This window comes from Pinus tabuliformis, chromosome 1_1 (genome assembly GCF_031772625.1).
Source record: "Pinus tabuliformis cultivar Carrire ecotype Pingquan chromosome 1_1, CPIR1, whole genome shotgun sequence".
In the NCBI taxonomy this organism is placed as follows: Eukaryota; Viridiplantae; Streptophyta; class Pinopsida; order Pinales; family Pinaceae; genus Pinus; species Pinus tabuliformis.
This window is the reverse complement of record NC_142297.1, coordinates 710340595-710484773: the sequence shown is the minus strand read 5'-3', so window position 1 is coordinate 710484773 and position 144179 is coordinate 710340595. Positions and strand designations below refer to the sequence as shown.

At 37.5% G+C, this 144179-nt stretch overlaps 1 protein-coding gene across 1 annotated transcript; it reads right to left on the bottom strand.

Annotated features, from left to right (window-relative positions):
* Window positions 1-26683: 26683 nt before the first annotated feature.
* LOC149215501 (kinetochore protein NUF2 homolog) lies at window positions 26684-131258 on the bottom strand. Its single transcript, XM_089391096.1, has 11 exons — window positions 130963-131258; window positions 130656-130871; window positions 130478-130568; window positions 130187-130366; window positions 107772-107861; window positions 67898-68005; window positions 67421-67474; window positions 67212-67326; window positions 66928-67085; window positions 66734-66832; window positions 26684-27398 (listed from the first exon to the last, which is right to left on the bottom strand). Exons 1-11 carry the CDS (start codon window positions 131127-131129, stop codon window positions 27327-27329), a joined length of 1350 nt encoding a protein of 449 aa, XP_089247222.1. The 5' UTR covers window positions 131130-131258; the 3' UTR covers window positions 26684-27326.
* Window positions 131259-144179: the final 12921 nt, after the last annotated feature.

The window sequence follows — 144179 nt, the reverse complement described above, 5'->3', positions numbered from 1 at the left end:
AATCAATGAGTAAATTGCATGAGGACATGCAATAATTTTAGTTGGGGGGAAATAAAAGTATGTTGGACTTTTTGTGAATTTGTGGGCAAAAGTAGGATGCATATACTAACACGTGAAATGAGATTGGTGTTATGTGTAGGACAACGAGAAGCTTATGCAGAAAGCTCAACATTATGATGCAACACCTTTTTCATCCACAATTAGAGTTATTTCAGAAAATAATTAAAAAATGGACATTTTGTAAATTTTTGAAATGCGCTAATTTGTTTTTGAGTCACTTCATACAGGAATGATCGATGGAGATGGCACACGAAGATGACAATTTTTATGCAGGAATGGTGCTAAGTTTTTCAGAGTATGCAAAGTGATTTTTCGAAATCACAATAAAACATGCATCATTGGACGCTTGAAGGAACAAATTCTTCACTGCACATATCATGACATTTTCCACTACACACCTTTTGTGTCATGATTACTTCCCTTTTTCCTTCCACATACCTAGACCATCCTTGTGTTGCAGCCCATCTTCCATTTCCTTATCTTTCACGACTTCATGCACGCCTATTTTTCTGAATCGCATACATCCATTTATCCTTTTCAGTTTGCCTTTTGAATAAAACTCATTCCCTTTCCATGATCACATTACCTTGATTTCCTAGCCATGCTGATCCACACTGCTTGTCCGTGAGTTCTTTCTATTTATAGTCCTACCAAATCTTTTTGTACAAACTCGCGTTGACTGATGTGGGATTCCTTAAGGCCCACCTTTCAACAAGTCTTGCCCCATCGACACCAGCACCTTATCTGGGAAATAGACTAGAGTTCATTTTGAGTACCTAGAGGCTTGCATGCCTTAATGGCAAGTTCTCTCGCTGGCGATCATGGGAATACATCAATGTCCCTTGATCTTCAGATCTTGCAAGTGGCTCGACCTCGACACATCCATTCGCACTTTGCAAGATGTACTCCGGTACCTTGGCACTCATTGACATCAATGGTGAGTTGCCTCGCATTGGTTAACGGCATACATCAATGGCCGGTAATCCAATGATTTCTATTCATGCTCGACATCGACACATTTATTCGCATGTTTAGAATTGTACCATCGGGTTTGTAGCGGGTGAAGACTATACACTTTTTCATGACTCCCTCAGCAGTCACAGCAGCATGCATTCTGATCTATGAGAGTACCACAGTACCACTCTCAGCATTTATCTTTTCCATGATTCAGCATCAGCAGTTCAGATTCCTTCATTCTCCAGGATCCAGTTACATCAGTCACATTTTCCTGATCCAGCAGCAGCAGCAGCTACATTCCTATTGCATACTTCATCATTCTTGGGTAAGTAGAGGTATGTTGTTTTCTAATTTTTAATCATGCAATTCCTTATATGCTAACTTGAATATTTTGGAAAATTCCCTCACCATGCTACATTTCCTTTCACACGCCATGTGAAGTTGCATGCAGACATGCAACCAATTCAGTTGAGGGGAGGGAGAACTACATTCACTACATATTCACTTCCATGATTCCATTTCTTCACCACTATCACTCCATTTACCATTCACCAACATTTATTTTCCAATGATACTTTGTTGCACTTTGTTTCATACGCAATATTGGCATGCTTCATTAATATTACAAAAGGTCTTTCTTATGCACATTATGATTTCCAGTGAGTGTTTACATTATTGAAGAAAAGAGAACAGAAAATGAAATGAATGTTGTTAACACAAGAACCAACATTATTTGTATTCATGGTTGTCACACAAGAACCAACCATAAGAAAATGTAAATTGTTACTAAATGTCTCTCACATATCCTGGAAACATTTAAGACATCATCATGTAAAGCCAAAGTTCAATATGCCAAATGTTCTTAAAAGATACCCATGCATGGTTGCATGAGGACATGCAACAAGTTCAGCTGGGGAGGATGTTGGGACTTAGAAATGTCATATTTTCATCCACCTTTTTCCTTACATTTCATCATTCCATTAACCTGTTATCATATCACTTTCCTACATACACTTGGGTTTAACCTTCTTATTTTCCATTTTATTCATTTTTGTATTATAAATGAATTTATGATTAATTATTAGAAAATGTACATATTTTTATATATATCTCAAGAATATGTGAGTTTTGTGATGTAGGAAATATGTGAAGAATTAATATCTCCTCCACCATATCAAGGAGATAATTATGCAAGCCTTTTTCTACGGAGAAAATCATGGAGGCATATCGAGAAAATCATGGAGGCATATCTTATCCTAAGGAGAAGATCATGGAGGCATATCGAGAAAATCATGGAAGCATATCTTATCCTAAGGAGAAGATCATGGAGGCATATCGAGAAAATCATGGAAGCATATCTTATCCTAAGGAGAAAATCATGAAGACATATCTTATCCAAGATATGAGAGATTTGTGGGATCATGTTTGAGAGATTTGTGCGATGATATCTTGTAATAATGGGAAACTAGTTGAGAGTGCTTGAGAGAATATTTGAATGTAATTATGGAAAGGTTATCTTCCTCATGTATATAAGAGAGTGCTCTCTCTTCATTGTGATGATGAATAATGAATAATAGAGAATGGAGATTAACTTTGACTCTTTCTTGATTTGTAATTTAGTTATTGTAATATAGTTTGACATAGTTTTATTGTCATGAGCTCATATCTGTTGTTTGCCATTCACTTCTTCACATGTTGCATTTATTTTCCTTTATGCAATTTCATGCTTTCCTAGTTAGTGTTTCAATGCTTTAATTTGATTTCAGTAATTTAGATTAGATTAGATTAGATTAGTTCCACTTCAGTCCTGCATATATAGTGCATGTGTCTCGTAAGTCTACGGACCTCGGATTGATAAATTAAATAGTTGGGTAGTACTACAACGGAATTAAACGAACATAGTTTCACCCAACAGTGCATTTTGAGAGTTTCATATTGAATTCTGAGAGATTGAAATTTTGTATGTTTCACCTGATTGTCTCCTTCATAGCTTAGAACGATTTTGTCCAATATTTCTTTGGTGGTTTTGAGCTGCATAACTTTGACAAATTCTGATTGTGACAGACTCCCCAATAGTGTATTGACAGCCTTGGCATTGGTTTCATATTGCTTTTTACATGTCGTATCTGTAGGAATTGCTGATGGAAATGTATATCCTCCTTCCATGATTTCCCAGACATCTGTTCCAAGAGATTGAATATAGGTTGTAGTTCTTACCTTCTAATAAACGAAGTTTCTCCCATCAAAGATTGGTGGTCTAATGGATCTCTCTCTTTCGTAGTTACTCATGATGATAGATCTTACTTCAAGCAATCAAGCTTCTTCTGAAGGACCTGCTTTAAGACCAATTGTTGGAAATAATACTGAGAGGGGGGATGAATTAGTATTAGCAAGTCAATAATATTTCATTTCCATAATCATATTCATATACGCTACTTCAGTTAATGGAACTTGCATGTATACGCAACTGTATTTAAGGCAACTAGCGTATATCCTAAAAACTTATGATTCAGTTAATTTATCATATGTTGATCTTTAATCAGTGCATTAGAACCATATAAACAGTAACCAGGTGCAGTAAAACAGAACATACAATCACACACACATGAACACAAGATATAAGGTGGAAACCCAATGTGGGTGAAAACCACCTGTTGTAATCGTCTCTATCTTCTTTTTAATAAGAAACTTCTTTTTACAATTTTTGTACTGGTGCAGTCTTATACTAGTACGCAGGCTTCTACCTGCAGAAGGATACAACCTTCTCACATTCTCCAGCTTCTCCTGGAAAGGAGATACAACCCCCTAGCTCTGGTACTAGCTGATATGTTTATTAGTATGTAGGTGCCGACCTATAGAAGGCTACAACCTTCCTTTTTCTTCCAGGAACCATGTTTCATAAATTTTCAGACTGGATCCATCAATAACATCATTCAAACATCAAATACATCTTCATCAATCAATCTCCTTTGCACCAACCACAACTGAATCAATCAATCACTTTTAAGAATGTTGTAACCAGAACACAGTAACCAAAAAATAGTAACCAGAATCCAGAACACTATAACAACAACTAGAAGTAGCTAAAGCATATTTTATGAGGTATACGCTATTTCAATGTGTCAAACCTGCATGTATACGCACTTTTCTCAAGGCAAACCTGTGTATAGATCTGCAAATTAAATTTAAGATGTATACGTTGTTTTGATACGCAGAACCAACGTGTATACGCGCCTTTTCTAAGGTGAACCTGTGTATAGATCTATAAATGATTATTTAATCTTTACAACAATTCCAGACTTCAGTTATACCCAGATCATCATATTTATAGTCTACAACATGCGCTAGTTATTCAGATAAAAGATCAAGACACACAAAGATACTTCACTTCAAGCCTTAAGATCTTGACCCATTATTAGATCTTATCCTTCATCAAGCGCTAAGGTCCATCCTTGATTCAGATCCAGCTGTGCACCTGTATTCTAGTTCTTGCTCTTCATTAGATATTCAATTCATGAGTACCTTTACCTAATGATCTTCTCCTCCTTTTATAGTCTTAGGCCTTACTCAATACCATGGACCAAAACCACTTAGAACCAATACCTTGGACCAAATACCTGGGGTCAACACTTCGAACAAGATACCTTGGACCAATACCAAGGATCAAAATACCATGGACCAAAACTAAGTTTTCCAACATGTACGCGCCTTTCCTTTCGTGAAAGTGCGTGTGTACGCTATACGCTCCTTTTGGTCTGCGAACCCGCGTGTACACACGACTTGGTCAATAGGGAACCTGTGTATACCTCTCTTTATTCATTTTGTGAGTCTGAACTGTGGTCCATCGTCTGAGTGAGTTGCCATCAAGGACAACACCTATGTCATAGTGCCAAATCTATGTCATAATTCCAACATCGTCATTAATGTATCTAATAGTGTGTTCAGTTCCAAGTAAAGTATGGAATTATGTTTATGTAAAACTTAAGTCAATATTATGTACAAAGAAAGAGTCACAGTTGTCAGTATGGCCAAGGTCATCTTAAGAAGCTTTTTTCTCCAATCCCTAGGGGACAACATGTATATTCATATAAATGATTATAATGATTTTTTTTCTCTGGAAAAGAATACTTACCCAAAATTCTAGTCAATTAGATTTACTTTGAGTGGTTGGAACAAACCAATGTTATCCTTCCCACTTATGTTCAATTTCCACAAATGACATGTTAACAGTTATGGACATAAATAATAATACGTCAAAGTATCTAATGAAAATCCAAAGGGTATATGCCCATTCACCCATGACCAGTCAGTGATATAAGTAGATCGTCAAGAGGGTCATTGTAACTTCATAATTTTTATCAACTATTCCATCAATCAATGAATAATCTATAATTACATAATTTCAAGTATAAATAGGAATAATTTATGCCATTGTTATCACAACCACATGTAACCAACCTCACACCACTAATCCATGCTTTTGACCCTGATTCGCACAATGAGCCATCAATATATACATCCATTACAAACTATCATACTATCGTCATCACCATTCTAACACCAAAACTCGACGCATGCAACCACCATACATAACCACACAGCAATCATATAACTCAACTAGCAACAAACTGGATTAAATCATCATCCATGCCTTATTATTTGTACTCATTTACCGATTTGTACCATCTTCTACCACTTCAATTCATTATCCATCACTGTCAATTCACCATACCTATTAGCATCTATACTTTGTCTTTATTCCTATGTGATTTATATATACCTTTCTGCAAAGTTTGAATCCTTGAAAATCACAGCATTGTACTAGCCTACTTTTTAAACTCCAATCAAGGATGGAATTTGATGAGAAAATTTCCCATTATCGGGTGATTTTCTTATCAAATACAGCCAAAAAAATTCTCTACTCATCAACATTTTTTTAAAGTGATGAAACAAGAACTGAACTTGCAAAAATAGTCAAATTTGACGAGTGTTTCATATTTGAAATTCATACCCTGAGTCCATGCCTCATTTCCTATGAGAGATCTATACCATCTTTAATAAGTTATTTTATCTTTGTTTTTCAAGAGATATTTAAAATGTTAAACCTTTTCTTTACCTTTCCAAAAGAAATATATATATATATATATATATATATATATATATATATATATATATATACATACATATACATATACATATATATTCAATTATTTTATCTTTGTTTTTCAAGGGATATTTAAAAAGTTGAACCCCTTTTCTTTACCTTTCCAAAAGATACATATAATGATTCACAATTATTACTTCAAAGAAAAAGAAAAAAGCGGGTGAGTTTGGTTTTACCATTTTATATACATAATATAAAAGGGAATTTAAATATTACAAAGATGGATTCCACAAAGAAAAATGCCAAACCCAAGATGGTTAACAATGTTAAATTACATGTAGATGTACATTGATATAGATATGAAGTTAATGACCTAATTTATCGGATCAGCAACATAGAAAACTTAAGGAAAAAAGACATGAATGACAAAATTCATAGTTTATGGGTGTTGACACCTAATCCGAAACGGATGAGGTGAAGCTGGACAGTCATCTAGAAGATGAACTGATCCGTTGTGTATATGTATAAATAAATAATTGTCTAATGAATAAATCAGTCAGTTCTGTCTTGCGCTCATAAAATTGCTGGAGTTACCCTGGCCTGACATGGTATCAGAGCTCAGGTCCCAGTCCCTAAAATAGTAGTAACTCCTGTCCTGCTCTGGCGTGATTCCCTGGCTCTGCCTCTGCCTGAATTCGCTGCGCTCTCTGACTGCCAGAGACTGCGCCTCTGGAGACTGCGCCCTCTGACCATGAGTAACTGATGTGCGTTGATGCGTTTTGAGCGTTGATGCGTTTTTGAGCCTGATGCGTTCATGTATTCCCTGGAACGCTGCGTTGAAGCTCTGCTGTCGAACCATGACTGCGTTTTTTAATGGTAACTGCAATGGTGGCTGCGTTGAAAACTGAGGTATCGTTTTTTTTAATGGTGACTATGGTATGCTAAGAACTGTGGTTTATTACTGCGTATGGTAGAACAGTTGCTGCGTTGGGTTTATTACTCTACCCCCATCTCACCTGAAATATGATTGTGTATTGCTGCGTTTTTATTATTCGCTCAGTTTTATTGTAAGAATCTTGAATTAAAGGGCTTTCGGGAAGGGAATCGGGGTCTGATGGCGCCCACCGGTTCCTTACATGGTTTTTGAAGTTCACTGCGGTCGCCTGTCTAACTTGTTCATCCACCGAAGCCTCCGAAAGAAGCTGCAGAATGGTGATACCATAGCCGGGCCGATCAGACGCTTGCTTCAGAAGCTCTTCTACATGGCCGAGACTTGTTTTCTCTCGATGGGCAGGGGAGGGTAAAGCCTTATCGTCTCCGAAAGACACGCGTGCATATAATGCATTTGTTTCAGTTCCTAAACATAACTGCATGCTCTAACCGCTGTAAATAAAAAGTTTGTTTTATGTAGCAGCATATATATTCATTTAAGTACTGCTATCTCTCCCGAGAAGTTGGAACTAGCGGAGTTTTTTTTTGTTGTTGCCTTCTGGAGAAGTGAAGTACCAGGTTTATTCGCCCGAATCTCTGTCTAAGCTACTAGAGAAAGTGAATCTCGCTCAGCCTGCAGCAGAGGCTTCTTAATTTAATTTGGAAATGCATGTATAAGGTCTACGATGCCATGCTTGAGCGTATTGCTGTGAAGCACGATAGATGCTGGAATATGTGGATCTGCCAAAACTGCTGAAGCTATAATGTTAAACAAATACAAATGCCATCTAACATATATTATAATATACTTGGAGCAGAGTTTTATTACGCTGTCCTCTTGAACAGCTTTTGCATTAATATATATATTGAAATGATATATGAGATCCCTTGAGCGCCCTCCTTTTTTTCAAAACATAATATTGTGGCGGTGATATAAGAAATGATGTATGTTTGAAGAAAATAAGGCTATGGCATAAGGATTTTTTTTGGCAGAGATATATTTTTTTTACAGAATGCATAAGGCTATGACATAAGATTTTTTTTTCAGCAGAAGTGTTGCTGTGGCATAAGATTTTTTTTTTCAGCAGAAGTCTTGCTGTAGCATAAGTTTTTTTTCTCAGCAGAAGTATTGCTGTGGCATAAGAATTTTTTTTCTCCAGCAGAAGTCTTTTATCAACAGAAGTTTTTTTTAGCAGAGATATTTTTACAGAATGCATTCAATCATTTCAATGGTCGGAATAGTTCTCACTGGCAAGGAGAACTATTCTGAATGGTCTCGGATGGTAAAACACACTCTTATCTACAATGAGCTGTGGAAAGGAGTGTGTGTTGGAGAAGAAGATAAAGACCCTGTGCAGCCCACATCAGACAAAGAACTCGCCATTTGGGAAAACAAGAACAGCAAAGCCTTTGCATTGATCGCAGCATCTGTAAATGAGGAAGTAAGTCGTCATATTTCATCCTATTCCACTGCCTTTGAAGCTTTACAAAAGCTGAAAGAACTCTATGATACACATTCTGCACTTGAAGTTGTTCAGATCATGATTAAACTCTTCACTCTTGAACTGAAAAATAATGATCCTCTTACTCTTGCATCTGAAATAAAGTCTATAGTGCATGATATTAAATCCACTAAGGTTGAGCTGGATATCTCTCTTATTGCCTTTCTCAAAGCACTCTATCCTACCTACTCTAACTATCTTGAGTCTTTACAAGCAAATGGAAATCTTAAAGATATAACCTTTGACACTCTTGTGAAAAAGTTTGCTGAAAGAGAAAAAGCCTTTGGAAAGAAAACAGTCCCTAAATCTTCTGAAGAGACTATTTGCCTTGCTCACAAAGAAAAGCATCCTGCTCAAGATTCTACAAGAGGAAGAGGTGGATGAAGAGGAAGAGGAAGATACTTCAGAGGCAGGGGGGGCAGACATCCTCAAGCAGAAAAGGCAGATCTGCATTGCATTCGCTGCAAACGAAATGGATCACATGATGCTTCTACATGCAAGCTACCATGGGACAAAGTTGAGCAGAGAAGAAATCAGCAGAAAGGTAAAACTGATGACACAGACAAAGGTAAAGCACCTGAATCCGCTCACTATATTGAGGCACAATGTAACATTGGAGTAAATGAAGATTTGTTTAATGCTTCACTTGCTTCTTCGAAAAATGACTGGTTGCTTGATTCAAGAGCAACCTGTCATATGACTCATAGGAAAGATTTCTTTGAATATTTCACTGACAATGTTGATGGAGCAGTATACTTTGCAGATCAGTCAAAAATCAAGCCATTAGGGCTTGGCACAATCAGGCTTAAACTGCCTGGTCTTCCAGACTTTCTTCTGGATCATGTTCTATATCTCCCACAGCTGAAGAGAAACTTGCTATCCCTGGTCCACATCCGCCAGCAAGGTCACTCCATTCACATGTTTGATGGCAAGCTTGAGGTAAGAAAGGCATCTGACCACTCACTTGTCATGAGGGGTATAGAAGAAGAAAGACTCCTTAAACTGCAAGGAACCTCTGCTCATGCACAACATTTCTCATATATTTCTCATCATGAAGAAGGTGCACTTCCATTAAGTTTATTATGGCATGCTAGATTTGGACATTTAAACTATGATAGTCTTCGCTTGTTGAAGAAAAATGGTGTTGCTGGTTTGCCTACAATTCCTAGAAAACATAAACAATGTGATGCTTGCATTCTAGGAAAGCATAGCAAACAGCCTTTTCATGATTCACATTCAAGAGCACATAGGAAGCTTGAACTTATTCATTCAGATTTATGTGGTCCAATGCCTGTTCCTTCTGCAAATGGAAATAAATATATCATGACATTTATTGATGATTACACCAGAATGTGTTGGGTTTACTTATTGAAGAACAAATCTGATGCTTTTCAAACATTCAAGAATTTTCATAAGTGGATTGAAAATGATGCACAATCTCATATTGGGTGTATTCGCACTGATAATGGAAAAGAATATACATCAAATGAATTTGAACACTATCTTCGCCAACATGGGATTAAACATCAAACAACTGTGCCTTATAATCCTCAACAGAATGGTGTAGCTGAAAGAATGAACAGAACAATTTTGAATATGGTACGATCCATGCTTTTCTTCAAAAATGTAAAGACAATGTTTTGGGCTGATGTTGTTCTATGTGCTGCATATATAAAGAATAGATGTCCATCTAGTGCTATAAGAAACAAGACTCCTTATGAATTGTGGTATGGACATGTTCCTTCGGTAAAACATCTCAGGATATTTGGTTCCACCTATTATGCTTTAATACCAAAGGTACATAGAAACAAACTTGGTGCTAGAAGTCGTAAGTGTATCTTCCTGGGGTATTCAAACACATCTAAAGCATACCGCCTTTATGATGAAGTAAATAAAAAGTTTGTTTTATCTAGAGATGTCATTTTTCTTGAATCATCCAAATCTGACAGTGTTGTTGAGCGGCAACTTGATCGCTTGGATAGATTCACAAAACCGAAATCATTTCAAGAGTTTGATAATCAGATTCCACATCTTGAAGGGGGGATTCCTATACTAGATCAACATGTGGAATCTCCTTCTGAAGAACAATCTCCCCTGCATGACACTTCAACAACGGATGATGCTTCAAGTGATGTAATTGATAGAATTGGGAGACTTAATCTTGATTCAGTCCCAACTCAATCAACAGAACAGCCTGGACCATCTCAGAAAGGTCCCCCAAAGTGGCTGACAAAGACACTTGAAAGTGTTCATCCTGATGAAATTGGAAAAACAGGAACCATAAATACAAACAGACAAGATGGAGGTGATGTACATAACTCTAATTCACCTGTTGATATGGATGTTACTTATGATTGTGAATTGAACTTGTCTACAGATTTTGAACCAACTTCCTTCAAAGAAGCTGCTTCTCATGATGAATGGAAAGAAGCGATGCAGAAGGAGTATGATGCCCTCATAAATAATGGCACTTGGAAGCTGGTTGATCCTCCATTTGGAACCAAACCAATTGGCTGCAAGTGGGTCTACAAGAACAAGTACAAAGCTGATGGCTCACTTGACAAACACAAAGCTAGGCTTGTGGCAAAAGGTTTTGCACAGAAGGAAGGGGTCGATTATGAGGAAACTTTTGCTCCCACAGCAAAATGGGCCACCATCCGGACACTCTTTGCACTAGCTGCTCAGAACGGTTGGAAAGTCCATCAAATGGATGTAAAAACTGCATTCTTGAATGGAGATCTAAAAGAGAATGTTTTTATGTCCCAGCCTGAAGGATTTGTTGTGAAAGGACATGAAAATAAAGTATGCAAACTTGTGAAGTCCTTGTATGGCCTCAAACAAGCACCATGAGCCTGGTATGAAAAACTAACTGAGCATCTTCTGAAACTCAACTTCAAACATTTTGATCTTGATGATGCAACTTTATTTGTCAAGAAAGTTGGCAAAACAGTTGTATATCTTGTGGTATATGTAGATGATCTTTTAATGACAGGGAACAATGAAAGCTATATTGCATCCATAAAGAAAGAATTAGGAAAATTTTTTGAAATGACTGATTTGGGCTATGTTCATTACTATCTTGGCATTGAAGTAACCCAACATCCAAAGTCCATATTTCTTTCTCAAAAGAAATACATTGGAGATTTGTTAAACAGATTTGGCATGACAGAGTGCAATCCCCTTTCTACTCCAATGGAACAAAACTTGAAGCTCACATCTATTGAAGGAAAGGAATTTGAGGATGCAACAAAGTATAGACAGCTTGTAGGAAGTCTCATCTACCTCACTACTACCAGACCAGACATTTCATTTGCTGTTGGAATCCTCTCCAGGTTTATACAAAAGCCTTGTGAGGGACATTGGTCTGCTGCAAAAAGAATTCTAAGGTACTTGAAGGGAACTCAAGACCTTGGAATCAAGTATACACAGGTGGACGACTTCAACTTGATTGGATACTCTGATTCAGACTTCGATGGAGACAAAGAAACTGGGGTATCTACTTCAGGATATGCTATGAGTCTTGGATCAGGAGCTGTCTCCTGGAGATCACGCAAACAATCAGTACCAGCAGATTCCACAACAGAAGCAGAATATGTGGCAGCAGTTGAAGCAACGAAAGAAATTGTGTGGCTCAGGAAAATTCTTGAAGATTTGGTAAAACAAATACAATCAACTCCACTCATGATTGATAACACCTCTGCAATAAAATTGGCCAAGAACCCAAAGTTCCATGATCGTACTAAGCACATCAATACTAAATATCATCTGATCCGACATCATGTTGAGGCCAAAACAATCCATCTCCGTCATTGTTCCACAAACGAGCAAATTGCAGACATCTTCACCAAAGCGCTTGGAAGAGAAAAGCTTGAAATATTCAAAACGATGCTTGGACTCACCAACATCCCTTCAGATTAAGGGGGGAATGTTGACACCTAATCTGAAACGGATGAGGTGAAGCTGGACAGTGATCTAGAAGATGAACTGATCCATTGTGTATATGTATAAATAAATAATTGTCTAATGAATAAATCAGTCAGTTCTGTCTTGCGCTCATAAAATTACTGGAGTTACCCTGGCCTGACAATGGGGAAAAGAGAACAAAATCAGTAATTTAATAGAACAAGGGAAGAACATATTGTAACTTTTTGATAATTGATGGAAAAAAGAACAATGAATGAGGGGTGATGACAAAAATCAAAAAATGAAGAGACTTAATGATCATAGTGAAAGAATTGAGCAATTGACAGTAAAAGGAGATTCATTATTTGCATAATTCTTAGCCTATTATAGATGGATACAAAGTTTGAAATAAAAAAATCCAAGTTATCAGAGATGTAATTATGCCTTCCACTCCCTTAGATAAACCATGCTAAATGGAAGGTGTTACTTTTCCTTAACCCAACCTCCATGGTTTCATTATGGAAATGGAATTACAAAATTTCTCCTTTTCCAATATGAATGGAACTAACCTTGGAATACACCATTGTGTTTATCTCATCAAGATATTTTTGGGGATAGAAACCTTATTAAAATCTGACACCTGAATCAAAAGTTACAAACATTTAATGTTTGGTCATTAAACCCTCACCGCGTCAATAGGTACTACCATGTGAGACCCCGAACCAACGTATGTGGTGCTACTACATCACCCGTGGCCCCAACTATGGCTTCAGCCACATCATTGTGCTATCACACCTCACACATTCACATTCGTCCTTTAAGTCACCTTGTTAAAACTCTACGATGGTGATTTTCTATCAATTGACGGAGATTATTCTTGTTCACAACTCATGTCAAGTCCGCAACATCGTATTCTAAAACTCCTTATAGTTCGCAGTTTGAGATTATGTCATGTTGGCGTCATGTTGTCATCATGAAGACATCAGCATGTCACATGGCCATCTCGGAAGGTGTCACGTGTCATCAAAAATCATGCCACATGGCCTTCAAAAAATGTATATTTCCTCCTTCCATGTGTCGTGTTGATTTCATGCCATGTCAAAACCTCATACATGTCATCATGTCACATAGACCCCATCCTAGGTCCCACTAGTGTTTCAACTCCTCGTGCAAGTCAACCCTTTGCCATTATAACAAATTTTGGGTTCAATGCTACGGAGAGTCCACGTCATTGTGCCCTGTCCTCACAATAGGGTAAGGAGGTGACTACCATATCGAGGACATGACATAAGAAGGAATCGTCTTGTCTGGTGATGGAAATAACTTCCATCTTGCGATCTTTGTCATCGCACCACCTATAACATCTTGCCACACTAAAAATGTCCCACATCGCAACACAAATTTCATCTCTAACTTACGTATGGGAGGCTTGTCTCACAGTGTTCATTATGGGCCCAAATAATGGAAATACCTATTTCGCTAAGGGTGTAGTGCGATGGGAATTTAGGGTTTAGGAAATAGAAAAATTCCCATGAATTTCTCACTGAATCTTAGGCTTATTCATCTACCTCTATCTTTCTCTCCCTGAGATGTAGCAACATCAAATTTCGTTAGCTCTCACACATGGAATCTACGACTCCATGATCCTCCTACTCATAGGATTTACACCCTTTGTATCAATCCCAAGAGGACATTAATCAAATTCTCCATGGTGTTACTCGTAGGACATCACAAGCTCTTACACAGGGAATAGTCAAGCATTCCTAAAGTTTATTCATTAGAAATTGTTAATCATAAAGATTCTTTGTTAAGTCATAATGCTCATGCCATGGAATCCCATCAACCACAACAACATATCTACTCTTAGACACTAAATAAGTCATGGAATTACTAAGAGAATAATAGCCAAATATGGATCCTCAATCCTCCTTTTGTCATGAGATTAAACATGCATATATTTATTCAAAATACACAAGAACTTTTCATTCCTTACAAACAGTACATGTTATATATACTCATCAACATTAAATATTCACATTGTATTGGCATGCATAGTGACACAAGTAAGCAACTTATATCGTGAAGTAAATGACTGAAAACTGAGAGTGGGACTTTAACTCTGCACCAAATCGTAGGATAACTACATTGTAATCCGTTCTCGTAGTCAACCACCCCCAAGTTGGATTCATATTTTTAGGAGGTAATTGCACTGGAGTTCTCAACTAATTAGCAAATGACAAGAGGTAGATTCTAATTCTCAAGTGATTTCTCAACAAACCCTAGTTGTAACACCACAGTGACTCTCCACCAATCAACATAACAACCACAAGGGTTCAAGAAAGGCACTGAGAGTCTCAAATTTGTTCTGGAAAAAGGACTATATATGTGCATGGGAGGTTTATTAGCTCGATTGGCTACTACAAGAGTGAAGAGCACACTCATCTAGGTATATTGTCAGTGGGTACTAGCACCAGTGTTATCATCCCCAAGCTACACTTGGTGTTCATCAATCCCTACTAATACCTGAGTGACTCAACCCAACCAATGATTTCTCAATCCAACAACTTCCTAGTGATTTTTTGGTACCAAGGCAAGCCATTTCTCAAGTGTTTATCAACAACTAAGCCCCACAAGTGTATTGACTTAGCTAACATCAGAGTACCACCATTTTTTTGAACTCTCTGGCATACAACACATAGGCACACACATAGGCCTCTAGTAAAACTATGCACAAGAACATACACATACCTTAGTAAAACTATACACAGGCACAACTCAAGCCTCAATAAATAATGTGAAAACACAACTCAAGCCTCTATAGAAGCACAAGGAATTTAACCACGAGAGCAAAACACAAGTTCTCATGGAAGTCGGTCCTTTTTAGAAGTCGACCACCATTTCCAAACCACTCTATTTTCCTTTCCCCTTTCGCTCTGTATAGGGACATGCATCAAGATATTAAACTCCCTTCCAAGTCTCTTCCTCGGGAATTTGCTTCCCTAACGTACGCTTGCATGTTGACAATACAATCTACGAGGAAAATCATACAGGATCCATTAGGGGATTTTTGAGGTATAAAATGGGCCTCCTAAGGAAATAAAATAATAGTGGAAATAATGAAATAAGATTAGATTACATCATCAAATTTTAGAGGAAAAAAAAAACTATGTTTTCAGCTCGTATTTTCAACTTATCTCCCTATGGGTTTACTCAAATTTCGAGTGGAAACACCCATTGAATGCAAAATTTGATTCCTCATCCAAGAAGTACCCATGTTTCGTACTTTTGATGGATCCTACTACATGAAAAATGAGAAATATGTAAAAAACATGATTGCAATCATGTTTTTTCATGTATTTCTCATTGTTTGTGTAGCAGGGTCCATCAAACGTATGCAACATGGGTACTCTTTGGATGAGGAATTAAATTTTGCATCCACTGAGTACTCCCACTCAAAAATTGAGTAAGAATCTAGGGAAATAAGTTTAAAATACGAGTTGAAAAAGTAGTTTTATTATTTTATTATTTTTTAGTCTTTTTACTTTTTTACTGCAAAAATGGTGAATCATCCCCCATGGTTGACATGATCATCTTGAATCCTATTGGTTCTTGTAAAGTTTATTTTGGTTGTACATTTTTCATAGGAGGCCCATTTTAGACCTCAAAATTCCCCTAATGATTCGTTTCTCAAGAATCCATTTCCTCCATTAAATGCCTACACAATAGGGTTATCAACCAATAGGGTTTTCAGTGATAAAATAAACGCAAGGCTTGGGGTTTATAAGCAAGTCCCCATCATTCCTTTGACTCTGTATCCACCTCCTCATCCATTAAATGTGTTTAAATTTTCACATCATTTACATGAATTACAATTCATAATAATATTTACAATAAGGATTAGCTAAAGGGATTATCACATGAGACATCAAGAAGCATTAGAAATAGTTTTTTGAAGCAATATGCATAACTCAATATTTCAATATATATATTATCATAAATTTAAAAGCGATACCAAAATATAAAATTAAGGACAATGTTGTTGTCTAGCTCAAAAAAATAGAGAGTATCTTTGGATCAAATCCCTCGCTAGGTGAACAAGAAAAAATAATGATTGCATCCAACAACTAAGAAGGGAAAGCTTATGATTGACTTCTATGGTGTACCAAAAAATAAGAAACTTATTCATTTTATAAGCAAAGTTTCACAATTTCCTTATTAAAAATATTCCATGATGAAAAAGACAAATCCCTATGTAACAAATTTGTGCATGTTAAACAAAAAAGAAACATAATTGATTGCACACAAATGGGAAGTTCTAACAACAAGATAACGCAAATTCATGGATAAGTCATTACTAAAAATGCATATATGTGGGTTTATATCCATAACAAAATAAAACTACATAACCCTAAAAATATCGAGGATACTAGACATGCAACAAAACTAATTGAGCAAAAAAACAAATTCAATAGGCCATCATTAACCAAGGAATATGAAAATTAATACTATAATTGAAATAATAAATGGATAAGCAAATGTGGATATGGAGACAAACAATCACTAGGACACACATGCAACAATAAAAAAAAGTATATACTTGTAAAGCGGAGAAAGAATCAAACACTTTTTGCACTAAATCAATGAGGGAAATAAAGGAAAACAATTGTCATGTAGAAAAATTGAACATTGGAGGATAGATGTGAAGACATTTCACTACACTACTATAAAATAGTGTATGGGAATCAAGAAGTCCAAAAGTAAGATGATGAAATCACTATAGCATATAACACATAATCAAACCATGATGATAGCATATAACGCATAATCAAACCATGATGAAACATAGCAAAATGCATTACTAACTTCAGTCTCATGTGCCCAGCAAAACAAAAATGAAGAAATGAAGAAAACAAACTTCAATGAAAGATAAGTACTCTAAAGATCAAATACCACCATCACTTGAAAAATGCATTATATCACATTTCAGAAAAAAGAGGATACAATATCCAAGAAAAAAAAGAAATAAGCATACAATTACATTGATAACCATGTCAAGGAAACCACCATGTAAGACCTTGAAGCATAAAGGAGTAATAAAAGATAGAAATGTCACAATACTCATAAATTCTAACAACACACATAAGTTTGCAGCCATTGTTGTCACTAAATAATGTAACCTCTTTGTGTACCCCACCAAGGACCTCACAATTTGAATGACTAGTGAACAAAAGGCCAAAAAAAGTATGAAAATGTCACTATCTCAATTCAAATACAAGAACTATAACTACAAATAGGCCTTGTTCTATACTACTTGAGAAAATGGACATGGTACTAGGTGTGAAATGGTTTATGTAGTTGGGAAGATATATTACAATCCTTGAAGAACAATTCATGCAATTTAATTGGCAAGGTCAACACATTCCACCACAAAAACATCCTCAACTAGATATATTCTTATTTACTATGCTTTAAGGACAAATAATTGTCTTTAGTGAGACTTTTTGGAAGATTTTCCGGTCTAATTTCTCTAAAATCCAGCAGGAATTTATTGAAATCACAAGCTTGATGGGTAACCCCTGCACAATCGAAGTGCCCTAGGGGTTTTTCAGGGTGTTGAATTCATATATACAGTCAAAAAATCAATTTAAATAACACAATTCAAGATTTCACCTCAAATTTTTCCGTCGGATTCCAACACCAAAGAGTCCAAAAAGTCACACTAAAGACAACTCCTCATTCCTCCCATCTATCATTTAAATCTTTCAAGTTCAAATAAATAATTGAACATCTTCACAGTGAAGTGAGGCTTAACCTCCACATTCATCAACTAGAAAGTTGAAATGCCTTATTTTGATTTGCCCATTAAACCTGATGGGCTCGTGTCTCCACTACCTAGTATGTGGTAGAGTTTATTTGAAAGAAAATGATCGTATTGTTTTCCCTGCAATCATTTTCAAGGCACAACAAATTGGCTAATGCCCATCAAAATACCCTCATGAATTTTAATTCCCGACATTCTTGTCCTCATTTTTGCCAGTTATTATTGAAAGCTTTGGAGAGTAGGTGTTCAAAGAGAGAATTGGACATCATCACAATGAGGCGAAGCTTGACCTCCACACTCATCAACTAGCAATTTGAAATTCCTTGTTTTAATTTGTCCATTAAGCCTCATAAGATTTTGTCTTCACTACCTAAGATGTGGTAGAGTTTATTTGAAAGCAAACAATCATATTGTTCTACCTGCGATCATTTTCAACACATTGTCAAGCAATCTATATAAGCACTCACATTATGAATTAAGCCAAAGAAAAACATAGAATTTATCTACATTATTTCTTACGGCCTTTTATATCACAGTAAAATACAAACAAATTGTGACACACAATAGACAACAGGACAGATTTTATAACTTAAACAACTGTATTAATAGAGTTTATCATCATTATGTATCACATAACGATGGGAATGGTAATACAAAATAAGTGATAAAAAACAATCAGTTAACAAACAAAATAATCTTAAAGCGTTGTTAAGTACCAACATTTAAGAAAAAGGGCAAGAAGACATACATAAATATAAAGATAATACAGATGCCAAGTTAAAACATAAGTAACAGTAAAAGAATGTTAATCATAACATTTAACAAAGAAGCAATGCCCATAAAAGTTGTTTTAACTTGGCTTCACGCAAAACCAAAACCAGAGATAGCTAATTGAAGATGGAAACTAATCTCCTTACTTTTTCCATTTTGTGGAATACAAAAAGGATATTAAGATTTTAAATTAGTGTAAAACACACGAGATTGGAAACCAAATCAAATGTATATTAATTAATCTCAAAAAATGATGCACAATGTGTACATATTAATACATACAGGAAACAGTTGAATTAGTTCCCGGGAGTTCTTGGACTCCAATAACTACCCAAATTGACCTAAGGTTAATCCCGAGAATACCTATCTAATATTCCCCCCCATAATCCGAAGGGATATACCAAAGTCCAAGAACAAGAGTTCAAAATGAAAAAATGCATCTCCGCCAAGCGCTAAATATCTGTCAAGAAATGGTTTTTAAGGATAGCCACAAACCAAGATGGGAGGACTCAAAATATCAACCAACACCAACTCTGGAACCTTCATAGCGGTTCTTAGAACAACAAAAAATGTAGTTTTAAAGTGACCACAAACTCTGGAACTATCACAACAGTTCTTCGAACAATTCCAAACATGAATGTGCTCAATCAACTCAACTCTGACTCAGGGTCTCTTGACATCTCGAACTTGAACCCATAGCAGACCATCAACAATTCCCCCCTTGTCGGATACAAGGTGAGAAGTATTTTGCATCATTGCAAGACTGGTCATCACTCTCGAACATATTATTCAGTATGACCTGTAAATCTTCTTGGATGTTTTCATCCAATCCCAAGAAGCAATCCATCTAAAATTTACCTTCTCTCTTGCAGTAGTCTTCTTTTTGGAACATCTATTTGTATGATGATTTTTCTTTCCACAATGCTCACACAGGTGAAGATCAAAACACCGATCTTTCATATGTCCAACTTTGTTACACTGTTGGCATCTATCAACTTGTTCTAGAACAACACCGTTCAGAAATCCAGCACTTCGAAATTGTATCGGTTTAGCAAAATCTGGAATGTGAAAAGATACATCCAGAATATTCTTGTTGTAACCCAATCCAATTATATGTTTATTGTGAGTAATCTCTTCTAATGGCCTTATGAAAGTTTTGGTAACGACAGGCTTCACATCTGTATGCAAATGACTCTTGCATACACTTGCTTGAACACGACTTTCCACTGCACCCAAATTTTCACTTCAAATCACTTCATTACTCTGATAATTTTCTGACTGATGATTGGGCTCAAATAAACTATTGTTCTGAACAAGAACAGGTTCAGAATTCTTCCTTTGTAGTTCTTCTCGCTGAAACTGGGACTCTAGCTCCAAGAATTCAATTTTGTTTTTTGCATTTTGTAAACATCTTTGGATATCAAAGAGCATGTCCTTGCTAACTTGGACAGTGTTATGAACACTGGATGACATTAAACTGCGTAATAACAGCAACAAATCAACTTTGGCCATTTTCTCAAGCAATCAACTTTGAAAACAAATGGGTGTCAACTACCACCAAAACCGCACCCAATACAAACAAATTTATGATGATTTAACCGGGTGTCGGATTCAACCGATCATGCACCCATCTATAACATTGATGATACACTTTTAAACTTTGAAACCACCATACTTTTAACTTCAAATCTTCAATTCAAACTTTGACTTTTTTTTAATTCAAATTTAACAATTTTAGTGGTAAAAAGCACAAAAAAGTTCTTCCAAAAGATTTGAACTTGTGACCTTGTTATCTTTAAAATACGAAATGAATTCTATTAACCATAATGCCTTCCCTACAACTTCAATTTTATCTTGCATGCCAAATTCTCTAGTTCTCTTGTCATAAATAATCAAACCATTTATAAACTCACAGAAACACATTCACCATAATAACCCTTATGCTTTCCCATTTTTAACTTTTTCAATTTTATTTGGATTTGTCTTTTTGCTCTTTGTGGTCAACCACGATCATCAAAACTGCAGGGCAACTTCAGAAAATCAGTACTGCAATTTTTCCTTAGTGACTCTCCTTCGATCATACATATGGTTGACTCTAACAAACTAATCAAAATTCGAGCAGAAGGGTCTTATTGCTCTGCAGATCCTCCTCTGTCACATCTGGGTGGGATCAACGCAAGTCAATCAACAATGGAAAACTTGAATTCTACGCTAATTACTCTATTTAGATCTCCAGTGACTCATGATCTTTCCTTTGCAATGTGCAGAGAGGCCAAGTTGACCACGACCGCATCAAAAGAGTGAAGATGGCTTCATAACAATGGATTGACTACGCTCTGCAAACAAATACTTAGTCGGGACAAGTCGCTCTTTGGGTCCACAACATCAAACAACATCTTCGAAATTCCTTGAAATGCTTCAAAATTCTCAAAGAACAAAGTACAACAGACTACGTTAGCAGTGAGAGTGTGCAATCTAAAGAATTTAAATGTTTTTAACTTCAAATAAATACCGCTATATAGAATTTCAGCCTTCACAACAAGATTGCAACATATAACAATATCAGTTACACTCCTCAGCGACGCGACGTTACGATCACGCGTCCTCCTCTCCTTGAGAAGGAAAACCCTCAAACTTCTTCATGTTGACCACTCAATTGCTTCTCCGCTCGATGGACTGGTTGGGCAATTCATAATCATTACAGCGCTAACAACAACAAACTCTTATTTATGACTGCAATTCACAGACTCGTTGCTCTTATCTCTTATCTTTTAGAAGGGAAATCCACAGGCAATACCGACTTCAAACAGCGCCTCCTTTGGTGTTGCAGGTTCTAATTAAAACACTTGCCCTGGCCCCTACCATAGCAAATTAATAACACTTTACAAACTTTCTGATGGCAGGCCAAGTCACCCCGACGCCAATGTCACCATTCTCTCACATCCATATAACAATGGATTTGGCCATTTTTACACTTTCAATGTCCAACAATAAAAAAAAATACCCACACAACTGGGCAATACAAAAGCATGCCAAAAGGAAACTTCAACCAAAACGAAGTCTTGTAAAAAAATTTATCAGTCGCTACAAAATATTTCGCAGCATCTATTTCTAATTCAATGTTAAAATTATTTCACAAAATAATTTCACAACGCTTGTTAAAATTATGTAAAGCAATTTCAAGGAAGATAAAATGACTCTCTTTCCAGAGTGACTTTCACATCCCTAACTCGCTCCTTGACACAATGAACTATTTCACGTGCCTTTCTTCACCAGGATTTGCAACACCATACAAATTTGTCAATAAGAACTAATAAAAAAACACAAACAAAAACATTAAAAAAACACACAAAATTAGTGAAAAAGGATTTGAAAGCATTCCCAAAACAAGGTGCTTTCTTCTACTATAATAGCACTTGAATTGTTGTAACAACCATGCATTCACTACGCCAGAACCTAGTGAAAGTTCCTCCACAGGGTTTTGAAACCATTACAACAAAATACAAAAGAATCATGAACAACCACACAACAATTGAGGTTGCAATGCTCAGATTTTTTTTAATGTGAATCAATTGAGCAAGTTATAGGCTTTCAAAATGACCAATATTCAAATGAACAAATGCACAGGAATAAAAACCATGAGTTCACAAGCAGAAATCAATTCAGTGTAACCACGGAGTTTTTAATTCATTTAACAATGACACAACTTACAGCCCCATTGCTATTCATTACGCCATTCACCCAGAAATACCTTCCATTCACACAAATTGAATGTACAAGCATCTACAAAACTCATAACATTGGTTACACAGAAGAACAAGTTCCTCTTTGCTCTCCCTGTCCCCTCTCTTCTCCTGAAAGCTTCTCATTTTTTTTTCTTCTCCTCTCCAAACACTCTTTTCTTATTGTTTCCCAAGAGAAACCAATCATGATAACCAAGAGTCATAAAGGGTGAATCATTTCCCCTTCTTCACAGAATAAGGGAAACTGAAAATCTATTATTTTTTCCTTTTACAATAGATAATAACTTCTCCAAATTATTCTAAAAACAAAACTCACTTCCTAATGTAAATGTTTACACTCTTACAAAACATTAAAAATAACTCCCAGCATTACCATGTGACCATCCCATCACATTGGTAAGTTCTCGTCCAGACTCTCACATCTTGTGCTCGGTCTATGCACTTGCATCACTTTCCAATGGACCTCCTTCAAACATGCCTACAGAGAGTTGGATTAGAAAGATTACCAATACCAAAGAAGATATTCTCAATGCATTCAGGGATTTTTGGATTTTACGAATTCTAGGATCATCAATAAATCGCAATCATGGAATTTCACCTCGTGACTAGTTAATGTTATATGTAAACTGTCTCAAGGCTCACTATAAATTGTTGTCCATACCTTGCCATGCATACCTAGCCACCCAATCATACCATCTTCTACCATCTCAATTTATTGTCCATCACAGTCAATTCCTCATAGTTTGTCATACATCACACATCGTACCTTTCATCATCAGTGTTATGTTTTCATTCCTTCGTGAGTTCTGTACACCTTTGTGCTAATAGTCAATCCTTGAAATTTGTTAAGTTTGTGTTAAATATACATAATATAAAGGAATTTAAATATTGAAAAGGTGAAACAACAAAGAAACTAAATGATCATTGCGATAGAATAGAGCAATAGGTAGACGCAATACTTACAGAGCCATTAGTTTACTAAAGACCAACACAAAGTACAAATCACAAAATTCAAGTGATCAAGGACATCAAAAAGCACCAACAAATATCTTTTTTGCCAATATGCATAATTTGTGATTTTAAGATAGAGATTATCACAAGCTTAAAAGAGTTACAAAAATATGACACAAGGACCAAAAATGAGTTGTCATTTAGGTCAACAAAATGAAGCATATCTTTGGGTCAAATCCCTCACCAAGTGAACAAGAAAAAATAAAGACAACCTCCAATAACGTATAAGGGGAAGCCAAGGATTGGTTTCTATGGTAAACCATAAAATGTGACATGCATTCATTTCATTGACGAAGTTTCATAAATTCCTTATTAAAAAAGGTTTCATGACATAGAAGATGATGACACGTATAACAAAGTCATGCATCTAACAAACCAACAAATGTAAATGATTGTACACACGAATGGGAAGTTATGGGAACAATACAATGTAGGTTAACAAATGAACAATTACTAATAATGTATATTTGTGGGTTGAAAGATTATATCCATAGTGAAATAAAACTATGAAACCCTAAAACTATCAACGATGTTAGACGTGCTGCAAAATTTATTGAACAAGATAACCACTCCAATATACAGTCATTCACCAGAAAACAAAACAAAACAAAACAAAAAAAATGAAACAATACCCAAATAAGAAATAGGTAAACAAATTGCAAGCTTTGCGAGCATTAGGATTTAATTTTGCGTATCTTTCTAAATACTTCGTCTACCATTGACGACCAACATCATACAGCAAGGAGACGTTCCAAATTTGGATACTATCACTTCAACCACACCTAATTTAATTTTTGGGTGCTAATGTGGGGAAGGGCACAAGCCCCTCGTACAAAAAAATAGTGATTGGTGAAAGCCAATCCAATGCGAGTGGACCTGGAGGTACAAATGGAGAAGAAAATATGTGGGATAATCTAACCGTCGTAGCACAATGGAAATCTCATTTCAAAGCAAATGTTCACCTAAAAAAGTGACAAACCCTAAATACAAGGTTCAGCCCAACAAATTGGAAGGGTACAAATAATATATAAAAGATCAAGCTTTCATTTATAAGTTTATTGGGATATGGCCTTCAGAGAAGGATCTTGTGAAAAGGATCAAGAAATGGCAACCAAAAGGCCAAATTGAATTGGAATTAGGGGCCAAAGGCTTTTTTACGGTAATCTTTTATGGCTTAGAAGACAAAGCTTGAGTCTTCAAAAACGATCCTTATTTTTTTAATAATGCCAACCTTTTCATGAGATATTGCGAGGAATGTTATAATCAAGAGAAAAAGCAATTCTTAGTGGCATCAGTTTGGGTGAGATTTTTCTCTCTACCCAAAGAATTTTGGGATCCAAAAGATTTAGAAGGAATTAGAAACTCGATTGGAACTTTTGTTAACACCTCAAAGGTCACTAGGAGGGGCTGGTATACCTCCTATGCCAAAATATGCATACATGAGCATATCCCAGCCATTACCAGAGCCCATTGGAAATTCCTACCATGATGACATCTAGTGCCAACCCCCTGGACTATGAGCACATTCCTTTTTGGTGTCAGTGTTGTCACAAATATGGCTACTTAGTTCATGAATATCCAATTTGGCAGGCTAAACTACAAGAGCAGACACAAAAAGGTAATTACGAAGGATTTCAAAAAGTAATAAACAAAAAGTGAAACCCTAAAAATCGGTTTGTGGCCAACATTATCCCAGTTGAAAACAAATATTTCATGCTTTCAAATAGGGATGAAAACATTGAGCTACCTGAAGATCTAATGTATTTGGATCATAATGTGGAGATTCCTCAGACCAAGCCTTCTCTAAAAAGAAAGACTTCAAAAGCCTCAACAGTAAATCCAAATCTGGAAGAGCCACCCATGACCGAAGTGGTAGGAATGGACACCAAGGCAAAGAAACATTGTGCTTCAGTCTTCCCCCAAATCAACTTTGATATTCCTTGAAGATTTTTTGATGGTGCAAACCAAGGAGACTCACGCAGATGTGGGGTTGGGGCAGTTTTATTCGTGAATCAAAATCATATTTTCATACTTGTTCATGCAAGGAAAATGCAACAACATTAAAGAAGAATTTTCTGCTTTATGGAGTCTCCTTTATCTTGGAATCAAGGACGGAATAAACAATATTCAAGCTATCGGGGTTCTAAAACAGCGATTGATTGGGCATGCAAGAAAATTGCAATTGTAAACAATTGCCTTGGCCCCCTACTACAAGAAATTTATAACACTTTACAACTTTCCAATGGACCTCCTAGAGTTGAATCAGAAAGCTGACGAGCTACCAAAGGAGGCATTCTCAATGAATCCAAGATCCTTTGGATTTTATGAATTCCAGGTTGGTCAAGAAACCACATTTATGGAATTTCATGTAAATTCAGTAGAAGTTATCTTCAAAGGACTTATCAATTTTGAAAAATAGCAGTTTAACAAAGTTTTGGTCAGTGCAAGTAGCACTAGATTCTGTTTGTGTGAAGGTAAGTCAAAATTTACATACGACGAAAGAATAACCGTTGTCAATAAGGTCAAGGTCAGCTTGAGAAGCTTGTGTGTCTGCTCCTTAGGGGATAGCAACATGTATATTCATATAAATGATTATAATTATTCTTTTCCTTGGATAAAGAAAATTGAAAATGCAGAGAACAGAATTAAAAAAAAAAATAAAAAAAATAAAAACCAAATTCAAGTCAATTGGGCTTAGTTTAAGTCGTTGTGAGCAATGCTTGTTATCCTTTCCACATGTTTAAGTGCCACGAATGACATGTTAACTATTATAAACATAGTAATAATAATAAACAATAATGAGTTAATTAGTTAATGAAAAAGTGTACATACTCCAACTCATGACTAGTCAATGCTATAAGTAAACCATCACAAAGCTCACTTATAACATCATCATTTTATCAATTATTCTATCAATCAATATATATTTTATAATTACAGAATTTCAAGTATAAACAAGAACTATTTATACCACTGGTATAAGAGAAAAACACTCCAACCATAGGCTAGTGGAACAACCATATCTAACCAATTGCACATTCGCTTGCAGTCGTGAATTTTTAATTCACGACAAACTGCTTGTCCTCATTCCTGTCCTTTATCATTTAAATCTTTAGAGAGAACTTGTTCACATAGAGAATTGAACATCTTCACAATGAAGTGAAGCTTGACCTCCACATTCATCAACTAGCAAGTTGAAATGCCCTGTTTTGATTTGCCCATTAAACCTTCATGGGCTTGTCTCCACTGTCTAGTATGTGGTAGAGTTTATTTGAAAGCAAACGATCATATTGTTCTACCTGCAATCACTTTCAAGGACCAACAAAAATTGACTGATGCCCATCAAAATGCACTCATGAATTTTATTTACTGCCATTCGTGTCCTGCCCGTTATCATTGAAAGCTTTAGAGAGCAGTTGTTCAAAGAGACAATTGAACATCTTCACAATGAAGCGAAGCTTGACCTCCGCATTCCCCATCAAGAAGCAATTTGAAATGCCCTGTTTTAATTTGCCCATCAAGCCTCATAAGCTTCTTTCTTCACTACCTAGAATGTGGTAGAGTTTATTTGAAAGCAAACGATCATATTGTTCTATCTGCAATCATTTTCAAGGAACACATTTGTCAAGCAGTCTATATAAGCACTCACATTATGAATCAAAGCCAAAACAAAACATAGAATTTATCTACATTATTTCTTACGGGCTTGTATATCACAGTAAATACTAACAAAATTCTGACACACAATAGACAACAGGACATAATTTATAACATGAAACTTAAAACAACTGTATTAACAGAGCTTATCATCATTATGTCTCGCACAAAGATGGTAATAGTAATACAAAATAAGTGATAAAAAACACAACCAGTTAACAAACAAAAGAATCTTAAAACGTTGTTAAGGACCAACATTAAGAAAAAGGGCAAGAAGACATACATCAATATAAAGACTTCAGAGAATACAGATGCCATGTTAAAACATGAGAACAGTAAATGAATGCTAATCATAACATTTAACAAAGAAGTAATACCCATAAAAGGTTTTTTAACTTCTAACTTGATTTCACTCAAAACCAGGGATGGCTAATTTAAGATGGAAACTAATTTCATTATTTTTTCCATTTTGTGGAATACAAAAAGGATATTAAGATTCTAATTAGTAGTTCCGTCACATTCCTAGATTCCTAAACTTCATAACTAATCAATCATATCAGAATAACTAAAGATGATCCTTGTCAATTGAGCTCATAATAAGTATATCCTGTAATGGCATCCAGTCATGTTCTCTCAAAGTCCCTCAAGGACCGAAACATGTATATTCCTCACATGGAATATAAAGATATTTCTCATGGAAATTAATAATATATATATATATATATGAGAGATGACCCTTCTATTATGGAAATCAACAATGTAAGAAACCAAGATAACTTGAAAGAGTTCTCTGGACTCCATATTGTAATTCATAATGAGAAATCATAAGCCTTCTTATTTAGGATTACAAGCAAGACAAATCAATCCACTTTAGGAATGTGGGATTCACCAAGAAACATATTAAAGTGAAATAAGGCATAACAGCATAAAATAAATTGAAGTTAAATTGACTTTATTAATGCCCAAGTCTAATCCCTAATTGACCATTATATGCTAATATTTACTTTAACACCCTCCCTTAATGGTGAAGGCATTAACTACACCAAGATTATCCTAGAATTTTACATATTTTTCAGTACCCAAAGACCATGAGAACATCTGCAGTTTGGTCCCCTATGGGACCATACTACAGCTCAATAGATCCATCCTCTACAAACTATGTGATGAACTGGCAATACACTTCAACATGTTTGATTCGCTCATGGAAGACTAGATTCTTGGCAAGTTTAATCACCCCTTGGCTGTCACATAATAGGATGTTGCCTCTATTTGCTACATCTGCATATTTGAAAGCATCTTCTGCAGACAAAGTAACTCACATGCTCCTTTCACTGTTCCTCGATAATCTACTTTTATCAATGAAAGGGCTACTGCATGTTGTTTCTTGTTGAACCATGTGACTGCACCCATGCAAAGTCTGAAAACATGTCCAAAAATGGATTTTCTATCATCAACAGAACTACCCAATCTGAATATGTATACCCAGACAATCAAGGGATTTTCCTTCTCTTGTGCAGAATGTTGAAATCAAATTTCCCTTTCACACATCTCAACAAATAATTCACCACAATCTAGCCCTCCACCTTTGGCACTGTCAGGAATCTGGAAATGGTGCTCACAACTAAACTCAAAGCAAGTCTAGTGGTTGTAAGATATATCAAGTTAACCACTAGTTACATGTATATTGACAAATTAATTGCCTTAAAGTCGATGTCGGCTGAAAGTTTCAACCCTTCCTCCATAAATGCAAACAACAATTTTTCCAGTCTATCATTCTGAAATTGTCAAGCAAACTCTTGGTATAATTTGTTTATGAGAAAAAATGAGGTTGTTAGTTTTTGTGTTCAAGCCATGAAATTTGGTGGAGAAGCTAGAATACATGAGCTCTCCAAAACCCAGAAATTGTTTCTCGAAATTCCACCTAGAGGTGACTTAATTAGATTATTATCCGGTTTTTAAATATTGCCTAAGTCTAAACTTAGGGAATATGGCTAATTAATCAGAATTAATTAAGTCAAGGCGAGAATAGTCTAGAAACTCACAAGGATCGACTTCAACATCATCCTAGCCATCGACTAAGATTTAATCTTGGTCGTTGGTATCCCAACAGAGGATTATAAGAGGAAATTGATGGGCACTTGGAGAAGACATACCAGAACACCAAAAGTTTGATTTATTTGGTAGATTGATTTCCAGAGTAGCAACAGTCAGCTGCAGGAGAGCCAGCAATCGAAGCAATGAGTGGGGAGCAGGGGCAGTGAGGCTGGAAGAAGTTTTCCAGATCTAGCGAGTCCATTTACAGAGAGGCAGAAGTACCACATTGAGGTTAACGCAGGGGCTGCGCAGATGCCTCTAGAGGGCAATTCGATTTAACTAGAGAGAAATCGAGTTTCAATTCCAGAAGTCAGGAAAGGGCTCCAAAAGGCCGGAGAGACAGTTTCTAAGCCAATGGCACACAAGACAGCGACAAGAGCAGTTAATTGAAATTCAGGCTAAGCGTGGCAGATACTGCGCTAGGGTGACACAAGCCAGCGCAGAGACAGTTTGGACAGCTCACTTGGAGCTATAGTCAAAGCCCAGATTTGCCTATGGGGTGAGAAAAATTCCTCACTAGAATTTTGCCAGTATTTTTCTCAATAGGATTGCCATATTCAGCATCTAGATTATTGTACTCAAAATTTCTCATTGTTGCTTAATAATAAAAACACCAAGTTGTTGCACCGGTTTTCCCAAGTTGGGGTTTTCCAAGGACAATTGTCCAAAAATAACGGTGTCAATTTTATGTATGTGCTAGTATTTTCTCAATTTCCAATGCTACTATTTTTCCGCAATTTTATTTGTGAATGTTGCAAAATGATTTACTCGGTATTTGTTGTAGCAAATAAATTGTTAAAATTAATTAACAAGTAGAAGAATATTTTCTAGTTGCTGCAATAGGATTTCAGTATTGAAATTTTCACATGGTATCAAAGCGTAAGTGATCATCCGAGAAGCTCAGAAGCGGAGGAGAGAATTTTGTTGCTCAGAGGGAGTAGCAAGCCGAAATTTTCAGAGGCAGCGCAGTTCATTGACAGGCAGACCGAGTTGTTGGGGCAACAATTCGATTTTCAGTTGCAGGTTGGCAAAAAAGTCGAATAGCCCGGGATAGTGATTCCAACAGTCAGAGGGAGCAACTACAGCTCAGATTCTCGCTGAGAGGATTCCTTGGTTGGACGCAGATGGTTTTGCAGCAGCAAAACTACCATTGGGTGGAAGAGGAAAGCACACACACAGAGGGAAATTTCTCTCAAAGGATTTCTAGCCAAGAAATCTCATTTTCCCAGTTGCAGATTGGGAGTAGCAGTTAGCATAACAGCGCATTCCAGGAGGGAGTGTGAGTAGCAGAGTAGCAGTCGAGCAGAGGAAGACGGAGTTTCTAAACCAAATCAGAGATGGCCACAGTTGGGCTTAGGGACTAAGACAAATTGAAAGGTGCCTCCAACTATGTCATCTAAAAGGAAAAGATGTTATTCCTTCTAGATGGATATGGTCTAAAGCCCTATGCAGAGAGTGTCGTAATAGTTATTCCTTCTGCATGGATATGGTATGAAGCCCTATGCAGAGAGTGTCGTAACAGTACCCCAGAATGTCGATCAATAGGAGTACAGAAAGGAAATGGCAAAGGCCAAGGGGATGATTTTGGATGGAGTCTTGTATCATCTCATATCACATGTGGCAGATAAGGCAACAACCAAAGAGATGTGGGATGCCTTATCTGAGCTATTTTAGAGTTATTTCGAGCAGCGGAAGATGTACCTCCAGGAGAAGATAAGGAGCACGAGGATGCAAAAGGGCAAGAGGATAGATGCCTTTCTCACTTGAATTAAGGAAGTCTGAGATCAGCTGGCAGCTATTGGATCAACACCTCAACCCATGGTGCTTGTACGATTGGCACTGAATAGTGTCTCAGAGGATTGGCAGGTATTCATCCAAAGTATCTTGGGGAGAGATACCTTGCCAAGGAGGGACATGATGTGGTCCGATATGCAGCAAGAAGAGTTGAGAAGGGCTCCGTTGAAGAGCACCATCAATGGTAGCAACAGCAAGGGTGTGAAGAGTGAGGAGGAGAATGTGGCTCTTGCATCCAAGGGCCCTAGTCAAGCACAAGGGGAGCAGAAGAAGAAGAAGAAAAAGGACCTGTCTAAGGTCGAGTGCTTCAGGTGTGACGAGTTTGCCCACTACACTAACCAATGTCCTCTCAAAAAGAAGGACAAGCAGGAGAAGCAGGACCAGGCAACAGCACGTGATGAGATAGATAGGTTATCCTGCAGGTTGGAGGAAGACTTTGCGATGTTCATCGATATACCTCCAAGAGTGAGGTGGGGTGACTTGGAGTTGTAGCCCCAGAGAGGTACAAACTTGTGTAGGGTCCAGTGAGGAGTCCACCTAATGGATCATTGCATGGCTACAGGGGCCCACAGTGTTTACTAGCAGGATGGATCAATGTCAAAGGTGCAATCAAAACCTAATTGACAGTTGCAGACTAGTAGCAATCAGATACTGGAGAACGCAGTGCAGAGTTGGCAACAGTGCAGAGTGCCACAGAGCAAACTCATCAACAGCACAGATTCTTCAGAGACAGTGCAGAGGCTAGTAGCAGTCAAAGGCTCAGGTGACAAATACATCATACTGAACATAGTTGACTCAGTAGTTTGGATGTTTTCCAATTGCAAATATTGTAGTTACAACAACGACAGAGTTTCAGTGCAGATGCAATGTTGGCAACAATACAGCAAGGTCAGCAGCAACACAGATGTCGCATCAGAATTGTGCAGGGGTTGGTGGGCAGTGGCAGGCGGTCACAGTAGCCAAACAACGGCAGCGTGGCAGGAGGTGATACAGAGACATGGTGTTGTGAAAGGGTGTGCAACATTAGAACACATTCCTTGTTAAGAGGGAGTGTTAGTTTTTGTAGCATCAGATATGTTCTAGCCATGAAATTTGGTGGAGAGGCTAGAATACATGAAATTTACAAAACCCAGAAATCGTTTCTGGAATTTCCACCTAGATATGACATAATTAGATTATTAGTCAGTTTTTAAATATTTCCTAAGTCTAAACTTAGGGAATATGGCTAATTAGTCAAAATTAATTAAGTCAAGGTGAGAATAGTCCAAAAACTCACAGGGATCGACTTCAAGATGATCCTAGCCATCGACTAAGATTTAATCTTGGTCGTTGGAGTCCCAACAAAGGATTACAAGAGGAAGTCGATGGGCACTTGGAGAAGACACACCAGAACACCAAAAGTTCGATTTCCTTGGCAGATTGATTTCCAAAGTAGCAACAGTCTGATGCCTGAGAGATAGAGATTGAAGCCATGAGTGAGGGGTAGGGACAATGAGGCTGGAGGAAGTTTCCCAAATCCAGCGAGTGCATTTGCAAAGAAGTAGAAGTACCACAGTCAGGCTGACGCAACAGCTGCACAGAAGCCTCTAGAGGAAAGTTCGATTTAGCTGGAGAGAAACTGAGTTTCAATTCCAAAGGCTAGGAAAGGGTTCCAGAAGGCCAGAGAGATAGTTTCTTAGCCAGTGGCAGACAAGACAACTACAAGAGGAGTTGATTTAGGCTGAGCGTGGCAGATATTGCGCTAGGGTGACACAAACTAGCGCAAAGACAGTTTGGATGGCTCACTTGGCTACAGTCAGAGCTCGGATTTTTGCCCTTGGGTGAGGAAAATTCCTCACTAGAATTTTGCCAGTAGTTTTCTCTGTAGGATTGCTAGATTCAGCATCCAGTTTATTGAACTCGAAATTTCTCACTGCTACTTAATAAAAAAACCCTCAGCGTCAGCACTAGATTTCCCACGTTGGGTTTTTCCAGGGACAATTGTCCAAAAATGCTGGCGTCAATTTTATGTGTATGTGTGTGTGTGTGTGCTAGTATTTTCTCAATTTCCAGCGCTACTATTTTTCCACAATTTTATTTCTGAAGGTTGCAGTGTGATTTATTTGGTATTTGTTGTAGCAAATAAATTGTTAAAATTTGTCAAGACAGCCTAGAAACTTCATCAAGTCGGTCTACCAAGAGATGTCAACCTATTTTGGAAGCCCAACAAAGCCTACATAAAGAGAACTTGGCCTCTTCCAAAGGACACATAGAAGACAAAAACATTAAGGGGATGGGACTTTTCTTTAGAAAAGTGGTCTTCATCAGAAATTCTCAGAGCACAAGTGGCTAACGTGCTGAGAACACCTATATTCTGAGCAGGAAAATGATGGGAATTGGCATGAAGATACTGCTTAGTGTGAGTCTTCTTTCCATATACCTCATGGGAGAAAGATCCATTAGCTTTCCTAGAAATGAGGACATCAAGAAAAGGAAGGCAACCATTGACCTCACACTCCATCGTAAATGATCGCAGTTCAGGAGTCCACCTCCCCTTCATCCAAGGGACGATAGACAAGATTGCGAGAATCCTGAAGAAGCATAATATTCCCTCGACCTTTAGACCCCTTAGCACCATTAAGAGTTCCCTTACGTCTGTTAAAGACCAAGTGAACCCTATGTATATGAAAGGTGTTTATATCATCCCTTGTTCATGTGGAACCTCATACATCGGTGAAACTGGTCGAACTATTAACCAGAGGCTTAAGGAACACGCTACTGATATTAAGCACAGGAGGACCAAATCCTCAGCTTTAGCCGAACATGCAGAGAAGACTAAGCATCATATATGCATTGAGGAGGCTAGGATTATCGCTAACTTCCATCATTGTAAGTTTAGGGAAGCCATTGAAATTGAGAGGTCTTCCAGTAATATTAATAGGGATGACAGCTGGAAAATTAGTAGCTGTTGGATTCCCGCCCTCTTCTTAATTCTCTCCATCCTTTTGTTCCCCTTTGTTTTTTTTAATATAAATATTAGTATTATTTTTAAATATAGGAGGAATGACCTGTTATAGGGTTCATAAAACTCTATAACAGGTCATTCCTCCTCTATTTAAAACTATCCTCACCTGTATGGATTCATTATTAGTATTATCATCAATACTAGTAATATTATAATTAATTTATTATTGGTTTTTAATCTTTATATATATGTGTGTGTGTGTGTGTGTGTGTGTGTATTAACATTCTGATAGAATTAGTATTAGCATTATAAATATTTTTGTGTAAATATTATAGATTCAATATTGTTTTTAATCTTTAATATATATATATATATATATATATATAATAAAATAAAAGGAATTAAATATTATTAAAACCCTAATCAAATATAAGTTGATAAATAAAATATATAAATATTAGTAATTTTAATATTAATACGAATGTTTAGTAACATTATAATTACTTTATTATTAGTTTTTAATATATAGTGATATATATATATATATATATATATATATATATATAATTTAATATTAATATTATTTATTAGTATTAGTTTTATCAATAATCATTATTATTATTTTTATATATAAATATTATATATTTAATCTTCATTATCAGTTTTAATCTTTAGTTATATATATATATATATATATATATATATATATATATATATATATATATATTGATAAAGTAAAAAGAATCGAATATTATTAACCCTAATCAGATATAGTCGTTAACAAGTTGATATATATATTATTATTAAACATGTCCCCTCTCCCTCCTCGAGTCAAACATACACGTTTTCTTCTAGCTATTAGGTTGACCTATCTCCCTATTTAACCTTCTTCCTGGATTTGTTTCTTCATCGTGTCATGAAGATGAACCACACTTGTTGGTTCGAAACGCGTCAACCAAAATATTCAATGTGACTTCTTCCGAAAAATTCTTTATACATTATGATATGGATCACCGAAGCTTGAATTCGGAGTTCTAGCACACTCGGTGTTGCGGACTAGATACCTGACCAAGGTAATCTATCTGGATGGAACTAAGGGGACTCAAGCCTCAACCAATTCTAGGTACCATCAGGATTTTAAGCTATACCACCGACCCAGGGATCTAGGCTCGTATCTAAGGACGGAGCACCATGACCAATGCCACCCTCCTTCAGGATCTATACATCAACACATAGGTCAGCCATATGTCCTTCCAAGCATCTGCCATTAGATGCTTCATCTCTCCCTATCAACTAGATCTGTAATATCAACCAACCCAAGCATGCTTCTAAAATATTCAAACTTCTTATTTGAAAGAGACTTCGTCAACACATCAGCTACTTGTTCATTTGTTGGAATATATTTTAGCTTCACGACCCCATCTTGTACCAAGCTCCTAATGTAGTGGTATTTGTTGTTGATATGCTTCATCCTTGCATGGAATACAGGGTCTTCGAACATCTTGATGTTGCTTTGATTATCACAATTTATAATTGTAGGATCCAGAGGCTTTCCAAAAAAATATGACAAAAGTTTTCTTAACCAAACAGGTTCCTTTCCTACTTTACGTGCAGCAACATATTCTGTTTTAGCACTACATAATGCAACAGGATCTTGTTTTCTACTCATCTATGAAATCATTGCAGATCTCAAACTAAAACATCCACTGGTAGTGCTCCTTCCATAACTCTCATTGCCACCCCAATCAGAATCTGTAAAACCTGTCAACTTAACTACCTTTCCATCATATTTAAGGCAGTGATGTATACTACCACGTAGATATCTCAAAATATGCTTAGCAGTTATCCAATGGTCATGACGAGGCTACAGTTGAAATTGACTAAGAAAATTTACAACAAAACATATATCAAGTCTTGTATTTACCAAGTACATCAAAGAACCCACCAACTTGCGATAGCTAGTAGGATCGACAATACTAGAGTCGAAGCTTCTCAACTTCTTAACATTAGTGATCATGGGAGTAGTCATAGGCTTGGAATCCATCATATCGAATCTCTGCAATATCTCTATTATGTGTTTACCTTGACCGAAATATCTCTTAGAGTTTATGCCAGACTTCCAAACCCAAGTAATAGTACATAAATCCCAGGTCTTTCATTTCGAATTTAGCTGCCGGCAATTTCTTGCATTCTTATATTCTGCGCTCCACACCTATAATAAACAAATCATCCACATATAGTAGTCTAATTATTAGTTCATTCTTTACCACCTTGATGTAGAGCTTTGCATCTGTAGAACCGTTGACGAACCAAATTCTTAAGAGATATGCATCCATTCTTGCATACCATGCCCTAGGAGCTTGCTTCAAGCTATATAGAGCTTTCTTGAGTCTTCAAACATATGTATCTTTGCTATTAATTTTGAAACCTTCTGGTTGTTCAATGTATACTTCTTCATTAATGGTTCAATTTAGAAATGTTGTTTTGAAATCCATTTGATGGATATTCCATCCCATAGTAGAAGCTAGAGAAACCAATGATCTTATAGTAGTATACCTCGCAATAGCAGCAAAGGTTTCTTCATAGTCTATGCCTTCCTTTTGGGGAAAAACCCTTGCAACGAATCTAGCTTTATATTTGTCTATGCTTCCACCAATAGCATGTTTGATTTTGTAAATCCATTTTGAGGTGACAACCAATTTGTCACTTGGCCTAGGAACGATTTCCCAAACCCCATTCTTCATGATAGATTGATATTCTTCTTGCATCGTCTTCCTCCATTCTTCTTGATGAGCAGCTTCTTCAAAAGTAGTAGGTTTAGCCTCTATCAATTTTGTCATATATGTTGCATATCCTAAATACCTCTTTGGTCTTTTGCTTTTTCTAAAAGTTCCTTTAGTGGCCCCATTGTCCTTCGACATCTTCGAGTGTAGATTTTAGTCAATTTGGCCTCCCTTTTGTTTCGAGAATAATTATAGGTTGAATAGGATCACTTGGTCCTTCTTCTTAGTTTGCAGTTGTCTTATCATGATGCTCTTCTTCTTCAAATAATGGTATATATTTGTCATCAAAATCGATTGGAATATCCTTGGATCTTTTGTAGGCATGATTTTCATCAAATATAACATCCCTGCTAACTTCAATTTGTCCTCCTTCCTTGATGTAGATCCTATATGCTTTTGAAGAAACACTGTAGCCAACAAAGATTTGTTTTATACTTGTAGAACCTAAATTACTTCACCTGTCTTTTGGAACATAGATAAATGTGACACACCCAAATATTCGGAGATGTTCCACACATGGCGCCTTCCCTCCGAATGCTTCTTTCAGTGTCATATTATCAAGGATTCTATGAGGACTTCTATTTTGTATATATATTGTTGTCAGTGCAACTTCTCCCCATAGAAAATTCGGTAGCTCTTGATCAAATATCATGATTCGTATACATTCTCCAATTGTTCTATTTTTCCTTTCTACAACTCCATTCTCCTCGAGATTATAGGGAACAATGAGCTCCCTCGTAAAACCTACTTCTTTACAATATGCAATTAGTTCTTTTGAAGTGTATTCCCCACCATAATCGGATCTCAAATTCCTTATCTTTCTTTCGGTTAAGGTCTCCACTTCAGATCTAAATTCCTTGAATTTTTCAAATACTTCATCCTTTGTCTTGAGAAGGTAGAGCCATGTCTTTCTAGAATGATCATCAATGAAGGTCACATAATAAAGGTGGCCTCCAAGATATTTGTTAGACATTGACCCACATACATTGGAATGAACAAGATCTAATATTTCTTTAGACCTTGTGTCATTACTTGTAAAAGGCTTCCTTGTACTCCTTCCCAAAGCACATCCATTACATACTCCTTCACAATCTTCCTTGATGTTGGGGATGCCCTTTACCATTTGACTAAGTGAGGGAATTATTTTGTAACATATAACCCCATATCTTCTACGGCATAGATTGATAGGATAGATCTCCATGTGAACTAGGGCTTGAGGAGATGATGTTATAGCTCTATATAGTCTTCCTTCACAAGCTCCAATAACCTTTGCCTTTTGAATACTTTAATCTTTTCCCCAAACCAAAACTTTACCATCTACAACAGCCACCCTATCTCCTTTATCTTCTAAACAAGAAACTGAAATTAAATTATTTTTCAAACCCGGGACATTGAGGATATTGTTGAGGTCTAGCTTCGATTCACTTTTCAATTTCAATGATGTAGATCCAAGACCCTTTACTGCATAATTGTTGTTGTCTCCTAACTCTATTGCATGAAATGATGGTTCCTTTGATAGAGTATGAAGTTTCCCACTTTCTCTCGTCATATGTCTTGATGCTCCACTATCAATGACCCATGCATTGTCATCATCAAGGGTACCTATAAGTGCAGCCAAGAATCCTTCACTCTCGACTCTCCTAGATAGGTTTTAGATAATCCTTCCAATCCAACTTCCTGCAATTCTTATGATATTGAATCTCATTTTCAAGTAACTTGACATAGAGGGAGTAACCTTTACTTTCAAGCCAACAAAGTGATCTCCAACCTTCTTCGACCTTAGCTTTGATACCATGTTGAGAAATCAATGCTTATGTGAATTAGGGTTTGATTCCTCTTTCTTGATAATTAGTAGTGAATTATGTTGGCTTCCTACTCCTTAATTAGTTTATCTTTCATCAAGCAATTACCAAATTATATGTTTATGAAGATCACAAGAACAAGAGACACAAGATGTAGACACTCAGCCATGGCAAAACCCCTATAAGGGGAAAACCCAGTCAAGAACTCTTCCTTCAGTAGATTCAAATCAATATGAGACATGTCCAGACTTCTTAGACCTAGACAAAGACCTCCTCCAATCACCAAGTTAGCCCTTCCCTGCAACAGATGATCTTGATGAAATACTTCAAGTGACAGCTTCCCAGTAGCAACTTCAGTTCAAAATTTCGCCTTCCGACCCCCCGCCCCCCCCCAACACCAAATTATATGTTTATGAAGATCACAAGAACGAGAGACATAAGATGTAGATGCACAGCCAGGGAAAAACTCCTATAAGGGGAAAACCCAATCAACAACTCTTCCTTCAGTAAATTCAAATCAATATGAGACACGTCCAGACTTCTTAGACCTAAACAAAGACCTCCTCCAATCACCAAGTTAGCCCTTCCCTGCAACAGATCTTAATGAAATAGTTCAAGTGACAGCTTCCTGGTAGCAACTTCAATTCAAAATTCCCCCCCCCCCCCAACCCCCCACAACAAAGCTTCGACCCCCAACTTCAGAAATTAGGACCTGCAGTAGAGACAGATTTTCAACCCTGCATTTTGCCCAGAAACTCTGTATGTGTGAGAGATAGATAGCCCTAAACTTGATTTAGGTCTTCCCAGCAAACTTTGTCCTCTTCCAGCTACTTTGCACTCTTTCTGCCTCTCTTTCTTGTAGATCAAACTTGTTGAGTGAATGCTTCAAATAGGTCGAATTGTCTCTCCTTATATAGCCTTTATGTTGGGTCGAATTGCCCTAATGTAGGCCAACTTCATGGAAACAAGGCTGACTTGGTGTGGAGGTGACAAATTACCTTGACTCAAAAATAATTCATTTTACGTAATACAAAAGCCCAAGAAGGATCTAATAAAAATCACAATGACTCTAATAACTCAATATAAAAACCTAGAAACCTACAATGGAGGCTTTGACCTATAAAAAATTGACCCAAGCATGAAACCCATGCTTTAATAAGTCATTTTCTTTCATAAGAAATTTTATTTTGACAAGTACAATTATGAACAGTGAAGCTAGTTACATTCTTCAACAAAATGAACCGGTCTCCTATTCACAAAACCCACGAAATTTTTGACTCTCCTAAACCCACGGAAATCTTACAAACTCACCTAAACTGCGAGCGTCGGGCAGAGCTTCGGCCTTCGGAGCGCAATCGAGGAGCCGCAAGCATCGAGCAACTGTAATTTTTTTTAGGATCAATTTGAAGCGAACCAGAGAGGTATGTTACGTTTTTTTTCTTGGTTTTTGTTTTACATTACAATTTTCATCTTGGTTTGGGCATCCTACATAAGCCTTGGAACTACATGCATCGAACTCGTCCTTTGAAGTTCTGTTGTCCCATGTAATATGAAACAAGGTTCCCAGATTTCATACCAAGCAACTCGCAAATTGATAGAGAATGGAAAGATTTATGTGCTTAGTGTCTGTACCTGGTCATGAAGTCAAATTCGTTGAGATTGGTTGGTGCGTAGTTGTTGGTGACTACCCAAATGTCCCATCGCTACAGAATCAACTCCATTGTATTCCAAACAGCCACTCTGACACCCCTTCTTGTGCTTACCCTGACTTTTGCCATTAACAAAGTGCTCATTTGAAAATTCAAGATTTTGAACATCCTAGACAATTATGTGATGCCATTGCAGAGGTGGGGTCATCCAATGTTGTTCAAGTTATCACTGATGTAGCTCCACTGTGCAAAGCAACAAGGGCAATGTTTCAGAGGGAGTACAGGTTAGTGACAAGTTTCAACTTTCAAGTTTGATTTATTTTATATTTAAATTACATGAATTACATTTTTAATTTTGATTACAAGTTTGATTTGTTTTCTAATTTTTAACAATAAACATTTTGATTTATTAATATTTTAATTTTGTCCTTGATGTACCCAAACATATTTTTTGGACACCATGTGCAGTGCATTCTTTGAATAATGCATTGAAGGACATTGGGAAAATTGAATGGATTTGAGCATTAATTGAAAATGGCCACAAAATTCAAATGTTTATATGCAACCATCATCAATCACAAGCCATTTACCGCAAGCATGCCAAAATGGAGCTTCTTAAACCAGCAGATACCAGATTTGCAACTTACTACATTTTACTTAAGCGGCTTGTAGACATGTGGTACCATTGGAGGTTATCTACCTCAAATGCAGCTTTGGAGGTGATGAGGTTGATCTAGGATGATCATTTTTGGGTTGATGTTAAATTTGTTGTGGAATTTATAGAAACAATTTGTGATATGATCCGCTATGCAAACACAGATGGTCCATGTTTAGGTGAGATTTATGAGAACATGGACTCCATGTGTGAGAGGATCCAAACCATCACAAATAACAAGGATCCTACTTTATGGCCACAACTAAAAGAGTTTATACATGGGCGGTGGAATAAACTGAACACGCCTCTTCATATGGAAGCTTATGCAGTTAATCCAAAATGATATGATCCCACAACAGGAAGGACGCATCCTTCCCAAGATAGAGAGGCGTTCAAAGGATTCTTGATTGTTGTCAAGAGAATTTATGGTTGTATAGAAGAAGCCTTTGACATACGATCTCAGTTTGCCCAATTTTCACATGGAAAAAGTCTCTTTGGTTCACATGCAACATTGGCCGTTAAACGCATGAAGATGTTATTTTCGACAGCTAAGGGACAAATTCCATCCTTTGGATAATCTTCCTCATCAAGCAAAACCCCTCCTAGCCCTTGCAAGAATTTAATTTGGTTAAGGAAAATATATTTTAATATGGAAACCCACATGTGCATAAAAGGACGGGTCGGCCCAAAAGAGAAATTGGACACCCATGGATGGCTATAAATACAAGTCAAGTGACCCTCATTTAGAGATCATCATGGAGCATTTATTCTTTTATCTTCTTTGGTTTGGTTCGCACAAGTCTGAGACTAGGTCGCGGAGATTGGTTCATACAAGTTCGAAATTGCAAGGTCTGAAGATAGCACGTGTGTCTCGGGCTTTGGTTTCCAACCGCAAGCTTGTCACAAGCAACTTTTGGTTACAACCGCAAGCACGCAAGCTCATGAGTGAGGTTGGAGGGTTTTAGCCACATGCACGTGCACTCTTTGTGTGCAGCTAGAAACTAGGACTTGATCTTGCAGTTGACCGCAGACAAGGACAGTTGGTGGCAAGCTTCTGAATCAAGGATTTTATTATTAGCATTGGGGGGTTCATCTCTTGGATGTTGTTTAGTTGATTTTGCTACATAGTTTTATGGTTGAAGATTTGGAGCATTGTACTCTCTCTTTGCTTAACATTTTAAGACAATCTAATAGGAATAAGAATTTGAAACAGTTTTCCCCATAGTGGATTTTCCCCTTGTCTCCGACCAATCCTGGTGTCTTTATGTGTGAATGCTTGTCTTCTATTGTACCTTTATGTTTCGTTGCATTGATGATGATATTGATCTTTCTATATAATTGCATATATTGTTGAATAATGATGTAAATCTGATTAATGTTATGATGTTGTGGGGTGAATTCAATATGTAAATGATGAAATGCATTTATCTAAAGCAAAGAACAATAAATCCCTAAGAAAAATTAACAGAGGAAGGATCCAAATGACTGATGGTGGCTTCATGGTGTTGATACCACTAAGCTGTAGCAATTTGTCATACATTTACTTAGACAAGTAGCTAGTTTGGAGTTCCTCGTCTTATTTCTCAATTTTTGTATTAAATTTTCATTTTTGTTTTTATTTTTAAATTTTTAATTAATTTAATGGGCTTCCCCTAACATTCCAAGTAGCTAGTTCCTCATCTTGCGAGAGGAATTGGAGTAGTTATGCATTTATCCATTCAGTAAAGAGAAATAGGTTGGGCACAAAGAAGGAAAAGAACTTATTGTACATTCATAGCACATTTCGTCTCATATCGCGAAAAGACACTGGGTACAAGGAGGGTCCTTTCAAGAGATGGTACAAATACATGTGTGTGGACGAGGAGATACAACCAGATGGCCTTAATGAGTTGTTGAAGAATCTAGGGCAAGCATAGTTAAGATGATTCTTCGTTACATGATAACAATTTGTGAAGTGTTTATGCAATTCTATCTTAGTGTGATGTTTACTTCATGATTAGCATGTGTAAGTTAACTTCATCAAACTGCTATCAAAAACAAAAAGGAGACAAGAACACAAATGTTTGGCTTTCTTCCAGGGCCAAAACCTTTCCCTCTTGGAGAGGAAAACCCACACATAAATTCTTCTTATAGATATTCCATTGACGAATACCAAGACCACTCCAAGACCAAGCCATTAATCCTCTTCATGTCATTGCTGAGATCATTATCTTCAATGCACCAAAGAGGTCATCACTCTTGCACCATATTGATCTTTCTTACTGCTACAACATCCATTGTTGTACCTTCATTCGAGGTCCTCACAATGAGATCTTCATATGACTGAGAGCTATAATTAGATCCACTAAAAGCATAATTATTTCTCTATAGATGCACTTTGTTGCACTGAGATCACAGTTCAAGTTGCTTCAGAGATCATTGAGACTGTTGCACCATGATCTTTACTGAGACAGTGATTGTGTTCTCCATGCATCGAGACCTTTCATTCTAATCTCCAATGAAACAGTGATTGTGATGTTATCTCTCCATCGAGATCATCATCATCAAGCTATCACTAAGGTTACCAGGTATCCGAGATCCCATACATATCCAAAGTTGCAAGAATACTTGTCTTCCTGTAATTTGGATATTATTCCCATATCAATCTGAGAGATGATTCATAGGTATGTCGAGATTATTATCTTTGTTGTTGTGATATATCTACACAGATCTGTATGACAGAGATGTCAAGGTTGTAATCGCAAAAGTATATCTAGCCCAGATTTAATATTGTGTCTCTATCCATAGTCTTACCCATCCGAGGGCTTCTCCTTCCAGTCATAAGTATGCCAAGAGGATACAGGACTGGGTTCTGTTGCTCCTTATACTCAACCGAGGTAGCTGGCCCCTAAATGTGTCCTACTGAGATGTGGATTCTCTGATCCTTAAACACACGAAAATTCAAAGATAATTGCGAGATTTTCTTGTGTTCTCTTGCATTGACCCTTCATGGGTATTTATAGTGGTGAGCGCTCCATATATGAGCCGACGTGATCCCATGAACTGACGTGACTCTTGCTTCAAGCCAACATGACATATATTTATATATTTAATTTACTTTTGAGCCGACATGAAGATCCTTAGATGTTTTGCTTGCAAAATTCAGTAGGCTTGCTTTTGAGGCATTGATATTGATCATGGAGGATTGTTACACAACTTGAAGACTTATATATTTACATAAACTCTTGAAGAGTTTCTATACACATGACACGACTCTCTGACATATAAATAAATCCTAAAAACATCAAGAAGAAGTCTTTCACCTAGTGACACTTCTTGCTCATGAAACCCATGTAGCAAGATTACAAAAATAATTTATTTCCTTTTATTACATCAAATACAAAGATCATGTCATTATGAAGACCGAACCTAGTTACACTTTCTTCAACACTCCCTCTTAACTAGGGAGGTATTCATAATGGTACTTGGTCATTCTCAATCTGAAGAATTTCTCATAAGAAGAATCAGATTTGCAATCCATCTGTTATAGCATCATTTCAACCAACATTGTTTCCATTTAGCAAGGCCTTGACTAACAACTCTATCTCTCACTTAGATTAGAGCACACAATGTTGGCAAGACCAATGACTGATAGACACGCATCATCATTGTCTCTCTTAGGGTCATACCCACCCGGGTGTTCTCCGAGTATGCCCTACTAGGACTATTCTCATCTTGGGTTCCCAACCCTCAAGAATATTGGTCCTCTTGCCCACTTTTGTCTTGGATGCCCTACCACATCCTCAAAGAGTGTTGAATGCCAGATGATTACACAATCCTCCATTCTTTCTTCCAAACTGAAGACGAGAATGTTGTGTCTAACTCTCCCTCTTAATCATTAATGAGTTTCAAGTTTCTCTTTTCTAAAAAACTTGCTCGAGTTCCTTTGATCATAGGAACTTTCCAGAGCTACCTCTTACCCAGGGACTCTATCATCAGTGCTTTATAGGGTCTTCTAGTTCACTGATGATCCAAGACTTCGATGTCATCAATTTTTTCACATGTAGGGTTTAGTCATCATCACTTTCCTCCGTCATGTCATTCCTTCTTTCCCGAAAAGTATCCTCCTTGGCTTTACCTCTGGGCTTCCTTCATAAGCTCGCTTGTCTTCACTTTTCTTCAACAGTGATTGCTTTGGTTCACAAGGTATATAGTTGTGACATCCTTCACAACTCTCCTTTCCTTGATCCTACACACATACCCAGACTTTTCCAGACTTTTCCAATTGGCCAGACACCAAAAACAAATCACATATTACCCCTTGGTGATGGCCTTCTTCCAGTGACATCTTCTTGTAGGTATCAATCATCCTACATACATGTTGGCACATCTCCCAATGGTATCTATTGTCAAGGGTCCTCATATTTTCAGATTTCCATCTAAGTCTTCACATCATTTCGAGAGATTTCCTGGTCAAGTCTTCCTGATCTTCTGGATGTCGATTGCCTTCATCAAGGTTGCATACATGACGATCACTTCCATCCTCATATCTTTCATTCCCAAGAGCTCTCAAAGTTCTTCAATTGTCATCAACTACCTCATACTACATTATGAGGACATATTATGTTGATTTCATCTAGTTTGACTTATGTCTTTCTGCATCCTTTGAGAGGAGGAGATCCTTTACCTTTTGATCATGCTTGATCCATTTTACCTGCAACAATATAACATGACATCACAATATCAAATACAAATACAATTACAAGTATACATACCTAATTTTTCCTTCAGGCTAATTTTTGCATCTTTCTTGATTGAACGGATCTTCAATCCCTCGATCTGCTTCATTATGTCATCAGTTCTTCATCTCATGATTTCCACAAGTTGGAAATCCTCATGAAACTCTTGCGACCTTCCCAGACTAGGGGATCCTCCGTTGAGATACTCTTCAGAATTTAGTATATCCCCATTTGGCAAATGTTCCCTTTGACTTGGATGACTTCTTCCTTTCTATCAATGTACGATGAGATTCCCAAGAGCTATATTCTCCATGATTCATATGAGCTCGCGTTTTCATGATGCCACGATGCATCTTCTTACCATGATCATGTCTGCAAGCACTTCTGATAGGACCCACTTTGAGAGGGATACCGATTCTCTTATACTGGAGATCTATTACTCCCTGTTCCCTTCAGCTTACTCTATCCTTCAGATGATATGAACCCTTTTCCATAGTCTTTTCATAGTGTTGCTCTGTCTTCTAATCTTCCCTTTGCACATAGTTGATTCCTTTCAACTTATCATTCTCTATTCAATATAGAGACCACAAACTATTGATTGAGGTAACCTTCTTGTTCATGGACAGTTGTTACCTTGCTTATCAATATTAATGATGATCGTTCTCTCATCATTTTTCCAAATCTCGTAACTGAGATCTCATGAAGATATTTCTTTATGACTTCCAAGGAGACCTTGATGTACAGACCTCACTTCTTCATAAGGATTCTATCAATCCTTCTGCAAGAACTTTTGATGACCTATCTAACCTATAGATCTTCTTGCAATGAAGTCAATGAACCAAACATGATTATAAAATAAAAGATCCTTACTTGATACGTGAAGATGAGATCTTCACCTTGATCATGTTGACAGTTGTTGAGGTAAATCCATTGGTGCTACCTCTAGATAGAATCCTTACTGAAGCTTATCTTCAAGCCTTCAAAATAATTGATTTGAACATTTGATCCTTGCAGCATCGACTTGCGATTGTTGGCCATGATGTATAGAGACCCATTACTTAGTGTTATCAACAAACACCTTCATTCTTTATTGGATGTTGTCCATACAAATCATGTTGTAGATGATATACTTCTTTGAGTGGAAATCCGAGTTGTTCTTTGAAAGGATTAATCACTGTAATGTTGAGATCATGCCATGATGTGGATTGAGAGAGACACCAACGTTGTTGCTATAGACCAGACTTCGACTTCAAACTTCCAAAACCCTTGTTGTAGATGACTGTAGTTGTGGACTGCTTCTTGGAACTTGATCTTCTTTGATACGGTGTAGTCTACAAGATCTTGTTGTTATAGATTGTATCCTTGATCAGCGATCCTTGTGTTTACATACTATTGTTGTAGATTGACCCTTTGCTCTAGAGTTTGATCAAGGTATAGTTCTTGATATTCTTTAGTTTGCTATGCTTGCATTTTTATGTTTGCATGTCCCTTTTATGCCCTCTCCTTGACTTTTGAACCACCCTCTGATAACATGTTGAAGAATCTAGGGCAAGCATAGTTAAAATGATTCTTCGTTACATGATAACAATTTGTGAAGTGTTTATGCAATTTTATCTTAGCTTGATGTTACTTCATTATTAGCATGTGTAAGTTAACTTCATCAAACCGCTATCAAAAACAAAAAGGAGACAAGAACACAAATGTTTGGATTTCTTCCAGGGCCAAAACCTCTCCCTCTTGGAGAGGAAAACCCACACATAAATTCTTCTTATAGATATTCCATTGACGAATACCAAGACCATGACCCTTGACACAAACTGCCTCTCCAAGACCAAGCCATCAATCCTCTTCATGTCATTGCTGAGATCATTATCTTCAATGCACCAAAGAGGTCATCACTCCTGCACCATATTGATCTTTCTTACTGCTACAACATCCATTGTTGTACCTTCATTCGATGTCCTCACAATGAGATCTTCATATGACTGAGAGCTATAATTAGATCCACTAAAAGCATAATTATTTCTCTATAGATGCACTGAGATTCCAAGACCAAGTCATCAAGCCTCTTCGTGTCACTGCTGAGATCATTATCTTCGCCGCACCACAAAGGTCATCACTCCTACACCATCCTGATCTTTCTTACTGCTGCAACATCCACTTTTGTACCTTCATTCGAGGTCCTCACAATGAGATCTTCATATGACTAAGAGCTATAATTAGATCCACTGAAAGCATAACTATTTCTCTATAGATGCACTTCGTTGCACTAAGATCATAGTTCAAGTTGCATCAGTGATCATTGAGATTGTTGCACCATGATCTTTACTGAAACAGTGATTGTGTTCTCCATGCATCGAGACCTTTCATTCTAATCTCCAACGAAACAGTGATTGTGATGTTATCTCTCCACCAAGATCAACATCATCAAGCTATCACCGAGGTTACCAGGTATCTGAGATCCCATACACATCCGAAGTTGCAAGAATACTTGTCTTCTTGTAATTTGGATATTAGTCCCATATCCGTCCACGAGACGATTCATAGGTATGCCAAGATTATTATCTCTGTCGTTGTGATATATCTACACAGATCTGCATGACAAAGATGTCAAGGTTGTAATCATAGAAGTATATCTAGCCCAGATTTAATATTTTGTCTCTATCCATAGTCTTACCCATCCGAGGGCTGCTCCTTCCAGTCACAGGTATGTCGAGAGGATATAAGACTAGGTTCTGTTGCTCCTTATACCCAACCGAGGAGGCAGTTGATCACTAAATGTGTCCTACTGAGATGTGGATCCTCTGATCCTTAAACACCCGCAAATTCAGAGATAATTGCGAGATTTTCTTGTGTTCTCTTGCACTGACCCTTCATGGGTATTTATAGTGGTGAGAGCTCCATATATGAGTCGACGTGATCAGATGAACCGATGTGACACTTGCTTCAAACCAACATGACATATATTTTATATATTTAATTTACTTTTGAGCCGACATGAAGATCCTTAGATATTTTGCTTGCAGACTTCGGTAGGCTTGCTTTTGAGGCATTGATCTTGGTCTTGGAGGGTTGTTACACAACTTGAAGACTTGTACATATTTACATAAACTCTTGAAGAGTTTCTATACACATGACATGCTTCTTTGACATATAAATAAATCCTAAAGACATCAAGAAGTCGTCTTTCACCTAGTGACACTTCTTGCTCATGAAACCCATGTAGCAAGATTACAAAAATAATTTATTTCCTTTTATTACAACAAATACAAAGATGATGTCATTATGAAGACTGAACCTAGTTACACCTTCTTCAACATGAGCTACCTGCAGTCGCTATGGATGAGCAGGATCCTCAAGATGAGAGTGATTCCTACCTAGAGAGCATGTTGACTGAACAGCTAAATGATGTTGATGACATCGATGTTGATGAGATGGCTTGAGGAAGTCATTCTTCACTATTTTGAAATTTCCTAGTCCATGTTTGGAGATGTCTTAAGGCAAATTTTCAATGTAGTATTACAATGGACATATGTCATGATTCTTATTAATATGTACACTCCAATTTGCACTTATATCAAACTAGAAATTTGAAATTTCAATGTGAATGTTCAAAGATGTGCATGTTTAAATCTTTAAAGTTTAAATCATAAATACTTTATTTTTCTTATTTAAAATTGGAAAATATACAAATTCATATATATTATAATTTATAAAACAATATATATATATATACCCTGACGAACCCACTTACCCTGTCTCAAAATGTAGTGTACTCGTCCCCGTCCCCGTCCCCACGTTTCCTGGCAGCATAGTTGCTCGATAATTTTGGATTCAAGAAGTGTGTAAAGGTCCAACTTCCTCATCAATAAAATCTCTACTAAATCTCACCTTATTTGTATCAATATCAACCAATCTATAGGCTTTATAATTGTCATTATACCCTAGGGGCATCATCTTTTTGCTCTTTGGATCTAACTTGGTTGTCTTTTCATCCAAAATATAGTTGTAGGCTATGGATGACTTTGGTCTTTCTTCCAGACAATGCTTGCTATGGACTCTTCTACTTCACTATCATTGTTGTGAGATATAGTCAACAAGTATATTGTTGTGAACACTCCCTTAGTCCAAAACTTGTTTGGAACACATTTATTTTGCAACACACACCTAGCCATCTCTATGATGGTGTGGTTTTGCCTTTGAACCACTCCATTTTGTTGTGGAGTGTAAATGAATGTCTTTCAATTCCATGTTTAGCACAAAATTTATTGAATTCTTTGGAATATAATTCGCCACCATTATCAAACCTAAGAGACGTAATATTACAACCTTACTCTTATTCTACTATGGCTTTCAACTTTTGATATGCATTAAACACATTAACTCTCAGTTTCAAAAAATGCACCCACAATTTCATACTGTAATCATCAACAAGCAAAGGGAAATACCTCAAACTTATGATTTATGATGTGTTCATTGGTCCACAATGTGAAAATTCCAAGATTGGAATCTTATTACAGCAACTATTATTATTTCTCCTAATTGTTAATTAATTTAACAATTTATTTGCTATGGCAAATATCAAAATAAACACACTACAACCTTCACAAATAAAATTCTGGGGAAAAATAAAACATTTGAAGCTGACAAATGCTAGCACATACACATAAAATGTAACACAATTATTTTTGGACAAAAGTCCCCGGAAAACCCAATGCAGGAAAATTGGTGGAGCGATGAAGGTTTTTATTATTATGCAGCAGTGAAATTCTGAGTACAATCTGGATGCCTAAAACTGTCAATACACAGGAAGAAAATCTAGGCAAAATTATTTAAGAGAATTTCCTTTCCTCCACAAGCAATCCTCGGCACAACTTGCCTTCAAAAAACTTGGTCCTCTGACCCTCTGCCTCAGCCTCTACGCTACATTGTGCAGTCTACTTGATGTCAAGCCTCCAAGAAGACTCTGATGAAGTCGTTCTGCCTCTCGCTGTTGAGGAAATCGTCTCTCCAGCCTTCTGGAACCTCTACCCAGCCTCTAGAACTAAGATCGATTTTCTCTCAAACAATTTGAATTGTCCTCTCTAAAGCTACTGTGCAGAGCTCTGCGTTACCTCATTGGGATAACTCGGCCCTCTTGTTCCTGCGTCTCTGGATCTAGAAAACCTCCCCCGGATCACTGTCTATGCCCCTCACTCACTACTTCGATCTCTAGCTCTCTCCAGCAACTGAGTGTTGCTACTCTGGAAATCAATCTGCCAAGGAAATCGAATTACTCAGGTTCTCAAGTATCTTCTCCAAGTGCCCATCGACTTCCTCTTATAATCCACTGTTGGAGCTCCAACAGCGAAGATTCCTCAATCACTACTTCGATCTCTGGCTCTCTCCAGCAACTGATTGTTGCTACTCTGGAAATCGATCTACCAAGGAAATCGAATTGCTCAAGTTCTAAAATGTCTTCTCCAAGTGCCCATCGACTTCCTCATATAATCCACTATTGGAGCTCCAACGGCCAAGATTAAAACTTAATCGATGGTTAGGATCATATTGGAATCGATCCGTGTGAGTTTCCAGATGAATCTCATCTTGACTTAATTAATATTGATTAATTAACTAATTTTCCTAAGTTTAGACTTAGGAAACATTAAAAAATTGGTTAATAATCTAATTAAGTCACTTCTAGGTGGAATTTCCAAAAAAAAATTATGGGTCTTGGAGATCTCATGTAGTCTAGCATCTCCACAAAGTTTCGTGGCTAGAACACATCCAATGCTATAAAAACTAACACACAAATGTCTACATGAACAATTTGAGAGACTTTGTGCTCTCCATCTTTGTCCTTCATCAAATGTCTCTCAATGCTACCTCCTTGTCTAGCAAGCTCCACAAACTACCTAGATCAATTGTGAATGTTCGAAAGTCAATCTACCAGATTCTCTTGTGTCAACAAAAAGAGGTAGATCAAGATCATATGCCCATACTCCCAATGCCATAGTCTATTGATGTCTAACGCACTATTAGCTACTAGTGCATTTGCTTTGACCTATCCAATATCCACCAATATGAACAATCTGCAGTCCTCAACACCAAGGACAACAATATTTTTTGGTCTCTTTGTCAACTATGTAGCACTTGTGATTGCTAAAGTTGGCAGCTAGTTGGGAGAAATATGCTAATCTAACTAAATGCAAACTAAGCTCCATACCTAGCACATACTATACATTAAGATTAGCATATTTCTCCAAAGGAAATCTACACATTTCCATTTCCAGTTATTGTATACTCCTCCCCACCATTGAAGATCATTGAATCCTTCGAAGAACAAGGTGTGTGCTCTGTCAACTAATCCTGCTTGTTGGTGACATGATGTGATGCACGTGAATTGGTGAACAAGTAGGTAACATGGGTTGATTTGCTTATGTTGTGGCCAGCATAGAAGGTTGACCTCATTAGTTGTCTAGTCAACCAACCTCTTCTTCTAGTGCTTCTTCATGTGTCCCTCTCCACAATAATGGCATTTGAAGGTCTTCTCATCCTTGCTGACATCTTCACATTTTCCCTAGGCATACTCAAGACCCTCTATGTCATTGCTACTTCTGATTTGTTTCTTCCATCTATCCTACTATAAAATCTTATTGCAAAGCTCATCAAACCTCAGGTCAACATTCGTAGAAGTGATGTTCAAGGTCTCAATAAAGTAGTAGTAAACACAACATTAACATTTTAATGTGATTACCATTGTTGACCACTCAAGTGTCAACTACCCTTAAGCAGAGTACCTTTCAAAGCAGTCAGAAATTTCTTCAGAATCCATCATCACCATGCAGCTTCTAGTCATTTTATAATGTAAAAATGATTCTAATATGTCTATAAAGCCACGTAAAACATCTAGATAGCTTAAGATATTTACCAAAGTTTCACTCTAAGGAGATTTTTCCATCCGCTAATTGTTTGTGTATTTCAACACTAATAATTGGTAGATTTTTTCTTGCGAGCATATCCCAAAGCTAGGGTGGGGCTTGATGGTAAAGCCTTAGATGAGTCCTAATGTATAGATAGAGTCAATGTAAATTATCGCACTAGATTATCTGCAAAATGTCGCAGAATTTGGTTATGTCTATAGAAATTATAGGGGGCATGAGTATTTAAAATTATACCTCAGCACCTAAACTTTCTACTTAGACACACTTCGAGGGTGGAAATTATGTTTAAAACCCCTCTAGAGTCATTATTTTCAATTATTAATTTGGCATCTCGAGGACAAAATCCATTAATTGGACTAGATTCTTCTTTCCGATAGGAACAAAATTGATCTTTGAAGCACTAAATTTGGATAAATAAAATGCATTTTTGAAGTCAAGCCCACAAGTACAAAAATTGTCAAGGTCGGCCTACAGACACACTACCCCTCCAATGCATATAAATACAAGTGACCTCAAGCTCATTTGGACATCTCATTACATCATCTCATCTTCTCTCTCTCAATCTAATTGGTTCGTATAGGTCTAAGGCAGCTCTAATTTACTCGTGTGGGCAAGAAGGAGGATGAAATTACAGGTGGCCGAAAAATTGAACTATTTTGCACCTTTGACCAGCATTGAATTTTAAACTTTGAGGAGAGTTTGACTTCAATTTTTTTGGGCTATCTATGTCTCTCTATGCCGCATCTTTTGGCACAAAAACCAAGTTTGGAGTTGTTTGACTTGGGATGACCGTAGACTTTTCACTCTCATTTGACCGAGTTTGATTGGGTGTTTTTGGATTGTTTTTGGCTCTATTTGACCAACACTTGAGGTCGCACTTTTTGACTATTGATTGAGCTCTTAAAGGACAAATTTGATTGTTGACTTGGTATTGGTTAGGGCACATTGACTATTGTTGATCTTGACCAAAATTGCAAATTATGACAATTGACTAAATTTGACTATTTCATCATTGGCATATTGGTTTCTTGGTTGGTTGATTTGTTGGATGAGTCAAGGCTTTGACTTTGACTCTTGTTATTGAATTTGGCTCATTGTACTCATTGCTTGACATTTGAAGACATTCTAATAGAATAAGAATTTCAAAGGGCTTTCCCCCTTGTGGGGTTTTTCCTTTGTCTTTGACCAAATTGGTTTCTCTTGTTGATGCTCTTGATTGTCTCTTATTGTCATTGCATTCACTGTTCTATCTTCAATTACTATTGATTATTGGAAGATCTAATTGTTATTGAAAATATTGCTTATTGAAGAATTGAATTGGGCTAAAATAATTGACATAGCATAGAGCAGTGGAAAAATTAACATGGAATCAAAGCTAAGGTGAAGGACAAGCCCAAAAGAGACAAGAGTTAGAGCAATCATCTTTGGAAAAGTTGAAAGAATCTATCTTAACAGGTCAAGATGTTTACATCATACTTCAAAGGAAGCTAAGAAGTTGGGAGACTCATCTAACATTGTTGCTTGGAGGATACGGTTGGAAATCATATTATATGACAATGATGTCTTGGAGTACATTCAAGGAAAAGTTCCTAAGCCCCAGAAAATGCTACCGCTGCAGTCAAGAACAAGTACAAGAAAGGTGAGTTAAAAGCAAAGAAAATTGTGTCGATGGTTTACAAGATCATTTACTTGTCTATGTTGGAAATTTGAAGAAGTCTAAGGATATGTATGATAAGTTAGCCAACATGTATGAGGCCAACAATTTGAATGAGATCATCTCCTTGAAAGATCAACCCAAAGATATGAAAATGAATAAAGGAGAACTTGTGCAATCCTACATCATGAGGATATCCTGTCTTAGAGAGTGATTGCAGAGAGTTGGGGAAATTGTACCTGACAGGGAGTTGGTGTTGGTAACCCTTAGAGGTCTCCCTCCTGTTTGGTAAACCTTCATTACCACCATAAGCAATAACAACAATTTCCAACATTTGATGAGCTTGTTGGAAAATGCACTCAAGAAGAATCCAAGATGATTTCAAGAGGTAAGATTCAAAAGAGCGAAGGAGAGCCCTTTGCCTTTGTTGCTCATGACAAGAAAAATAAAGGGAAGGAAGGATTGTTAAAATCAAGGAAGCATGCTCCCCTGACCTCTAATAGAAGAAATGGAAGAGAAAAGGAATCATTATGCATTGAATGCTACTATTTTCACAAGAAAGGTCATTGTGTTCGAGATTGTCCAAGGAAGAAGGGCTCTTGGGGTTGAGGGATCTCTGAACAATAGGTGTGTGTGAACCCTAGTCTTGCAGTATGTCAGGTATCTCCCTTATTGTCACCCATAGGGTGTGCGTGATCCTTGTCCTTTATGACAAGTCGGGTATCTCCCCAGTTGGCATCATACCCACAAGTCGAGCTTTTTGGGATAGTCCCTCCTCATCTGGCCAATGGGTTAAGGAGAATTGGGGCTTGTGATCCTTACATTCGGCAAGTCGAGTATCTCACCCAAGCTCGGATTATGATGCAGGTGCTCTACCACATGACTCTTAATGGTCATTGTTGGGAAGATCAGTAGGTAATAGGATGGATGTGATCCTTACCTCTTATAGCAAGTGGTATCTCGCCCATTGATTTCACAATGGGATGGTTGTGATCCTTGCTCGGTAAGTAGTATCTCGCCTATTGCTCGATAGAGGGTGGTAGCTATAGCTCCCCTACGATTCTTCTTAGTTAGATTCGAGAATAATTCAACAGATAGAGTTGAGTCAAGATGAGCAGAGATGGAACATGATTTGATAACGAGATATTTGCGATGATCACATGATACAGTCAGAATTTCTCCTGAGCTGAGGAGTGTTAATTTGGTAACTCAATGACAAATTCCATTTACTGGACTAGATTCTTCTTTCCAAGAGGACCGAAATTGACCTTTGAAGCACTAAACTTGGATAAGGAAAAATGTAAATTTGAAGTCAAGCCCACAGGTGCACAAATTGTCAAGGTCGGCCTAAGGACAAATTGCCCCTCCTCCAGCACATAAATACAAATGACCTCAAGCTCATTTGGACATCTCATCATCTCTCTCTCAATCTGAATGGTTTGTACAGGTCTGAGGCAACTTTTTTTCACACATGTGAGCAAGGAGGACAAAATTACAGGTGGCCAACAATTTGAATTGGTATGCACCTTTGACCAGCTTTAACCAACGTTGACTTTTACCTTTAAGGAGAGTTTGACTTTGATTTTTCCAGGATATATTTGTCTCTCTAGGCCACATCTTTTGGCACAAAAACTGAGGAGTTTGGAGTTATTTGACTTGGGCTTACTACAAGAAAAACGCAAACTTTGACCACAAACTTTTCTCTCGTTTGGTTGAGTTTGATTAGGTGTTTTTGGACTATTTTTGGCTCTATTTGACCAACACTTGAGGCCACACTTTTTTACTGTTGACCGAGCTCCTAAAGGAAAAATTTGATCGTTGACTTGGGACTGGTTAGGGCACGTTGACTATTGTTGACCGTTGACCAAAATTGTAGATTGACAGTTGACTAGATTTGACTATTTCAACATTGGCATATTGGTTTCATGGTTGGTTGATTTGTTGGACAAGTCAAGGCTTTGACTTTGACTCTTGTTATCGAATTTGGCTCATTGTACTCTTTACTTAACATTTGAAGACAAACTAATAGAAGAAAATTTTCAATTGGTTTTGACCTTTTTGGGCCCTTTCCCTGGTCTTTGACCAAATTGGTGTCTATTGTTGATGTTCTTGATTGTCTCTTATTGTCATTGCATTTATTGTTCTATCTCTAATTATTGTTGATTATTGGAAGATCTAATTGTTGTTGAACAGATTGCTTATTGAAGAATTGAATTGGGTTAAAATAATTGAAATAGCATATAGCAGTGGAAAAAATAACAATATTTTCTGGCAAAAAATAGAAAAATAATTAGCCGAAAATTGGTCAGAAAATTAAATGAGAAAAAATAAAATTCTCTCCAATTGGAAAAATAATTAAAATTTGCAAGGACTTTCCCAAAAAAGGAATCAAATTAAAAAATGAGAAAAGTCATATTTCCAAGGCAGAAATGTCCCACAAAAAATTCCTTGGGCTAGAAGAAGTAATTATATTTAAAGAAAAATTAATTTTTTGGTCTAACCGGTTATTTTAAATGAGGAGATTTAGAAAAAAGATATTTTCGATGAAATTCTAGTGGTCCAAAACTACTCCGAAGTGAAGATTGGTCCATGCAGCTCATCAATCAAGGAAGTCAAATTTTTCAATGGAATTGTGCAACAACAATCAAGGGTTCAAGTTTTTTCCTAGAAGAATCAAGCCATGGATCAAGTCAACTAGCAGTTTCTTCCACTTGGAGTGTTTCAACTCTTTGATTTTCTATATAAGGAAGCTCTTGCTCCTCATTGTATCATCATGAAATCTGTAACCAAGCTCTAAGCCAATCTATGTTGATTTGTAATACTTTTCTAGAATAATAAAGAAGTCTTTGGGGTCAATTCATGGTGGTGTTCCTCTTCTATTCTCTATGATAAATTATTTTTGAATATTGTGCTTAATGCTCTATTGAGTTTGAATTCAGTAATTGTTACTTCACTAGCCAGTTGTGGATTCACTATTTGCACAAGCATCTTGCATTAGTTCGCAGGTCAAAGAAGCATTTTAAATTTAATTGATCTAGGGGGTATCTCTAGATCTTTCATTTTATTGGGTTATTTAAACCCTTGTGATCTAACAATTTAATTTTAAGTGTGTAGAGATCATCAATGATTCAGATCTTGGGTGTTAGGGGATGTCTTTGGTTGGACTAGCCAACTCCCAAGACATAGAGATTGAAGAGCCTACTTTGTTTGATTTCAAAGTCTTATCTAATGATTTATTTTACAGAGATTCTTGGTTATCGCTCATCTAAAATCTATTTATCTCTCTATATATTTGTGCTTTAACTAAATAGATCTTGCTATTGAGAGTCATTATTTTTTAATCAAGGAAATCTATTCCTTGAAATAGCCCTTGTAAATTTGTAAATAGATTCTTGTATATATTTTTCCTAACCCTTGTATATATTTTATTCATCTTGTATATATCAATTTGGGGTTTTTTGTTCTTTGTTTCCTTGCAGATTTGAAGAGAGGACAAGGGTTTTTCTTTGATTTTGTTTTGCAGGTTGATTCATCTCAAAGATCAAGGAGAAATCGATTGTTTGAAGGCTAAGCCCTCACCAAGCCTAGACAACTATGGTTTTAGTCCAACGAATCATTTTTTGGAGGGTCATCTAGCATTTATACCCTCTGTATTCAATGTTTCAATCCTTGCCTCTCTACCCTCTTTGAATTCACTTTTAATTCTTTAATTTTGAGGCTTACACAATTTTATTAATCATTTTTGGCCTAGCCACAAGCCTATTTTGGCTTATTTCACCTAGCCACAAGCCTTTAAGGGCTTTATATTTTGATCTTTGTATCAAGTGACTAACCCTTGGGTTTTCCATCAAATTTTTGGGCTAGAAGTTAGCCTTCGAAAGGTTAATTTTTTAGACTACTTTTGGAGGAGAGTTGCATGGTTTGGAGACCTCTTTCTCTTACCCGAGGGCTTAAAGAAGGGTCGCAAACCCTCTCTAATCTGAAGTATACTCACTTGAAGGTTTATCGAGTAACAAAAAAAAAAATTAAGAGTTTAAAGGCTTAAAAATTTTGCAAATTTATTATATAAATTTTACTATAAAATATTATAGAAAAATAAAAATAAAAATAAAATAAAATAGAAAACTCTATCCTTTCTCTTTGCAAGGTCGTAAGCCTTAAGAGTTATATTCATCAAGGTCATGGATTTTAGAGGCTTGGAGCAAGTCTTTTGACATTAAAGTTTCATCATCTATTGACATGTAGCCTCTTCTTTGATATATTGAAGCTTGAGGAGGAATTGGTTGTTTTAAGGTTCTAATCATCTTTGTAATCTCATCAAGGTTGGAAGAACCTTTTCTCACTGTCTAAAGCGTTTCTTATTCATTGTAATAATAATAATAAAAGTGATCTTACTTTTGAAGGGAGATTGGGATTCAATCCCCTAGTATCCCCCACCTTATTTAAAAGGGAGGATCTCTCATCATCATCGCTTAGCTTATTGTGCATACTAACCTCTTCCATTACTCTCATTTGATTAGTTGAAGTTTCATTGTCATCATTGTTGGATCTAATCTCTTGAGTTGCATATTTTCTTTGTCATCTCTTGTTGGCTATTTGATCTTTTGCATTCTAGATTTGAAATAGTCTTTCTAATATCTTCTTGTTAGCAATCTCATTTTCCATCACTTACTTGTAATTGTATCATATAATTCTCACTCGTTTCAAGCTATCATGATAATATAAGTGAAGAAAATCTTAATAAGCACTATTAACTAAAGGCATTTGAGTTATTGTTTCATAACATTAATATCTAATTGCCAATTCTTGCATTCCTATTGTTTCATTGAGTAAGCTTAAAAGTTGCTTCTTTGAATCATTATTGTAAGCTTGATTTAACATGTCCTATAGTGAAGCATATTGTTATAATTGAATCTCATTAAAGCAATTGCATTTGCATCCCAGATATAAACTTGCATCCTTAAAACTTACCTCCAAGCTTAATAGAAAGTTAGGATCACTTTGCAGTTCTCTTGTGGTCGAACCGCTTGTAGGAACAGAGGCACTTGGGTTGCTAGAAGCCATGGGTAGGCATCAGTGACGAGGCCTTAGCTTCCTTCCCTAGCACTTCTCCCACCAACCTTGTTTTAGGACAAGCTTTGATAATTGAGAAGGCTTTCCCCTTAGTTTAGGCATATAATTAAAATTAACCAAGATCTTGCATCTCACATAGATAAATCTTGCATTCACTCATCTAACATCATCATTTTGCATTTCATTTGCTTATTGTAGTTGGAATTGTGAGCTCGTCCTCATACTTGAAAGCTTTACATTATTAAACTTGTCAATTTCAACCTTGTTGTCTCTTGAAATATCATATTTATTTGGACTACAAGTTTTACTTCGCTTGCAAGCATATTTCTTCTTCCTCGTATCACTAATTGCTTTTAATCTCTTGACCTATTGTACTAACCTTGTCTTGCGATGTTACCAACCAACAGTGGGTGACACCCGTAGGAGAAATTTTTGTCCTAGATTATCTTCAATTGGCAGCCAACAACCCCTTGCAGCGACCAAATAGTTCGATGTGCCATTGTCTCTGCCGCCTAAGCCAACCATTATGCACCCTCACCTATATGTTATCATCGTATGTTTGAAAGTGGGCCTTCCAACCCCGAAGGTATGGCCTTCATTATGTAGTTGGATATTTTTGCTTACTTATCATGGACACTTCTGGGCATGGATTAGTGGGGGGATTTCGAGAAAAGAATGGGTTTGGTTTGTACTATTGTCCACTTGTCCAACATGGTGGTTAACCTTGTATACTAGTCCCATTGGACGGCTACTAGCTTTAAGAGTAGCACTACATGGGAAACTCTATTTTGGTTGCGTGGTCCCACTTCCTGACACCACATACATCACTCCCCTCCACTCATTATAACCCCTTTTCACATATTTCCCATCCGAATCCACATTTGTCCATTGAGTCCACAAGGAGTTAGCCTCCCCCTCCCCTTGTCCACACTTTAGGTTGGGCCTGAAACGATACCCTAAAGGCTGATGCAGCTAAAAAGAAAGTTAAAAGAATAATTTGGCCACTTACAACAAGAAATGTACTATTAAATGCAAAAGATGGCTGAGACATAAAAATTTAGCACGTGGGCAAAAGCCAAACATGAGCTCTACCCCTATCATTATGGCCATCACCCTAGTTCCTATGCCCCCTTACATCAGCCCCCTGTATCATTAAAGATCCCATGATTGTCCCAACCCCTAGTGGGTGATGAACTGTCAGACCTTAAAGGGGTATCCATAGATATATCATTCACATCATGCTCTCATTCCCTAGAGCCCCGAGCAATACAATAAAAGAAAAATCAATGAAAGGCAAAAGGCATATGAAGAAGGGTGGAAAAACAAAATTCGAGGTAAATCATGTACCACAATTGCTCCCTCCCACATCCATACACCCAAGTGTGGACTTCCCTCACTATAGCTACCCTTGAACCATGGCATGTGGCTTGGAGCCTTCCCTGTTATCCCACACCATTCCATCACTATTTCACATGACACATGCCATCTGACAGATGTACCATGGACCTGTCACTCCCTTAAAGGTTAAAAACACCTAATAGGGTCCTTGCTTAACCTCCCTCTTGAACCTGGGCACACATGTACATTCTAAAGCCCATTACGAAAGGGCATGCCACTATAAAGTGCCCACTTGGTCCCATGATTGTAAGCTTATTTGTTCAATTGCACTAATGAATTATTGTACTGGAGGGCAAGGAGACACATTGGATCTTATATAGGATTGGGGATGGGTCTTCATCTTTGGGTTTCGTCTCCCTATATGAATCCAAGCCCTCCAGAGGGTCTTAATGGCATTTATAAGGTGAGCATTGAGAGCCATGGGCCTTCACTACAACAGAGAGTAGATAGCAACACCATGGGATCCTCTTCACCATTTATAACTTGCTTGTGTCCCACTTATTCGATGATGATGATGCACCTGGACCACCTTGACCAACCGGCTCCACACTTGCAACACACACTTGGCAGTTGATCTAGGGCCTAAATGGGGTTTTGTCTCACCTAGGGAGACAAGGGAAGGCTTGCAACATTGTTCTAGCCCTTACAGATGAAGCACAGGCTTGTTCGTTTCAGTTGGAGACCCATGAGGATGTTCTTTGTGCCCCCACAACCACTTGGAGCACCACAGGTCATTTGCTTGGAGATCAAGGGGCTGTAATATTCCTAATTAGCCATGGCTAATTGGAATATTCCATTTTGCCCAATTTTTGCCTTCTATAGTTATTTATAAATAGAAAAAGTGAGGACGGGGGACATAACTCACTTTAAGAATAAAAGGTCACTTCCTAGTAGCACAACATTGTGACTTAAGGAGGAGCCAAGGGGGCCAAAGGGGGACGCAGAAATGGGGCCCACGCAGACACATGGAGGGACTGCGCAGGAGGGAAGAACACATGGCAGGAGGGGAATCACCAAGAGGAAGTGAGCCTGGGGATTGTGAGAGGCAGAGGCTATAAAATAGAGAGGAGCCCCCTCATTTTGGATCATTCAGTTATGTGCATTTTGAGCTAGTCGTTTTGACTTCTGAGCACGCTGGCTGTTTAGCTGGTCTGCAGCACTGTTTAGTGCATTGAGTGTCTCCGTTCGAAGATCTCACCCTTAGCCCGGGGGACTTCGAGTGCCTGCTCGGGCAAGGTATTTCCATCAGTGTTTCAGCAGTAGTCTTATCAGCATTTCAGCAGCAGTTTCATTAGCATTCCGGAGGACTGCACAGTACTTGGAGAGGGACGCAGTTCCTTTTGGTTTAGTGCTGGATTGGGGTTTTGCAGGTGGATTTATGCTGAGAGATTGAGCAAGGGCCCAGCTCTTGTCTCATTGGAGGATTTTTGGCAGGGTTTCAAGCAGTGTTTCAGGCAGAGTTTAGAGGGGTTTTCTTCAGTGGCAGCACAGGGCATTGAAGAACTGCGCAGAACCCCAAGAGGGTGTTTTTCCGGGGTCGGCCATTCCACGAAAGCTTTCTGGGTTTTCTGGGTTTCTTGAGTAGAGCCTGAATCCAGAGTTTATACTTTTTCCAAGGAGGGGGTAGCCCCAAACCATCATGTGTTTCCTAGCAGCAGCAGCATCCACACGGAGAGGCCATTCTTGTCATTCTGAGAGTATTTCTTCACTTGCCGTGTGCAAGTCGAGGTGCCATCTGTCCAATCACCTCTTTTACTCATTTCATTGCTTACTATAAATGGCTTAGCATTTCTCGCTGCATTTCTTGTGTATCTGCTTATATTTCTGGTTTACATTATTATATGTTGTTCCACTATTATTTTATCACTTCTGGGTTATTATATCATTTGCATATATTTGGTTGGAGATTTTGCTGGGGTTTGAGGAATATTTTGGGTTAGGAATATTACAGGGGCCTACACATTTTGGCACATGAGGGACTTCATTTGGTCTTCCAACAACCCTTCTAGCTATCTATCTATCATTTGGGCCCTCTTGGGAGGCTAGTTTGTCTTATTATGGAGCTATTTGGTGGGCTTGTCACCAAAAGTATTGTTAAAATATGTTATTTGAATCCCTTAGAGGATTGTATAAATAGAAGAGGGGCATTCTCTCTCATTCATCATCACTTGGATTTGGGATATATCTTTCTAAAGATTTCGGACCTGCAATTTGTGGAACAATTTGGATGATTAAATGCATATTGATGTGTGGAATATTTTCACTATCTCTCTTGGAGCTTCTGTTTGGCAAGTTTATGGATGGGTATACTCTTTTTGTCATGTATGTGCTCTTTTCATGCGAATTTCATAATGCTTCATGTCTAATGTATGGAATGTTATGTCATGATTTTACTTGTGCCCTAAAAATTAATGTGAATTTATGAAACACTTGTAATCTTGGCTCGTTGCATATGTTATTCATCTTGGCAAGAAGAACGAATTTTCCTAGGGGTAGGTTGTGCACCTTTTACCTTGAAACTCCATCAAATATTGCATATCGAAGTATAAAAGTCTAAAGTTGTTCTGAAGCTACATCCACAAATAGTGTAGTTGCTTCTTTAGGCCTCCTTGAAGAGCGAAGTTCCTAAATCTTAATCATTTTGACTCCAATCTTCCCAATAGCTAGGCACTGGTCCTAGATCCTTGGTGATCACATTAACTTAATGAAATATCATTCTTTCACCTCTTTTCTTCCTCTTTTCTTCGTCCCCTAAGGATAAAGAGATTTTCTACGGTTTGGTGCAAAATTTTAGGGAGGGGGAATTTTAGGATTTTGTCCTAACAAGTTTCTTCATTTATGTCTCCTCTAGGAATCCTCCAGTTTGGAACGAATTCCGACAGTGGAATTTCAAATAAATTGATGCCCTAGCTATCACACCAAGAGGGAACCCTTGAAGCTTATTTGACTTGGGGATTTCTTGAAGGTTTGCACTTTGTAGTTCATCATTCAAAACCTTTTCTCTTAACTATAGGTGATCATTGGATGAGCCTTTACCACATTATATTTCTCAACCCTTGGTCTCTTATAGTAACTCTCAAGGAGTTTTTCATTGAAAGTCACCCTAGCTTCTCCCAAAGCTCACACTTTAATTGAATTTTTCCATTGAATGAGACATCCTTGCCTCACTTTGAACCCTAGTACAAAGTCCATATTTTTAAAACTTGAACTCGGACTCGGAACAGGCCAAGGGTCAACTTCGACTCGGACTCAACTCGATATCGACTCAGACTAGTTTATTCCAATGACTCGATCTTTGTAAAAAGTACATTAAATCTTTAATTTTAGTGAAAAATCATATTTTTAAAGATTTTCATTCATGTCTCCAAACTCAAAGCACTAGAATAATAGAGAGAAGACAACATTTGATCAAAGCATGCTCATACATATATCTATTATATCAAAATGGCACCAAGTGCATTGTCCAATGCATATAATATATAAAGATCAGAACAAAAACACATAACCAATGTTGCTCCAAAAACCAACTTCTCAATGCTGCTCCAAAGATCACCCAAGAACATCCTCAATGTTGCTCCAAAAGCCAACCCCAACTGCTCACAAACTCCTCACAAATGTTCACATAACTGCAATGAGATAGCTGTGAGGAAATATGAGGGGGTTGGGTCACCTTTATGGTGTGGGAGAAGGCTAGACGGGCTAGGAAATAGTTTAAACGAATAAAAAATGATTTCAAGTCCGCCCAGCCCGCCTTTCTTTCCCGTCGTCGAGACCTACCAGTTCAAGTCGGGCTTGGTCGATCCAACCAGTCCATTACTGAACCGGTTGAATCGGTGACCAACTCAACCGGTTCGGTAACAAACCAGTCGCCGAACTGGATAATTGACCTAGTCAATTCGAGAAAGGTATGGCTCAGTCAACCAAGTTGATTCGAGTCAAACCAGCCTAATTTTAAAACTATGCTATAAACACATCAATCACAAGTGAGGGATTTTGAAAGTTTTGATCTTAGGCATTCATCATTTTTTAATATTCCTAAGCTTGAAGTCATCCTTCATGGGTCTTTCTTGCGGAGTCTTTTAGCTTTTATTTAGGTATTTGAACCATTAATTGAGCCTCTCCTTTGAATGGGCCTAGGAAATCATGTTATACCTTGCCATTGATCCTATTATTCAAGTGATTTCCTCCATATCGGGACTCCTCCCATCGGTGAAATTCCATAAAGAGCAGTGGACAGCGCCTAAGGTGACAATGGGTCCTTGTCCCGTTGTTGCCATTTGATCTAGTCTAGTAGTTGTCCCTTAGGAACCCCTCCTAGGGCCCTTACTAGATTGAGCTGTAACATGCAACATTATCTATCTTGTGACTTGAAGTCTCACTTCTTTATTGTTTTAAGTGTTATATTTACATTTGAGCATTGTTATTAAAGCACTAGTCTTTCATTCTTATCTTATTGTCATTGAATCTATATTTAACGCTTGCATTTCTCACTAATAATTATACTTGCCAATTAATCTTAATTCAAGTTATCAAGAGAAGTAATTGCCTTGCCTTAGATCTCCTAGACTTGTTGTTTCAACAAGTTTTCCTTTAGTTTTTCATTCTTTAGGGACTAACCCCCTTAGCTTGCCTAGGAGAGAGCTTAAACGGAGTGAGTAGGGAATAGAGACCCTACTCTTAGCGTTGCATGATAAAGACTATACCTTGTGGGGTTGGAAACCTTTCCCACATCTAGGTGTAAATCTTAGACAACAACATACATGTCTTCCTCCTCCCTCTTTTAACCAATGGCCAACTACTCTTGGATATCCTTGATCTTGAGCAAATGCTCCTGGAGGGGTGTATGCACATCCATTATCATTGAAAACACGTTTTTCAAGAAAGAGGCTCTGCCCTTGTTCAATGTTTCATGCAAATTTTTCAAATGTTTCAAATGTATGGTAGATGATTTTTTTAGATTGACCTTGCTTTGAAAATTGTGAAACAATACCTAGTTTCAATGATGCCCTTTTGGTTCTTTGTTGTGCTACACTAGCGATCCCTCGATCTGTCTCTACCAACAGCAGTCCCTAGGTCTTCATGCTCTCACAGACTTCATGGCTCTAGCTGGTCTCTAATACCATATCATGAAAATCAAGCACATAAAGAAACCAAGACAACTCGAAAGTGTTCTCTGTGTTGTATTTGATATTGAGAAAGTGAAAACTTTCTTATATAAGATTAAAAGCAAGTCAAGTCACTCCACTTTATGAATGTGGGACAGATAGCGAAACATAATAAAGTGAAATAAGGCATTAAACCATAAAATGAACTAAAGTCATATTGACTTTATTAATGCCCAACTCTACTATCTAATTGACCTTTATATGCTAATATTTACTTTAATATGTTCATGATTCATAAAGGATTATATTTCAAGGGATGGAAGTCATACATAAATACTTTCATAAGAAAATACCCGAACAGGAACCAACAAAATCACCAAGAGCAACTGTCTAAATGTTCAAATAGCGGAAAATGTAAATTAATAAATGTGGTTTTAAAAAATATTGATTGAAAGTAAATTAAAATGTAATTTAATCATATCCTGACCAGCTTTGGCTATGGAGAGCAACTGGGAGAATTTTGGATTTCGTTAGTATAACAGTCAGTGTTATCCAGTAACATGTTATTAACTAGAAAATGGGATGGAAATGATGTCACACATGGGCTATGAAAGAATTTAGAATGTCACAATCCCAAACAAAATAACAAAATCATGCATGTTGAAGCATTACGAGAAGAAACCTTTTCTATCAATTCCAACTGTTTGTTAACCAATCTATCCAACAATGCTTCTTTGCTGGCTGACACTTCTGGTATCCTTCTCTTTTGGATATATTCTACCTGTCAATCAAATGTTCATGTGTGTTAATTAAATAATCTTTGAACAAAAGCATCTGGTTAAATAAAGAATGAATAGTCTGCCTAAACTCAAATACCTCTGAAAATTTTTCTGACAATCTTTGCTCTGCACGTTCTAGTTCCCGCAGTCTAGGAGCAATCTGTGTATTCAAGGCATCTAGCTCCTTTTCTGCTTCTGTGCATTTTACCTCTTTTTCTGCCTCTAAATTTTTTTTTGACTTTTCCAATTGCTCGACTGCAGAAAAGATGTAATCAACCCCAACAAAATATTAGATAAGTTGTGACAAAATTAAGCCAGTCAAATTTTATGAGTGAGTAGAATTCAGAATTGCACAGGAGGACAAGAACATTGAACCAGAACCTTTTACTTGAAGTTCAACCCTTTTTGCTTCAAAAGCCCAGTCTTCTTTCTCTGCGTCTTTGAATTTTGCCTTGAGTGCCTTGACATCTTTCTCTACTGTTTTGCATGAATTCAACTGGAAAAAGATGATAAAGGGAAAACATCAGTACTGTGCATTCAACTGGATCCCTTAAGCATAGCCTGTGAACATCAAAGTAAAATTAGTATACCTGCTCCTGCAGAGCTTGCACTAGGGCCAAACTCTTTGTCACCTTCTTATGTACCTGACATGACAACACAGATTCAGTTATGAAGCCTCAACAGAATAATTCCAAATGTAGACTTAACATCAAAGAACCATTGTGAACCAAACAAGTGAAAACTATTTGAGACTCGTATCTCATTCTCATTGTAATGAACAAAATTAGGTTGAAGAATAAAAAGATGATTTCCTTCATAGTCAGCATCTTTCTGTTTTTGATAAAAGGCTCTTCTTAACAAGAAATTTCCTACATAGTCGCCATCTTTTTGTTTTTGATAAAAAGCTTTTCTGAACAAGAAATCATTAAAAGCATGCTGTAATACAATAGAGGCGTAACAACAACAATCAGCTAGTGTATGATGCCTCATAGCTTTGCCACAATGTTGAAAAGTTATTTTGAACCAAAAAAAACCAAAGCAGCGTCTGAAATTTAAAATATATATACCTTTGTGTAAGCTTCAACTGTAGAATTCCACTTTTGGAAAGACTCCATGGCAGACTCAACATTCATTTCCAGTTCTGCTTTGCGTGACCTCTTTTCCTCTAGATTTTTCTATAAACAATTTAATATGCAACAACATTGGCATCCTAGTTAGCATAATTATCACAAGGTTTTAAAATGCTGAGTATGCCATTTTTGTAACATGCTAAAACTAGGACCACACTAACAGAAAAAACAATTTTAAATTTAAAACCTTAAAATCTGAGAAAATACAATTATACTTCACAAAGTAACTTACCATGATTGATGACAATATATGGAGGAACCAGAAATAGAAGCCAAAGTAATTGATTTTGATCAAACAGTCCAAAAAACAAGAAATAAAAACTAATGTAGGCTAAGAAACTCGTTACATAATTCAACCGTTATTATTTAAAATTTGAATACAATAAAACAATGATCACAAAAAAAAATATTACTTTATGGGGATTATTACACCTCATATTGTATGAAGTTCCACATTGTGATTTCCGGCATGAGGATTGAGATTTGCTGATAGTACTCCTGGAGCATTGTATAGACTTTTAGGGATTCATTATCATGGATCCCCTTCCCTGCATGGCATCAGATCGCTAGATGGTGGTCTTTGGTTGGAGGAGCTTCACTTCTCCTTGCTTGGATGAATGTGCTTGTTGCTTGGTGCCATTCTCACATCTGTTTACCTTGTCGATCACCCCTCGGTTGAATATTGATGATTGTGGAGCATGCTCTCTCCTTATCCAATGGTTGATATGCTTATCTTGGATATAAATGACGGTTCTAGCGCCACAAGGTGTTAGATAATAATGGTATTAGGAGATATAAGTTTCAATATAATTGGGCTTTCCTAGTAACTTCTGCATGATGATATGATATTATTTGGTGTCACACTAGGAAGGGTTGTTCTACATGGCCCCCTGTTTGACGTTTGATGGGGAACACACTTGATGATTAGATGGGGTTATCACTTTGTTATGTCCCCTTCTCTTACGATGTTGCTTGTGTGGAATGACTAATGTTGCCTCTATGGGATTTCCCGAAGTGACATAACTTAATGATGTCATATTTGCTAAAGATCAGTTGGGAGGAAATGTGTTTGATGATGTTAGTACCGTCATTGATATGCTATTCCAAAGTTTGCATTAGAAAGGCGCATCATACTACATATGATTTGATGGTGGTCTAACCCTTGCAATATGAAATAAGCTTGCAATATATTATATAAGGGTTACATCACCCATATGAGCTTATCTCATATTGCAAGGGTTAGATCACCATCTAAGCTTGCAAGATATAAGCTTATCTCATGTCTTGGTTACTTTAATTATATGCCTAAGGTGAAGGCCTTCTCAATTATTTTGAAACAAGTCTTGGAACAAGGTTGTTGAGGGAAGGGTTGGGGAAGGAGGCTATGGCCTCATTAACAATATCTACCTATGCCTTCTAGCAACCCAAGTGACTTTGTTCCTACAAGGGACTCGGCCACAAGAGAGTTGCAAGGTCACCTGTTTTAACTATTGTTTAACCATCAAGCTTCTCAAACTAAATGGTGAAGAAGGTTGTCCTATCTTTCTGTCAACCAAATATTATGCTCAGAGGTAAATTTGAGGATGCAATCTAGATCTAAGATGCAAATGTAAATGCAAATGCTTCAATGAGATTCAATTATAACGAGATGCTTCAATATAAAATGTATAACCAAGATTTATAACGATCACTTACGAACGCAAGATTATTAGCTTATGATTCAAATGAAGCAATTCTTAAGATTACCTGATGAAACAAGGGAGATACAATTAGAATAGATGTTAGAGCAATATCTCACAATGCCTTTTTCAAGGAATGCTTTTAAAGATGCTTTACTTATATTAAATAATGAAAATAAGTAAAGTTTTTAATGAAATCATTATGTGAATGATGGCAAATGAGATTGCTAACAAGATTATAAAGAGACTACTTTAAATCTGTAACTTACAACTAAAACCAAGGAAAGAACAATTCCAAATGCAATAGATCAAATAGTCAATGAATGCAACTTAGAAATGATATCTAAACTAGCTATGCAAGAGAGATGAATTAGCAAGTTAGATCTAAGGACTAAGAGAAAGACAATGAGAAAGAGAATCCTTCCCTTAAATAAGGAGGTGAGATACCATGGGATTGAGATCCCAAGCTCCCTCAAGAAGAAGATATTTATTACTACATTACAAGAGAAGAAATCCTTTTGACAAAGGAAAAGGAATCTTCAACACAAGGAGAATTACAATGATTGAAGAACTTCACAAAATAACCACCTCAAGATACAAAGATGAACCAAACCAACTATCAATTATGATTCCAAACACTTCAGGCAAGTTGATCCAACCGTCCAAGGAAACTCGACCTTCAACAAGAATAGACACCAATCACGGCCTAGGTGGAAGGAAGCCTCCAAGTCCTTAGGGCTAGCCCAGACATTTAATTAAATTTTTATTAAAATTTTATCAAAAAATTTATGGTGATTTTCTTTGAGATCAAGGCTTAATTTACTTCAAAAACAAATTCGGTTTCTTCACACCAATAAGCCCTTCGCACTAGTCAAAGCCTAAAAATATGTGGCTTCCTAAAAAAAATTGCAAGTGATAACAAGCCTTTGAAAATCGATTTTTATGCCAAGAACATATGGTGAAACCTTCCAAAAATTCATTGAAACTCTTGCAAAATCACAAGGGTTAGCACAACAAAATTTAAATGCAAAATAAAATCCCTAAAGGCTTGCGGCCTAGAGATAGAGGACTAGAACCAGTGCCTTCAAAGTATTGCTCTTTAAAAAATGAAATTATATTTGCTTAGAATGAAGTGAAATGCTTTCAAATGAAAAGCCAAAATAATCCTGAAAAGTGAAACAATAAATTGTTAGCACAAGATATTATAAATGCTTTCAAGATGAATAAGTTTACAAATCAAAGCATGGAAATAATCTTACTCAAAAGGATACAAAAATAACTCAAATGTTAGACCAAGATGACAACATGCAATTAAGTTTGCAACCCAAAACAATAGTACTTGAAAGTGGAATCAACCATTTATAACAATAATTAAATCACAAGAGGAGTCAATTTCCAAATACAAGAAAAATAAAACTTGTTGCAAAATTTAAAGGAATTACAATGCTTGCATCCAAAGCACCTCTTGAAATAAGATTTGCATGTGAGACTTTAAACCATCAAGATAGCAAGAAATTTAAGAACTTTGCAAACAAAGCAAATATCATGGAATGAATTCTTGGTTTATTTTATTCATTAGTGCTAAGGCAAAGTTACAATTGAACTCTAGTCCTCAAACCTCATCTTCACCCAAATGTTTGGATATCACAATGAGGAGTCAATAGAAGTGAAAGGTCCCTAAAAGTCTATTCAACCAACTTAGGTTGGAGGTAAGTTTTAATGAGGCTTGAAGCCTTCCTATACTAAAATGTCTAGATGAAGTGCAAATTGTGTTAATGCCCCAAATTAAACTAATGCTTCATGCAAATGCTTCAGAGAAAAATAGTTTACAAAACTTGAGAGCATATGCATGTGAGAATTTAAATACAAGATCAGCAAAATTTGCATGTGGAGTGAAACGTGTTCATTTTAAGCATGCATAATATGAAATTAAAAGCTAGAAAGCTAAAAAAAAAAAACTAAAAGCAAGATTAGGCCACCCACAAGAATCCCTCCTCTAAATGAGGAAGGGGGGTGCCATGGGAAAAATCCGAAGCTCCCTCCAACAAAAATTTTTAACTTTTATTAGTGCTTAAAGCGGGTAAAAATGCCTCTAAGAGGGCAGCCCACAATACGAGAGAGATCTTTACAAAGATGGGACTCTAACAAAGCTAGACTCTCGCCCCAAAAAATATAGCAACACCAAACTTGGAGATGGAAAAAACACTCCAAAATAGATTCACAGGGTTCAAAAGGCCCACAGCCTCGATGAGTTTGCAACTCTCTCCCAAGTGCGTATGGCTTCCCTAGAAATCAGTGTTTGGATAGCGTGAGGGGATCTGGCATACACACGAGTGGGTAGATTTCTAAAGTTTCTCCTCAAGCTCCTTGTTGCCCAATGCTCAAGCCTATGGGCTACAAAACACAAAAAAAATACCAATTGTCAGTGTGAAATTACGAAAAAGAAATCAAAACTAAACTTAGAATTTAATTTACAAAGTACTAGCTCAAGTAATGGGAGTAAACCCCATACTTGCCTAGCTTTAGAAATGACTATTTAATAAGAGATATAACTTTGAAAGAACTAGAATCAAAGAAGTATTTTTGAATTTAAATGGATGACCAAGTAGCTATAGACTAAGAAAACTCCATTTTGCTCTTCGTTGGATGGAAAACTTGGAGCGAAAAAAATGGCTAAGTCTTGGATTGTTGTGATTCTAGGAGTGAGTTGATCTAATTGAGATTTCTCCCACTTCCAGATGGATTTTTGCACACACTACAAAAAATCTTTCCCACACACTTGAACACGTATTACTTTGCACAAGATTAGAGCAATATAATGAATAAGATAAACCAAGCATTCCTCCTAAAATGAATTGGCAAGCTTATCCTTAAAATACTACTCTAAATCAATGATATGTGCAATATAGCTTGCACACATCAATCCAAGCAAGATGGAAAACACAAACTAATATTATTTCAACATGCGAAAGAAATTAAACACAATAGTAGTAGTATGAAAGGACACCACCTCATAACGCCAAGAGAACACCAGTCAGATAGCCCCAAAGTCTTTATTTGTATTAAGAAAGTATGCAAGTACAAAATGGCAGAGTTTCTTCAAACCCAATAGCTTAATACATGATATAATATGAGAGCCATGGCTCTATTATATAGAGAGTTGGGAGCAAATCCCAATGAAGAATGACAATGACAAATGGCATTGGAGCCAATCCCAATGTAGAAGTGATTAAACAAGTGGCATGAGGTGACAATCCCAAAGAGAAATTCGAATTTGTTGAATGGAGCTCCAATGCCAAGTGTAAAAATCAAATTTTGACAAGTGGACATCATTTTCTTCTTCCCTTATGTGCCAAATTCGAATTTTATGATAGAATGTCAAATGTATATTGGTGGTAACCCATGTGGGGACAATTTCCCACAAAAATTTCCACCAAATATTCTCCCAAATCCTCCCAAATGTGCATTAACTTCACAAATTCGAATTTCCAAGTAAGCAGCTTTCTCCTTTAATGCCAGAAATTCGATTTTATTTGAGCACGTCCTTTCCTTGATTTTAGGAGTCCACATCACCTTGGGACTTCACTTTAACTCCCCCATAGTTTTCTACCTCATTTCCACAACATTTAGCATGTGTGGATATTTATTTTTCTCCATTTATTTAATTTTTGGCTTAATTAATTGCTAGATTTCCCACTAAACCTAGGAAAAGTGGGTTTTGAGGGTTCAAAACATATTTTTAACCCATCAAAGTGTGTCATAATAGAAAGTTGAGGGTGAAAAATGCAAATTTCATTACTCATACCCCATACAACTTCTCTAGACATGATTTATTACATTACAAATACAATTTTATTAGGAATTTTCGCAATGCAGAAAATCTAAAAAATTTTAAAATGACTACCTAGACCTAACCAAATTCCACAAAAAAATTTGTGTGATCTAGTATGGTAATATACATTGACTCTAAACACTAAGATGTGTTAGGGGCTCAACCTTCAAACTGTCTCCCCCGCTTTGGTGTAAAACGTGAGTGAAAAAACCGAGAAAATTATCCATCTCTGAAAAAGAAAAGATAATTAACTAGATAGAGAAAACACTCCAAAGTGTACCCGTTCGCTGATCGAGTCCCAACATCCTAGGCCTGTTACAAACTCAAAAACTCATCATTACTAGCATCACTTATTACAATTCCCCGCAGGGTGTGGAACCTGGGTACAAGAATGATGATGAGAAGATAGAAGTAGAGTTAAAAAACTATGTTGACTGATGATATCTGATGGTACAAATGTCCTCTGGATCATCCTTAGGCATACAGTCTTCATATAATCATCAGGTGCCACTCCACTGGTCAACAAGCTCTATAAAGAAAAATCAAGAAAACCTAACGAATATATACAAAACAAATATAAATTATATAAAAGGTTAGAAGAAAATATATATACGAGATCTATTTACAAATTTACAAATAAAAGCTCTTCGGAAGAAGATCTATTCATTTAAAAGCTCTAAAATAATTTTTGAAAGATTTTAAAGATAGATAAATTTTGATCTAGAGAAAATGGAGAGGAAACCACTTTTCTTATTTCAAATGATAAGTCTTCAAATGACCCACTATGTGTTCTTCAGCTTCTATGCATTGAATAGTTCATTAATTCAATAGAGAATGTCCCAAGTATCCAAGATCTGATCAACAATATTATTTTCTACACACTTGAAAAATATTTGTTAGATCCACAAAGATTTGGATAGCACAGTGAAAGAGGAGTCTAAGGGTTTAACCAAAAACCAATAGATCTACTCTACCTAAAGTGTTTCTCCAAATCTAAACAATGATGCAAGATAATTGTACACCAATGAATCTTCAAGAGCTAATGGAAATAACAAAATTAAAACATTAGTAGAACATGAAGCACAATAGATCAGAAAGATATTACCATATAACTAAAGAATAACACCATAGCTTTGCCCCAAAGACTTTACTTTATTGCTCAAAAAAAAATTACAAAAGTAGCAAAGCTTCACTTAGCCAAGAGCTCAAGATTTTTCATGATAAAATGAGGAGCTTAGAGCTTCCTTATATAGAAAATGAGAGGATTAAACCCCTCCAAGTGGAAAAAACCAATGTCGCAGAAATCAGGATCGGGATAAAATCGGCAAGGGTCCAAAAAATGAAAAAAAATCCTAAAAATCGATAAGATCAGCAAAACATCAGCAACATTAAAAAAAATATTTAAAAATCCATTTTTTTCAAATTTTTAATTATCTAAAGAATCCACGATTTTTTTTACTATTTTTACGAATTTGGCGATTTTTACAATTTTTATCACGATTTTTTCATTTTGGAAAAAATCTCGACGATTTTTACAATTTTATCACGATTTTGTCATTTTGGAAAAAAATGTCGATTAAATCACCATGCATCAAAAATCGCAATTTTCGCAACACTGGAAAAAACGACTAGTTTGCTTGATTCGTGGCTTCATCCTTCCAGAAAAAATTCGACCCCTTGATAACACTGCACAGATCTAGAAGAGAATTTGTTTTCCTTGATTAATAAGCTAGATGGACCATTTGTTGAATCAGTGTGGCTTTGGACCACTGGAATATCTTCAAAATAATTTTTCTCAAAAATTCTTCATTCAAAATGACTACCTGAACCAAAAAAACCAATTTCACCAGAGAAATTATTTTCTTTCTAGTCGAACAAAATTTTTGTGGGGTTTTTCTGCCTTGGAAATCAAACTTTTCTCAACTTCCAATTGGATCCCTTTTTTGAAAAGTGCACATTCCCTTTTTAATTATTTTTCCACTTGGAGAGAACTTTATTTTCTCTCATTTTAATTTTTTTACTAATTTCTACCTAATTATTTTGCTACTTTTTGGCAGAAAATAAAAATAATGACTCTAGACAACCAAATTCTACGACACTTTATACATAATCTAGTATGATAATTTACATAGACTCGATACACTAGGACCCACTTAAGATCTTACCATCAAGCCCCACTCTACCTTTCAAGTATATTTGGAAGAAAAATTGTACTAATCATTTGCAATTGAAAAACACAAATAATTAGCAGAGAAAAAAACTCCCTAGAGTGAAACTCTTTGGTAAAAATCATAGGCTTACCTAAGTGTGTTACATGGCTTTTTGCAGGCCCACGAGGCTGCAAAATTTGGATAACAACTGAAAACCAAAAGTTGCAATGATGATGATGAATTTTGAAATATTGACTGCACTGAATTGTACTCTGCTTATGGGGTAGTTGACACCTGAGGAGGGGTCAACAAGTCCTAAATGGCATGAGGACACGTATTGCTTGCATGGAGGCTTATACTTGACTTAATAACACTTTGATTTGGATAGATCACATAGAAGTGGCGGACCCATAGATACACATGGCTTAAGAGGCATTATTGGAGCTTTGAAGGCCTTTGGAGGAGAAACACTAGACCTTGCACAAAAAGTATTCATGCTTGAAGCCTTGGTTGTTGGGCATGTGTGCCTTGGAGCTTGGCATGTGTGTCCTAGCGCTAGACCACTCCATATGTAAGCCTCTCTTTTGTAGTGGACTAGGTCAAGTTTGGATTGTTAGCCCTCCTAGCATTTAATGTAAATAAAGGAAGGGAAGAATATTTTCATTCGGAGCGTTTGCCCACTCATGTAATCACATACTTGTTATTGAGAAATATAGCATGGACAAGAACTTCCGCATAGGTTTGCTCGATGTGAACATTTGAGAAGTAGTTCAAAATATTTTCAAACAAGCAATTTTTTGAAAGGAACTCTTTTTTTGGAAGAAAAAAAAGTATTATATGTTTAAAAAAATCATTCTATTTTGCAATTCATTTTAGCTAAAAAGGTAAAGTCTTATACATACATAAGCAGCCAAGAAAGAGTCATTTCCGAGCAATGCACAATTCAACACAATCATACGAAATAGTTATTTATAACCATAAAATAAAACCATGCATATGATAGCCATACAAATGATACAACAATGTTGTACAGCAAAAATCCGTTGTTTTTGGTATTTTCAACATGTAATCTAGAGCAACCTATAGAAGCTCAACTTGATTTCAATAACCATGTAGTGTTGTTTTTCCAGCAACATGTAAAGGTTCCTATAAAATACCCCCTTGAAATATCTTAAATTTTCCGCACTAAAATTTCTGAGTTTTTTTGAGTTTGTCATTGAGTTATTTTGTCAAACAATTTGCATACATAAACTTGTAAGTGCACATTTTGTAATTTATTTCAAACAAGCAAACACAATACCAAACAGATGCCCAAAACATAATATAAACAATAGTGCCTAACCTGTATTAAATTCAAAATGGGTACATACCACTGATAGATAATTGTTATAGCCACATAACTATGATTTCTCCTCTGGAAATAATTCAAGGAGGTTGTAGCAAAGTATGGTCTCCTTCAACAATAACACCACAATTGCTTCGCTCCAAAGCTGATATAGATAACTAAGAAATTTTTCTTACCTATATAGACAACTAGCTCATCCACAAAATCAAGGGACTCGACCTCCTCTAAATCATTGTTCAACAACTCGACTTCCTCTATGCAACTCGACCTGTGCAAAGGAGAACTCGGACACCTCTTGGCAACTTGGTTCCTCCTCTCAACAACTCATCCCCTTGTGTAAACACGGCCAGCAAAAAGGATAGAACTCGATTGTTAATTATAAAGATAATCTCAGCCCTCAACAAAAAAATAAAATCAACCCAATGCACCAATAACACACAGTGATAACTTGGCATGTATAGAGTGAATAAAGAATACCCAAAAACAAAGTATAAAATGAATTGATAACACCATCATATCGTTTCTATTTTTGTCAATGCTTTTATTTCCGTCAATGATGAAGCCCAATGTTGAAATCTGAGTGATTCTGCTCCAATACTAACTAGGGTGTATAGTTTCAACACCAAAACCAGCAACCAAAATAAGGGTTTCCAAAAAACCTAGTCTCTTCTCAAGAGTTCTCCTAAATTCTATTTCTAAAGTGAACAAATGCAAGAATGAGGAGAGACTCCACATTTTCCTCTTTTTTATAACTCACTTGACTCTTTTGCCACCATTTTACCTTTTATTTTAATAAATTCACTTTAGTGGGTTTTCTCACTTTATAATTTAAGAGTGACTTTTCGTTAGCCTATAACCCATGTCCCCTTCTTCCCCATGGATCTGTCACAATTGTATTTGTATGCATAATGTTACATTGTACAACTTACAAATTTTAAATTTACAATGTAGAATCTAGATCTCTGTCTAAATTTGTATCATGAATGAGAATTTGTGTAAGAAATATCTATTTAGTATTATATATATATATATATATATATATATATATATATGTTAATAAAATAATATATAACGTGTCCTATTTTGGGGGGTTTACATGCCTTTGTTGGACACTAGAATTTGTGTGTTCTGCATGTCTTCTGTCCCCGAGTCAAGTGACTTAGTTAATTAGGCTATCGAAATCATCCCCTTATGTCTCCTAAGCGGGATGGGGACATTACAATTTCCTAAGTTTCCCAAAGGAATGAAAAGTTGATTCAATTCCTGCTATTGTGTAATTGGTGCAATGGTTGGAATTTAATTTCCGCGCTAATTAAATTTACCAATCTACTTATTTGATTGACATCATAATTACGTTGAAATTCGATGACAAAAAAAAAATCCTGCAATCCCAACCCAATTTTAATTTCACCTAATCACTCTCATTCAATTAAATGCCATTTCCCATAAACATACATTCAACATATAGAATTCTGGAAATGAAATTTTCAGATTAAAACACATGGGACTGTCAACACATGCTGAAAATAAATATGGACATAACCAGACCAGCAACACACATATTTTTGGTCAACCTAGAGCCAAACAAAACCACTTCAATCTTCTCCGAGGAAAACCTATTAGAGAGCTCTTCAAATTTATTTATCTTTCAAGTTCAGGAAAAATACATTTGCTGACAAAACAAAACAACAAAATACAACTTATCTCTTCCGCCCAAAACTCCTTGAAAACCATGCCCACTTTGTCTCGATTTATGTGCCCACTTGAAGCTGAAAACATGTACTATACAGATACAATTGTACAGATTGTACTATAGGTACTCCATACGAACTATATGGATTTTCATACCATTGTACATATTTTTTTCAAAAAAATCAACTTCTCTCGAACGGTGTGCAGCTCACAGTGTTCAATGTTGTTCTTATTGTACCTTTTGATGTCTTCTATGCCTTGATTTCCATGCCCATCTTTGCCCAGAAATAACTCCTTCAGCTTGCTGCAACAAATTTCTCTTTCAGAACTTTTCTCCAGCTCTTAGTCTCCTTTCTCCAGTCTGCTTATGAAGAATGAATGCAGTGTCTCTTTTCTTTCCCCATTTTGTTTCCCTAAATGACTTTTGGGCAACCCTAAGATCTAATGGCTCAGATTCATTTAGATCAAGGGATGAGAATAAATATGCATTTAATTCTCACTTTCTATTTTTTAACTCATCCATTAAATAAAGTACCTACATTATACTTTATGTCTAAAGTCACTTTTCACTTTATAATTTAACAATGACTTTACCACTTATAAACTCACTTTCACTTTATAAAGTCATACTTAGGAAAAGAATTATATTAATTTTTGGTATGTTCTATGCTTAGAGCAATTTATTTCAATCTCCAAAGTTAGCTCAATATCTTTTCCAAATTAGCAATCACATCAGCATGATAGTAAATTGCATATATAACATAAACATAAATCGCAGAAGACAAGTCAAGACAAGAGGACACAAGATCTGGCGCTAGCCAGGGACAAACCCCAATGTGGGGAAACCCTTTGATCAATTCTTCTTATATGTTCTTCGATAGTTCAACAGAGAGAGAGAGAGAGATAGTACATATACAACAAAAGTCAACACTTTGACTTAACTAAATAAGTGCATAGATCATCTCTAAGAAGATAAAACATGAGGTAGTTGAACTCAGTTGAAGACACGTTGCTTCAACTGATTCTCCAAGGTGACTCTATCGCCTTGCTACACCTATCATTATGTTTCTCCTCATCATCATGTTGCACTTCACTGTGTTGCATCATGCTGCACCCATCATCACTATGTTGCATCTCATCATGCTTCACTAATCATGATTGTACCCATCATTGTACTACTGCACTATGCTGAGTTCTTCATTGCACTATGCTACACCCAAATGTAGGTTGCAATACCTCTTCATTATCATGTTGTCCCATAGTTGCACCAATGTCCAGCAATACTAATCTACACTATGTTGCACCATCTATGTTGCACTGTACATCATGCTATGCATTGTTGCTCCTATGTGCACTATGTTGCTGTGTACAACATGTACTCATTGTTGTCACATGTACCATTGTTGCACCAAGTATCATTGTTGTTATGACTGTGTTCTGGTTAGGGCATCACTGTGGCCCACATTAGCCCTAAAACATACCCAATCAAGCCTCCAACTTGGCTCCCACAGGTTGCTCAACAAACTGATCCAAATCTGGTCACAACAGTGACCCAACACACCACACAAACAACTCCAAGTCTGCTTTGTTGTTATTGTGATAGCGATTGGTTAGGGCACCTCAGATTACTACAACAACCTCAAACAGTCACCCAAACAACCCTTAATCTCTGCAACCTACCCTACTGTGAACCCTCTGCCTCCACGTTGAAGATTAGGGCACAACATGACCCCAAAACAGCACACGCTATCCCTTGTTGTGGTGGTATGGCCTGCGGCCTACCACACAACCTTGTTGTAGCTTACAACCTTGAGGCATGGGAAAAGAGATAAGTTCTAAATTTGCTTGCTGATTTTTTGCAGGGTCACATTGACCAAAAATCTCAGTGTTTAAATGTGTTTTAATGGTTGTTTATTACTGCTGATTTTTATTTCTGCAATTTCCAGCATTCTGTAAAATTTCCAGAATTTGTGTTTTCAGCAAATTTATTTTTTCCAGCTTGTTAAATGTATGCTTATGGGAAAGGGCATTTAACTATATGGGAGAAATAAGGAGAAACTGAAAACCGGGGTGGGAAATGAGAAATTTTGGACAATCAGACCCCAGAAAAACCCAGTGTGGGAAAATCGGTGCAATAAGGGAGGATTTTATTATTCAGCAATTTTTCAATACAACTGGGTGCCAAACTGGCTTACCCAACAGAGAAAAATTCTTCAGCACTTTCCCCAATCCCAACGTCAACCTGGCTAACCTCTGCGTAGCTCCCAGACCCTTTGCGTCAACCCCTGCCTCTTTGCGTCATCATTGGGCCTCTTTGTGTCACCCATGCAGGCCCTCCAATGACTGTGCAGTCTGCAGCCTCTACGTCTGCCTCTCCAACCTTTGCATTGTTCCCCTGGTGTTGTTCCCAACTCTCTGTTCCGTACTTGCTGCTCTCCAAGCCACTAGTTCGAATTTCTCAGCTAACCCCACTATAGAAATCGAACTAACTAGTCTGCCTCAGTTTGTTCTCCAACTAACCCTCAAGCCTCTTCATATACTTTTCCTATTGTTCCTTCAATGACCGAGATTAAATCTCTAATCAACAGCTAAGATTAGATTTGGCTTGATCCATGACTTTTGAAAGCTTCTAACCTAGTTTTATATTAATACCCATTAATATTTTATTTTTCCTAAGTTTAGACTTAGGGACTCCATTAAAAATATTAATTATTTTAATATCTCCCAAACCGGTTAGAATCTTCCCAAACCATTTCTGAATCTTGGAGATCTCATGTGCTTTAGCCTCTCCACCAATTTTCATGGCTAAAGCACATCCGATCTTACCCCAAATCAACATATTCAACCTAGCAAAAATTAAGCGTTAATCATGGGACTAAGCTATATTAGCAGCATTCTAGAGTTGGTCCAATCAACAAGTTCATCTACATTCTAGGACCCGTAGCAAATGATTTGACAAGGAACAAATAATTTCATAAGAATTTCAACCATTCAACAATGTTATTCATATCCATAAAGCCATTCATGTAATTAAAATAAGCAAGAGACGAAACATAATTTTCATATGGCATATTCAAGCCAAACTTCCTCAAGTGGCTAGCAACAATGGTTTGTGCTATCTCAATCATAGTATTCAAAACCAGAACCGGCGACCAGACCAATCCACCTATCAAACCGGGTTTCAAACTAGGACTAGTCAGGCCTCAATGAACCAGTTTTTAAAAAAATAAATGAAATAATTGATTTTTAATAATAAAAAAACTATTTTAATATTTAAAACCATAATTCCAAACCAATAGAGACAAAATATGCAAAGTTTGTTCATCTATATACCATGTAAAGGTGAATATATCAAAATAGCATCAAGTGCAATACATATCAACGACAAAATACATAATCAACGAGTTTCTAAATGGCCTCTAGAGTCCAAAAACAATGCTACAAGCTATGGGGCCACTGGCTTACTACAAGTCTACATATCACTCATCATGATCAAACTCATCACCACTAGTATACATGGGATCATCAACATCAGCCACATAAATAATATGGCTTAGAGATTGAGGACTCCTAAAACTCCTCTACAACCTCAATAGTAGTGGTAGTAGTAGCAACAAAACTATACATCAAAACTACAAATTACAGATCAACATTGATTCAGTTCTACTAGAAATGGGATCATCAACAAGAGATACATAAACATCATCTAGCTCAAAGTCTTCAAACATGCATTGTTCAACCTTACAATATGATAGAAATTTAAAAAGTTTAACATGCCTAACCAGTGGTTTTGGTCTAAGTGAAGTGTTCATGTCCTCAACCTTATAATGTGGTAGAAAAAGCTTAGCATGCTTAACCAAAAATTCTCCTTTGACTGAAAGGTACATTTTTGTTAAGGCCATGGTAAAGGAGTTTAACAATCAATACCACCATCAACAAAGTTCAACAATCAATGCCACAAACATCAAGATTCTTAAAGCGCTTCGTGCTCTTGATCAAATGTCAATCTAATACCCTTACGCGTGATACAATCAAATGGAAACATTGCAAACCCCCAAACCATGAAATCCTGAAAACCATCAAGTTTGTTGAATTTTGAGTGAAATCTAAAATTCTAGTTTCTCCATGTGAAATCCAATGAGGTCAAAAATACGCTCAAACATCCCGAGTCATTTCATGGTAATGTTCAAAATTTAAGTAAAAGGATGAAAATGAAAGATAAAAGAATTACCATTGATTGCCAGCGTTGCTAGGGTTGAAATGTGTGAGCAAAATGATGGGGGAGACATGCTTTTCTTGGAAGGGTTTTTTTTAGGGAAACAGGCCCAAGTTTCTCTAAAAACCACGTCAAAACTCACAAAACCACTTTCGATTGAGTTCGCGGTTGTCCAGGCAATGAACCAGTGGGTTTATGACAAAATCGACCAGTTTATGGCAAAATCGGTCGATTTCATCATAAACCAATCGCTTTATGCCCAATTTGGCCAAAAAACTAGCGAGGAGGGCAATCTAACTACGTTTTTTTACCAGTCTGGCAAAGTTTGCTAATGAACCGGTTAGTTTGACCAATTTCTGCTTTGAATTGGCCAATATTGAATACCATGATCTCTATAGAGACTCCACTCTTTGGCTTTGGACATGGAAGAGATGTCCTCTATCTTTTGCATTTTATGTTATAGTGCCATATGGATTCCATCATCCCCTTTTATTCTGTTGAGGGTAAATTTAATGGCCTAAATAACACTCAGCATGCAAGCAATTCTCATCATCTTGCTAACGATAATACAATTTGTCCATCCGGTTACCCTAGTGTGCATAGAGCCCTAGAAATCAAGTTGTTAGATGTGTTTGTTGGTATTACATTACAGAATTCATTCAAGAAATAAAAATGATGATACAATCCTTCTAGATTAAAGTAATTAATAGATGCCAAAATCTAGAAACATCAAACTTTCTAAAGCTTTATACCAAAAATTATTAGCATATTCTGACACATAGGAAATAGTTAAGTATAACTTGGTCTAGTGTAGAGTTAGGTAAAGTGTGTTTCTTTACTATGTACTTTTGTAACTTACAATCCGACGGTCACGATATGTTCTAGACATGAAGTGATCCGACAGTTTATTCTCTCCTCCATATTACCGACACTTGATCCGTGGCTTAACACCCAATTGGTCCATGATCTCTATTTAAAGAGCATGGAGGGTCATTTGTAAGGTGACCGTTCATGAGATAAACTTATGTAAATTTTCTTTCTTTTATTAACAAATTGCCTAAAGTGGTCGTGTTGGCTCAGGTCGTGGACCGTTTCCCTCTTTGAGGGTTTTAACCAAGTCAAAAATACTAGTGTATTGATCTGTGATCTGTTGTTGAGCAGTGTCCTTTGGTGTTCTATCTGAAGAACTTACCCTGTAAATTCCTACATGGTATCGGAGCTATTTAAGAGCCGCATCCATTGGTGATCCAAATCCAAAGTCGATACAAGTGCATCTGATTGTCGTTTCCTAGATCTATTGTTTCTGACTACTTTTGGGCTGAGAGGACTGCTCTGTTGTGTTAGGAACATCTATTCCAATGAGGAACCCCTTTTGTTTCAAGCGAAAAAGTTTCTGGTAGCCCTAGCTACGTCATTAAGATCTGGAAGTATACAGCCTTTATTTGCAATTTTAGTTATTAATCTCTCTGTTTATTTCAGTTTATTTAGCTCTTTGTTTTTTATTACCGGATCTATACCTTTCATTTCTGTGTATGCTCTTTGCACCGCGACTCTGTGTGATCTAGGCAAATCAGAAACAGAAAAGAAGGATTTTTCTCATGTGTATGCTCTTTTCCACCACGCCTTAGTGTGATCTCAGAAAATCAGAAACATTAAGTAAAATATTTAGTTTCCGGCGAAAGCTAACTTCAAGCCATAAAATTTGGTTTTTTCTTGCATGTTCGCGTTGGATTGTGTGTTTTTTTTTGTTTTGTAGGCAAAGAGGGTTTTTTTCAAGTAAGCAAACACTCCAAAGCTTAAATGACTAAAAAAAATAAAACCTTTCCTCATTTCCAAAAATTACTAACCTTTTAAACTAACTCACTTGGTCCAAAGTTACTTTATGAGAATAAAGGTCTTGGGTTCAAGCCTTTTTTTTTGTTGAGTTGCTTTTTCAAAAAACACATATAACTTATGTTTTAAAGTTACTTTATCTAAGAGTATTCTCACCCATTATAAAAAGTGAGTCACTTATAATTCTAAAGTCTCTTTATCTTTTAGTTAAGTTACAATTTAGTGGGTAGTTCATAAAATACCATTGTAAAAGTGACTTTCACTTATTTATAAAAGTGGATCACATATTTTTTTTAAAGTGAGCTAATTAGATTAAGTTTAGAAAGAGGAAGGATTTTTTTTAAATATAACATTATCATTCACTTCCACGCATTCACGTACTTCGTCGACATCTTCAACAACTTTTCTTTAAAAAGCCATAACTTCTTCATCCAGAAGCTGTTTTTTTTGAATGGGCCTAATTTTTCGAGATCTTTCTATTCGAACACTTAGTTTTAACATCTACAGCTTCAATTTCTTTTAAAATAGAAAGTCCATGCCAAGTTATTCTTGACAACACCAACTACTTCCAATGGGTGTCCTACATGGAGGATTTACTTAGAAGTAAAGGTCTTTATAGAATAGCCTCAGGCCAAGAGTCTAAACCTAAAGATGAAGATAAGGCAGTCAAATGGGAAAATAAGCAAGATCAAGCACGTGGATTGATAGGGATGTCTATTTCTCCAGACCTTAGATTCCATATCGCATAACTTGATACCCCTGATGAAGCAATGAAACAACTCAATAAAGTTTTTGGAATTAAAAATGAAATTAAAGCCCATCAACTAGAAAATGAGTTGCTTACATTGGACCCCAATAATTTTTCTTCCATTGAAGATTTTTTGTCCAAGTTCAAGACCCTTAGACTTCTCTTGGAAGGTGTTAAGGTTAAAAAAGAAGATGGTAGCCTTATCTATTCCATTCTTACTAAGTTAGGACCAGCCTACTCTGTGTTTGTTTCCACCTTCCATTCTACTAGAGAAGCCTTTATTTCTCAAGGACAAGCCTACAAGTCCCTCTCTTTTGATGCCTTTTGTGATTCTTTAATAAGAGAACAAGAAAAACTCTTATATCTTGGTTTTCTTAATCTTGGAAACTCTTCTAAGAAATCCTTAGTCGCCCAACAACAACCAAGTTCAAAGAATCCTAAAAAGAATGGCCCTAAACCAACCAAGGGTCCTAAGCACTTTCAGTCTCAAAATGAAAAATCAATTCAACAAAATGATAAGGCAAATAAAAACAAAGGGAAAAACTGATAAACATTGCAACTTTTGTAATCGAGATGGCCACTTAGAATCCAAATGCTTTAAGAAGATGGAAGCCTTAGAAGCAACAATGAAGAAGCATAACATCCATTTGGAGCACTCTTCAATTTCAACTTCATCTTCAGGAATAACACTTTCTGCATGTGGTTGTCAAGCATCTTGGTCTGGTTATGCAATAAATGTATCTTCTTCTTCTCATTCTCATGAGTGGCTCATTGATTCTTGAGATTCTTATCACATGGCCAAGAACAAAGCCATGTTTTCTTCTTTAAATGATTGTAACAACGAAAATATATATGTTGGTGATGATAGATCTCTTAGTGTTATAGGGACTGGAACTATTCATCTAGAAAATGGTCAATTTAGTGATGTATTATGTGTTACAACCTTATCCCGCAACCTTCTATTTGTATATCAGATAACTCATTCAGGTGAAGATAAAATCGTTGAATTTTCACCTCATGATGTTGTAATTAAGAACCTAAGAGATCCTAGACAGATTTCAGCTACTGGCATTGTTGATGATTCTACAAGGTTGTAAGGTTGTATAAGTTTAACAACTTTGGGTCATCAACTCTTCCCTCAGTATTTATTGCTCATAATGATGAAGTGAGCAAACTTTGACATGAGCGATTTGGTCACTTAAACTACCGTTCCCTTCAGAATCTATGTAAAGAAAATATGGTGACAAATCTTCCTATGGTATCTTGCAGAGATGGTGTTTGTTCTAGATGCGTACTCCAAAAACATCATCAAGACAGTTTTGAAAAACGTGCCTCTTGGCATGCCTTAGCCCCTTTACAACTTGTGCATAGTGCTTTATGTGGTTCACTTCCAGTTGTTTCATTCTCTAGCTACAAGTATTTCTTAACTTTCATTGATGATTTCTCCAAACGCACTTGGGTATACTTCTTAAAAGTCAAAAGTGAAGTATTTAACATGTTCTTAGATTTTAAGGCCTTTGGTGAGAAACAATCTAGACATCAAATTCTTGAGCTAAGATTTGATAATGGCGGAGAATATGTTAACAACAAATTCATCGACTTTTCGCTAAGCATGGAATTCAAATGCAACATACTGTTCAATTTACTCCACAACAAAATGGTATAGTTGAAAGGAAGAATCGAACCTTAAAGGAAATGGCTAATTGTATGCTTCAATCTAAAAGGCTTAGTCTTAATTTTTGGGCAGAAGCAATTAATTGTGCAAATTACATAGTAAATCACACTCCTACTAAGGTTTTAAAGAATATCACTCCAGAAGAAGCATGGAGTAACAGTTAAACCAGATGTAAGTCACTTTCGTGTTTTTGGAAGTGAAGCATGGGCCCATATTCCCGATGAGAAACATAAAGCCTTAGAACCTAAGAGTGAAAAATGTATTTTTGTTGGATATTCCAAAGATGTCAAAGGATATAGACTTCTTTCACCTAAATCCAAAAATGTTATCATTAGAAGAGATGTAAAGTTTGCTGAAAAATATATCAGCATATGAGCCTAGTTTGGGGGATGTGCCACCTCTCTCTATCCCTTCTACTTCTGAAAATATTTCTTCTTCAAATGATGACAGCGAGGATGACAGCGCTCCCCCACTTTCTCAAGATCCTACTTTAGCTCAGCTTCCAAAATGGGTCCATGCTACTCGGGATGCAGCAGGTTCTCTTGCAGGTGATCCTACAGATTAGCGACGTACACATTCTCAGTTCGATAGAGCCTCTTCTTTACTGGCTCAAGCTTCAATGAATTATGATCTTGACACCTTTGCAGAAGCTTCAGGCCATCCAAATTGGGACGCAACTATGAATGAAAAATATAGTTCATTATTGTCAAATGATACATGGGATCTTGTTCCTCTTCCAAAGGGAAGAAAACTTGTTAAATGTAAATGGGTTTACAAAACCAAGTTTGGACCAAATAGAAAAGTTGATAAACATCAAGCTCGCCTTGTCGCTGAAAGCATCGACTATACTGAAACCTTCTCCCTTGTTACCAAAATGAACTCTATCTGCCTTGTTCTTTCTTTTGTTGCCTCTTTCAAATGGGAAGTCCATCAAATGGATGTTAAATCTGCCTTCTTGCATGGGGACTTGCATGAAGAAATCTATATGGAACAACCTCTTGGCTTTATACAAACAGAGTCCAACCTTGTATGTCGGCTTAAGAAATCCCGTTATGGTCTCAAGCAAGCCCCTCGAACTTGGTATGCCAAAATGGATAGCTTTCTTTTAGATACTGGCTTTTCTAGGTGTCATTCTGACAATACTGTCTACACCAAGAAAGTGGGTAAGTCTCTTATCATTCTTGTTCTTTATGTTGATGATCTTATCCTTCTTGGTAGTGATCCCAACCTTATAAACCATGTGAAGTCCAGCCTTAAAACGCAGTTTGAAATGACAGACTTAGGACACTTCCATTATTTTCTTGGTCTTCAAGTCTTGCAATCTAAGGAAGGTACTTCCCTTTCCCAGTCCAAGTATGTCTGTGATCTTCTATGCCACTTTCACATGGAACACTGTAAGCCAGCCCCTTCTCCCTTTCAGTCTGGAGCCAAACTTTCAGTCACTTGTACTTCCCCTGAAGTTGATGCTACCTTATACCGTCAACTTGTAGGAAAACATTTGTATTTGACCCGTACCTGTCCTGATCTTTCCTTTGTTGTTGGCCTTATTGCTCGGTTTATGCAAAACGCACATGAAACTCATTGGAAAGCAGCTAAAAGAATACTTCGTTATATTTGAGGTACAACTCAGTTTGGCATTCATTATAGTGCAAAAGCATATCCTCTATTGGTTGGTTTCACTGATTCTAATTGGGCTAGTGACCCTGATGATCGGAAGTCTACTGCAGGTTATGTCTTCACTCTTGGTTCTGGACCTATTACATGGGCTTGCAAGAAACAAAGTGTCATTTCTCTTTCTTCAGCAAAGCAGAGTATCGTGGCGCCATAGAAGCTAGTAAGGAAGCCCTGTGGCTTCGTCAGATCCTGTCAAAGTTTGGCTTTCAGCAACAGCATCCGACTACACTTTGGTGTGATAATCAAAGTGTCATTCAACTATGCAAAGATCCAGTCCAACATCAACACAGCAAACACATTGAACTACACATGCACTTCATCAGAAAGCTCATTCATGACCATGTTCTTGAAGTGCAATATTGTTCAACCGATGATCAAGTTGCAGACATATTTACAAAGGCTCTCACAGAAGCGAAGTTTACTAAACCTTGATTTATGGTTGGAGTTCAAGAAGTTGTCACTAAGGGGGGATAGGCTCTAATGCCTCCTTCATTCTCCTATTGTGTCATATTTGTACATCCTTCAATCCTATCCCAAGTTGTTCTTAAGGGAGGGTGTTAAGATATTCTGACACATAGGAAATAGTTAAGTATAACTTGGTCTAACGTAGAGTTAGGTAGAGTTAGGTAGAGTACTTTTGTAACTTACAATCTAATGGGTCACGATATGTTCGAGACATGTGTTGAAATTTGGTACCGGAGGACAGGTGGTTCCCTAAGGCTTTGATCTTTGGCCTAGGGAAAAGTGTCCAAAAAAATTTAATTTTTCTCCTAAAGTGACTTTATAATTTTTATAAAGTCAAATCTAATTTAAAAGTGACTTTGAGTGATAAAGTTACTAAAGTCTAATTTTAAAGTGACTTTAATAAAGTCAATGTAAAATTAGAAAAGAAAAGTGACTTTGGAAATAAATGACTAAGTGGGTCTTTATTAAAGTGGGGTGAGTTAAAAAAATAGAAAGAGAGATTTAAATGAGCATTTAATCTCAGCCCTAGATCTCAATCTATTTCAGCCATTGGATTTAGGGATTCACCAAAAGTCACTTAGGGTTAGATAAAAAGAAGAAAAAGTCATTCATTCTTTCATGAGCAGATTGAGAGAAGGAGAGCAAGAGAGATTTCTGGACAGTGAGGAGAAGGAAGCAACAGCTTGGCACACATTCCAAAGCAGCATTCCAGCAAGTCCGTACAGCTGAGTTAGCACACAATGAAGGGCAGGTTTTGGGCACGATTTTCTAGAAAGGTTGTACAACAGTTTTGGCTCAGATTCCAAAGAGGCCGTACAGCAAGTTTGCACAGAAATCGAGGAGCAGAAAGTCTGAAAATTGCTGGCACATTTTTCAAAGGAGGTCATACATTAAGTGGTTATACCTTGGCACACATTTCTAGGCAGAAATCTGTACACTGTATTGTTGTTTTTTGCACAAAAATCAAGGAAACCGTACAGCAGCATTTATGGCAACTTGCACACTTTTCTAGGCAGGTAGTACAGCAGCATTTAACGTTGAAATTTGGCACAAAAATCGAGGTTGTACAGCATTTATTGCTGTTCAGTTTTGTTGTTTGCAAGTTTTTTCAGTTGGCTGTGAGGCACGCAAACGAGATAAGTTGTAAAAGTTTGCTTGCTGATTTTTGCTGAGTATTTTCTCTCACTGTAAAAAGCATTTTCCAGAAATAAGAATGAGCTTTCGAACTAGTTTTCCCCAAGAGTTGTAGGGCCTTTGTCCAAGGTCACCTTGACCAAAAATCACTATGTTTAAATGTGTTAAATCGCTGTTTGTATGTGCTGATTTTTATTTCTGCATTTTCCAGCATTCTGTAATTTTTCCAGAATTTGTGTTTTCAGCAAAATTTATTTTCCAGTTGTTAAATGTATGGATATGGGAAAGGGCATTTAACCATTTTGGAGAAATAAGGTGAAACTGAAAACTGGGGTGGGAAATGAGAAATTTTTACATGGTATCAGAGCTTGAGTGCAGAAGTGCAGTTTGGGACAGCAAGGAGGAAAATTACAGCCTATTGATTTTTCACTCAGAAAATTCCAGCAAACTGATTTTTCACAAACAGCAATTTTATCCTTACTACAGCATTGCTATTTTTCAGTTTTAGGATAGCAGGATGTCATTGGGATTGAGGGTGGAGGATAGGTTGGATGGGCATTCCAATTACAGCATTTGGAAGGAGAGAACGCAGAGCATCTTTGAGGAGGCAGAAGTTTGGGACATCATGGTGCATACCACACAGAACCCTGTTGTTGTGCCTACTATGCTACTCAGTTGGCTGCTTATAATAGAAAGAACAACAAGGGTAAGAGACTGATTCTAAACGGAGTCAAAGACCATTGCATTCCTCATGTGAGAGGAAAGAGAAACGCCCATGAGATGTGAACAGCATTGTCCAATCTCTACCAAAGTACCAATGAGAACCAGAAAATGGTCCTGAAGGAGAAGTTGAAGACCATTAAGATGGGCAATGATAGTGCAGTTGGATATCTCACAAAGATTACTAATGTGAGAGATGAGTTGGCAGCAGTTAGAGAGGTCATTCCACCCACTGAGTTGGTGTGGATTGCAGTGAATGGCCTCCCCCGTTCATGGATGAACTCTGCTGATGGCGTTTGTGCACGTGAGACCCTTCCCACATGGGAGAGGTTTTGGGATGATTGCATTCAGACAGAGATCAAGAAAGGTCAGCTTGGGGCAGCCAAGCCAGTTGAGCAGGATGAAGATGTAGCACTGTTGGCAGGAGGCAAGAAAGGCAGAGGGAAGAAGCAGGCTTCCACAAGCAATGGTGGGGGCAAAGGCAAAGGTAAAGGTAAACACGGTAACACACAGAAGGACTATTCCAAGGCGAAGTGTTGGAATTGTCAAAATATGAGACACTATGCAATTGTGTGTTCGGAGAAGAAGAAGAAGGGGAAGAGCCAGAGCATGGCAGCTTCAGCAGAGGTTGAGGACTTTGCAGATCGTTTTGACTGGGAGTTTGCGTTCACTGCGTGTAAGTCCTCTAGTGCAGGATCACCTGCCACACAAGTTCAGAGGGAGCATGCTTTTCCCTTGATTAGCGGAGCATCTTCGGGTATCTGATATGTGGACAGTGGGGCTTCACGTCACATGACAAGAGTCTGTGAGTACTTCTCAGAGCTTTCAGAGAGTGGCACTGATATAGAGGTAGTACTCAGTGATGACAGAGTTGTTGGAGCAGTCGGTGTGGGGACACTGACATTTCAGAGGGAGTCCAAACCTCCCTTGAAGGTGTCAGATGTTCTTTATGTGCCAAGGATGAGGAAGAAGCTCATATCCGTCTCAGCTTTGGAGGACAGAGGATATGAGGTACTGTTCAGGGGAGAACAGGTGTTGACGTATCCCAGGGGCACTCCAGCTGATTCAGCTAGAGTGATAGGTGTACGCCATGCAAAGGTGTACAAGTTTGCATTCCAGCCCCTTTTGGCATTGAGCAGTAGTACCAACAGCAGAGCTAGCAGTTCTAAGCTGTGTGAGATTTGGCACCGCAGGATGGGGCATATGTATCATGGAGCCTTGAGGACCTTGCCGGAGATCACTACAGGTGTGATAAATTTCACTACTGATCACTTTGATACTTGCAGAGGATGTGCAATGGGCAAGTTTGCCAAATCCCCTTTTCCCAACAGTGACAGCAGAGCGACTGGGATTCTTGATTTGATTCATTCCGATGGGAGCGGTCGGATGTCTCATGTTTCCTTGAGTGGATATGAGTACTATGTTTTATTCATTGATGATCACTCCAGGAGGACCTAGATTTATTTCTTGAAGACCAAGAGTGAGGTCTTCAAGCGGTTTCAAGAGTTCAGAGCTCTTGTGGAGACACAGACAAGTCGGAAGATCAAGTCCCTGAGGTCGAACAATGGGGGAGAGTACACCCTTGGAGAGTTTGTCGACCATTGTGCGGAGGCAGGCATTAGGAGGGAGTTCACTGTTCTTTACAACCCCCAGTAGAACGGGGTTGCGGAGAGGAAGAACAGATCCATCGGAGGCGCTGCCAAAGCCATGTTACATGATCAGGGGTTGCCATTGTTCTTGTGGGCAAAGGCCTGCAACACAGCTGTTTATTTGCAGAACAGGAGTCTGCATCGTGTCTTAGGGCACATGACTCCAGAGGAGGCTTTTTCTGAGAAGAAGCCTGATATTGGTCATCTTCGTATCTTTGGGAGCATTACATACTCCTAAATACCCAAGGAGAAGAGGACCAAACTAGAGCCCACCGCAGAGAAGGGTATCTTTGTGGGCTATAGTGAGACCTCAAAGGCCTTTCGGATTTACATTCCTGCACAGAGGAAAGTTGTTGTCAGGCGGGATGTGAAGTTCGAGGAGGACAGGGCCTTTAGGAGATCACGGGAGTTAGAGTATCTGGATCAGCCAACCCTCAGCAGCAGTTGAGTCAGTCGCAGGGATCCAGTGGGCAGGGATCAGGAGGATACAAAGGTACATCTATGAGGATGTCAGGTCCGTCAGTGAGCAATGGCTCGCCGAGCCAGAGGGGTGGTGCTCTGGGCAGCATGCAGAGCAGTTCACTAGGGAGTCCACTGATGGACAATTCACACGGTACCTCAGCTTCTACAGGTTCAGGTGCAGGCAGGAGGACAGCAGACAGACAGTCAGGAGTTCAGGCTCCTGATGATGATGAGGAGGAGTTTCATTCTCCAATGGAAGAAGTACGCTCAGGGAAAAGGAAGCCCAAGTGGCTTCAGGACACCTTGAGAGATGCAACATTTGTTGCTGAGCCTAAGAGGCCGGTGAGAGAGAGTAGACCAACTGAGAGGTTTTGTAGCTATATGGCAATGGCTACCAGCATCTTTGACTCTGAACCTTCTAGCTATGAGGAGGCAGCTAGCCAGCAGGTCTGGAGAGAGGCCATGCAGGAAGAGTATTCTTCTATCATGAAGAATGATGTTTGGGAGGTGGTGCCGAGGCCTGAGGGCAAATCCGTGGTTACTTCCAGATGGCTTTACAAGGTAAAGCATGCTGCAGATGGCAGCATTGAGAAATTCAAAGCGAGGTTTGTGGCTAGAGGGTTCTCCCACGTAGAGGGAGTTGATTATGAAGAGACCTTCACTCCCGTGGCTCGATATACTTCGATCCGCTCCATTATATCGATAGCAGCAGAGATGGGTTGGAAGATCCACCAGATGGATGTGAACACTGCATTTCTCAATGGCTTCATAGAGGAGGAGGTGTACATTGAGCAACCACAGGGCTTTGAGGTGCATGGGAAGGAATTCCATGTGTGCAGACTGAAGAAGACCCTTTATGGCCTGAAGCAAGCTCCCAGAGCTTGGTACTCCAAGATAGATACGTACTTGCAGGGGATGGGTTTCACGAAGAGTGAGGCAGATCTGAACCTTTACTATATTGTGATAGGTGAGGAGCCTCTCATTCTGGTGTTGTATGTGGATGACTTGGTCATTACAGGTGCAGAGAGACTCATAGAGCACTGCAAGAGAGATCTTGCGCGGAGTTTGAGATGAAGGACATCAGCTTGATGCATTACTTTTTGGGTTTGGAGGTGTGGCAGGAGGAGGGGCATTTCTTCTTGGGGCAGGGGAAGTATATTGTGGACATCCTTGGCAGATTCCACATGGAGGATTCTAAACCCATGTCGACACCGATGATCACCAATTGGAAGAAGCTTCATGCTTCGGATTCCGAGTTGGTGGATCCCACATTGTACAAGCAGCTGATTGGTTCCTTGATGTATTTGGTCAATACTAGAACAGATATTTGTTTTGCAATCAACACGATGAGTCAGTTTATGTGTGAGCCTAGGAAGGTTCACTGGGTAGCTGCAAAACACATTTTGCAGTACTTGCAGGGGACAGTGGATTATGGTCTGGACTACAGGCAGGGAGATGGAGTGAGATTCGCAGGTTATACTGATTCTAATTGGGCAGGTTGTGCTTCTGATAGGAAGAGCACTTCAGGGTGTTGATTTGGGTTGGGTTCGGCAGTAGTGTCATGGTTCAGCCGGAAGCAGAGTATATGGCAACCAGTCTAGCTAGTTGTGAGGCCATCTGGCTTCGCAAGATGTTGTTTGGCTTATTTGGTCAATCGTTGAGACCTTCATTTCATCAGAGACTGTGTTCAGAAGGGCGTTGTGAAGCTTGAGTATATTCCCACTGATGAGCAGGTTGCAGATATTCTTACCAAAGCCTTACCACGGGGCAAGCATGACTACTTCAGAGACAAGATGGGTGTGGTGAGGAACACCTTCCTCAGTAAGAGGGAGTGTTGAAATTTGGTACCAGAGGACAGGTGGTTCCCTAAGGCTCTAATATTTGGCCTAGGGAAAAGTGTCCAAAAGAATTTAATTTTTCTCCTAAAGTGACTTTATAATTTTTATAAAGTCAAATCTAATTTAAAAGTGACTTTAAGTGATAAAGTTACTAAAGTCTAATTTTAAAGTGACTTTAATAAAGTCAATGTAAAATTAGAAAGGAAAAGTGACTTTGAAAATAAATGACGAAGTAAGTCTTTATTAAAGTGGGATGAATTAAAAAAAAAAATAGAAAGTGAGATTTAAATGAGCATTTAATCTCAGCTCTAGATCTCAATCTATTTCAGTCGTTGGATTTAGGGATTTCCCAAAAGTCACTTAGGGTTAGATTAAAGGAGAAAAAGGTCATTTATTCTTTCATGAGCAGATTGAGAGAAGGAGAGCAAGAGAGCAAGGGAGATTTCTAGACAGTGAGGAGAAGGAGGCAGCAGCTTGGCACACATTCCAAGGCAGCATTCCAGCAAGTCCGTACAGCTGAGTTAGCACACAGTGAAGGGCAGGTTTTGGGCACGATTTTCTAGAAAGGTCGTACAGCAGTTTTGGCTTAGATTTCAAGGAGGATGTACAGCAAGTTTGCACAGAAATCGAGCAGCAAGAAGTCTGAAAATTGCTGGCACATTTTCTAAGGGAGGTCGTACAGCAAGTGGTTATACCTTGGCACGCATTTCTATGCAAAAAACCGTACATTGTATTGCTGTTTTTTCTGCACAGAAATCGAGGAAACCGTACAGCAGCATTTATGGCAGCTTGCACGCTTTTCTAGGCAAGCCATACAGCAGCATTTAACGCTGAAATTTGGCACAAAAATCGAGGAGGTCGTACAGCATTTATTGTTGTTCAGTTTTGCTATTTGCAAGTTTTTCCAATTGGCTGTGAGGCACGCAAACGAGATAAGTTGTAAAAGTTTGCTTGCTGATTTTTGCTGAATATTTTCTCTCACTATAAAAAGCATTTTCTAGAAATAAGAAGGAGCTTTCGAACTGGTTTTCCCCAAGAGTTGTAGGGGGTTTTTCCAAGGTCACCTTGACCAAAAATCACTGTGTTTAAATGTGTTGAATGGTTGTTTGTATGTGCTGATTTTTATTTCTGCATTTTCCAGCATTCTGTAATTTTTCCAGAATTTGTGTTTTCAGCAAAATTTATTTTCCAGTTGTTAAATGTATGGATATGGGAAAGGGCATTTAACTATTTTGGAGAAATAAGGTGAAACTGAAAATCGGGGTGGGAAATGAGAAATTTTTACAACATGAAGTGATCTGACAGTTCATTCTCTCTTCGGTATTACCAACACTTGATCTGTGGCTTAACACCCAATTGGTCCATAATCTCTATTTAAAGAGCATGGAGGGTCATTTGTAAGGTGACCGTTCATGAGAGAAACTTATGTAAATTTTCTTTCTTTTATTAATAAATTGCCTGAAGTAGCCACGTTGGCTCAAGCTGTGGACTATTTCCCTCTTTGAGGGTTTTAACCACGTCAATAATACTAGTGTATTGATCTGTGATCTGTTTGTGAGTGGTGTCCTTTGGTGTTCTATCTGAGGAACTTACCCTGTAGATTCCTACAAAAATTATCAACAAAAACCCCATCTCTAATGCTTTAATTTCTCAAATGAGATCAAAAATTTGTTTGCTTGCAAGAGATCTGAAATCATGTTTGTGACAATAGACCAATGTTACCAGAACCAGTAGACCCCCTTGGACCAGGGACTGGTAAGAACCAAACCAGTAAAAAAACTAGACCAAAAAGCCAGTCAACCAAAAACACATAAGATATTAAAATTTTAAAGAAAGCCACATATATTCAAGCGCATCCATATCATAGTATTCAAAATCAAAATCGGTGGCCAGACTGCTCCACCTAATAAACCGGGAGTGAACCGGTTTTAAAAAACACATGAAATAAATACTTTTTAATGAAAAAAACTATTTTTAAGATTTAAAACCATGATTCTACACCAATAGACACAAAATATACAAAGTTTGCTCATATATATACCATTTAAATGTGAACATATCAAAATGGCACTAAGTGCAATATATATCAGCAACAAAATATGTAATAAATGAGGCTCTAAATGGCCTCTAGAGTCCAAAAACAAAGCCTACAAGCTATGGGGCCATTGGTCTACTACAAGTCAACATATATGATATTATGTGATCAACATTATCACTTGAAACTTCTCATCTTGGTCAAACTTAGTTGGTTGGGTCTCGAATCCCAAACTTTGCAATTGCTTGAGCCACAAACTTCTTTGTTGGTTCAGTCACTTGAGTCTCAAACTTCTAAAGGTATTCTGGCCTAATATGCCCTATTACTTCATTTGGTGCTCCACATGGATTTACATGGCCTCCTATCCCAGCCAAGTGTTGCTTGAACCTGTTAATACCCCCTTCTTCAATAGATTTTTCGCAATATTTGCAGATAATTTTGCCATCAATCATATCACAATGAGCCCATGCACTATCCTTGGCTTTTGGAAGCATGGTGACTACTACTTAGCTCAAACTCTCTATTGTTCCACTACTCCAGCAAAAACTCAACACTCTCCAAGCTCACAATGAAGCTCACAAAAACTCCAAATGAGATGTGTGAGGCAAATGAGAGGGGAGACCTCCTTTTATTGGCTTGGAGGGGTTGTTTTTGGAAGGAAACAACCCTTATTTTCCCTCCAAACCACCTCACAAGCCTCCAAGAATGCGTTTGGTGGGTCTGTGGCTAGCCTGGCAATGGGAAAGTCAGTTTATGACGAAGCAGACTGATTTATGGGAAAACTAGTTTGTTCTGTCATAAATTGGTCAGTTTATGTCCAGTTTGTCTTCAAAAAGGGCAAATAACCATACATGGGTGCACATAAACCAAAATAACACCAAGTGCAATCCATCTTTGAACCGAAAATACATCAAAAAACAAGACCTAGATGGCCTCTAGCATCCAAAGATATCATGCTACAACAAACACCTACATATCATCAAAATAATTACCTATATTGGGATCTTTGTCATCAATACACTCTCTAAGCATTAAAATAAGATAATAATAAAAAAAAGTTTAGCAGGTCAATTCAAGATTTTGTTTGAGTGATGGGTACATTTATGATATTTAGTAGGGTCATGATAAAGGAGTTCAATAATCAGTGCCACTAACATCAAGGTACATAATGGGATTGGCACTCTTGATCAAATGCTAGTTCGATACCCTCAAACATGACAAAATCCAATGGAAACATTGCAATACCTCCAATCTTGAAAAATCATAGATCTGTGATTGTCTATTGGATTTTGGATTTGAACCAGTACCGAACCGGCTAGTTCGATACGATTCAATTCACCAGTCTAAACTAGTTTTTGCCTTAAAGTAGTCGAATCAACTGGTTCAAACTGGATCAGTCTGGCCCTGATAACAATGCAATAAACAAGTTGGTAAATATTTAGGCATCTCAAATTTTGTTGACGATGTAGTGTCTAAATGGACAAACAGTGAATTCCAAGGCCTTAATTGATGAAATTCTATAGCTAGCTAAATCTAATTGATGAGAATTATTAGAAGGATCATATAATTTTGTAAAAACAATTTCATTACACTCAAAATAATATATTATAAAACAGAGTGAATAATGAGAGTTTCACAATGGAAAGGAACAAAAATGGAATGTTAAAACACTGGGAAATGATGAAGGTATGGTGAGGCAATATGCTAGGCTATAAATCAGCATTTAAACCCATGAATATTGACAATAAGATAAAAAGAGCAAATGTTCTAAAGGTGGAAAGCCATGTGAGAGTTTTATCAAGTAAAATTAATTTAAGCATTACAAAAAACAACGCTCTTCAAATCTCCCCTTCATGTCTTGACTCTTGATGTCTCTTCAGGTGCTAATAAGATAATACAAGATTATTAATGTCCAATAATTGACCAAAAATAGGTCAATGGCACTGCTAAGTACATATGTGAGGATACAAAGTAGGAGCACTAAAGTAACTCTTGGAAAACATGATATACAAATCTATCCTATGCTAAGAAGAAACCAAAACCTAAGTCCTAACAAAATGGACAAGTGAAAGCATAGTGAGATACATGCAAGTGTGGTGGATAACCAAAGGCCACGAACTATCAACCCTATGATGCAAGTCGTCTCACTTGGATGGAAATCAACCATTCCCAATTCCCTCTGTCCTAAACTCTACAGCCAATGCCCTCTCTCAACACAAAAGTTTACAGTTAAGATTAAATAAAATGCCCCACCTACCAATTGAGTTCCAGTTATATCAGAGGTGACATGACCACAAGTGTCTAGCTAGTTAAGCACCAGTTGGCAGTAACCTCCAAAAATATCACAGATCTGATGTCTCATGTAGTTTTCTTGTTTGTCTGCTTCTTGGTGCCTCTATCTACTAGAAGCACCAAAAGAAAATTTGTAATCAATGAAACTAGATCTGGAAGGGACTAAAAAGGGGGTACTAAGTGATATACGAATCCATGGGCATCCCTCATGTACAAGGTCGCACATCTCTGGTCAAGGAAGTAGAAGAACCTAGACAGAGTGAGGGGGGCTCCTTGAAAAGAAAACAAAAGGACCCATTAAACTTGTAATGGATGGTGCACTTCAAGGAAGTGCTCCTTTGTATTAATCTCATGAAGATGGCAAATTTGGTAAGTCCTATCCCCTCAGGTGATGTGGTGGCCAATTTCAAACCAAAGATGATGTGAACCAACCCAAAACTACCCAAGGGGGATTCGGAGAGCATACATCCAATGTCGAAGCATGGAGGGAATCTGAACAATAAGGCCATCTCTCCACTCCAAAAATTGCTTCACGTAGAAGGCCATCTCTTAAAAATTTGTCTACATGTGATATTTGTTCATAAGAAAGCCCTTTTACTATAACAAAAAACTCACATATTTGGGAATCAATAGAACTTGAAAACCAACAAAGCTACAAAATAATTACTAGATATATCAAGATAACATCTACTGGACACAGCTTTCATTGAACTTTATTCAAAAAAATGTAAACTCTATCCAGCATAACGAAAAGGCCCAAGAGACTGTCACAAACTCTTCAAAGATTTTCCAACAAAGGAACAAGGCCCTAATGTTAAAATTGGCAACCAAGGCAAAACTTCATGTGGGTCATCTTATTCATGGCTAATAATATTTTTATTAGATTCCTCTCGTCGAGAGGTGTAGGATTGATATAAAGATCATCCAATTCCGATAAGTATTCATGGAGATGTGAATTTATTTTAATTATGGAATTATTATCAAGCCGACCTACAACTCATGTAGGCTCAGAAGCCCAACAGTCGCATCTATTCACCCACCAACGTTGTGTATAAATATAAGAGGACTTTTCCTCATATGGACTCACTCATCTCATCACATCTCTCTCTCTCTCCTGCGCAGATATGAGTCTCTTCTCTACTGCGCTGAAATGGGTCTCTCTCTCTCACACATGTGAAGCCGGAAACTGCTAAAACTAAAGCTGCAACTGCAGAAGTAAAGATTGACTTGCGTGGCCTAGAAGATCTCCTCTTTGGAACTACGTTGTAGGTTCATCTAAACCTCCTTTGAAAGCCGCAACTTTTGGTGGTGGAATGAAGTCAATCCGACGAACGGTTTGCAAGATATCCACTGCCCTAGTTTGAAGCCAGAAACTGCTGAAACTGAAGCTGCAACTGCAGAAGTAAAGATTGACTTGCGTGGCCTAGAAGATCTCCTCATCTGAACTGCGCTGTAGGTTCATCTGAACCTCCTCTGGAAGCCGAAACTTTTGGTGGTGGAATGAAGTCAATCCAACTGTCGGTTTGTGAGATATGGTCTGCCCTAGTTTGATAATGAAGCCGCTAATGCTGATGCTACTGATCTAGGGTTTGCTACTACTGATATGAATCAGATTTATTGTACTATTTCTCTCTGCTGAATTATTGAAGATAAAAGAAGATTTGATCAAAGGGTTTCCCCACACATTGTGGGGTTTGTCCCTGGCTAGCCGCCACATCTTGTGTCTCTTATCTTGGCTTGTTTTATGTCGATCGTTTAATGTTCTATCTGCACTTTACTTTATGTACATGTGATTGCTAATCGATGGAATATAATAAGAAAAAGAAGTATACTGTTATAAGCATAGAACATACCATAACTTAACATGGTATCAGAGCTGAGGTGAAGACAAAGCCCGAGCAAGAGCAAGAGCAATCATTGAAGAGAAGATTGGCAAGGCTATCCTAAAAAAAACTATGGGGTCCTCAACACTCTTTCCTGCTGAAGACAAGCTCCGTGAGAAAGCTGACTATCACGGATGGAAGATGTCTATCAATCTAACCCTTGAAGATCAAGGAGTGCTGGACCATGTGAGAGGCAATATTGTTGAGCCTCCATCAAATGCATCCGCTGCTGCCTGGAACAAATGAAAAAATGGAGAAGTCAAAACAGTAGAAGATCATCCGGGACTCTATCGACAAGCACTTAGTGGCCTACATCTCTGAACTGGACACCTCCAAGGAAATCTATGATACACTGGTGAGTTTATTTAAAGTTAATGATGCAAATCAAGTTTTGTTTCTTAGAAATAAGCTAAAGGAAATCAAGAAGGGTAAAGATGAAAGTATGCAAACATACTTATTAAGAATCACCGAGATCAAGAACGATCTCCTATTTATTGGGGAAACTATTACTGACAGAGAAATGGCACTCACAACTCTTGGAGGCTTGCCATTTGAATGGTACGTGTTCAGGACTACTCTTTTGAACTATAATGTAATTCCTGGTTTCGAGGAATTAATGGCTAGATGCATTCAAGAAGAAACAAGGGAAGAAGTGCAAAAAATGCCCATGCCTAAAGGTCCTCCTGCTGCCTTTTCTTCTCATGCAAAGAAAAGAAATAATTCCGAGACTAAATCAAAAGGAAAGGCTGGACCTAAGGCTAGAAGAAAATGACGATGTTACATTTGCTATAAAGCAAGTCACTATGTATGAGATCATGAGCATCATGATGAATGAGATCATGGAAATAAAGGGCAACATGAGATCATGGACATATAGGATAGCATGATGATGATGCACACTAGTTTGAGCAGCATTATGATGGATAAAATCATGGACATGGGCAGCATGATGATAATCATGATTAGAGAAGCATGGTACAGTATGCAGTGGTGCAACTAGAAATCCCTCTGATGGCAATCAAAGGAATGACAAATTCAACAGCAAAGGTAAGAGGAGAGCTGGGAATCAAGGAAGAGAACAAGCATTCAAGGAGGCTAGAAATTCTAGGATGTATTAAATGCACCTGACCTCAAAAGGAACCTAGTGTCCATCTTGGCAATGGAAGACAGAGGCTACAAGGTAACCTTCAGCAATGGCAAGGTATGTATATGGAAAATAATGTTAAAGATGCCTTTACTCTTGGGTTTAGTGTTGATTCATTATATCAGGTCGATGGGAGTCCGCTAGGTGTCATGTCTTGTGACACAACTCTTTAGTCCGAACTTTGGCATCAGAGGTTTGCCCACCTTCATTACAAAGCTCTACCCGATGTAAGACAGATGGTAACAGGGATGCCTGAATTCCAAGTAGAGAAAGAAGGTGTATGTCCGGGATGTGCCGAAGGAAAGCTCAAAAGGGGACCATTCCCTTCAAGTCAAAGCAAGACCTCCGATATATTACAACTACTTCACTCAGACATATCAGGTATGATGCCTGTGAACTCCTTGGGAGGATACTCATATTATCTCACTTTTACAGATGACCATTCTCGAAAGACCTGGATATACTTCTTGAAAAAGAAGGATGAAGTGTTCCCTTGGTTCCGACACTTCAAAGCCCTAATCGAGAATCAAACCGAAAAGAAGATCAAGATCTTAAGAACTGACAATGGGACTGAATATGAATCTAATGAGTTCCATGATTTTTGTAAAGAGGCTGGCATCAAGAGGGAGACTACTACACCATATACTCCTGAACAAAATGGTGTGGCAGAAAGGAAGAACCGCACAATTATGGAAGCTGTCCGGGCCATGCTACATGATCAAAGTCTTCCTAAGTTTCTATGGGCTGAAGCTGCAAACACTGCCGTATATGTACAAAATCAATGCCCTCATCAAGCATTGGGTTCCAAGACTCCTGAAGAAAAATTCACTGGTAAGAAACCTGATGTTTCTCATTTTTAAATTTTTGGAAGCCCTGTATACTTTCATGTGCCGAAAGAGAAAAGAAATAAATTGGGAGCATCTGGAAAGAAGGGAATTTTCGTGGGCTATGGTGAAAATACGAAAGGCTATAGAATCTATGTAGCCGGTCAAAGGGAAGTCATAATTAGTCATGATGTCACCTTTGACGAAGATGTGGCTCTCAGCAAGGTGATCGATCTTCCGACTTTAAGGAGCTCTCAAGAAGCCGACACCAGGGAACCGAAAGAAAAGGATGATGAATCAATGCCTGATGTAGAAAAACCCATGGATCCGATTGATCCTCCTCCATATGAGCCTTTCTCTTCTAGGAAGAGGCCTTCATGGCTTAAGGGGTTACTTGATGATGCTGAAGGACATGCTGCACCCCGAGGAACCTTTCGTGAAAGTAAGAAACCTAATAGGTATCAAGGATACCTGACCATCATGAGCACGATCATACAAAATGAGCCTTCGTCATTCTCAGATGCCGTCAAGCATCAAGTATGGAAGGATGCTATGACCGAAGAATATGAGTCTATTATGGAGAATGATGTCTGGGAAGTAGTTCCCAGACCCCAGGGCAAGACAGTTGTTACTTCCAAATGGATTTACAAGATATAGCATGCAGCAGATGGAAGTATGGAAAAGTATAAGGCTCGTTTTGTTGCTCATGGTTTCTCCCAGAAGGAAGGTATAGACTATGATGTGATATTTGCACCTGTTGCCAGATATACGACCATCCGCTCGATCATAGCCCTTGCCACTTCACAAGAATGGAACCTACATCAGATGGATGTCAAGACTGCGTTCTTGCATGGTTTGATCAAAGAAGAGGTCTACATGGAGCAACCCGAAGGGTTTGAGATTTATGATTGAAAATCTCATGTATGCAGGTTGAAGAAGGCTCTCTATGGGCTGAAGCAAGCACCCCGAGCATGGTATGAGAGGATCGATAACTACTTGATAAAGCTGGGATTCACTAGGAGTGAAGCTGATCCTAACCTTTACTTTAAGGTTGAAGATGACAAGCCTCTCATACTGGTGTTGTATGTGGATGACCTCTTTCTGACAGATGCAAACCCTCTCATTCACAAATGTAAGAGGGAGATGGCTTTTGAATTTGAAATGAAGGACCAAGGACTTGAAGTGTGGCAGAAGCCAAGGGAAATTTTCCTATCTCAAGGAAAATATGTGGTAAAGATATTGGAAAGATTCGGTATGATGGACTGCAAGCCTGTGACTACCTCAAGGATCTTAACTTTTAGAAGTTATATGGTAGTGATGTCAGACCAGACTTGGGAAATGCCTCTGAGTTTCAAAAACTCATTCACATTGATGTTCTTGGTGAACCTCCGTCCGAACATATGTTTTGCAGTTAGCATTGTGAGCTCATATTTGGTTGAGCCTCACTGGATTGATGCCAGGAATCTTTTGAGATGTCTTCAGGACACAATCTTTCATGGATTAAGATACACTGTCGGAGATGTGAGACTACTTGGATATACTGATGTTGATTGGGTAGGCAGTGTGGTGGACCGTAAGAGCACTTCCGGGTACTGTTTCACATTGGGATCTGCTTCGATATCCTGGATGAGCAAGAAGAAAAAGTTGGTGGCTTTGAGCACCGCCGAAGCAAGATATATTGTTGCTAGCATAACCTCGTGTGAGGCAGTCTGGTTGCAAAAGCTCTTCAGTGAGCTGTTTGGATTTACATTGGATACCACAGTGATTCTCTGTAACAACCAGAGGTGGGATTCGATTATTGAGGAATCTCGTATTCGTCAATTGCTCCAGCAGATAGACATCATCTGGGATATGGTAAGTCGATGAGCAAGGAAGCTCCATCACATTAAGATGATGTACAGGTTGATACACCTTGTCAAAGCCTCGAGGAAAGATCTAATCTGTGATTTTCCCAAACGACTTGGAGTCGGCAAGAAACCCTTGTACAAGGGTCCTGCATGTTGCATACGTTGAGCTCTGGGAGCTCTGAGGGCTTGCGGTTCCTACTGGAGCAACATATGACCACAGGGTGACTCACCCTCCCCTGGTGGTGCACACTGGAACAAGATGATTCGCTCTCTTGTGGGACAAGATGATTCGCTCTCTTGTGGAACAGGATGATTCGCTCTCCTGTGTAGCAGGATGATTAGTTCTCCTGTGAGGCCTGGATTGATGTGTTCTCCATGGCAGCCTGGATTGATGTGTTCTCCATGGCAATTGTAGCAGGATTGATGTGTTCTCCTGTGAGGCCTGGATTGGTGTGTTCTCCATGGAAATTGTAGCAGGATTGATGTGTTCTCCTGTGAGGCCTGGATTGATGTGTTCTCCATGGCAATTGTAGCAAGATTGATGTGTTCTCCTGTGAGGCCTGGATTGATGTGTTCTCCATGGCAATTGTAGCAAGATTGATGTGTTCTCCTCTGAGGACAGAATTGATTAGTTCTCCTGTCGAGGCATCCTACCCATGCAGTCTGGGACTCATGGGAAGTACCTCTCATCTGATCAATGAGCAGGGAAATGAAGTTAGAGACCATAGTAGTACCGATGGACGCATCATTGTAACTACCGTACTCCCTAAGCTAGGATGACCTCCATTGATCTAGGATCAATGATACTGGTCTGGGACCAGTGGCAGGAGTTGTACCATACTATGACGCTGACTTCGGGTCGGTTGAGACTGGTCTGGGATCAGTGGTACATACTCTGAGACTGACTTTGAGTCAGTGGAGGATGATATTGGTCTGGGACCATTGGAGTTGTACTCACTATGACGCTGACTTTGGGTTGGTTGAGACTGGTCTGGGACCAGTGGTACATACTCTGAGACTGACTTTGAGTCAGTATGATACATCCTTGATCATTTCTTCTTCTTCATAATTCGGACAAAAGCAGAGTAGAACAGAACAATGCAAGAGCAGAGCAGAACAGAACAAAACAGTACAAATCAGTGCAGGGCAGAACAAGACAAAGCAGAACAGGCAAAATAGAGCAGAGCAAGGCAAGGGTCATCTTATTCATGGCTAATAATATTTTCATTAGATTCCTCTCGTCGAGAGGTGTAGGATTGATATAAAGATCATCCAATTCCGATAAGTATTCATGGAGATATGAATTTATTTTGATTATGGAATTATTATCAAGCCGACCTACAACTCATGTAGGCTCAAAAGCCCAACAGTCGCATCTATTCACCCACCAACGTTGTGTATAAATATAAGAGGACTTTTCCTCATTTGGACTCACTCATCTCATCACATCTCTCTCTCTCTACTGCGCAGATATGAGTCTCTTCTCTACTGCGCTGAAATGAGTCTCTCTCTCTCACACATGTGAAGCCGGAAACTGCTGAAACTAAAGCTGCAACTGCAGAAGTAAAGATTGACTTGCGTGGCCTAGAAGATCTCCTCTTTGGAACTACGTTGTAGGTTCATCTAAACCTCCTTTGAAAGCCGCAACTTTTGGTGGTGGAATGAAGTCAATCCGACGAACGGTTTGCAAGATATCCACTGCCCTAGTTTGAAGCCGGAAACTGCTGAAACTGAAGTTGCAACTGCAGAAGTAAAGATTGACTTGCGTGGCCTAGAAAATCTCCTCATCTGAACTGCGCTGTAGGTTCATCTGAACCTCCTCTGGAAGCCGAAATTTTTGGTGGTGGAATGAAGTCAATCCGACTGTCGATTTGTGAGATATGGTCTGCCCTAGTTTGATAATGAAGCAGCTAATGCTGATGCTACTGATCTAGGGTTTGCTACTGCTGATATGAATCAGATTTATTGTACTATTTCTCTCTGCTGAATTATTGAAGATAAAAGAATATTTGATCAAAGGGTTTCCCCACACATTGTGGGGTTTGTCCCTGGCTAGCCACCACATCTTGTGTCTCTTGTCTTGGCTTGTTTTCTGTCGATCGTTTAATGTTCTATCTGCACTTTACTTTATGTACATGTGATTGCTAATCGGTGGAATATAATAAGAAAAAGAAGTAAACTGTTATAAGCATAGAACATACCATAACTTAACACCTAACAATGATCTTGAGTTCAACAAAGACCCCAGCCATACTTTACAATATATTATCATGTGGGTATATGAAGAAACAACAAAAAGTAGAGATAACAAATTACAAAATTTTATGCAAAATGTTGTCCAATAAATATATCGAGTTAAGATTTATTAGGCAAACCGTTGTCTTAACATTACATTGTGATAAGTGGCCTGCATATCTAGTTGACTGGAATTAACTTATAAATATTATTGATATTGTATCATTCAATAAGCACTCCACATTCATTCCATCAAACTTCAAGACTTCATACAGTAATCAAAGCATATCATATCAGATTCATGCAGACATTAGTTATAAATTATTTGTAGGATTTACTTAGCATGCCATTTCTACCAAGATTTCTCTCTGGAATATTTCAAACCAATAACTAATAACAAAATCATGTTCAACTTTCAAATTTCAACAAAAGGATAAACCTGAAGCCTGTCTGGAGATTGGACGACTTGAGAACGCAGTTGAGAACCTTCTTGGGTCTTTTGTAGAAGCAAGAAATCTGCATTTGAAATCTGCAACCAAAGAAAGGTGTCGTTGACTTCTCACAATGATGGCATTTGAAACCAAATGAAATTCCCTTGTTGACATTTTATTTAAAAAGGGATTCATGCACCATACTAAGCAGCAAGAAGTGCCAACTTGCCATTTGAAATGACAACTTTTATATTTCAGTAAGCATAAACAAAGTGCCTAGGGGTAAATCAACTTGCTGGGAAATGCACTCACCATAACTCAGCAGAGAAATAAATTGATATATGGCAGAAAGCCAACAAAACAGTTGAATTAGAATGGAATTGAAATAATGTGTCTGGAACTGAAATGATGCGTAAATGAGTAGAACAAATTCTTCTGCTCTAAGCTCAAATCCTACATAATAGTTACGTAAAGCACGATGAAAGCACTTTCAAAGAAACATCTAATCTAACACTAGCTAACTCTTGCAATTAGAGTTTAAAATGGTAAAGTAATTGCCAATAGAAAGCCACATTGCAGTACATAAATCAGATTGTCACTTCCAATCCATCGCTCTTGAAACATCTTTTTGATTATATTCACTATCTTATTGAGAAAAAAAATTACTTGTGAGTCATTTTTATAATTATGCTTTGCTAAGAAAACTAATTAACGGAGTTGAATATCTGTGCATGCACATTGGCACATTCAAACTAGTAGAAACATGAGGCAAACAATTGCCAGAATAGCTTACCTATCAATATTGCCTGAAATTACTTTTATACAGATTTAGTACATTTGATATTTTAGGTGACTTGGTGAGGTCGGGATGGATGGATAGGGCTTGGGGAAAATGAAGAGAATGCCCAGCTATCAGGGTTAGGTTGGTCAGCATTTAAGTTTCTCAAGTTTGCGTTAATCACTTCATCATCACTTTACTATTAGCCATCTCAATTTGCACTACACCAACTCCCAACCCCACTGAATAAAAGTGAAATAGTACTGGAGCCCAGAGACCAACACAATAGACGAATACAATAATCACGGCATCAATAAAATAGGGGCCATTTGTATGCAGCAACTTGAAACGATGTAGATCCAAAGTTCAACAACAAGTGTGTTTTGCACAAGGATGTTTCATCGAGGGAAGACTCAAACAGAGTGTTACAAGAGTGAGCACATGAGAACCGTGATGTTTACAATGGCTATGTGAAAAGCTTGTTCAAAGTTAAAGGATAAGCACAAGCCCCATTACTGAATATGAAGAAGGGCAAGACCTAATAAAACACATTGAAAGATTCAAGAAAAGAATGAAATTTACTTGTGATGACTAAAAGGTGCAAGAGTTCTCAATGGCATTAGGCATAAAAATGTTTCAATAGTGAACAGCTCACTTTATTCCAGAGCCTAAAATTACATGTGGCAAACTTTACGCAATACTCCTATGTCAGTGCCAAAAGATTAAGGTCGAAAACAATGTGACTACCATGAGGCAATGAGTCTCCATCATCTGCCCTGATTAAGTTGGAACAAACAAGAGTGGATGAAGCAATTTAGGCCACCAAAAGAAACTGCAATTCATATTTTCCCAGGAATTAGCCATGGTTTTGCCTACAAATGGTATCCCCACCAACAAAAGCAAAGGAAAACATGAGAATGGAACACATTATGGATGTAGTTCCCTGCAACTTGAGCAAACAATGAAAATATAATTTTGGCACAAATATTGGGAGAAAAAAAATGCATCAGTTTCCAAGAAACATACATTCATAACCAACGACAAAATGGTTTTTAAGGTGTCCACTCCTAATAAGGAGGAAACCATTCTTGATAGCTACCAAAAAGAGCAAACCCATGATAAGAAAATCCAAGAATCAATGGATCAACAATCGATAGAAGGTACAAGAGAAAATCAACATTGCAAAAGAAGGAAAAGAACACAAATATTTGGAGATAGCCCATTTTTTGGAAAGCAAAACAATAGCTGAAGCAATTGCCATATCCAAGGACTTTGTCGATGTCTTCACATATAGCTACCATGATTAGAAGGCATTCCCAAGAAGTTCAAGGAGTTGGGAACCAAACTGCAACAAAGAAACAAAAAAAACCCTTAAAGAAGAGGCTTGCATATGGAATAAGCCCAAAATACAAGAAGAAGACATAGCAAGAAATGCATAAGTTGTTAGATTTCAACAGAATATATTCAATAAACAAAAGTGAATGGATGTCATCAATTGTGGTGACCAAGATGAAAAACAGAAAGCTAACTATCTGTATGAATTTTGGACGTTGAATCAAGTAACAATCAAATACCTCTTTTCAAAACCCATCACAGAAAAGGCTCAGGAGGGGTAGCAAGTAAAGAGATTTATTCACTTCTAGTTGGATCAAAGTTGCACCGAGCAGGTGCCTTTTTGAGAGTGGAAGCATCAACAACGTCATTTCAAAAAATCCTCAAGAGCGGAGCATCTAATATATATGTTATAGGCTATGGAATGGAATAAGCCATCTAGCAATTATCAACAATAACATGAACAAAGAAGTCTTCAACAACTAAGCATCTAATATATATGTTATAGGTTATGGAATGAAATAGGTCATCTAGCAATTGCCAACAATAACATGATCAAATAGTTATGTTTACAAAATAGGCCATCTAAACACCAAAATATGAGGATCTTAAGGTTCAAAGCAATAAACTGAGCTAGTTGCTAAACACCTTTCTACAAAAGAAGTGTTCAACAATTGTAAAAGACAATATTCCACCAAGACTTCAGGACAAGGGGACGCCGGTGTGGGGATATGCACAATGGGGATGTGTGGGGGTACCCTTAAATTTTAGGGAGGGGGAATTGGGGTATATAATTCTTTTTCTTTTTTAATATATATATATAATATATATATAGATATATAGATATATATATATATATATATATATATATATATAATCAAATTCATATTCTTTTTTTTTGGTAGGTAAGCACCCACGGGGGATTTGAACCAGTGACCTATCACAAAGAGTGCCTTAACAGTGCACTCATTCATCGTCAATCCAAAGCCCCGTGGGCTATAATCAAATTCATATTCAATAGTGAAAGCATAAATACATTAATTCATACATTATTGAATTAAATAATGAAATACACTAATCCATACTCATCATTCTTACTGATACATAAATCATTCATCCATAGACCATGAGATTCAATAACAAAATACATTGATACATATTCATCATTCATTATTCACCATTCTAGAATCTACATTGATATAAAAATCGAATTCATCATTCTAGATTCTAAATTGATTTAATTTTAAAATTCATCATTCATCATTCTAGAATCTAATTAGCACTACTACTAAGCAAAATAGACTATAGTAGATACTGAAATCTGAACACTGGAATAGTAAATTGATATAACTATAACTCAAAAATAGGAAAGAGTGACGACTCAAAGAGTCAATCTAAGGTACATAGAGGGCTTGGTGCTCTTGATTAAATACTAATTCCATACCCTCTTACGTGACAAAATACAATGGAAACATTGCACTGCTTCCAATCCTGAACGACTATTAAGTCTGTTGGATTTTGAGTGATGAGGTCGGAACCACTCTCAAACATCCCAAGTCATTTCATGGTAATGTTAAAAATTTAAGTAAAAGGATGAAAATAGGGCCCTAGGGTTTGTTGATTTTCTAACGCAACTACAAACAAGCCCAATTTTCTACCACCGATAATTACTTCCAATGATATACAATCTTAATTTAGTACTTTTTAGAACATCATTAAGCAATTACACTCAGAAAATTCAATTGTAGATGCATCGAAAACAGTAAATATCACAACAGAAAGAGCATGCATAATAGACACCAAAAATTTTCACCCAAGAAACCAAAACTCTATAAAACCCAACAATCTTTTCTTGGAGATATTGTGCAATTCAGCAAAGTACAATTTGATTTTTCCAAGTCAAACTTGGCCAAACAAGACCTACAAACTAGCACTAATCAAACCTAGTCAAATTGGCCTAAATTCGACCTCTTGCAGTTGCTCATAAATTTGGCCAAAGAGTTAAATAGGTTGAATTTTGGCCTCCTGCTGCTACCCAAAATCTTAGACAAATTGCCCAGAGATTCAGTGAAATTGCACAATCAAACTCTACCTAGAACTCGATCAACAACCTCAAATTTGATCAAATTGTGCCTTAGAAAACTTCGATCAACTTACTCAAAATTTAGTCCAATTGCGCCACAGAAAACTTCGATCAACTACATCAAAATTCAGTCAAATAATGCCTCAAAAAGCTTCGAACAACTAACCTAGAATTCGTTCAAACTATGCCTCAAAAACTTCGGTCAACCGACCTCACACAACTTGGTCAAAGCCTAAAAAATCTTAGTCAAACTAACCTCAAAAAAGCTCAGTCAAAGAGTAGTCAACATTGGTCAAATTTTTACCTTCTCTCTCTCCTTCGCAATTGTGAACATAGAACAAATGATTACGTGATCCCAATTGATTGCCAAATGGAGGAGGTCGAATGTGTATATATAGTGGTCAAATCAAGTGGGTTTTGACCAAGGGTCACACCCATTCAACTGGTGGGGCTGACCTGTCTCTTTGGAGCCTACATGAGCTCAAAATTAATAATTTTCATTTCTTTTAAAAGGCTTATTTGACTACCAACCGTAGTTACCAAAAAAATCAGCACTCCCTCTTAGCTAGGGAGGTATTCAACTTTGACTTTCTCAGATGTCCTCTTTGCTAAATAATTTCTCTATCCAAAGAAAAGATTTAATGAGTTTGCTATGTTAATGTACCCATCCACTTCATGTTCTATCCTAGAACCATGTGGAAAGCATCCGACATCAGCATCACACAAAGGATCTAGTTATCCACTAATCACATGTCCTTTGCAGATGGATCTAGTCACCCACTAGCCAAATACCCTTTGGCAATATTGTCAAGTATCCCCTAAACAGAGTAAACACAAGACTAGTCCTAGGTCACAAACTATCCAAGTAGTTACCTAGAATCAAGTCAAAAATGAGACATCCAAGACCCTAAAACAAGACCAAGGACTTCCACCAAGCACCAAGTCAACCCTCCAAAGTATCCCCCTCTAAAGGAGTCAAAGTCTATCCAAGTCAATGAAGGTCAACAAGTCTTCCTTCTGTAACTTTCAAGGTCCCAACCTATGACTTCAACCTTGCAACCCTCAACCTACAATTTCAATTTGCAGCAGCAAAAAAAACCCTAGAATCACATCTGTGAGCCAAATTAGGTCAAAATTTTAGTCTTTTCTCCTTTGCTTGGTTTTTTTCCTTTCCTCTAACATTAACTTGTCTTTTTCTTCTAATTTATGTGTAGACCAAACTTGCTTGGGATTGGATACCAAATAGGTCGAATTCTCTTCTTATCTATACCTTCTTCAAGGGTTGAATGGGGACGACTACACTGGAAGGACCGACTTGGTCTTGGGAGTCCAAATTTTACATTTTAAACTCAAAAATAATATTCCTTTCTAGATACAATTTGCCCTTAAGGGTCTTAAACATAAGAAAAAGATTCAAATGACTCAATGAACCCTAGAAGCATGAAGAATTTTTCCTTTTCTTCTCTTTCACTTTTACAATAGATATACAATGACACAAATACAATAATTATTATTATGAAGACCAAGCATAGTTACATTTCTCAACACTAAGAACCAGTTTGCCTACGCAATTATCGACCGAATCATCCAAGATGACAGGTACAAACTAGCTGACAGGGTTATTTATTATAAGGACAAAATATACTTGGTTCCTGAGTCTGCGCTCAAGGAGAAGATTTTGAAGATCACACATGACATTCCATCAGCTGGACATCAAGGTTTTTTCAAGACATACCGACAAATTCGAGAATTATTTTCTTGGAAAGGTCTAAAGAAAGATGTGATGAAATACATCAAGGAATGCATGACATGCCAACAAAATAAGGTTGAGCATATGCATCCTGCAAGTCTTCTCCAACCTCTACCTATTCCCGAACATAAATGGGAAAGCATCTCGATGGACTTCATTACAGGGTTACCCAAAGAACAATATAAAGATTGATTTATACTATGATGGACAAGTTAAACAAATTGCGCATTTATTTACAACCCCATCTGATTATTCAACCAAACAAGTAGAAAAATTGTTTTTCAGAGAAGTCTTCAAACTGCATGGACTGCCAAAGAATATAGTTAGCGATCACGACAACAGGTTTATGGGTGCTTTTGGCCAGACTAAATTAAACCCTAGCACTAGCTATCATCCACAAACAAATGGTCAAACAGAAATAGTGAATAAGTGGATTGAGGGTACCTACGCAATTATGTGACAGGGCGACAGAAAGCAGGGATCAAGTGGTTGTACCTTGGGTAGCATGTTGATTTTTGTAGCTTGGGAGGTACTCCAAGCCTTGAGGATCAATTGGAGGAAGGAGCTCCACAAATGGCCTTGTGGGCTTGAAACCCAAGCTTGGGGTTTTGCACCCACCGATGTTGGGGACAAAACTATGGAGATATTTTGAAATGTGGTGGGTGAGGATGATAGTGCTTGTTGAGACGAATCTGACGTATTGAAAATCATCCGATTCTGAGTTGTGGTTGAAGAGAAATGAATTTTTGAATTTAATGTGTGGGTTTGGTCAAGGTCGGTTAAGCGTTTAGAGACCTTGTGACAAGTTGTCAAGCCCACACATGTGATTTGATGGAGCCCTTGTATTGTGTATAAATATAAGCTAGGGGAGAGTCATTTAACACATCCAAGAAGCATATTTCATAGTCTTCACATCAAGAAAGGCAGCTAGAGTGCAGGAACGTGCGAGTGCATGAATGTGAGTGCAAGAACGCGTGAGTGCAGGAACGCGTGAGCGCAAGAACGCGCGAGTGCAAGAACGCGCAAGTGTAGGAATGCTCAAATGTTGGAATGCGCGAGGGCAAGCAGCACGAGTGAGGAATGAGCATGTCACAAACTACACCAAGGTGACGCAAAAGCAGAGAAGGGGTAGGTATGTATTGTATTGATGTGTTAAGGTTGAATTGTTGCTAATGGATGGTGTCCTAGGAGAGGACAGTTTGGAAGTTTGTTAGCAACCAAGAGGAAGGGTTTCCTAGGTGGTTGAATGCCCTAACCAAGAGCAGATGCTACAACAAGGATTGGTCACTCGTGGTCTATTGGAGGGCAATGTGAGAGTGGACCAAGTGTGGATAGTGGATTGGGCATTTATGGTATGTTGGAGGACAGCATGATAGTGTCCAAGTTAGAGCTCGTTGTACACCAGCTTCATGGACTTAGGTGGTTGCTAGAGTGGCAGTTGTTAAGTTCATGAATCCAATCAACCAAGAGCAATTTGTGCAACCCTATACTTGTGTGTGGAGAAGGACATCTACAGCAGATGATGGGCAGTCCTCCTAGCCCGTGTTCATTGTGGGAGATGGACATCTTGCAGTGGTTTGTGCCCTATGTTGGACTTCATTGGAACAGCGCAGGAAGACCATAGTGGGCTAAAGTCCCTCAATAGCTGAGGAGCAATAGTGGGCAGTTGAGAGTTGTGCAATGTGAACAACTCGACAAGAATCTCGATGTGTTGTGCCCTTGATGGACTAAGGCACAACTAGTGAGCAGATTGGATAGCCGAGGTTCAGTGGTCAAATGGACTTGGATCATTCATAGAGGCAAGAGCTACAAATCAAGAGCCGAAGAACCGAGCAAGTCAGGGTACAACCGAGAGGAACCGAGAGAGTCAACTGCATCAGCCAAATGGTCAGAGTATCTAGTTGAGGGTAGATTGGTTGTCGATGGACCGACACCAAGCCCCAGTTTTGTATTCTTGTACTAGTGGATGTATGAGGGCCATTATCCCTAGTACGAGAGCCCTAGACTGTTGTATTATATGTTGATTAATATAGTGAAGTTGGGTTCAAAAATGTAAAAATTTGTCCATATTTTGTGCACTAGTAGATTGAATGTTGTTTATATTCTGTTGTGCAAAGTAGTATCATTGTGATTCTTGGTTTGGTAACGTCAGATATTTAAGATTCTATCCCAGAAACCAAGGTCATGGAAAAACAACAAAGCATTCTACAACACCACCTACCACATATCCATCAAGATGTCACTATTTAGGGCTCTATATGGGTATGATGCATCATCCTTTAATAACAGGGTTTTTGGAGACAACAAGGTGCCTATTGCTAAGGATTGGATACAAGAAAGTCAAGACATCCTCGGAGTACTCAAGGAAAACATGCAGGTTGCTCAGAATCGACAGAAGTTGTACGCAAATCAACATTGAACAAAATGCAGCTTTGAGGTAGGAGACCTCGTCTTCTTGAGGTTGCAACACTACCGACAGTCTACCCTCAAGAGTGTCGTTGAAAAGTTAAATTCTAGGTTCTATGGGTCGTACAAAATCCTCTAGAAGGTTGGGAAAGTGACATATGAGTTAAAACTTTCGAGAGACAACAAAATCCATCATGTATTTCATGTGGCGTGCTTAAGAAGGTCGTAGGGGAGCAAGTCACCACATTTGTCGAATTGTCACCCTTAGACAACGAAGAGCAAGTAGAATTAATTCCAAAGATGATAGTGGACGTGTAGGAAAAGAAGTTAAGAGGAAGAGTAATTCAAGAATACTTTATCAGGTGGAAGAATTTTCCAAAGGAAGACGCGACATGGGAAAGGGAACGTATTCTACAACACCCGAATTTGCAATTGCATGAGGGAAATCAATTTCAAGTAGGGGGATTGTGACGTCCTCTACAAATTGAGGACAAATAGGATGAAGTAGGCTATTAATCCCGGTAGACTATAGTCCTCCATAAAGGGGAAAAAACCCCAAAATCCCCATTGTTGGGGAAGTTTTGGGGCAATTGGGAGAAGTAACCCAAAAATTGGGGCTTGGAGTAAAGATCACTCAATCATTTTGAAAGAAGAGGCCCCTCTATGAAATCTATAAATATGAGAGGGATGAATTCATTTTGGATCATCAATTTGTGAATCATTTCATCTATTTTCGTAAGCTTAGTTCTAAGGGTTTTAAGACCCCTTTCTTCTTGTCAATTTCAATGATGAAAGGTTCCACCATAATTGACACCATTATATCTTTTCTCTTTGTTCTAGCATAGACAATATCCTATGGAGGCAACAAATTCTCTAATGGTTTAATTCCTTGTTTTGCCTGGGAACATCATCTAAAGAACAACGAGGGTTTTTATATTAGTTCTTGAATTTTGTTCTGGCACAAGAATATCGCAGGAGATTCTGGTCTTAAAATTATAGTTTGAAGTCATATGAATTGCAGCGGTCTAGGGAGATATAAAATTCTAGAACAATGAGCTCTATGAGAAGATAATATTATTGTGATCAGCGAAGGGTCTAACCCTATAGGGTTTTCTGTAAAATTACTCACGCTCTCAAGTAATTTGACACGTTGAACAACATTGTGACAGAGGCCTCTGTAATAGTTAACTTGTGGACTCTAACATTCTGGAAGTCTTGTAGCGGGTTCCGCATTCTGAATCAATTGCGGACTTTCATGTAACAAAGCAAACAGCACTTGAAGGGACCAAATTCGTAATTGTTGAAATGATTAAGAATCAAGCTCTTGAAGCATACAATCCATAGATTTTTGTAGCAAAATTCAATCCCTTGAGGCAATGGCAAATTTTCTAAAGAGAGTAGACAACATATGGCAGGAACAGTTCATAATTACAAGGCAAGGAAATAGATTTGAAATCAACAAATTTCGGCTAGGATAGCAATATATTAACGTTTAACTATGAATTATATGGTGCGAATTTATGTCTTGTAGAATAGATAAATAATCTAGAAATTGTGCGGTCCATGGTTCTATTGGGTTTAATCGTATCATTGATGAATAGTTGAACAAGTTTCTCGGCCAATATTTGTGGCATTGTTGGAAACTGTCGAATAATATATTTACTAGTAACATTTGCTTTATTATTAGGTTTTTGTCATATAGTTGTTGAAAAAAATATAATATTGATATTGTTGAATGATATGTACTAAGGCTATCATATCATTTGGAAAGAAATGAATTCATTGTTAAAGGTTGTGTTGAATTTAATTGCTAAATGAGCGAGAAGACTATTGCCTCCCGAAACCCTAAGGCAGAAATCCCCTTAAATTATTACAAACATGTTTGTCATCTCCTTTTACTTATTCTATTCCAACATTCTCTTATCTTTCTACTTATGTTCTAAATCATTCTACTTCTTCGGACAACGACAAGAAGGATGAAAACCAAACTCCCCCTACTCCACCTCCTTCTCTTGATGTGCCTATTGAACATGAAGTTGCACCATCCCCACAACATCCTAGACATGTTTGTAAAAGAAGGGATGCAGTGGGTTATCTAGTCAATGATCTTTCTAATAAATGACAAACATGCTTACAATTCCAACAAGCCTCTTCATTATTGCTTCCAACTTCTAGAGACCTAAGTCACCGGATTCGTCCTAAACCCCCTGCGAATCCCGAATCCGGCGAATCCGACACGATTCGGTCCGGATTCGTGTCCAAATCACAGGACACGTCGTGTTTGAGGGCATGTCACGATTTTCAAAAGCGTGTCGCGATTTTAGGACACGTGTCTAGTTTCCAGGACTTGCTAAGCTCAGCGCGGGAATGAAAAGGGCGTGTTTGCTCATTAAAATTGTCATTTGGCAAGTGATTTGTGCTGTTGGCAAGTGATTTGTGCTTTTGGAGCAAGGAGTAAAGCATTTTGGCAGCTTCATGATCAAGTCTAGGCCTTAGTATTAATATGCTATTCATGGTAATGTTAAATTCTTAAAGTAAAAGTGACATTCTCCTTAATCTTCATTTTCATCCTTTTACTTAAATTTTTAACATTACCATGAAATGACTCAGGATGTTTGAGAGTGGTTCCGGCCTCATTGGATTTCATATGGAGAAAGTAGAATTTTAGATTTCATTCAAAATCCAGTAGACTTATCAGTTTTTTAGGATTTTAGGATTGGGGGATTGCAATGTTTCCATTGAATTTGGTCATGTATTAGAGTATGGAACTCGTATTTAATCAAGAGCACCAAACCAAGAGCTTCTGAATATGTCGCTCCCGCTCCCGTTTTCGCTCCCACTCCCCGCTTTCGCTCCCGCTCCCAAGTAACATTGTTCCTGATGATATGGGTCTGGACACCACTGTTGAGTTGGCATTGGCCAACATGGATCTCAATGATCCAGTGCTAGAGCCTGTTAGATTTGATGACTTAGAGGGGTCAACCTCCATACCAGCAGATGCAGAGGCGACTATGGATACAGCGGAGTAGGAGGATGTAGAGGAGAGCAGTGGGGACCATGATGATGGGGACAGTGATGCTGATTCTGATGTTGATTGATGCCTTGAGGCTTGTATACCTGTAGTTGTTTTATATTTTCTATTTCTATTTGCCATTGGCATTGCACCAACACTACCTATGTAACACATTTTGATTTGATGACTTAATGAGAAAACTACAGTTGTCAGTGTGTTTATCTTACTATCTTGTAGTTGTAAGTTGTCTTTCAGTTATGAATTATGAATCATGATTTAAATTTTTAATAGATTTATCATTTATGTGACCAGTACCACTAACATTTATTTGAATTTTGTATGTACTATGCATGCTAATAGCTATAGATGAAGATCTATGTTTGAAATCAATAAATTTGTATCATTAATTAAAATTTGTGTAAGAAATATGATAATATCTAATTTTTAATATATATGTATATTTTTAAATATATATATATATATAATAAAATAATATATAACGTGTCCTGTTCCGGGGGGTCAGCGTGTCCAAATCTGACACCACGAATCTCGAATCCTACATGTCCCGAATCCCCGTGTCAGGTGACTTAGCTAGAGACTCTTGATCCAACAACATCTAAAGCAAATTTTGGCCACCCAAAATGGGATGCAACAATGAATTAAAAATTTGTTTCTTAACAACTAACAAAACTTGGGATTTAGGCCCTCTTGCAAAAGGAAGAAAACTTGATAAATTCAAATATGTTTACAAGCTTAAGTATGCCACAAATGGTAGTGCTGATATATGCAAGGCATAATTAACTGCTAAAGGTTTTCACAAGTAGAAGATATTGATTACAATCAAACCTTTGACCTAGTTGCCAATTAATTCCATTTGCCTTATCCTTGCAATTGTCTGCTGAAGTCAAGGGGAGATCCATCAAATGGACATTAAATCCACCTCCTTGCATGGGGATTTACAAGAAGAAATGTATATGGTCTGAAAATTCCCTTGAAATGCAGCAACTGGAATTAATTCTCTTAATTGATTAACAGTTTATTAATTTCCTTATTAATACCGAATTAATCACACTGTAATTTCTTCACCAAACAAAATATTACGGAAGCAAAAATAGGAACCGAAAAATATTAGCACACACACTCAAAATTAACACGGTTGTTTTTGGACAAAAGTCCCCGAAAAAACCCAATGTGGGAAAACCAGTGCAGCAATTGAGGGTTTATTTTATTATGCAACAATAAATTCTAAGTACAATCTTTGGAAGCTCTACTAGCTATCCAAACAATAAGAATATGACAGAAAGTATTTGGAGAGAAAGTTCTCTCCCTCCACAAGCAAACCCCAGCCTCTAAAAATTGGTCGTTGACCCTTGCACAGGTCGATCCTGCTTTTGACGATCTGCGTGGTTGTACTAGGAAAACTTGCGCGATATTCACGACTGTTCTGGGAAAACCCATGCAACCCTAATCTATGACATCAAAAAATCCGTGTGACCCTTGCGACTAATCTGAGCTAGTTGTGTCATGGAATACTTCATTCACTTGCTTTTTGCCTCTCTAGAACTGGAAATCCTCCTCAAGATCACTGTCTCTACCCCTCTAAGACTTGCTACGCAATCTCTCAAACTGTGTAGATCACTGAGTATATGCAAAATCTTCTCTTGCCTACACTGCACTCGTGGCTTTTCTATACTCGTGCGGTTGTGTTGGAAAATCAAAGATATTATATTAAGGTTTGATTCTCGTTTCTTGATAATTACTTGTGAGTGTGTTGACTTCTTTTAATTCTATATTATCTTATCTTTCATCAAGCAATTATACATGTATGAAGATCACAAAACAAGAGACACAAGATATAGGCACATGCCCGAGCAAAACACCCCTCTAGGGGAAACCCCAGTCAAAATAATTCTTCCTTTCAATAGTATTCTTTGAGACTCTTTACCCTAGACCAAGACCAGACTTTCCTTCCACACCATGTCAGCCTCCTAGATCTTCGACCCCTTCCAACAATTCGACTAGACAACAGCTTCCGACAACAACAAAATCTTAGAAGACTTCAATCTCCCAACCCAGACCACGAAACAGAGAGAGAAAGGCACAAAAAATTAGATTTTCTTGTTCTCTAAAGACTTCCCCAAACTCGCACTTTTTACGTCCTCCCGACAATAGACTTTGCACTTCTCCAACTCCTCTTGAGATATCAAACTTGCTTGAGAGCGAGTAGTTCAAATGACTTCGACCTCCTTTAATATATAGGCTTCTTGTGGGTCGAATGGGGTTCCTTAGGCCGACTTGATCTCCCTTAGGCCGACATGATGTGGAGGGTACGTAATTCATATTTGACTCGATACAAAACCTTTTTACATGGTTTGAAAGCCCAAGAAGGGTCTCTTCGAATGTACAATGACTCTACGAACTCAATATTAATCCTAGGAGTCCACAATGGGGACTTTGACTAATATAATGATGACCCAAGCATGAAACCCATGCTTTAATAAGTCATTGTTACAATAATAAAAATTCCTTTATTTATTCTTTTGACAAGTAGATTACATAATGACTCAAGTACATTATTGAAGACTAAACATAGTTACATTTTGTCATTTTCTAACAAGTTGTACTCGTTCCGAAAATTCTATTGCAGTAACTGGAATTAATTCTTCTTAACTATTAATTAATTAAGCAATTTATTGCTACAGCAACAACGAAGTAATCACACTACAACCTTCATAAATAAAATATTGCAGAAAATAAAAGCACTAGAAACTAAGAAAAGCTAGCACACAAAAATATGACACCGTAATTTTTGGACAAAAGTCCCTGTAAAAGCCCAACATGGGAAAACCGGTGCAACAGTTAAGGGTTTTATTACTATGCAACAGTGAGAAATTTAGAGTACAATAAATGTTGCCAAATTGGCAAAGTTATCCAAGAGAAATACCGGGAATAATTTTTTGAGGGAAATTACCCTCTCTGAGCAATTCCGACACTTGACTACCTCTAAAAAGCTAGTCGTCCAACCACTCTACGCAAGCCCTGCATCACCCTAGCGCAGTCCCTCAAACGCTCTACCTAAATCAGCTGCCAATCTAGTTGTCCTGACTCCTGCCTGCTACTGACTAGGAAAATGCTTCTTTGACTCTTTGGAAAACTTTCCCAACCTCCAAAACTGAAAACGTCTTCCTCTTCAGTTGGATCGAATTACCCTCTTGAGGCTCTACGCAGCCTCCTAGAGAAAATTTCGGCGTCCTCTTTCTGACTCTTCGAAACTAAAATAATTCCTTCGAACTCACTGTCTTTGCTCCTTTCTACTTCCCGTCTTTGGTTCAAACTCTTCGAGCAATTGTTGTTGCTCTCTAGAAATCGAACTGCCCAAGGAAACCGATCTCAAGTGTCACTAGTGTCCTCCTCCATCTACCCATCGACTTCTTATAATCTCACTATGGGACTCCAACGACCAAGATTAAATCTTAATCAATGGTTGAGATTATTTACTAGTCAATCTATGTGAGTTTCTAAATAATCCTCACCATTCTCAATTAATACTGATTAATTAACCAGCTTTCCTAAGTTTAGACTTAGAAAATATTACAAAATTGGTTAAAATGTAACTAAGACACTTCTAGGTAGAATTTCCATAAACAATTTCTGGGTTTTGGAGAACTCATGTGTTTTAGCATCTCCATAAAGTCTTGAGACTAGAACACCTTTGATGCTACAAAAACTAACATATGGAACAACCTCATGATTTTATTCAAAGTGACCCCAATCTTGTCTAACACTCAAAGAAATTCCTCTATAGCCTCAAACAAGCTCCTCAAGTTTCGTATGAGAAAATGGGCCAAATCCTTCTTGATTTCAACTTTTTGAGATAACACTTTTAACGATATTATCTATACCAAGTTGTGAGGCCAAGAGAGTAACTCCATGAATCAATTGTATTTTGCATTAAGAGAGAACATGAATATATACAAGGAGAGAGAGGTTATTTGGATTCATCTTCCAATGTCTCTTCGTCTTCCAATTTCCTTTATTTCACTATTTACATGGATTTTCCTAATCCCAAAGAATAAGTGTCAACATTCCCCCCTTAATCTCAAGGGATGTTGGTGAGTCCAAGCATCATTCTGAATCTTTCAAACTTTTCTCTTCCAAGCTCTTTGGTGAAGATGTCTGCAATCTGCTCATTTGTGGACCAATGTCATAGGCGGATTGTCTTGGCCTCAACATGATGTTGAACCATATGATACTTTGTATTGATGTGCTTCATTTGATCATGGAACTTTGATTTTTGGCCAACTTTATTGCAGAAGTGTTATCAATCAAAAGAGGAGTTGAATGCAGTTGTTTCTCCTACAAATCCTCCAAAATTTTCTTGAGCCACACAATTTCCTTCGTTGCTTCAATTGTTTCCACATATTCTGCCTTAGTTGTGGAATCTGTTGGATTGATTATTTGCATGACCTCCAAGAGATAGCTCCTGATGCAAGACTCATTACATAATTTGAAATAGATACTCCAGTTTTTTTATCTCCATCAAAATATCCAATCAAGTTGAAATCATCAACCTATATAACTCTTTTTGCGGCAAACCGATGACCCTCACAAGGCTTTTGCATAAAGCTAGAGAGGATTCCAACAGCAAATAAAATGTCTGGTCTGGTAGTAGTCAGGTAGTTGAGACTTCTTACAAGTTATTTATACTTCGTTGCATCAAATTATTTTCCTTTAGTGGATGTAAGCTTTAAGTTCTGTTCCATTGGAGTAGTCAAAGAATTGCACTTAGACACGCCAAACTTGTTCAACAAATCTCCAATGTACTTCTTCTAAGAGAGGAATATAAACTCTGGATATTGGGTTACTTCAATACCAAGATAGTAGTCAACATAGCCCAAATTTGTCATTTCAAAACCTTTCCTTAGTTCTTTCTTTATGGACTCAATGTAATTCTCATTGTTCCTAGCATCAAAAGATCATCATCTACATACACCACAAGATACACAATCTTTTTGCCAATTTTCTTGACAAACAAAGTTGCATCATCAAGATCATAGTGTTTGAAATTGAGTTTCAAAAGATGCTCCGTCAATTTTTCATACCAAGCTCGTGGTGCTTGCTTAAGGCCATACAGGGATTTTACAAGCTTGCATACTTGGTGTTCCTAATCCTTCACAACAAATCTTTTTGGTTGGGACATAAAAACATTCTCTTTTAGATCTCCATTCAAGAAAGCAATTTTTACATCCATTTAATGGACTTTCCAACCGATCTTAGCTACCAAGGCATAGAGTGTCTGAATGGGGCAAAGGTCTCCTCATAATCGACCCCTTCCTTTTGTGCAAAACCTTTTGCCACAAGCCTGGATTTATGCTTGTTAAGTGAGCCATCTACTTTATACTTGTTTTTGAAGACCCACTTACAGCCAATTGATTTGGTTCCTAACGGAGGATCAACCAACTTCCAAGTGTCATTCTTTATCAAAGCATCATATTCTTTTTGCATTGCTTCTTTCCATTCATCATGAGAAGTAGCTTCTTTGAAGGAAGTTGGTTTGAAATCTACATACAAATTTCGTTCACAATCATAAGAAACATCCATATCAACAAGTGAATTAGGATCTTCTACATCACCTCCATTATGTCTAGTTGCGCTTCTTGTTCTTGTCTTTCCAACCTCATCAGGACGAACACTTTGAAGCATCTTTGTCAGCCATTTTGGAGGACCTTTCTGAGATGGCCCAGGTTGGTTAGTTAACTGAGATGGGGCTAAATCAAGATTTAGCCTCTCAATTCTCTCAATCACATCACCCAAAGTGTCTTCTTGATCAGTGGTTGGAGCTTCATGCAGGGGAGAGAGTGCTTTAGAAGGAGATTCCACAAATTGATCCAGTATAGGGATCCCCCCATCAAGATGTGGAATCTCATTATCAAATTCTTGAAAAGACTTTGCATGCCTAAAATTATCCAAGCGATCAAGTTGTCGCTCAACAACATTATCAGTCTTGGAAGATTCAAGAAAGATCACATCTTTAGTATCATAAACTTCTTATTTACTTCATCATAGAGACAATATGTTTTGGAGGTGTCGAGTACCCCGAGAAGATACATGTGTGACTCCTTGCACCAAGTTTGTTTCTTTGTTCCTTAGGTATCAAGGCATAACAGGTGGAACCAAAAACCCTGAGATGTCTCACTGAAGGAATGTGGCCATACCACATTTAATTGGGAGTTTTAATTTTGATACTATGAGATGGACACCTATTCTTGTATACACAGCACGTAAAATTGCATCAGCCCAAAACACCAACTTAACATTCTTCAAAAACATCATTAAACATACCATATTTAAGATTGTCCTATTCATTCTTTCAGTTACTCCGTTCTATTGGGGATTATAAAGCATGATTATTTGATGTTTGATCCCATGTTGGCGAAGATAGTTTTCAAATTCATTTGAAGTATATTATTTTCCATTATCAGTACAAAAATAACCAATATGAGATTGTGCATCATTTTCAATCCACGCATGAAACACATTCTAGTGTAGTCATCAATAAATGTCATCATATATTTATTACCATTTGCAGAAGGTATAAGCATTGGGCCATATAAATTAGAATGAATGAGTTCAAATTTTCTATGTGCTCAAAAATGAGAATCATGAAAAGACTATTTTCTATGCTTTCCTAAGATACAAGCATCACATTTCTTAAGTTTCCTAAGAATTGTAGGCAAACCAATAGCACCATTTTTCTTCAACAGACAAAGGTTGTCATAGTTCAAGTGTCCAAATCTAGCATGCCATAAAAGACTTGATGGAAGTGTACCTTCATCATAGTGAGAACTATAAGAAAAGTTGTGCATGAGCAAAGGTTCATTGCAGCTTCAATAGTCTTTCTTCTTCTATCCCAGTGATGACAAGTGAGTGATTTGATGTTTTTCTAACCTCAACCTTGCCATCAAATATATGAATGGAGTGTCCTTGTTGGCGAATGTGAACCAAAGACAAGTTTCTCCTCAACTCCGGTTGGTATAGAACATCATGTAGAAAGTCTAGAAGTACAGGCAATTTGAGCCTGATGGTGCCAATTCCAGATGGCTTGAGATTTGATTTATCTACAAAGTACACTGCTCCATCAACATTGTCAATGAATTCTTCAAAGAAATCTCTTTTGAAAGTCATGTGGCAAGTTGCTCCTGAATCAAGCAACCAAGCATCTTTCCATGAAGCAAGTGAAGCATTGAATAAGTATTGAATTACTCCAATGTTGCAATGTGCAATAACATAATAAGCAGACTTGGGTGCCTTTCCTTTCCCTTTACCAAGTGTTTTACCTTTTTCTTCATTTCTTTCCTACTCAATTCTGTCCCAAGGCAATTTACATGTGGAAGCATCATGTCCATTTCTATTGCATCATATACAATGAAGATCAGAGTTTTCTCCTTGGAAATGTTTGTCCCCAGTGCATCTAAAAATCTTCCATCCTCTTCCTCTTCGACCACCTCTTCCTCTAGAAGAATAATGTCCTTGATTCTTCTTTTTTTATGCAAGACACACAGCTTATTCATAAGACTAAGGAGTTGTCTTCTTCCCAAAATCCTTCTCTCTTTCAACAAACTTCTTCTCAAGAGAGTCAAAGGAAATCTCCTTAAGTTTGTCATTTGCTTGCAATGATTCAAGATAATGTGAATAAGTGGGATATAGTGCATTGACATAAGCATTGAAAGGAATATCTATTTCAACTCCAGTGGTTTTTATGTCATGCATAATGGATCTTATTTTTTATGCTAAAGCAAGAGGATCATCATTTTTTAACTCAAAATTGAACAACTTCAAGCTCATAGTGTGAGTCATATAATTCCTTTAACTTCTTTAAAGCTTCAAAAGCATTTGAAAATGGCAAAATATGACGACTCACCTCTTCATTTACTAACGCTGCAATCAAAGCATAGGCCTTGTTGTTCTTATTTTCCCAAATGGCAAGCTCCTTATCTAAAGTGGGCTTTTCAAGTGCATTGTCTCCTTCTCCTTCACAAACTCCTTTCCAAAGTTCATTGAAAATGATAGTGTGTTTTATATTCCTGGACCACCCATGATAGTTCTCTTTGCCAGAGAGAACTACTCCCACATAGGAGATCAGTGAATGCATCATCAAAAAGGACTAGGTGCTTTTGATTTCAAAAATAATTATAGCCTTACTTTCTGCCTTCTTACAAAATTGACTTAAAAAACTTCACTACCAACTTCACTCTTCACTATACAAAGTCAAGATTTTAATGTGAGCATATAAACCTCTACTCATCAAATATATATTATATTATATGACCCTTTTTTCTCAAAACTGAACATTGCATATATATATATATATATGAACCACTTATGAACCATATATGATACCAACATATGTCTCAACATATACAAGGTTCGACATGTATCATATGCCATTCAACATATACCATACATACCATTTGGCCTTCAAAAGGAACTCAACACACATGTAAAGAGCATATGTATACCTCAATCGACGCACATGAAGGTTTCCAACTCGATGCAAAGCTTTAATAGCAAGCAGCTTTAATCACAATTTTCAACACACAAATGAAGAGCACCATTTAAGACCAATACAGCTCCAACGCAACACACAAATGAATCAATGAGCCATACACACAAACTGACTGCTTTGTCTTCAATACAACGTTAATCTCCATTATATACAACGCACATATTAAGAGCAACAACCATCACAAAAAGGAACGACCCTTTCAATGCACAAAGAATACATAGCTACTTCAATGTAGAGCTCAGGACATAATCTTTACCACACATTCCAAGTTCCAACCAACACTTGTGGCATTCAATGAATTTTAACACAGAGCTTTGACCATATTTTTAGCACAAACAACCAATATACACCAGCTTTCAAAAAGAATGCATACCAACACATAGCAGTACCACCAAGGCCTTTGAAGCTAGAACTAAGCAATGAATTGTTGTCTGCAACCTTGTCATAGCATGCAACGTATCAACTAAAGGTGGGCCTCGTTAGTATTCAACCAATGTACAACATTCACCATTCAAACACACACACCAAACGCCTTTGGTCACAACCATAATCAATGCAAAGGAGCAAGAATATTCAACGCACAACCAAGAATTAAACAATGAACAACATAATTACTCCATGGACCAATGCAGATAATGAGCAAAAAAATAGAATGCAGAAGGGCAGAGAAAAATGGCATGAAATTACCAAGAGTTACAATGCAAAAGGAAGCCAAAATGGGCTTGGATCTAATACCATGTCAAACCAAGAGAGTAACTCCACAAACCATTTATATTTTGCATTAAGAGAGAACATGAATACATACAAGGAGAAGGAGACTATTGGGATTCATCTCCCAATGTTTCTTCGTCTTCCAATTTCCTCTATTTCGCTATTTACAATATCTACATGGATTTTCCTAATCCCAAAGATTAGGTGTCAACACAAGCAAGTAGGTGACTGTCATCTTGTAATGATACTTTATGTTATGACCTTATGCTCACTCGTAATGAAACCAAGCTTATAATCCATGTAAAATCAAGCCTTAAAAAAAAAATTGACATGATCAAGTTAGGACATTTGCATTATTTCCTTGGCCTTTAAGTTTTGCAAACACAAAAAGGCATTTCTATTTCCCACCATAAGCATGCATGTCCCCCTGTTTGCCTCTTTCACGTAAACAATTGAAAACCAACCCCATCTCCCTTCAAATCTAGAGTTAAACTTTTTGTCACCTACACCTCACCCAAAGTGGAAACCACTTTGTACCAATATTTATTTGGTAACCTTTGTTTTAACACGTACTTGCCTTGAAACCTCCATTTTTGTTGGTCTCATTGCCCAATACATTCAAGAAACCCATCACAACCATTAGCAAGGGTGCAAAGAAGACACTTAAACAAAAGACCCTTTCTCTTGAGAAACAAAATATCAAGCAAAAATTCATGAAAGTTGACAAGTTCTTTTGTTTGCATTCTTTAAGAGTTTGAATTCCAACAATAGCATCCAACCACTCTCTAGTGCAACAATCAACATGCTAAGGAGCTAACTAGCACTAGCATAGCAAATATATTGAGTTACATATGCACTTCATTAGAAAGCTTGTACAAGAGTGCACCCTTGAAGTATTCTAGTATTGTACAAATGGCCAAGTTGTTGTCATTTTCACAAATGCTCCTCGCAAAAGTCAAGTTCTTAAAGGAAGTTGTCATTAAGGGAGGATAGGCTTTGATGCTTCATTCCTTCTCTTTTGGTCACTTTTGTAAATTCTCCAATCCAATCCAATGTGGTTTTTAAGAGGAAAACTAAGATATTTCAACACAAGGAACTAGGTTAAGCTTAACATGGTTTAATGTAGTTGGGTTAAAATGAGGTTTTTGTGTGTTTCTTCAATGTGCTTTTGTCTTCCTAACCTATTTGTTTAAAATACTTGCGTACAATCCTGTCTTATAAGTGAGTGATCTGACAATTCAATCATCCATGGCTTAACACCCAATTATTTGGTGATCTCTATTTAAAGAGAATGGAGGATCATTTGTTATGGTTCAAATTGAGAAATGTTCTTCTAAATTCTTTTATGCATTAATCAATTGCCCAGGTGTCATGGACTGTTTACATCCTTAAAGGTTTTAACCCTGTAAATCCTGGTGTCCTGATCTTTGATCTGTGTGTGAACATTTGTATTAAGGCGTTCAACCTGTGTGACATATCATGTTTTCCAAACACCAAGCACTGCAAGGCAAGCAGCAACATCTACTTGATTGCTGCCTGACATAAGTGAGAGATCTTTCAAGCAGTGCAAGTCCAGCATAAAGAATCATACAGAGCAGCCAGCAGCACCATCCATAACCTCATAAGCATTGGATGACAGCATTCAACCAAAGGATGATAGATTTACTAGTTTTTCAAAGTCAAACGAGCCTGGCATTGACATCTAAGCTAAGTTTGTCAAGTTCCGCCCAAGTGAAATTCTAATTCTGCAAAAGGAAAAGAGCCCCCAAAATCCAAGATCTTACCTTATTATTATACTCGTTAATCTTCTCCTTGAGATTCCGCACTTCAGCCTGCAAATCGGATTGTTGTTTATTCAGGGCCAAGATGTTTTGCTGCAGCTCCTTAATTTCAGCCTCTAATGCCTGAATTAGAGGCTGTTTTGATTGTCTCTCTGCCTCAATCTCAGCTAATTCTCGTTCCAGCTGAGACCCGAAAATAGAATAAATATTCAAGTGTCAGCTAGTTAAATTTACAAAAAGTTATGACGCAAACCGATTTATTTTTCATATGAGAATTTGAGCGGGAAAAAAAACCTCGTTTTTCTTCTCTTCTATCAGTAATTCCTTTTCAAGCTCCTCGTCGCATTCCATTATTGACTGACTTACCGCTAATAATTTCTCTTCCCTGGGTACGAAAAAAAATGCTAAAGCTCATTAAAGCCAATATAAAAACATAGCACGAGGGTCTCGGAGCATACGATGTCCATCTCACCTGTAGCGGCAGAAATTAATGAGAGCGCTGAAGAACTTGATGGTCCGTTGGGGATTGGGCCTGAAAATGTCCTTCGAGGAGAAATCGTGGGCTCCCGCAGCCTGCATTATCTTCTGAATTTTCGAAATAGAATTGACATTGCCCACAGATTCTCTATGCAGCTCCTCGTTTTCCAGCACCTCCAGACCGCAGAAGACAGGCAGCTCCGTCTCGTTCCTGCACGTATATAAGAAAACATAAGCCCTAACCCCTAAAGCGCGCTATCATTCTCGCGAATTCAAGTCCAAATAGGCAGATGCATACATACCAGCCTTGTGCCTGGGTCATGTATTGAGCGAAGCAACGGTAAATATGGGAGATGGTATCAGGGCTTGATTTCAGAAGCTGGTCTTGGGTAACGGGACCGAATCCAAACTCTGTTAAACCACTGACAACGTCTTTTACGGTCAGGATAGGAAATGAGTAAGAAGCCATCTCGCACAACACTCTAATGAACAGATTGCAACCTCTGTGTTCTCTTCTTCGTCGACTCCGAATCAAACCTCGGATGGAAAAATCTAGTTTTAAACTGGAAACGACTTTCTTTCCCGCTCTTCCACGATTGTCGACAGAGGTAACGCGAGCTCAGGTAATGTCGTCATATGTTGTAAATAAGAAAGAAGTCTAACTACATCCTTTTAGCTCTTCGTTCATTTTGTTTCTAACTTTCAAAAAAATTTGGAGGGATAAATTCCTTTTGTATGCCTAATTATTTATTTATGATAATCTATCTCATTTTATTTAAAATGTGTTTGGGCTCATTAGTAATATGTGTAAATAAATTGCCCACAAGGCTTTGGATTGACGGTGAATGGGTGCGTTGTTAAGGCACTCCTTGTGATAGGTCACTGGTTCAAATCCCCGTGGGTACTTGGGTTAGTCTTACAAAAAAAAAAATGCGTAAATAAATTTAATGTCTTAATTAGAATAATAATAAATTTATGTTGAAGATAATTATTATTTCTTTTTGTATTTGTGAAAGGTGTTTCTGATATAACATTCTAAGGTTTTTATAATTAAGTGATTTGGTTATGTTTTTGTCACGCCTACACTATTGTATACATTTCCTATGTTTATAAGAAGTCATCAAGTTCTCTTATTAATGAGATCTTTAACATTTTATCTTAATGCCAAATACTCTTACATGTAGCAATTGTCTTTCATGTAATCAAAATATGACCCTCCAATAACAAGGAGCTTTGCTCATTTTCCACCAAGATCTTATGTTGCTCCTTCAACAATAGTCTTCCAACGAAGCAGGGCAAGCCTTGTGTGACATAGATGCTTGTGTCGATGGGGTTAAAGCGTAAGGAGAGCACCCACCTAATGCGTGGCCTTTTTTTACATACAAATATGCTTGTAAAACTTCCAAATAATTCACCACCTTTGATGGATGGTAACTTAGGTAAACCACCAATGCCCAAGTTCCAAGGATCTTATAGCTGGGAGATAAAGAAAATGAAACATGTGACCTCACTAACTTAGGGACAGAGATCTCATGACTTACTCATGGCTACTTAAACTAACCCTCGGGGCTGTTAGACACCTAGCATGTCCTTGGAGAATAACAAATGGACTAGTAAATTGGTGATACTATGTCGAATCCACACTCACATCTAATGTGGATTGTGTCTAGCCCACGTCTAGCCCTGTGTCTAGCCCTTCATTCTTTCTATATTAGAGCCACCCAAGGGTGTTAATCACTTGCCTTGCCCTTCTACACTTAGCATACGACCCTCGTCTATGCATTTGGTGAGCTTTGTAAACTTAATTATTGTCAAGGAAGGGGAAGTTCTTCACTTCAATGTGTTCTCCTCAATGCCTGTGTGCTTCGTTTATTATTCAACCCCACGCCACTCCTCTCTCTTTTACTTTGTGTTATGCCCATCACAACAACATTTATTACATAAACATTGAATATAAATGCAACATATGCCCATTAGCATTTCATTTGCCATTTCAACCCTCCATGCATTCAACATGGCTCTTTGTGATCCATGTGGATAATGGTGGCCACCCACCTATTCCACTTGGACCCCCACCATTGTTTCTTTCAATTTTTCGATTTCCTTAATTGTAGCATAGTTTACTATTTTTGGTAGTTTTCGGGTCGTGAACTTCCAAAGCCATTTTGAGACAATAAACGATGTTTTTTGGGGAAACCACTGGGCGGCGAATATAATTTTTAACTCGATATTCGTTGTTAGTGATTGTAGTCCTCGAATAGATCTTTCTAACGAGGTATCATGTGGTTCAAATGGGGATCGTATGCCAAAGTTACAACCCCGGGAAGTTGATGTACCAATTTACCCTAACGGGGCCCATTGTTTGGTGTTTCATCTCCTAGGGTTAGGTTTTTGGACGTTTGGTGTTTCCATTGTTTCTCAATAATAAATAGGCCTTCAAACCTCATTGTAACACAGTTCAGAGGCATGTAGTCACCACATCTCTTCTCTAAGATAAGCTACCATCGCCCTAGCTCGTTTATGTCTATTATGTGTATAAACATATTCTAGTTGTTTGATATTAATGAAATGAAGTTTTATTTCTGTTGCATCTCTACGTTTATGTTTATTTATGTATTTTATTGCATTCCTGCATAAATCTAGATCAGTGGTATCAAAGGCCTTGCTTCTTGATGGTTGGTTTAGCAATGGCGCAGGCAGTGTAGGATCTAATGTACTTCCCGACATCCTGTCGAAGATTTGGCCAATAGAAATACTTCTACAGTACTGCCACTATTTTCTCAACCCCAAAATGCCTAGCGACCCGATTGTAGTCCGCTTCCCAAATCATCTTGGCACACTCGCTTGAAGGAACACAAAGGTGTCCCAAGTGGCATAACAGTGCATCCTGGAGGTGAAAATCTGGAACTTGCTAACTCTCCAAGAGCATCTAGTATGTGTGATCGAATTCTGGGTCACTTTTGTAGAGAAGTAGCCAGTCAAAAGTCTCATGCCCACAAGAGTTGAGCATAGTGGTTAACACCATGATCGGTGGTCGGCTAAGGCAGTTTGCAACATTATTGGTGTTGCCCTTCTTGTACTTGATATTCAAATGGAATTGTTGCAAGTATGTGGACCACTTCTAATGGCAATCATTCTGCAACTTCCCTTGTGTCAGTATGAACTGCAGGGGTCGATGGTCCATGTAGATGATCTTTTCCTTCCCCAAAATGTAATTCTTTCATTGTGATCAATAAGATGATTGTACACATTCTTTGCATGTACAACTCAAAGCACCCACGCACATGGGATGAGAGCCTCCCCTATGTCTAGCACAACTATAACCGGGCTCTCCACAGCTCGACTGGCCACAACCCTTTTCAGGTGGGCTTGGGATTCCAACCATTATGTCCCATTGATATGGTCATACCATTTGCAGCTACTCAAGCAGATTCGGCTCATGTCCAATCGAAAGCCGACAAGGAAAACAACTTCATTGAGCGCATTCATCACATCCGCCAAAAAGTCCATGACATATTGGACAGAGCCAACGTTAAGTACAAGCAGTGGCATGATTAGCATCGGGTGCCACACAAGTTCTAGGTGGGCGACAAGGTTTGGCTACATTTGTAGAAGGAGCGCCTCGTTGGGCCCCATCGCAAACTTCGCCCGCTTTGATAGGGGCCTTACACCATCACCAAGGCAGTAGGGGACAATACCTCCGAGCTCAGTATTCCACCATTCCTTGGTTTGCACCCAGTGTTCAATGTGGACTGCCTTCGGCCCTACTTTCCACCATTCCTTGGTTTGCACCGAGTGTTCAATATGGACCACCTTTGGCCCTACTTTCCACCATTGTTGGACACATCTGACATTGCAGAACAACTCACACCAATAGAGTTAAACCCACACTGCATGGAACAAACCACAATTTATTGGAACATGGATACACAGATCAAGAACACCCGACAGCAAAGGATCCAACTATATCGAGTTGTCAAAGCAGGCCAACTCCTTCACCAAGGCAAGTGGCTAACAGGGACCAAGTTCAACAGAAGTTTCATCATCTCAGGGAGGAACTCAACGCAATGGGGACCATTGCTTTCTAAGGGGGGAGGAATGATCCAGGTGGATATTGGTGGCCACCCGCCTATTCCACTTGGACTCCCACCAATGTTTCTTTTAGTTTTTCAGTTTCCTTAATTGTAGCACAATTTACTATTTTTGGCATTTTTTTTGGGTCCTAAACTTCTGGAGCCGTTTTGAGGCCCTAAACGACATTTTTTGGGGAAATCGCTAGCGGAAAATATGACTTTTAAACTTGTTATTTGTTGTTAATAGTTGTAGTCATCAGATAGATCTTTCTAATGAGGTATCATGTGTGTCAAATGGAGATTGTATGCCAAATTTACGACCTCGGGAAGTTGATGTACCAATTTACCCCAATGGGGCCCATTATTTGGTATTTCATCTCCTAGGGTTAGGTTTTTGGATGTTTGGGGTTTTCCATTGTTTCTCAATAATAAATAGGCCTTAAAGCCTCATTGTAACACAGTTCAGAGGCATGTAGCTGCCACATCTCTTCTCAAGGATAAGCTACCATAGCCCTAGCTAGTTTACGTCCATTTTGTGTGTAAACATATTCTAGTTGTTTGATATCAATGAAATAAAGTTTTATTTATGTTGCATTTCTGCATTTATGTTTATTTCTGTATTCTATTGCGTTCCTGCATAAATCCGGATCACTTTGACCCAAATTGTTAGGTAGAGAATGTCTTCGCAACAAAACTCTAAGCCCAACTTAGTGCTTATCAACGATTTGATGTTCAATGAGCAAGGCTCTGTAGCAACCTTAGTCTCCAGGAACCCACATATAAGTAACTTGCATTCAAGTCATTACCCCTTGTTATTTGCAGTCCACGGTGCTTATTATATATCGTCAATCCTATGTTTTTAACCCTGTTCTATTAGATTGATGTTGGTGGCTATAGAAATAAATGGGGTTCAAGGAAGTTTTGTTGAAATAAAGCAAGTGATTTATCACCCTTGGTATTACTCAAAGGCCACCCTTTCACACTATTATATTTCAAGGAATTGGAATTCATATGAGGATAATTGATTTTTTGCTTGGGATACTTCCTTCATTACACCACTCATTTAGTGTTCAAAGGAAATAATTAGTGATACTTGCAGTTGTCAATTTGAGATATTGGGTTTCATTATCATGGAGAGTACAATTTTTTTTAGAAATGACAGTCCATAGTTTTGAGATTTATAAATTTCATTAAACATTTGGTGATCATTGTAGTTGTCAATTCGAGATCTTGGGTTTCATTATGATGGAGAGTACTTAATTTTTTTAAGGATGATAACCTTTGCATTTACATAGTTTTGAGATTTAAAAATTTGATTAAACCTCATAAAATTGTTTTGGATGTTTACCTTTAATAATGTTATGAACATTGTTTGACATGGAGATATGAACGTTTCCCAACCTTAACATCATGATGAAGCAATCCTTCAAGACTAAGTTTATGAGTGATTGCATTTTTGTTGTTATTGCAAACCTTGTTATTGAGAGCACTTCACTTTTGCTTGCTCCCACCATGTAGTGGGGTTTATCATAATAGCAATCAAACAAACTTCATAACACATCATTCGTGAGTACATCAAATCATTCAACAACTACCTAAGAGTTTTTGGGGGAGCGAAGAGTGGAACATGACCGAGGTCCAAAGAAAATTAACAAACTTTATTCTTCCCCTCATAAAAAAAATGATAAATTAGACCGTGCATGCCCAAATTAACAAACCTTATTCTTCCCCTCACATAAAAAATGGAAAATTAGACTGTGCATGCCCATTGTGCCTATATTGGTGGGTTAATTTCATTTCCACTTAGGGGTTTATCCACCCTTTCATTTTGTTAATTTGGAATAGAGATACAAATAAAGAGTTGATAAACAATGGAAAAATGGGAGAAGAAGCATTCGTGGGTACTAGATGTGGATAATGACACTAGGGGAGCTCCAATAGAAATAAGATAAGTTTGCAGTGGCAAGTAATTGGTTTGATCCTAAACTTCAACTAGATCACTCTAGTAAGTTACCAATTGTCATGGTTAAAATTAAAAAGTTATAAAATAAAATATAATTATATTCATGATCATTTCATGATTGTCCTTGATGATGTTGTCACACCAAGAAAAAGAAAAAGCAATGCCTTCATTTGTTGCAAACTATACATAGGTTTTTTTCATTTTTATTTTACTTTTCTTTATTTGTTTAAGTTAATAAATTGTTATTCTAGGCATATGTTAGCATTTTAATGTAGGGTGGGATTATGATCAAGTTTTGATCTTCCTTGTAAATAGTTAGAGATGCTCACAACAAAGAACGTTTTGAACATAATTCCCTCAAAATTTGTTTGAGTGTCTCGCTCATCTTTTCTTTTCTTTTTTTCTTTTTTTTCCATACATTTTAGTGAGAGTTATTTTTCCATGTTAACATCATAATGTTTTTGTTTGTTTGTTTTATGGAAATTTGATTTACAACTTAATGTGTTTGGTGCAAATCATTTAGTGTTGAGGGTGATGTCGTGTTAAGTTTACTTCGTGAAATGTGTTCTATTTCTATTTTTAGTATGTTTTTATTTATGGTTTATATGTATTTATGGGAGGTGTGTTTTGTATAGTTAATATTCATGTCTTATATTTTTATGGACATCATTGTCTCGAATAAACTTTATTTGTGGATTTCTTAACATTTTATGTTATGCCAAAATTATTTTGTTGTGAATTTCTTTATTTCAAATGAGCTTTATTATATTTTCTATTGTTGATTCTATAATTTTATGTAATGTCAAAATTATGTCATTTCTCGCATCAAGCCAAAGTTCTTACTTTATTATGTCTTGTGAGCTTTATCACATTAGTTCTACACTTCTTTAATAAGAAGACAATGTTGGTCTTGCCGCTATTAATGGTTAGGAGACAATTTTGCAAATGGTGAGCTTTCTCGATTATTTACTTTCAATTAGTATTATAGCTAGCATTACTAGTTCTCATTTTAATGTCATTATTATGTCTCCATGACACCCTTCATGTTGGACAACACATTGATGACGTGGTAGTCATTGTTGACTATGTTGCTTAAGAAAATCCCAAAATACCATTGAGCACATAGATTCCAATGGTATTTATGAGACTTGGGTGGAGCTAAAAAAGAGAGATGAGCATTCTCAAAACAAAATGCCACTATAAAAATAAAGAAATTTATGAAGAAACACATCACCCATGAGGATGTATAGGTGGATAGCGCCAAGTGGGTCAAGTGGTACAAGCATATGGAAAGGGACACCAATACCACAAGTATGCACCATGATGTTATTTTCCAAAATGTCATGCATGTGCTAGGGACCCCAACAATGGGAAATAAGTCTAAAATCAACATTAGGAATGCACTAAAGAGCTTCTTGCTTCTTGCTCGACCTCTATTAATTTTTGGAATCAAAAATATCTCATTAGTGTTTGGGTGAGGAGGTTTCCTACAACTAGCTCCTCTAAATACATTATGGCACACTTTTTAATACTAGGTGGCACTCTTCTTCTTCTTTCTTTTGTTTTGAACAAAAATGAATACTTTTCTAATAATTTATACAAAAGAGGACTGCAACCATGTTATCTAACCTTTTAATACAAACATAAAGTTACACAATCCAAAATCCTCCAAAAAGTTCAAAGAGGGCTTACAATTAAACCCTAATTGCCCTATTTTTAAAAACTATTGTTATTGTTAATTGGTTAGCTTGTATAAAGCCTTGAATATTGACTAAGCACAAACAAAGTCTCGGAAGACACTAAGAAATTCAAATATTTTGTTCACCAAGTCCCAAATGAGCTGACTTCTTTCTTCCCACTATGGAAGATAGGAAAGGGATCTATATTATTGGCCTATTCTATATGTTGTTTTGTTATATCCTCTTTTATGGTCTCTACTTGGTATTATCCAAAGGATCCATCTAATTCAATTGAGGTTGCAAATTTCCTCAACTCCTAAAAAATCTAGGTTGTTGCTCCAACTCCAAGTGATTTACTTTCTCTTAAAGTTACTTGATCATGTCTTTTTCCTCCTCTAGTTTCTATGTATTGCTTTCTTCCCTTGCCTCTAGGAACAATTTTCCCTTTATGTTTTTCCAATCGGGCTTTCAACTTTATTATTTGTGTTTGGGTAGGTTTTAGGTCCCTTGCATAATTTTGTTCCCATTCTTTCTTCCAAGCTTCCCATCTTCCTATTGTTGATGCCAAATTTTCTTTATTGTCATTGTTATATCATTCACTTCTTCAAACTGTGTCTCAAACGGTAGAATGTTCATAGAACACATAATGATTTGGATGGTTGTGGTTATCCACATCACAAGTTTATGTTGGAATTCCCAAATAGAGGCCCAATATTTATTTAATTGGTCAAGAAAAAGAGTGTTGATATGCCAATTAGAGTATGGAGCGGATCTCGTTAAAACTTTCGATCTAATAAAAATTTAGGAATCCCACTTACCGTGTTAAATCCCAAATTTATTTACACAATCCTATGGGAGAAGTACAACAATTCAACCTAAAAGAAATAAACCCAACACATGTGAAACAAACCATTGTACTCAACAAGTAAGAAGAGTTGAAAGTATTACTTGAACATGAAGCTTGGGGTTGAATAAAACCTTGAGAATCTCGACCCCACCATTGATTATCTACATCACATTCAAGAATGACTGAGAATGGGAATCACCTCCTAAACTATAACAACCCTTTTTCTAATCCCCATGATTTGTAATGTAATCAAAAGATGCTAATGCCAAAGAGCCAACATGGGTGTATTGCGAAGACTATATGATGTAAATATTTTTTATTTAATTATAAAACTCTTAAAGCTTAAGAAGAAAGACAATCCTACATGTATCTCGATGTATAGAAGGATAGCTTGCTTAGGAAGCCTATAAGTGAGATTGGGAAGTTTCTTATCTTCCTTGAATTTAAGTTTTTGACCACTTGATGTTTCTTGTTGAACTACCAACTACCCAAGCAGTTATGAGGGAATGGGGAAGGAGGTACTAAAGTTTCCCCAGCCTGGGCTATGTACCTCGTGGCAAATACCTATTGACTCCCCATCCCAAGAAGTGGACCCATACCTCTCCTACATAAGGCAATACACGTGGGGAGAATGAAGTAATTTATTGAGTTAGCCATTTGCATAGTCGAATAGTATGGTAACATTTAGAGACAAAGGCATGAATTGTGTGTAACCTAGAACCATTGTAAACTTGTAACCTTGTAAACATATGATTGGAAATTGAACTGAATAGTCCAAGCTTAAGTAGTGATAGTCGAGGAAACCAATGAGAGAACCCATCATTTAAGTTGGGTAGACCAGGAAGAACTTTAATTTTTTATTGCATTTATGTGTGTGAAGCACTTGAAAAAGGGATGATCATGGAGGGAACTGTAGAAAGATGTGAAAGGGCTCCATTTGTGTTGTGTAGGCCCTTAGTGGCCATATTTTGTTGTGTATTCAACACAAACTCGGTCTTTAAGAGATGGCATATATAACGCCCCTAACATAGAACCCTAATTTTGTAATGTGCAAAGATTATAAATAAAATTTAATAATTGGTTGGAACTGGTGAATGGGAGATGGATCCATGATCTGAGGGGAAGATCTGAAGTGGTGTTATGCTGGCCTAACTAAATGCACCTCACCTAATAGTTGACGAGAAAATATTCTCAAGAAAACACCCATGTTTTTCCCTACCTCCTAAAAGGAGAGCGAGAGAGAAAATGAATAGTTTGGTGAAAGGAAAGAGGGGACGTAAGAAAATGAGGAGAAATTGAATGGGGAAGGAGATTTTGTAAACAACGAGAGAGGATACCTACAACGTGTAGATAACGTAAGAAAAAGAGCAAGGTTGAGTGCTAGAAGAGCCTATTGAGGCTAAGAGAATCAAATTTCTTGTGTTGAAGTTGTGGATTGTGTGTGTATTGGCATGGAGTGTTGGGTATGTGTTATATTATTTGCATGACTAGCCCCATGCTCTGTATGTTGCGGCAGGTGTAGCGAGCAACACTTCAGATTATTATTAATTTTTATTTTTTATTTTTATTTTTTTTTGCAGATCTAAAGATGGTTCGCACACGTACCCATGGTTTTGTGCATGGGTTTTGCACATGGTTTTGGGCATGATGGCTTTTTACCCATGGTATTTTGTGTTGTAAAGTGTAACTAGGTTTGGTCTTCATAATTCATGTAATTGTGATTTTATGTAATAGATGTAAAGAAGAAAAATAAAATTATTGTAATGTTTGCATCATGGGTTTCATGAGCAAGAGATTTCATTTTAGTATAGGCTCTCATTGAGATCCCTTAGGAATTTTGTCATCTAGTCATAAAAGTATAAAGAGTCATTGTCATATAATGAAGACATTTTACACATTGTAAAGAGTCACATTTGTTTATGTAAATTCATCCTCCAAGACCTTGTCACTTGCCCTCTTCAAGTCGGCCTACAGCAAAGGAAGAAAATCAAGAGATGATGTATGCCCTCCTACAAGAGATGATTATAGCTTAACTGCCATGGAAAAACACCTATATATACTAGTGCTCGGCCTCATTTGGAGGCAAGCAAGTTCAATCAAGCAAGTCTACAAAGAAGTGTGAAAAACATACTAGAGAGAGCATATATCTCAGCGAAGCAAAAGGGAAGGAGAGTGAAGTTAGTTTGTGGACTGTTTTGGGTAATATATCCTCCCACGTGCGAAGGCAGAAGATACGAAGGTGCCAAAAGAAGGTCGAAGTCTTGCAGCTACATCAAGGTGATCTTATTTGGGTAGAAGACCTCGCTAGAAGGAGCCGAGTATAAGTGCAATAGGTCTCTCTCTTAAGATTGCAATTCTCAAGGAGATTGAGATGCTCAAGGAAGCCGAGAAGAGAAAGACCGAGATTCTGAAGGAAGTCGAGAAGAGGAAAACCGAGATTCTGAAGGAAGACAAGAAGAGGAAAAAGAAGAAGTAGTGTTAAAAAAAAGGCTAGTGACTTGGTCTTGGGAGGACTCTATTGTAAAGGGTCATTGTCATGGTCTTGGTGTTCGTCAATTGAAGATCTATAAGAAGAATTTTGTTTGGGTTTTCCTCTCAAAGAGTGAGAGGTTTTGGCCATGGTTGACAACCCTATATATTGTGTCTCTTGTCTCTCTCTTTGTTCATGATATGATAATTGTCTTGATGAGAAGAACATAATAATAATTACAAGAAAGAGAATATCATAATCAAGAAGCAAAAGTTTATAACAAGCAGTTATCATAAGTAGAGAAATCACCTAAGGACTGATGCCCTAGATTTCTCAACATGGTATCAGAGCTAAGGTGCTAAAGTCAAGAAGGGGCATCTAATCAAGAAGACACACAAATATCAAGTTTCAAGGAAGGATCAAAGCGAGACAGAATAATACCAAGCAAGATATCAAGATCTTCATCTTACGGAAACCCTAGATCAAGGAAATCTACTTTAGAAAAAAGTCTTGGAATCATCATCAAGGAGGAATAAAAAAGAAAGACTAAAACCCTAGTAGAATCTTCGAGATCATCATTCGTCCGTCATCTAAGAAGTGGAATCTTTCTAAAGACTAAAGAAGGATTAGATCGAAAGGTGTTGTCATAAAAATGACAATCTTGTCTTTGTTAAAGCAAAGAATTCACTTGGAAAAAGATCATACAAGAGAAGGACCTTCTTATCCTTAAAAGAATTATCCGACAAGCATCAAGTTCATCACCACCAAAGAAATCCAGTTGAATATTCTATCTTCACAAGTAAGTACTTTTTCTCTTATAATCTAGTAAAATGACTTCATGTTTCAAGGAAAGTTAGAACCTGGTTGGGATATCAAACTTCCTTGCATGCAAAAGAAGGATAGACACAGTCCTCGAAGTAAATGAATCATCGATCTTGTCCATGGAAAAATTTCCAAGCCATCCAAAGATCAAGCTCTATCTGAATACACGGAAAAAGACCTAAAGGCTCAAAATATTCTTAACTATCAAAGATTCCCTCATTCCTCGTATTGCCAAGTTGGAGACATCAAAAGAGATATATGATAAGTTGATAGAACCATTCTCTGAAAGTACAACAAGAAAGACCATATCACTTAGATCTGATCTGTATAAATTGAAGGTATCAAGGGATGAAAGGATATCTTCATGCCTTTCAAAATCATATCAAATAAAAACTCAAATTTCAAGACCTAGGAGAGATGGTATCTGATGAGGAAATGATTTCCATCATTCTAAATGCACTAACTGATGAACAAGATAACCTCGTGTCCAATGAGGAAGAGTAAGCTATCCCATACAACAATTTATGGACTTTATGTGAGATAGAAGAAAACAGGTTGAAGGGACAATATGATGAAGAACCTAGAAAAAAGAGTCGAGTAATTACTAAAGGAAAAGGAAGTTCGATAAATTTGGTCCTCACAAGAAAAATAAGAAAATGGATAAGGCTCAGTGCTATATATGTCAAGAATATAGGCATATAAAATAGATTGTCCTCAAAGGGACAATAACAAAAGAAATCAAGAAGAAGCCCATATTACCGCAGAAGTGGAAGAATCGAAAACAAATAAGCTTAAGAATAAGGAAGCGAGAGATCTATACTATTAATGAGATGATCTCCTTCAAATATTCTTCTATAATGTAAAGTATAGGTAGGATGCTTTGTAAATAATATAGGACAAATCATATTGGAATGGCATCATGGTAGAAGCATTAAGAAATCATGATATAGGTAACATGTAAAATGTATGGGACAAAAATCTGTAGCTATACAGGGTATATCTCTTGAAAACCTCATTGAAGGATACTTATGAAGAAGAAAGAAGCCATCTAGGAGAAGGCTCATCATACATTTTCATAATAGGATATGTTGGATCCTCTAGATTCTTTGATGGAATATTCATTGTAAGGTTCATCGATCATGAATAAAGACAAGCGATTCTAAACTAATGGAATTCATAGGATGATGACATGATGACATAACAGGGAAGGCGGTCAATAGAATAAGGCTCCTTCATTAAGAGGAAGCTACTGCAGAAAGTCGTAGGAAAGATGAGGTATGTATGCTCACATGTGATATGGGTACAAACATCATGAATCAATGTTCTATCTTAAGAAGCATGATCAGAGAAAGGATCTCCTCCTAGGATGCAGGAATGCATAGATCACATATTTACTAGATGAAATCAACACGATATGTCCTCATATGAGGAAGCCTCCACCTGAGGAGATGTTGTAGGTCCCTAATTAAAAGGGAGCCTCGAAACAAGTTTCTTATTTGGAATAACTTGGAAATTCCTAAGCCAAGATGGAGATTAGGTACATTCCTTCTATAGGAATGAGTAAATTTGTCCTCCATAATTGAGAGGGAGAGATAGACACATTATTATTTTCTTCACTTGGGAAGACATAATAGAGGATTAGGTGATCGTTTGGCATCTGATACT

Bases quoted from the DNA above. Each gene is read 5' to 3' on its own strand.
- LOC149215501 (XM_089391096.1), bottom strand. From the start codon at position 131,129: ATGGCTTCTTACTCATTTCCTATCCTGACCGTAAAAGACGTTGTCAGT. The intron at 67,327-67,420 runs GTATACTAATTT...ATCTTTTTCCAG, and splicing joins TGCAAGCTCTGCAGGAGCAG to TTGAATTCATGCAAAACAGT. The intron at 27,399-66,733 runs GTTTCTTCTCGT...AAATGATTGCAG, and splicing joins AGTTGGAATTGATAGAAAAG to ATAGAACAATATGATCGTTT.